The sequence below is a fragment of the Alnus glutinosa genome, chromosome 14, assembly GCF_958979055.1.
Source record: "Alnus glutinosa chromosome 14, dhAlnGlut1.1, whole genome shotgun sequence".
Classification (NCBI taxonomy): Eukaryota; Viridiplantae; Streptophyta; class Magnoliopsida; order Fagales; family Betulaceae; genus Alnus; species Alnus glutinosa.
The window spans coordinates 13,828,494-13,972,672 of NC_084899.1; the positions used below are offsets into that span (position 1 = coordinate 13,828,494).

Consider the following 144,179-nt stretch of genomic DNA (forward strand, 5'->3'; position numbering starts at 1 on the left):
AATACACGCGTCCATTTGGACACGTGTATTTCATATGCGTGTCCAAATGGACACGTGTATTAATACACGTGTCAAAAATTTATTAATTCGCCAAATATATATTAAAAAAAAAAATTCTGTGTTGTATTAATTATTTAAAAAAAAAATCAAAAAAAAAACTCCTTACATTATTAATCATACAAATCTAATCCAAAAATACGGTGTAGATTACCCTAACCTAATTTACATATTGTACTATATGCTATATGTAAATTTGTTGGTTGGAATTTATACTTTTTAGGTTCCTTATTTATATATATATAGTATACTATTAAGCACGTAAACCCTAACCTAATTTACATATTGTACTATATGCATAATTATACAAATTTGATGCTAAATATATAATTAAACTAAATAGTTTAAATTAGGGTTTAGTTTTGTACACCATCTACGTTTAGAAACCAAAAAAAAAAAAAAATTAAACATAACAAAGTTAAAAAACCTATAATTAATACTATATATATAGATATGCATGCATGTAAACGGTTTAGAAACTATATACAGTAACCTTTTTATTTATGTCTATATATAGTAAATGCAATTATTTTTAGAGTTCTGCGCTACATAATGAATTAAATACTTATAGTTTAGTCCCTCGTAAATTTATGGCTATATATAGTACATACCCTTAGGGTTAGGGTTTATAGCATATAGTATATACACTTAGGGCTAGGGTTTATACCTATATATAGTATATATACTTAGGATTATGGTTTATCGATATATATAGTATATACACTTAGGGTTTGGGTTTTAGGGTTTATAGGTATATATAATATATACACTTAGGGCTATGTGTTATAATTTTATTGATTTTACGTTTAATGAATAATAATGTCAATATATTTTTCACGTGTCATTATTGTACACTTTTAAGTATATATATATATATATATGTTAAATCATGAGCAGTTCAAAATTAGATTGTTCCGATATATATATATAGTTATAGTTATAGTTATAGTACATTTACTTAGGGTTTAGTTTTATAGCTATATATATATATATATATATATATATATATATATATATATATATATATATATATATATATATATATATATATATATATATATATATATATATATATATATACACTTAGGGTTTGGGTTTTAGGGTTTATAGGTATATATAATATATACACTTAGGGCTATGTGTTATAATTTTATTGATTTTACGTTTAATGAATAATAATGTCAATATATTTTTCACGTGACATTATTGTACACTTTTAAGTATATATATATATAAGTTAAATCATGAGCAGTTCAAAATTAGATTGTTCCGATATATATATATAGTTATAGTTATAGTTATAGTACATTTACTTAGGGTTTAGTTTTATAGCTATATATATATATATATATATATATGTATATATATATTATATACTTTTGGATAGAGGATTAGGGTTAGGGTTTATGACTAGATATAGTACGTACCCTCATGATTAGAGTTTATAGCTATATATAGTCTAGCACTTAGGGTTAGAGTTTAATTTTATGGTTAGGTTTTAGTTTTTATTTTTTATGGTTTTAGGTTTTAGTATAGTACGTACCCTTAAGGTTATAGTTTATAGCTATATATAGTATATACACTTAGAGTTATAGTTTAATTTTTTGGACCATTAAATTATTATTTTTTAAATAATATATTTATTTCTATATATAATTATTTTTTATTATATATATAGATATATTTATTACTTTTTAAATTAAATACAATTTCTACTATGGGGGACGTGTATTTTAGGGTTAGGGTTTTTTTCTATATATAGTACATACAGTTAGGGTTATGGTTGTTTGCTATACAAAATACATACACTTATGATTAGGGTTTATATGATGAGTTATATATATATATATATATATATATATGGTGTACTTATAAGTACGTAAACCCTAACCCTAAATTGACATATTGTACTATATGCATAATTAAACCAACTTTGTGAAGCATATATGTAGACCCAAAAAAATAATAATAATAATTAACATGAGTTCATGCAGTGCATGTACATGCAGTACATGCATTGCATGAACTTAGGGTTGCATGGGTTTATATAAAATAGATATAATATATATATATATATATATATATTAAATATTAAATATATATAGCATGTGGAGACGTGTATTTATAAACACATCTCCAACTGTTTGGCCGGATGCCGCGCGGGAATTCTCCCGCGCGCCACCTGGCCAAACATTATATATTATATACGTAAAACTAATTAATAATATAAATATATATTATATTATATAAATTATATACTTATATTTATATATAAGAAATGGGTAGCTTCCAGAGGAAGCTACCCATTTCTTCTCTCTCGCTCTCTCTCTCTCTCTCTCTCTCTCATTTCTTCTCTCTCTCTCTCTGTCTCTCCGGCGAGCTCAGCCGGCCGGTGTGGTGAGCTCCGGCGTCGTCACGTCTCCCTCTCACCGACTGTCTCTCTCTCACCGATTCCCTCTAGCTCTCTCGCTCTCTCTCTCTCTCTCTCTCTCTCTCTCTCTCTCTCTTTCTCTCTCTTTCTCTCTCTACTGGGACGTCCCTCCGGCAGGGGTTGGCTAGGCCGTCGGTTCCCTTTCCTCCGGTCGGGTCAGTGGCTCTCTCTCTCTCTCTCTCTGTTCAGTCGCCGGTGCTCTTAATATATATTGCAGATAAATTTAGTGTTATATATATATACATTTGCTAACTTTTTTTTCCTTTCTCCATAATGTATATCCGAATATGCAGGTATATATATAAAGAAGGAGCCCTAAATCCACAACCTACCGTCGACAGTGAGTAATTTCCCCTTAAATTTGTATTTCATTTTTTTTTTCAACATGTAAATGAAATACTGATTGAATATATATTGTAATAATTTTTATTGTAATAATTTGGACATTTGTTCTTGATTGATAATTGTAATAATTTTTGGACTGTGTTATATTTTATTTTTTCAATTTTGCTGAATCAGTGTAAGCTTAAATTACTGTTTTTTTTTTTTTTTTTTGGGGGGGTTTTCTTGGAGTAGGTATTTCATTTTTGCTATAGTTTGTGTTTTTTTTTTTTTAACAATGCTGCATGTATTTTTGTGTTAGTACAGATTTGATATTTAGAAATTGTGTAGGCGTTTGTATTTTTGTGTCATTTAGTGTTATATGTATTTTTATTTTTTTGAAAGCCATGTTCTTTTTTGCCATGTTGTGTTTTTTATGTTTTTAATTTTTCCTATCCTAATTTTTTATTTGAGAGGTTATATATATATATATATTTTGAATGTGTTATTATGGATTACAATGTTTTTTTGTTAGTCAAACAAAATCAAACAATGTCCGATATTAGTTTAACGTTATAAACCAACGATGACACTTTTGAAAATAATAAATGGGAACAACCAATAAAATGGGTTTGAATAAAAAAAGAAAAAATATTAAAATTGACCGTCTACTTTTTAAGAAATACTTAAACTCCAACCCTAAACTTTATATCTTCAAATCATAACCATAAAACCAACACAATAATAAACCCTTAAATAAACTTTGAATCCTACACGTTCTTAAAAAAAAACCCTTACCCTAAACTCTAAACCCTAAATCGTAAACCCTAAAAAAAAAATTCCTACACTTAAAAACCCTAACCCTAAACCTTAAACCCTAAACCCTAAACCCTAACAAACCCTAAACCCTAAAGCCTAAAAAAAAATATCATACACTTTCTAAAAAAAGAAACCCTAACACTAAAAACAAAAGTCCTATCCTTAAACCCTAAACCCTAAACCCTAAAAAAAAAAATTATCCTACACTTTCTAAAAAAAGAAACCCTAACACTAAAAACAAAAATCCTAACCTTAAACCCTTAAAAAGAAAATTTCCTACACTTTCTAAAAAAAAAATTCCTAACACTAAAAACAAAAATCCTAACCTTAAACCCTAAACCCTAAGAAACTAAAACCCTAAACCCTAAACCCTAATCGTAGATCCTTTAAAAAAAAAAAAAATTCCTACATTTTCTATAACCAAACCCTAACCTTAAACCATAACGAACCCTATATCCTAAACCCTAACAAAAAAAAAAATCCTACACTTTCTAAATTTATACCCTAAACCCTAACAAACCCTAACCCTAAACCCTTTAAAAAAAAAAAAATCCTACACTTTCTAAATTTATACCCTAACCCTAAACCCTTTAAAAAATAAAAAAAAAATCCTACACTTTCTAAATTTATACCCTAACCCTAACAAACCCTAACCCTAAACCCTTTAAAAAAAAAAAAAAAAAATCCTACACTTTCTAAATTTATACCCTAACCCTAACCCTAACAAACCCTAACCCTAAACCCTAACAAACCCTAACCCTAAACCCTTTAAAAAAAAAAAATCCTACACTTTCTAAATTTATACCCTAACCCTAACCCTAACAAACCCTAACCCTAAACCCTAACAAACCCTAACCCTAAACCCTTTAAAAAAAAAAAATCCTACACTTTCTAAATTTATACCCTAACCCTAACCCTAAACCCTAACCCTAACAAACCCTAACCCTAAACCCTAACAAACCCTAACCCTAAACCCTTTAAAAAAAAAAAAAAAAATCCTACACTTTCTAAATTTATACCCTAACCCTAAACCCTTTAAAAAATAAAAAAAAAATCCTACACTTTCTAAATTTATACCCTAACCCTAACAAACCCTAACCCTAAACCCTTTAAAAAAAAAAAAAAAAAATCCTACACTTTCTAAATTTATACCCTAACCCTAACCCTAACAAACCCTAACCCTAAACCCTAACAAACCCTAACCCTAAACCCTTTAAAAAAAAAAAATCCTACACTTTCTAAATTTATACCCTAACCCTAACCCTAAACCCTAACCCTAACAAACCCTAACCCTAAACCCTAACAAACCCTAACCCTAAACCCTTAAAAAAAAAAAAAAAAAAAATCCTACACTTTCTAAATTTATACCCTAACCCTAAACCCTTTAAAAAATAAAAAAAAAATCCTACACTTTCTAAATTTATACCCTAACCCTAACAAACCCTAACCCTAAACCCTTTAAAAAAAAAAAAAAAAATCCTACACTTTCTAAATTTATACCCTAACCCTAACCCTAACAAACCCTAACCCTAAACCCTAACAAACCCTAACCCTAAACCCTTTAAAAAAAAAAAATCCTACACTTTCTAAATTTATACCCTAACCCTAACCCTAAACCCTAACCCTAACAAACCCTAACCCTAAACCCTAACAAACCCTAACCCTAAACCCTAACAAACCCTAACCCTAAACCCTTTAAAAAAAAAAAATCCTACACTTTCTAAATTTATACCCTAACCCTAACCCTAAACCCTAACCCTAACAAACCCTAACCCTAAACCCTAACAAACCCTAACCCTAAACCCTTTAAAAAAAAAAAAAATCCTACACTTTCTAAATTTATACCCTAACCCTAAACCCTTTAAAAAATAAAAAAAAAATCCTACACTTTCTAAATTTATACCCTAACCCTAACCCTAAACCCTAACCCTAACAAACCCTAACCCTAAACCCTAACAAACCCTAACCCTAAACCCTAACAAACCCTAACCCTAAACCCTTAAAAAAAAAAAAATCCTACACTTTCTAAATTTATACCCTAACCCTAACCCTAAACCCTAACCCTAACAAACCCTAACCCTAAACCCTAACAAACCCTAACCCTAAACCCTTTAAAAAAAAAAAAATCCTACACTTTCTAAATTTATACCCTAACCCTAAACCCTTTAAATAATAAAAAAAAATCCTACACTTTCTAAATTTATACCCTAACCCTAACAAACCCTAACCCTAAACCCTAACAAACCCTAACCCTAAACCCTTTAAAAAAAAAAAAAATTCCTACACTTTCTAAATTTATAACCTAACCCTAACCCTAAACCCTAACCCTAACAAACCCTAACCCTAAACCCTAACAAACCCTAACCCTAAACCCTTTAAAAAAAAAAAAAATCCTACACTTTCTAAATTTATACCCTAACCCTAACCCTAAACCCTAAAAAAAAAAAAAAAAACCTAAACCCTCCTAAACCCTAACAAACCCTAACCCTAAACCCTAATCCCTTACAAACCCTAACCCTAAACCCTTAAGAAAAGAAAAAAAAAAAAAAACAAAATCCTACACTTTTTTTTTTTTTTTAAAAAAAAAAAAAGCCTAACCATAAACCCTAACAAACCCTAACCCTAAACCCTTTAAAAAAAAAAAATCTTACACTTTCTAAATTTATACCCTAACCCTAACCCTAAACCCTAAACCCTAAACCCTAACCCTAAACCCTAAAAAAAAAAAAAAAACCTAAACCCTCCTAAACCCTAACAAACCCTAACCCTAAACCCTAAACCCTAAACCCTTACAAACCCTAACCCTAAACCCTAAAAAACCATAAACCCTAAACCCTAAACTCTAACAAAAAAACTAAAACCCTAAACTCTAACCATAAACCCTTTAAAAGGGAAATAAATTCGTACACCCCATGTTGCGTGACATGCTCAACTTTTTTACACGTTTATTTGTTTGACGTATGATTTGTCTTGTCCTCTTAACCCTATACAGAGGAATATGGACAAGTCTTGGATGTCAGCACCTAGGGGTACGACAACGTATAACGACGGGTGTAGGGCGTTTGTGACATTTGCCGTTCGTAACTGTACGGCCGTCGATGGAAAAATTTACTGCCCATGCAAGTATTGTCGAAATAACCAGCGTCACACTCCTGATTACGTTCTTGCCCACCTGACTGGAGGTCGGGGGATGAATCCGGGATACCATTTGTGGTATATGCACGGTGAGACTACGACTGGATCCGCTATTCCTGGTCAGTGTTCGAGTTATCACAGTGGCACAGAGGCCGCTGACCATAGCACTGAACATGGTGAAGTCACAGAACAGGAGGGTGTCGCCGTGGAACAGGATGATAACATGCACGCCATGTTGCGTGACGCCTTCGGCGTGCACGATGTTCCTGAAGCCGCAAGTACTCTTCCGCAACAAGTTGATGAAGATACGTCGTGCGAGGACGCATTGAAGTACCAAGAGCTGTTAAAGACTGCCGAGAAGCCCCTTCACCCTGGTACAAAGCACAGTAAATTGAGTGCTACTGTACACATGTACAACTTGAAGTGCGTTGGAGGTATTAGTAACAAGATTTTTTCAGACATTCTGGAATTCATCAATCAGTTGTTGCCTCCTTGCGATGAGGCATTGCCAGATAACACGTACGAGGCGAAGAAGTTCCTAAGTGGCATGGGTCTGGGGTATGAGAAGATTCCGGCGTGCCGTAACGACTGTATGTTATTCTGGAAAGACAATAAAGAATTAGATTCATGTACCGTATGTGGAGAGTCTAAGTGGAGGGCTGATACACATGTAGATGATGATGGTGAGATCATATCAGCGAGAAAAAAACGCCCGGTGAAGATCTTGAGGTGGTTTCCACTCATCCCACGGTTGCAGAGGTTATTCATGTCTGAGCATACTGCGCCCCATATGAGATGGCATGCAGAAGGCCGCACTAGGGATGGCGTATTGAGGCACCCGGCCGACGGTGAGGCATGGAGATCGTTCGACATTTTACATCCAAATTTTATGGCAGAGAGTAGAAACGTCCGGCTTGGTTTGACAGCAGATGGATTTAATCCATTTGGGAACATGAGCACATCTCACAGCACATGGCCCGTAATGCTTGTGCCGTACAATTTGCCACCTTGGATGTGCATGAAACAGTCGTCCTTCATCCTTTCCTTGGTTATCCCTGGACCGAGCTCACCAGGTATGGATATTGATGTTTACCTTCAGCCATTGATTGATGAGTTGCTGGAACTGTGGAATGTAGGGGTACGAACATTCGATGCTTCAAAGAAGGAAAATTTTATTATGCGATCTCAGTTGATGTGGACGATAAACGACTTGCCAGCGTATGCAGATTTATCAGGTTGGCCTAACAGGGGTGCGAAGGCATGTCCTTGCTGTATGCAATCGACGCGTTCTATACGCTTAAAGAACGGGTGCAAATTTTGCTATATGGGGCACAGGAGATATCTGCCGCCTGAACATCTGTGGCGGCTTAACAGGAGGACATTTGACGGTACCGAAGAATTTGCCAGCGCACCGATTGTGCCATGCGGATACGAGGTTCTCCAACAGTTGGACGGAGTTGCGTTTGGAGATGAGACCGCGGGTAAGAAGAAGAAACGGAAGAAGCGGAAGAAGGGTGCAGGGAGTTCCGATGTTATATGGAAGAAGAAAAGTATATTTTTCAGATTGCCGTATTGGAAAGACAATTTGCTTCGGCACAATCTTGATGTTATGCACATAGAGAAAAATGTCATGGACAATATACTTGGCACTATTTTGGATATAAAAGGGAAAACGAAGGACAACTTGGCAGCTCGGCTGGACTTGCAGGAAATGGGGTTGAGACCTAAGTTGCATCCGTTCACGGCCGCCAACGGTAAAACGTATATTCCCGCTGCCTGTCACACAATGTCTAGAGAGGACAAAGAAAATTTTCTGAAGGTTCTTCGAAATGTTAGGGTCCCGGACGGATACGCTTCGAACATTTCACGATGTGTTCGGCTCAAGGACCGTACAATTTCTGGCTTGAAGAGCCATGATAGCCACATACTGATGCAACAGCTTCTTCCAATTGCACTGCGTAAGTCATTGCCTGATAAAGTGGTTAGACCTCTTGTGGAGATTTCTGCATTTTTTAGAGGCATATGCTCAACAAAGCTATCACAAGAAGATATGGACCGACTGCAGGGTGACGTCTGTATCACTTTGTGCAAGCTAGAACAGATATTCCCTCCAGGGTTTTTTACCAGCATGGTCCACTTGGTTGTGCATCTTGTGCGCGAGTGTAGACTAGGCGGACCCGTGCAGTATAGATGGATGTACCCGGCAGAGAGGTAAAATTCGGCGTAATATGTAAATAAATATTTTTATTTAATTGTAATCCTAATTGACGACAATTAAATTGTCGTGTATGTGTTTAAACCAGGAGTCTGGGGAATTTCAAAAATAATGTGCGCAATAAAGCAGCTCCTGAGGGGTGCATTGCGGAGGGGTACATAGCGACCGAGCTGGTAACGTTCTGTTCAAGGTATCTGAATAACGCACCAACATTCCACAACAGACCTCAGAGGAATCCTGATGGATCCAAGGGAGCGGGCACGCGTGTTACCATGAACCGGTTGATAATGCACCAGATTCATCGTTATATTGTGTTCAACTCTGAAGAGTTTCACAATTTGCGGACGTAAGTAGTCCTAACCTTATATTTAGCAGAATTCGAGTAAAAGTATTAATAACAATTATTACATAATTGTATACGCTGAATGTAGGATGCACAAAGACGCGCTTAGGCGATCATGCACTAGGGGTCGCATTACGGAGGCTCTTATTGAAGCACAACATCATGAGCAGTTCTGCGAATGGTACCGTGCATATGTAAGGAAATAGTTGTAAATTTTAAATTGGATAAATTTATGGGGGTTCAGGATTATAACCCAATGTGATGTTTACTATTTGTAATTAAAACATAGGTCGATGGCCTGGACGATCAACGTAGGGAGGAATTGGGCCACAAGTTGGTTATGCGTTGTAGAGGGCTAAAGGAGACAGCGGTGAAGTACAACAGGTACGTGGTAAATGGAAAATTATTTCGCACGCTTGCTCATGATGTGGGAAGGAGGACTCAGAATAGCGGCGTCTGTGTTCCTACCGTTGAAGGCGAAACGTACTACGGACAGTTAACCGATATATTTGAGGTCGAGTACTATGACAGGACTACGTACGTCTTATTTAAGTGCAATTGGGCAGACCCCACAATGGACAGAGGATTCACAATAGACGAGTATGGCCTAGTGTTTGTCAACTTCAATCACCTCGTCCACAGGGGAGAACAGATTCAGGACGAGCCGTACGTGCTTACATCTCAGGTGGATCAAGTATTCTACGTAGAAGATGGAAGGAACCCAAATTGGGTTTGTGCGGTTAGGACCAAACCGCGCAACGTGTACGACGTTGGACAGGGGGATGGGAGTAATGAGGATGGTACAACCTACCATGAGTGCGTACCGCTCGTACTAGCCACTGCTGACCTACCAGATACGAATGACGAATTCGAGTACGACAGGCCCGACGTAGATCCTATTGAAGCTCCCGTGATACAATGATTGATGTATTTGTTGTGAGTATAATTAGCTTGAACTCAATACACTTGACTGATATATATATTGCTTGTACAATTCGCTTGTACTGAATACAAATTTTTATTAATTGTATAAATTTCGCTGTTCTTTAGTATGTTCATTAAAAATATATTAAAAAAACATATTATAATTAATTTGTCTGCATTTGTTCGCAGGTATTGATGGACCAGAGACCCCCTCATTATGCGTATCGGGCACCTAGCCCACCCGTGCCCCCCATGACCACGCCCACTGTTTCGACGGCATTGTATTCTGCAGCGTGGCCACACCACCCAGACGGGCCTTATAGACCATTGTTGCCGGGTACGGTGGCCGTGCCCACGTCAGATCACGGACAGAGCAGCACAGCTGGACCTTGCAGCTCTCCATTGTCGGAGCTGCCGACATTATCTCAGATAGGGTTCACCCAACCGGGTAACGCATATCGATGGTGGCTGCGAGAAGGGATGGGGTCACAGGGTTATGCGCCGTACTTTCCGTATACGTATAGTGGACCTATGACGTGTAACCCTGATAGTGAGACGCAGGATGTAGGATTTCCACTGTCACAGACCGGGGAGATGCAGATGCCGGCTATGGGGTTGGGACAGATACCGGCACAGGCGGCGATGCCTGGCCAGATTTTGGGGCCGAGACAGATGCCAGCATCGGGGGCGAGTCAGGGCCCGGGCCCGAGACAGATGCCAGCATCGGGGGCGAGTCAGGGCCCGGGGCCGAGACGGATGCCAGCATCGGGGCCAAGTCAGGGCCCGAGGCATGTAGAGAGCCAGATGCCTTTATCTGGTGAGAGCCAGATGCCACTTTCCGGTGAGAGTCAGATGCCACTTTCCGGTGAGAGTCAGATGCCACTTTCCGGTGAGAGTCAGATGCCAGATGTGGGGGGGAGCCAGAGTACCCATGAGGAGGACGTTGCGATGTTGGGTACCGATCAGTTGGCCCCCGGTAGTCCCCAGGATATGGATTCAGATGATGATCAGCAGAATCCCCAAGCCGGAGGGGTTGGGGAGGAGGTTGCGGGCGACCCAGCGACCCAGCACATACGGATTGAGCAGATTCGGTTGATGGGTAAGTACATATTTAGACATCCTTAAAACTCATATTCTCTTACCAAATTTTTGTTTTTTTTTGTTTTGGTTTTTAAATAAATAAATATTTGATTAGAAATTGTTTATATATATATATATATGTTCTTTAATCTTATGATTAAATTTTTAACATTAATGTTGAATATTTCTTTCATTAGGGTACAACCCAGACGGGACCATTTATTATGAGGTGATTGACGACCCAGCGAGAAACTGGGTCCTCCCGAGGGGTAAGAAGGTTGTATTGCAGTACAATGCTGCTATACAACCTGTAGGACGGGCCTGCAATCGATTTCGGCGGGCTGAGGGCAAGATGATCAGGAGTGGGTCCTACATACACATGCGGGACGAATGGGCGAAGGTAAATAGGCAGATTAAGCAGGCAATGTGGGACGCGCTGATGGTATGTCTATGAATATAATTTAATTATTTATTTGAATTAAACTTGAGATTAATGTATTTCTTGAAGTTTTTAAACCTATAAAAATGTGTTGAATGTGCAGGAGGAGTTCTATGTACCTGTATCAGTAGACGCGCGCAGGGCACAACAGGAGGCTTTATGTGATATTGGCCGTAAGCACCGCTCGTGGAAGTCGAGGTTCAAAACCAAACTACGTATTAGAGACGGTGACACGCCCGAGATTATCCGTGCGAGAATGCCGGACAATTTTTTTGGCAACTATGACGCAGAAGATGTAGAGTTCCTGCTGAGAGATTGGTGCCGTGAGCAAAAAATCGTATGTAAGCCAAGAAAATGTTGTGGTTTTTTAATAACAGTTTATTTAATTTTAGTTTTAATTTAAGTGTGTCAATGCTTACATTTTTATTTTCATGTTAAATGCGTAGGCAACCTCTGAACGGATGAAGAGGCTGCGTGAGCAGAATGACCTTCCTCATTGTACGGGATCTAAAAGTTATGCCAGATTTAATCACGAGGAGGTATGAAAATATATATGTTTATGTTATATATATTTGTTGATAATTGTTTTTATTTTTATTTATACTATTTTTATCGCTATCTGTTTCTTATATATGTCAACTGCATGACGACAGACATGTACATCTGGCACGCCCCCCACTCGCGCCGCGTCGTTCGTGAAGACCCACACAAGGAAGGACGGCACTCACGTGAACGAACGTACACGGGTCCTATGCGTATGCTACTGATTTAATTTACTATTATTTTTAAAATTATGTGTGATTTGTCATTATTCAATATATGACTTGTTCATGTTGACGACGTACAGGAGAGGATGACGCAGAGTTTATCCAGTGATCCAGCCGCCACGCAAAGCGTCTCTGCAGACACGGTGCGTTGGGCACCGAACGACGCTTACGAACAGGCGGTTGGGAGGCCTGAGTATGCAGGGAGGGTTCGGCAGGTTGGGCCGAACGTCACACCTGTTCGGGGGACATGTTTCTCATATAGGCCTCGGTCACAAGGGGGACCATCTCAGGGCACGTCTCGGGATTGGGCCGAAAACACTCGGAAGATGGAAGAGATGCAAGCGGAGCTACAGGCTGAGCGAGCGAGGAATGACCTGTTGGAGCAGCGCCTGCGACAGGTTGAGGTCTTCATGTCCTCCATGGGAGCATCAGCACCATGTCTTGGTACGCCTTCACCTGCACACGTAGGTAGTACGTCGTTTGTTAGTAGTGCATCTGCAGGTATGATTTATACTGTGTGTAGGAAAAAATTAATTTCAATTTATTTTAATTACCCCTTTAATTTTGCAAGTAATATTATATACTTTAATTGTCTATATGATTTGCAGGTAATTCGACAACGGTTGGTACGTTGTCGCCTGTTGGACGACGGCTGACCCAGCATTCCATTGTCGCTACACCTTCGCCCGCTACACCATTCCTTGCTCAGCAATCGCCGGTTGGCGATAACACGCCTGGGACGGTACCTCCTCATTCGCAGGGACGCCCTTCAGATTTGTAGATATTTTGTGTAATTAATTTTTATGTGTAAATATTTGCTTAGTTAACGAATACGTTATTAACTTATGATTTGTGTAATATTATTTTGTGTAGTTTTTCTGTAAAATCAATATTTTGTTATTTGTGGTCGGAAATAATAAAATTTGAAATAACTATTAAAATTATTATACCAAATAATTTTAAATAACCAATACCAAAACTAAATTGAAGAAAAAAAATCCAAATTGGGTTTTTTATTTAATTAAATTTTTAATTTAATTAATTAATCGTATTTTTAATTTAATTTAAAAATACAATTAAATAATTAAATTAAAATTTTATTTAAATGAAAAATTCGATTTGGATTTTTTTTAAAAAAATATAACCAATTTGACACGTGTATCTAAATACACGTGTCAAAACAAGTTGACACGTGTATTGAGATACACGTGTCAAATTTGACACGTGTATCTCAATACACGTGTCAAAGTGTTTTGACACGAGTATTTAAAATACTCGTGTCAAACGGTTTGACACGTGTATCTTAATACACGTGTCAAAACACTTTGACACGTGTATTGAGATACACGTGTCAAATTTGACACGTGTATCTCAATACACGTGTCAACTTGTACACTTAATGTCGTGCACATTTGACACGCGTCTTACGCGTGTCAAAGTGCACGTGTCTAAATGTTTGACACGTGTACAGCACTGTACACGTGTCAAAATGCACGTGTCAAAGTGCATACATTTTTGTAGTGACATATACCGACGTAGGCAATTAAGCAACAAGAGAATGCAAAAACCAGTAATTGCTGAGATGAACAGGCGGGTGGAATCTCTTCGTGTTTGTATAGCTTTAGAATTATCTATACATGCAAAATGGGAGATCGATCTTGGGCGACGAAGAAACATGCATCCGGAGAAGTTGCGCTACAAGATATATGATCAAGATACGCAAAGCCCAACAATTAATAATTTCGATCTTATGCGCGCAATATATTAATACTTAAGATTTTGAATAAATTTACGTATCGATCGGCTATCAAGTTAGTTGGAATAATTAATTAACATGATCTATATATACAGATCTTTTCAAGTCAAAAATTGAAAAATAAAAGGCACAAATAGACGCATCACGCTTTGGACTCGATCATCAGTAAGAATGAAGTTTTCTGAACATATATATATATATATATATACACACACACACACACACACAGAAAAAAGCAAAAGTTGTAGAGGATGCAAAAGTATGACAATAAAGTACCAGTCGATCTGTTTCCTCCAGTTCATAATAAATAAATAAATAAATCTAAAATAAAACTAGAAAATAGAGAAGTAAAATGTAGAGCAAAAATTAATGTCCTGCATCATGAGTACTTACACACGAGTCAAGCTAGGAATATATGGAAAAACGAAAAAGATCGAAAAAAGAATCAATTTTCTTTTTCTTTTTGTTTGTTTGTTTGTTTGTTTCCTATATATAATTAAAACTCATGTTTTTAATTTCATGATCGATCAAGGACTGGATGAAGATAAAAAGTATCTAATTAATGCTCTTTGAAGAAGATCATATATATATATATATATATCTATGACAATAAATTGATGAAGTCCAGTATATATATATATATATGTCGACCAAGCAAAAGAAAGATTGGCGGGCCGGCCGGTGAGAAATGATGATCCTTTAACTAATTGGGGCAAAATTGAAGCACATTTTTACCACCGGCCATGACAATATATAATTAATATATTGTTTCAAGAAAAAGGCAGGATTTATATGGTACGTATGTACATATAAATTAAATGTACGTATGATCATGAAGAATATTGTATGTGTGTACGTGTAGTGGGTGAAAAATCATGTGATCGATCGATTCAAGATGCCATTGATGAGGCCAATGGCATTTCGCTCTCATGTGAAGCCGCAGACGAACCGCTGCTTGCATGGTAATTTGACGATGGCCTACTTTTCTGTTCGTCATTTCCTTCTTCCCCATCTTGCTCGTCCAATTCCAGGATGGCTTCAAATTGAGCGCGCCTTATTGCTTCACTTTCAGGAGACCTCATCATGACCGGCGGAGTCTCTACGGTGCCTGCAGCTGCAGCTGCATCTGCATCTGCAGCCTCGACACCAGCACGAGCAGAGCCTCCTTCAAATGCACCGCCACCGCCTCCTCGTCCTCCACCGGTGGCAGCCCTAAACCCACATGCCCTGGAAATGACTCGATAGAAGCATGTGAGGATCCAAAACAACCACGGAAGGCAAACCAATGCCACCCCAACAAAGGGAAGCCAAGATGCGTAAAGCGAGTCAGGTTGGGTTATGTACAGTACAAGGCAGGCACCTCCGGCTGCCACAGACAGAAATAAAACGGCAGAGACGAGCCATATGAAGGTGCTTCCAGCACTCGGATCCGGTGCAGCCATTTGTACGTGTGACATCACACGGATCGATCGAGAAACAAATTAAAAAAAGAAAAAAAAGAAAAAAAAAGAGAGGGTCTAATCAACTATATATCCAAATGAAGCCTGGATTAAGAATTCGTCTTTGTCATCATCCATGTCGTTCATTGAGGAGAAGAAGAAGAATGGCTCAAGGTTGAAGAAGGGTCCATGAGAGATGAGTCATTGAGGTTCTTTTGTTGCATTGATGGGATTTTCAGATGGTGGACATATTCAAAACTCTGTTTACCGCAAAACATGGCCTTCTATCTAAACAAACAAACCCACCACACCCCCACAAGCGGGGAGAGAGAGAGAGAGAGAGAGAAGCGGGTGGGTCCGGTCTATAATTAATAATAATAATAATAATACAAATTTAATTGTTGTGCTGCAAAAGCTCCCTTTTACAAATTACAATCTTTTAAAACTTGAGTTATTTTTATCGTGACATTGTTTCTAAAAAAGTGATATGTGAAAAGCCATTATTACATTTATAAGACCAAATGTGGGCTTTATAGATTTAATTGTGGATTTGGATTTGCAAAATAATGATACTAAACACATCTCATTTTTTTAATAGTCAATCTTTCTTCTCACATGTTTTTTTTTGTCCATTACGTACTTAAATGACACATATTACTTTTTTAAATTTTTACAATCAAATTTGTAGGAAATTTCTATCTATCTAGTAATCTCTCATTACATCAATTAATTGATTTAGACAAGATTAGTAGAATCGGAAAAAGTCTAGCTAGGGATAGAATGACCCAATTAAGGGCCAAGGCTTCTGCTCTTATAACATAAACATTTATATCTTGTGTTGAGTCATGAGACCAGTATAAATTCTTTTTAATGAGAAAAAAAAAATCATTTATTTCACAAAACAATTATTGTATTTGTATCAACAAATTTTGGTACAGCCACGTAGAGAGTAGAGGCCGAGCTCATGATTAAGAGCGCCAATTTGAGAGGGTTTGAGAAGCTGCAACTGGTTTCCTCGAGAGCCGCCAGAAAAATCCCAACTGTTGTACGAAATCAACAAAATCAACTGTTCTACCGAATAGATTAATGATAATTTGTACTACTGCAGGATATCTTCGTAGAAGTCCCACTTCTTAGAGCTATTTACATGTTTTATTTGTATAGCTACTGTAGGGATCTCCATAGAGCTCCCTAATCCTCCTCCTCCTCCTTATTTATTTACTTTTTAATTTTCTAAGTTAATAGGGTAAAACTCTCAATACGCCTACAATGTTTGCGGATCGGAGCCAAGAGTCTTCGGAGAAGTCCCCCTTCTCGGGCTATGTTTGATAGGTGTTTTTTTTATTTTTTTTTTTGAAAAGAATTTTTGATATGATGACACTTGAAAAATATTTTCAATGTAGTCTAGATTTGAAAAGTATTGACTGTGAGGTCCACACAAGAAATTTGTATAATAAACTTCTTTTGAGAAAACACATGCATATTTTTGTAAGTGTAAAAACTAACTACTACTTACTAAAATAAATTAAAAAATTAAAAGAAAAATTGATAAGTTACTGTGCGGACTCCCCCTATTTGGTTGGGATGACCGCGCAGCCATCTCAGACTTGTTGGGATGAATATGCAGCCACCTTTGTCCTATTAGGGTAGCCACACGGTCACCTATGAGAATGATAGAGGTGGCCGCGTGGCTACTCCCTCTCCTTTGTTGGGGGTGGCAGTGCAGCCACACCTCTAGGTCTTTTTAACAAGTTAACTTCTACACTTGAAATAAAATGCGGGTCTTTTTTCAAAATATTCTTGTAAAAAGGGTGAGAAATTTTCTAAAAAGTGTATTTTGTTTTGTTTTCTGAAAAATGTTTGGTTTTGAAAAGTGTTCATTTGGTAATTATTATCTGAAGAGTGTGTTCTTGTATTTGAAAAGAGAAGACTTTTCAAAATCCTTAACAAAACATAGGCTGTTTCCATGCATGGAACTATAATACTCAACCAGACATCTTCAGTAAGTGCATTGCCTCCAAATTAATATTGCCTGAGGTTGTAGTTGGTAGCAAGTATACAATATCAACCTTAGAAGAAGGTCTTAATTCTATTTCTCAACATTTTTCACTTAATCAAGGCATGTACACATGTACTAATTACAAAGACTACAAGTAATACAATATCTATTGACTGGTGAGACTGCAAAAACTATGAATCAACAGATTTTAAGACACAACTACTTCGTGAAGATATAGGTAAATTGACGAGAAAATTAATTTTGAAATAATGCACTTTTAACTTTTGAGAGTAGCCCTGAGCTGACCTTCACTTTTGTTGCTGCGAAAGTGTGACAAGGATGATCAAAATTCCTCAAGTGCAGGGCAGCAGAAGCATATTTGTGATGAGTTTCATACAGTCCTACTGTCGGAAAACCATCTTGCCACTTGGCTTTCCAATAGGTCTCGTGTTAATCCAGAGTCAGATTTGACGCCCATTTGCCTGATTCTCTAGCGGCTTCTTTGAAATACAGTGACGCACATTCGCTATGGAATGTGATGTGCAGATAATATTAGTAGCCAACTGGGGACATTTCAAGTGATGACTGTCTCAGTCAAAGAAACTTTGGGCGAATGTGGATCTATATCTGCTCTGACAGAAGTCAATCTCTGGTGCCTCTGCTGTTCCTGAGCTTTCCTACGATTGGCCTCAAGAATAATGAGGAGAGCAGTAATGTCAGCAGGGCTTACCCCACCCACCCTGCTTGCTTGACCAATGGTTTGCGGCCTGACCTGTAAGCAGGAGAAAGCAACGACAACAGAACATTAATATATTCTAATAAAAAATCCATTAGCAACATGTGGTCTAACAACAACGGGGACCACTAGTTAAAACATATGCATCTTCTAAATGGCAGAGAAACAATCCAACACATAGTATTGCAGAGTATTCCCTGAAAAAAGTACAGTATCTAACCATGAAGAAACCCAGCACTAAGTTCTTCAGCAGGCTTTATTTGCAATTAGGAGTTCAAATTTATGCTAATACAGTTCCAAAAAAATACCATGAAGAAAATCAATAATGCTACTAACTAAATAAACAAAGTTATTCTACACACCTTGGACAGTTTCTCACGTGCTTCAAGACACAAAGTTGTCATTGCATAATAATCCAAGTCCTCTGGAAGTGGTCTATGTTGTTTATGGACCATCTACAAATAACAAATGGAGAAAGCACCAGTAAAATTCTCAACATTCAATGCAATGATGAAAGGAGTGGGACATTGGTAGTTGTACTTAGGTCTGTGTTGAAGATTTCTCCAAGAACACAAATACTGCAGCTGACGTCAAGACATGGAGGACACAAGTCCAGACATGATGGAGAAAGAATGTCATGTTCTCTGTCATATTCCCTGATGTCCCGACATGTCAAGTTCTAGAGTCATGTTCTCTGGTGTCTAGACATGGTGATTTACAAAGAGTCATGTTCCAGTGTCTGTAGATGGTGGTGTTCCATAAACTCTCATGTTCCCTGTTGTGTGGGCATAGCATCACATTGATATATGTGCATGACATAAAATATAATCTGGATTCACATAAGTTGAGTTTTATTCTTTCATCTTCCTTGTAATATGTGCAAAGGTCTCAGGTCTTATTTAAGATGCATGTACCACCATATTGTGTCATGCTACTACATGATGCAAGCCAACCCTCGATCTACAACTACATAAAATATAGGGAAAACCACTTATCACCCTTGATCTTTCATCACTTTTGCAATCATACCTTTAAACTTTAAAAAAGTGTCAATTTAGTGCATCCATATTTTTTAATTTCAGCCCTCCTAAGAATTTTTTGTTAAATCCTAACGTAGGGGTGTTAAAATTCTTAAAAGGGATAATTGCATTATTGGTCCCTGAGGTTGGCCTAAATTGCGAATCACTCCCTGTGGTACAAAAAATTCATGGAGGGTCCTTGGGGTAAACTATAATTACATATCACTCATTGAACCCGTTTTCCGTCCACCAAGTTAACAGAGTCCGTTAGTGGATTACAATACAAATGATATTTAGAGGTTGTCTCACTATTTTATATGACGTGACAAATTAACGGATTCTGTTAACTTAGTGGACGAAAAACGAGTTCAAGGAGTGATTCGTAATTATAGTTTACCATAAGGACCCTCTATAATTCGTAATTTAGGCCAATCCTAGGGACCAGTGGTGCAATTATCCATTCTTAAAATGCCCTTCTTTTTTTTAGGAAAAAAAAAATTGCAAAGATTTAGATGTTGCTTAGAATTTAAAGGAATTTGCAAAAATACACATGCCTGAATCTTTGAATTTTTTTTATATATATATATTTTTGGATTAAATATAAAAAAGCCACCCAAACTACCACCCGTTCTCCGGATGACCCACTAAACTACCAGTGCTTGTAGTCCGGCCTCCTAAACTACCAATTGCTTGTTTTTTGGCCCCTCCGTCAGTTTATGCCGTTTAAGTGGATGGAAAACACTACATGTGCATGACACGTGATGTTTAAAGCTAAAAACCCAAAAATGCCCTCCTCATATCGTATGAAGGGTGTACCGTGTCCAGCACAGAGGACACGTGCGGCCTCCCCAATCTCCTCAATCTTGAAGATTCTTAGTGGCGGTCGTTGGTTGGCGACTATCCGCCAACTCGTTTGCGGTGGGTTCAGCTTCTTGGTGGTTGTCGGCAGGTTCTGTGCTGACTTTTGGCGTGCCTCCGGCAATCTTTGGTGGAGACGTGAGGTCCAGTGAATCAGGTTTTTTTTTTTTTTTTTTTTTTTTTTTTTCCGGTGGATCAAGTATATTTCTGGTTGGGTTTTTCTCTTGTTGGAATTCTGGTTTTGGGTTTTTTTCTCTTATCACTGGTGCGGTGAGCATGGATTTTACTGGTGCCATTTTTTGAGTTCTTCAATGACTGGTGTTGTGGTGCCAGTTTCAGCTTCTAAGAAAAAGCATTCCTTACTGCTGTACTAAAAGGGACATAAATGAAGTCTGATATAAGCATATATATGAAACAAATCGAACAATCACTGAATGTTTCTAACGTGATATAGAGCAGCGCTCTCTTAACAACATGAAAACACGGCAGTAGCAACAAGAACAGAAACATAGCAACATCAATAGCAACGACATTAAAACAACAGTTAGCAAATTAAGGGTGTTCGATCGGGTTGCAGCTCCTTCACTCAGATTTAGCAACTTGTTTGGAAGCTCCTTTAGTTCGTGACAGGATCGGATTTCTAAATCTCGGAGGTTCTGCATTGCTCCTTCCTCCACCGTCCATTTCTCCAATTTCATTAGCATCCAGAGGGTCGCCCATTTAGCGCAAACAACGTGTTTGTTGCTGGGATTGGAATCATATGCTGGGGTCAAAGGTTTTTAAAACAGAGCTTCCACGTGTATGGGCGAAAGTTTGGAACTGTAGAGGGTAAAATGCATGAAATATTACCAACACGTTAGGCTTGGCAATTCGGGTTTACGGGTCGGGTTAGTGTCAACCCGACCGACCCAATTACACAATCGGGTTCGACACGACCCCGACCCGATTATTAATCGGGTCGAAAACTCAAACCCAAACATGGCCCGTGAATTAATCAAGTTACCCGGACACGACCCGGGTAACCCGTTGTGAAGAAGAAGAAGGAAGAATCCAAAGAAAGAAGAGAAGGTAGCCACATCTATGAATCCAGAACCGCACAAATGCACAATTCTTAGAAGGCAATTACAAATAACCAAATTATGTAAATAAAAATAGTATACCAGCAAGCTTTACACTACTGGTAGCACTGGACCACTGGAGGGACTGTTCGACGGCGTGTCCAGACTCCAAATAAATTTCTTGGCCAGTGAATCGATCCGTCCATATCTTCGGCCCCGGAACTCATTTCCAAATTCTACAATGCCGGTTGCCCCCTTTGCCGCATGCCGCCACTCTGTTCCGCTGGCTGTGTGTGTGACTCTGTGAGAGCCGTGAGGCGTCGTCACTGTCGAGGGCTCGTGGGCGTGGCTGCGTGAACGATGGGTGAAGTGTGAACGATCGGACTGAACGAGTGAAAGAATTAGAAAGACAAAGTGAAAATGAAAAATGAAAGATTAAAAGTGCGGCACTGTGGCTAGGGTTCGTTTCAGCGTTTCTTGAATGATTTTTTTTTTTTTCCCCGTATTATAATCGTGTTAGCGGGTCAACCCGCGTATTGGGTCATAATCGGGTCGACCCGAACCCGATTATGATAAACCCAAACCCGATTTTTTTCGTGTCGTGTTCGTGTCGGATTCGCGGGTCGTTTCAAAAATTGCCAAGCCTACAACACGTGGTGCAGTATATCAGCCCATGTGTATGGCTAATCTTTACCCTTTATTGTAATTTTGTGGAGTTTGCTTCTAGTTTACTTCTGGTTTAAGGTCTGGGCTCGTTCGCCAAACTGCACGTATTGAACAACTAAACTGGGGTTATTCGACATCTATGTTAATGTTTCCACCATTAAAACATTTTACATAATTTTTGTTCAATAACGTGCAGTTTGGCGATATAGTGACTGTCATCTTCGTGTCCCATACAACGGTGGCTGCAATTGTTGCTTTGATTTTGGATTGCTCGCTCTCTCGTGAAACTGACAGTAGTAGAAAAGACAGTGGCTTGAATTGGTGGGAGAAGTTCAGTATACATATACTGAATTGGTGGAGCAACTTCATTTCATATTTTTTTGATTCCTATTTCTAATTCATTTCCAGCTAGCTGGGATTTACAAGAATGTGATAGCCACAGATACAAGCACAAAGCAGGAGTGGATTAGCTTTCCTTTTCTGTTTTCGTGTTCCTTGCACATCACTTTCCTCTCTTTGCATTTATATCAAACACATGTTCTACATTCTCAACAAACATCCCACCTTCCCCTATCAATGGCGTCATCAACCTCTTCCACTACCCACCCCACCCCACAAACTTTCTCCCCCTCATCTACTATACCACTTACTATTACAAACCTCACTCACCTTATCACCATCAAACTCAATCATTTGAATTTGGCAAGAGATGCAGATTGCTAGCCGCCCAATTGGGCCGTGAAAGCTTGCCTCATGAGCCCATTGACACCTAGTGCAACAAAAGTGTGAATTGCAGAAACCAACCTCAGGGAGACGTGACAATTAATCTATCTGAACTCTCTGATAACTTGCAAGAGTGGTTTATGATGGAGAGGTTGTGACCCACGGCTGACCGTGTGTGGGTGGTTACTCTTCGTACTTTTCTTCATCTCCATCTTCCCCTTCACTTCCACTCTAAGATTTCTGTGCTTGCTGGGATTCGGTAGGCCTTTACACTGCATTGGTATTGACACGGCTGAGGAGTACGTCATCCAAGGTGGCAATGCGTTGCGAAATCATGCAGAGAGGAGCTGCGTCTCATGTTGCAGGACAGTGTACCATCGTAGAAGACAAATGGCATTTCCGTAATATTCTAGCCTTAAACCACTCATACACGTGTTTTTCGTACAAAGGGCAATCTAGTAATTTCAATATTAAAATTAAGGGTATTTGCAGATTTTACTGTCTTTCATAGTAGGACAGAGTCACGTGCACGGCACATGACTCATTTCCATCCATATAGACAGCATAAACTGACGGATGGGGCCAAAAAAATAAGCAATTGGTAGTTTGGGGGGCGGGACTGCAAGCATTGGTAGTTTGGGGGGCTATCCGGAGAACGAGTGGTAGTTTGGGGAGCTTTTTTGTATTTAACCCTATATTTTTTTATTTAAAAAAAAAATACGAATATTTTTGAAATTTTGACAGGATTTAATGGAAAATCCTAATGGAAAGGTAAAATTAAAAGATGGATACATTAAATTGACACCTTCCAAAGTTTACGTGCATGATTGCAAATAATCCTATTTTTAATTTGTTTATATTAGACAGATGCACAATATCAGTTCAGGCGATTCACTATTAGGTTTTTGAATTATGGTGAGTTCGTCCCGTCGGTGGTCAGTAGAGTCCAAGGAGTTCGCTTTGTCGATAGTGGGTGGTTTCACAGGTATTAGGATTCATGAACGTCGAAAAGGAGTGTCGAGGTCCATTCTTATTGACAAAGATGAGGCTGCATGGTTGCTTAAGTCGTATCATGATCTGGTTACGGCTTAGGACTGTAGAGTGTTCTGGAATCAATCCGTCTCGGGTTTTCCGCGGATTCTTGCGCAACAACGTGCAAATAGGCATGGTTACTTTCTCACCTTAGAAGAATATGAGGGAGGAAGAAGGAAAGGATCTGTCTTGGTGCCAAAAGGAAGGTTTGGAGAAGGGTGGAAGCGCTTTGGGGAGGAGATTCGGTTAGCTCTCAATTGTCTGCTCGCTGGCAGTTTCCCGAAGCATGCCAAAGGTAAGGAAGAGCCTAAGTATCATTCTGAGAGGAGGAGGAGTTACGCTGATGTGCTGAGAGCTTCCATGCTGAAAGATACGACTTCTTTTTATGCTACGGAGGAAGATTCCCGGATCCGGGCAACGGTTCCGGCGAAGGGTTGTCGTGATCAGGCGGTTTTAACGGCAAATTTGGATTCGGCAAATCAGGCTGGGCTGAAGTTAGATATGTTGGAGAAGGAATTTCCGGCGGAACCTGCTGGGCCGAAGACAGTAGAGATGAAGAAGGTTTTTCCGGCGTATCCTGCCGGGATGAAGATTCAAAATTCACTCTCTGCTTCGTCGAGCAGTGAGATTGAGTCAGACCTAAAGGGTAGGGGGGCGGGCTCTAGTCCCGCTATGTTGGCCACTGCAGCACGCAAGTCTCACGTCGATGATTGCCTCGAGTTGCGCAGTATCAGGAAGACGTTAGAGACGTTGTACGTGGAAGTCGGGCAGTGCCTGGATCGTGTGCATTTGTGGGAAGAAGAGTTGATGGGCAGGTCCAATTCTTTGGGCTCCAGCTTCTCTCGGCCCAATTTCTCGATACCCGATAGACCCTCCTCCACCCATGGTCCTTCAAAGCTCGCTCAACCTTCTAAAGGGAAAGCACCTCTGCAGTTTCCAATCAAAAGGCCCAAGTTTTTATTTAAGCCCAAGGCAGGGTCGGTTCTGCGCCCCATTCCAGCTCGCCAGTTCTCGTTGGACGCCGGTGCTTCCACTTCTGCGGTGCAGTCGAAGTCGTTGGGTTTGGGGTCGGCCATCTCGCGGTCTGCGTGCAGACCAGGATTCACTGGCCGGGTCTATCAGCGTCGGAAGAGGCCGATCCAGCGTTCTTCGGCAGTCTGGAGAGTTAAGACAGGGCAGCCCATCCAGGATGCAGGAACTAACCAGGACAGGGAGAAGGAGGCGAGTTCTTTGAAGATTGGGGATCAGGAATCATCTCCGGCGTCCGAGGTGGTGCTGGGAGGTGGTGCTGGGAGGTGGGGCTGGAGTGCCGAATGTCTTGCAGCTAGCAGATAGACAGTCGGAGGAGTCTGTCGCTTCTTTACCTGGGCTGGATTCTGACGGCTCTCGGCAATCTGGGTTCGACCCAACGGCAGTTTCAGTGACTTCCGATCCAGGAGAGAGGGGTACTGTCGTTGGCAATGATCTCAGCTTGGCTGTGTCGGCAGAGGGTGGAGGTCTTCTGGTGACTCCTCAGGTGAGAACTTCACAGCCGAGTGTTGGAATGGGTATCTCTGGGCGTGATGTGGACCCAGTGTCTCAGAGGCAGGGAGTAGGTAGTCTTGAGTTGGTGATGGTTTCCGCTGTAGAAGGAGAAGTGGGTATCGTTTCAGAAGCTTTTTTAAGGGGTCCTCCGATGGATATTTGCCTCTGGAAAGGATTAGGAGACATAATGGAGAGTGGGGCTTCTGTTGAATGTGTGGTGGATGAGAAGTGTGCTCAATTTGAATGTTCTTCGACGCTGCTTGAGCATTTTCATGAAGGACTCCTGCTGCAAGAAAATTCCAGAGACGGTGAGGGGGAATTTCAGAGCTATGAGCCTTTAGTTATTGCTCCACTGGCAGTGGAAGATGCAGACAGGCAGAGAGTATCACCTAGATGGGTGTTGGAAAGAATTAAGAGGTATTATCCAAGCATTGGGCTTCTTGTGGTCACTTTGAGGACAGATTGTTGGCTTTGTTTGAGGAAATTGAAGTGGCTAGAGACCTCTCTTTGGCAGATTCCAAGTCTAAGTTTACGCTTGCTAAAGGGGTGAAGGGGAAGAGAGAATTAAATAGGCTGACTTGGTCTGTTAATTATGAGAAGAAAGGGGCTCAGTCTGAGAGATGTAGGCAGAAGTGTAGGGGCACATCTCGATATTATGATGCCTAAAATTTTGTCGTGGAATGTTAGAGGGCTTAATGCGATCGAGAAAAGATTGGAGATTAAAGGGCTTCTAAAGGTTTGGAAGGCGGATATTGTTTGCTTGGTGGAGACGAAGATGGCAGTTATTTCTAGAAAGGTGGTGCAAAGTCTTTGGGGCTGCATTCACGTTGATTGGTGTTATTTAGGTGCCAACGGAGCATCGGGTGGGATTCTGCTAATGTGGGATAGAAGGGTGGTGGAGAAAGTGGAGGAGTGTATAGGTAGATACTCTGTTGCTTGTTCTTTGCGCAACACTGGTGATAATGTAATTTGGGTGTTTGGGGGTGTTTATGGTCCGAATGATGACAGGGAGAGGAGGGTGTTGTGGGATGAGTTAGCTGGATTGATGAGTTGGTGGGAGATGCCTTGGTGTATTGGGGGGGATTTTAATGTGGTTCGCTTTTCCAGTGAGAGATCTAGTGGTGCTAGCTTCTCGGCAGCTATGGAAGAGTTCTCAGACTTCATTTTCTTGCATAATTTGGTGGACTTACCCCTGGAGGATGGTCAGTTTACTTGGTCTAATGGTCAGGAAGATCTTATTTGGTCTAGAATTGATAAATTCTTAATTTCTTCGGAGTGGGAGGAACGCTATCCTGATGTGTCTCAGAAGAGATTGACAAGGCTTTTCTCTGATCATTTTCCCTTGTTATTGGATTGTGGGACAAATAGAGGAGGAAACAGGTATTTTAAGTTAGAAAACATGTGGCTGAAATACGAGGGTTTTGTTGAGCAGGTTCAAAAGTGGTGGATGTCTTATGATTTTTTTGGTTTGCCAAGCTTCGTTTTGGCCAATAAATTGAAGGCTTTGAAAGCTGACTTGAGGAAATGGAATGAAGAAGTGTTTGGTGATCTAGGGAAAAAGAAGAAAGAATTATTGGAGGGTATTCGAGAGCTGGATTTAATCGAAGAATGCCGCTGTCTTGAGGAGGACGAAAAAATTTGTAGGGTGGATATGGCGAGAGAGATGGAGAAGACCCTTCTTTTTGAGGAAATGAGCTGGAGGCAAAAGTCTAGAGCGTTGTGGTTAAAGGAGGGGGATAAGAATACAAAATTTTTTCACAGGGTGGCCAACTCACATCGCAAATTCAATCAAGTGGATTCTTTGATTATTAACGGTATAATTTCAAGAAATCCTACGGAGATTAAGGAGCATTTAGTTAACTTTTACAACAAGCTGTACTCAAAGAACTGTTCCTGGCGGCCTAGGGTGGAGGGCCTATCTCTTTTATCCATTGATGAGGAGGAGAGCATCTGGCTAGAAAGAGCTTTTGAGGAGAAGGAGGTGTGGGATGTTATCAGGGACTTGAATGGAGATAAGGCGCCGGGCCCTGACGGATTCACTGCGGCTTTCTTTCAAAAGTGTTGGGGCTTTTTAAAATCTGACATTATGAATGTTTTTGCAGAATTTCATGCTCGAGGCAAGCTTGAAAAGAGTCTGAATACTACTTTTGTCACTTTGATTCCCAAGAAGACTGGTGCCATGGATGTGAGAGATTTTCGCCCTATTAGCTTGATTGGGGGGATTTACAAGATTATTTCAAAGGTTCTTGCAAACAGATTTAAGTCTGTTGTGGGCAAGATTATCTCCAACACTCAGAATGCGTTTATTGGTGGTAGACAAATATTAGACTCTGTGCTTATTGCTAATGAATGTGTGGATAGTCATATTCGATCGGGGGAACCTGGACTTCTGTGTAAGCTGGATTTGGAGAAGGCTTATGATCATGTGAACTGGGACTTCTTGCTTTATTTGTTGCAGAGATGTGGTTTGGGGGAAAAATGGAGGAAGTGGATACGCTTTTGTATTTCTACAGTGAGATTTTCTTTTCTTGTAAATGGAACCCCAGCCGGTTTTTTTAGTAGCTCTCGTGGGTTGCGACAAGGAGATCCTCTTTCTCCTCTGTTGTTTGTGGTGGTTATGGAGGCTTTGAGTCGGATGTTGACTGCCGCTTTGGATCAGGGTAATTTGACTGGGTTCTCAGTGGGCTCCAGGGATTCCGAGGCCGTAGTTGTGAATCACCTGCTGTTTGCGGATGACACTTTGATCTTTTGTGGCGCTCAAGAAGAACAGATTCGACATCTGAGATGTATTTTCTTATGCTTTGAGGCAGTTTCTGGCTTGAGAATTAATTTAGAAAAATCAGAAATCGCCCCTATTGGTGGAGTAGAGGATGTCGAAAGGCTGGCTAATCTTCTTGGATGTAGGGTTGCTTCTCTGCCTATGACTTATTTGGGTTTGCCGTTGGGTGCTTCTTATAAGTCCACCTCTATTTGGAATGGTGTTATTGAAAAAATGGAAAGGAGGTTGGCGGGTTGGAAGCGGATGTACTTGTCGAAGGGTGCTCGGTTGACTCTTATTAATAGTACGCTCTCCAACATCCCCATTTATTATTTATCATTGTTTCCTATTCCAGTGAGGGTGGCTAATCGTCTTGATAAAATTCGAAAGGATTTTCTTTGGGGTGGCATTGGTGACGAGACCAAATTTCATCTAGTTAATTGGAACAAGATTTGCACACCTTTGCCTACAGGTGGGTTGGGAGTTCACAATTTCATCCAGCTCAATCGAGCTCTCTTGGGTAAGTGGCTGTGGAGATATGGTAGGGAGAGAGAGGCTTTATGGCGTTTGGTGATTGATGCCAAGTTTGAGAGTTTAAAGGGGGGGTGGTGTTCGAAAGAGGCTTCGGGTTCATTTGGAGTAGGTGTATGGAAGCATATTAGGAGGGGGTGGGAGGAATTTCGTAATTTTGTTCGGTTTGAACTGGAGAATGGATCAAATATTAGCTTTTGGCAAGATTGGTGGTGTGGGGATAGATCCTTGGAGCAATGCTTTCCAGCTCTTTTTAGTATAGCAAGGAATAAAGACGCGACGGTAGAAGATAATTTGGTGGTTCATAATGGTGCTATTCAGTGGAATGTTCTATTCACGCGACATATTCAGGATTGGGAGTTGGATATGGTCATTTCTTTTTTCGATCGTCTATACTCCAGTTCGGCTCGACATGGGGAGGGTGACAGGTTAGTGTGGAATCCCTCTAGAAAAGGTCTATTTGAGGTGAGATCCTTCTACAAAGAGCTTATTAGGAAAGGTGGCCCTGTTGTCCCGTGTTTTCCTTGGAAGAATATTTGGCGTGTTAAGGCTCCAACTAGGGTGGCCTTCTTCGTTTGGTCAGCTGCTTTGGGCAAAATTTTGACGCATGATAACTTGCGTAAGAGGAAGGTGATAGTAATTGAGTGGTGTTGTTTATGTAAGAAGAGTGGGGAGTCTATTGATCACTTGTTGCTTCACTGTGAGGTAGCCCAGGCTCTTTGGAGCTTTGTCCTTACTTTATTTGGGGTCGAGTGGGTTATGCCACGTACGGTGTTGGAGTTGTTGAATAGTTGGGGGGCGGCGCTTGGGGGTGGTCTTGCTATTGAGGCTTGGCGGTTAGCTCCTTTATGCTTGCTGTGGTGTATCTGGAGGGAGCGGAATGCTAGGCTGTTTGAAGATGTAGAGACATCCATGGTGGAGCTTCGGAAGCGGTTGCTCAATACTTTATATTTTTGGATAGCGCCCCATCATAGTTTGAGTTCTTTTACTTATGTAGAATTTTTAAATTTATTCTCTGTTCGTCCCTGTTAGGGGTTCTCTTGTATACTTCCCGTGTATAAGGGTTGCGCCCCTCTGCGCTTTTTATATAATTGCAATTACTTATAAAAAAAAAGTGCATGATTGCAAAAGTGATGAAAGATCAAGAGTAGTAAATGAAGTCTTCCCTAATATATATAAATAGCCTTGGTCATCGTGGAAATATTTCCTAGCTCTGTCACTTATTCGATGCCCAAAATGGTAGGTTAGTCCAAATAGGGAATTAAATGCCATGAGCTAAAGTAATTTAGAAAATTTTACAGAAACCAAACTACAACATTTATTACTCACCTGTTGAAGTTGGTTTTGCTGCCGGATAATGAAGCCCTCATACTTGATATCAATCTCAACACATTCTTTCTCCACTCTAGATAAGAGTTCATTCCCAAAACCATGTTTATCAAGAACTTTATATGGCACATGCGGTTTCTTCAGAAGACTCTCTAGTGTTGAAGAGTCCTTTACAGGCTGACCAGACAGGTGAGTCACATCGGCAGCCAAATCTCCTCCTGAGATTAAAATAGAGAATAATTACCAACTTGGGTTTCCCAAATAAATCCCCACATTCAATAGAGAGCCCAATTAATTTTACTCATAAATAAATTAGTCATGTTAATATTAATGTTTCATTAAGGATCAAGTTCATGAAGACTGAAACTTGATGCAGAAAACAATCGTTAGATACTTGAGCAAAGTTTGGTACATGAGTCTTACACTAAGCTCAAGCAAAACTAGCAGCTACGTTTTCAGCATTCCCATTTAAGATCATCTCGGATAAATTGTTCAATAACCCTAGATTCCATAGGGTGCAGAGTATCTCCCTGTTGTCTAGACTAAGTTCTATTCAAGGCCGAGCACTAAAAAACAATATGGTGGCAGAAAACCAGAATCAAACTCACTGGTTGGAAGTACACTGTATAAGAACTTGAAGACTAAGAGTATATTTGTGCTACCTTACCAAATGTTGGTATAGGCTCCTTGTATATATAGAGAACTAGCAGGTAGTTACATATGTTTAGGAGAGTACAATCATAATAGGAATAGAAGACTACAATCTGATTAATCAATGTGATTTAATCAGTTACAAACAGATTTGAATTTAAACTATTTAAACTAGTGATCTTATCATAAGCTCCTATCTTTTAGGTCTTATCTTCATCTTGAGAACTTATAGGAGTAGAAGATTTAGCCGTAGATGATATGTCTTTAACACACTGGATAAATCAAAAAAGGCTGAGCACCAAAATATACTGGCACAAAACCACAAACAAGCACACCGGCAGAAATCATGGGCAGAAAACCGCAAGCTGCTCAGAAACAACACTTCACAGAAATCTGAGAACAGATGGGCAGCACACTGGCACAAAGAAGAACATGCAGCACTTAGAAACGAGGAGGCCCCATGCAGAGAACAAGCCAAACAGCAGAAAGAAATCCCAAACACCAAAATACCAAAAATACCTAAACACCCAAACTCCAAGCATGTACCAAACACCAAAGACCAAACACAGTCTTAGGGTTTATGCCCTAAAAGCCAATTCCTATTATATGACATTTTGGTTTACTAAATAAAATTGTTTCTTTTTTGAATTACATGCAGACATTAGGCATATTATATTTTATTATTCTATTATATATCCATGTAGTCTTTAAAGTTATATTGAATATGGATTAAGGTGTGTTAATAAGATTATCATACAGAAGATGTAAACCATAAACCTTGTAACTTACAAACTATTTTTCGTAGTCAGTAATGAAATTGGGCATTTCTGGTAAGACTATAGCATATCAATTATAATTATCTATCTTGATCATGGAAGTTGAGACTTCTGATTGATATGTTGGTGCGGTAATAACGTACTGAAAGGATCACGTGAGTTGTTATTCTATAAATAATTGCTGTCAATATGAATAATTTAACCTCACGACAACTTTTTTTTGATAAGTAAGAAAAGTTTTATTAGAAAAAGCGTAAGGCGCCCCTAAGTATATAGGGAGTATATACACGAACAACCAAAGCCAACTCACAAAAAGCACCCAGCAAAACCCTAAAGCCCAAAAGGAGCACCCGAGAACAGCCCACAAAAGAACTCAACAAAACCCACAAGGAGGTAAGCCCTAAAACCCGAAAACCTCAAAACCCATGAAGGCACAAAACCCTACTACATGAGAGCCTTGCCTTTCCCGTCCCTAGAGGGAGTGTTTGCATCGCCGTAATTAATGGAGCTTTTCAAATTCAAAAGCTCCCTCAATTTTGAGAGAAATGTATTGACTTGTAATAGTATTGACTCTCAATCTTGAGAGAAATGTATTGACTTGTAACAGTATTGACTCTCAATCTTGAGAGAAATGTGAACTCGAATGTCAAGTGGAGGTCACTGTCATGTATTTAGGAGTAAGATCTTTCAAGGGTTAAAATCTTCGTGTGTTGGGTGATCACATGTAGCATTGTGGGAACATCTCTCCTTAAGATGAAATCCATAATCTTTTGATTTAATTACAGTGACATGAAATATCCTCTTGAGATAAATTTAATGAGAATTGAGCATTCTGAATTTTTGACCAGAGTATTTTTAGTAAAGAGTTACTAAAATTAAATATATTAAATGAAATATGATTTCAAGAGTACGATAATAATTAAGATATTAAATCGAGTACTCAAGGATAAAGAGATAGTAAATTATAGTGACAGTTTAGTTATGAATTTAATTCGACTATGGATATTTCAAGGATGGGTCAATTGCAATTATATGATGTCACTTGGAGTTTTGATTAATCAAAATAAATAGTATTATTTCCCCAAGTGTTTTAGCTAATAAGGAATGTGTTTTTCATTAGTTTATTTCCTTCCTAGTTATTTTCCTGCATGATGTAATGACGACTAGACCTAATGGTTATGTCTTATGACCTAACCGTCTTCTATATAAGTGTAACCCTAATCAATAAAATATCATGCTTAATATTATGAAAACCTAGAACATTTTTTAGTGTCTTAGGAGGTTACGGCTGCCTCGAAGTAGCCATTAGAGATCATGGATATGTTCCCTTTTTTTTTTTTTTTTTTTTTAATTTTTTAATTTGATTGCATCAAGCGGTATCAGAGCGAGGTTGATTGTTTTCTACAACAATCTCCGATCCACACCATGACTATGTCTTTTTGGAATGAAGAGGAATGGGCAAGGCTAGACAAGAAGCGGTCAGAATTCCTCACGTACAAAGAAGCGAGCAAACGGATGGAGGAGATCAGGAAAAGAATTGAAAACTTTTCTCCACCACGCACCTCTCCGGCAAGCCAATCCTTGCCCATAACGGAAGAGTTCAAACCAGGTTCTATTGGTACGAATTTTATGCCCCATATAATCAATGTCAAGGTTGGCAAGGGCGTCACGATGCAGCTTGATTTTTCTGGGGGTATTTCAAGCCCTAATGGTCGTGTTGTCGGGGGAGGAGTTGCTGGAATTCTTGTAGCAGCTAGTCTAGTGCAGTTTGGTGTCAACAGTAGGGTTCTACCTAGCAACCAGCTTGAGCCGAAACCAAAGAAGCTAAAGAATGGGTCCGGCAGGCCAAGAGAGTCCTTGTCTCCCTATCAAGAAGGGGCTGAAAATATTAAGGGAGTGCTGCAGCAGAATAGAGTTCGTGTGCAAGAAGGTATCTACGAGAAATCTGTAAATGTTTTTTTTAAAGCTGTCCGTAATCTCCAAGTTGGGGATGGCTTTACTATGGGTGCGGTCCAGGGTCCTCTGATCAATGAAGCTGCAGTGAAAAGGGTGGAAGGGAAGGGAGTAATTTTTGGAAAACCGGAGTTCTTCCTTGGGGACAAGGAAGATGTTAGGAGAGAGGGATGATACGTTCAGATTTTCAGGGCTTATGTGGCAGCACACGTGGCAATCTTAAAGCCCAAGTCAGCAGAGAATAAGGAGTATAAGCTCCATATATTATTTCCCTAAGTGTTTTAGCTAATAAGGAATGCATTTTCCATTAATTTATTTCATTCCTAGTTATTTTCCTGCATGATGTAATGACGGCTAAATTTAATGGTTATGTCTTATGGCCTAGCCGTCTTCTATATAAGTGTAATCCTAATCAATAAAATATCATGCTGAATAATATGAAAACCTAGAACCTTTTTTTTTTTCGGTGTCTTAGGAGGTCACGGTTCCTTCAAAGTAGTCATTGGAGATCACGGCTCTCTCGAAATAACCCATATCCTTTTTCATTGTTCCTTTTTTTTATTTGATTGCATCAGAACCCTAGTGGCCGTGTATGTTGGTGAGAGAATCAAGGTTTTCCAAGTCATACTTTAACAAGGAATCCTAGTCCTACCTTCACTTCGAAACACAAGCCTATTTAAAACTAGTTCTCGCCTGGTTATGGTAATTAATATTAACCTCACTGCCGAGGGATATTAATTGTGGGATTAGGTTATTGTTGCATTCTATATATTATGGTTTTTTGGGTTCCATATTATATTGTTTATTTGTAAAATTGAAATGCCCTGATTATGTTCTTGTTTATTTTTCAGTTTTAAAATGTCTTCATTTAGCCCTCTAGCCACCACTTTTAATGAAAAAAAATTGACTAGACCGAATTACGTGAACTGGAAGTGTAATTTGGATAATGTCCTAATGGTTGAAGGGCACAATTTTCTGCTTTCTCGGGCTTGTGCGAAGTTCCCAGCGTTGGAGGCCACTCAGGAGGACAACCAATGATATAATCCCTGGAATCAGTTCAACGAGATGGCAAAGTGTGACATCTTGCATCTTGGCATCTCTATCAAATGTACTAGCATCAGATGCAGGACATTTCACTCGCATTTTACATAATAGTTGGTCTGAAGGAGATATTTGAAGAAGGTCGTACTGCTAGGCAGAGATTGATGGGGAGCTTGATTGATACTAGAATGGCTGAAGGAACACTCCAGTTCGCAATCATTGTCAGGAAATGATCGCATGTCAAAAGGAATTGGAGGTCATGGGTGCAAAGATTGATTGTGAATCTCAGGTAGATATGATCCTCTAGTCCCTGTTAGACTCAATCAGCCAATATAGAGTTAATGTTTCCATGAACAAAATGCTTACACTTTGTTTGAGTTGGTGAATGTGATAGTCGCAGTGGAATGCCTCCTAAAGGCCAAGGCTAGTATGGATATGGCTCAAGCATCTTCTACTGAGCCTAAAGGTGGGAAAAAAGAAGTGTTCCAGACAAGCTGGAAAGCAAGTTGCCAAAGGAGTGAACAAAGCAGAGAATAAAGCAACAAATGCCAAGCTCAAAGGAAAGTGTTTCCATTGTGGCGAAGCAGGGCACTGGAAGAGAAACAATCCAAAGTTTTTTCCATTGTGGCGAAGCAGGGCACTGGAAGAGAAACAATCCAAAGTTTTTGGCTTCCAAACGCCAAGGTAAAAATTCTTCTTTCTTAGTTGAAAGATGTTTGGTGGGGAATCCCACAGGTTCCTGTGGTGTGGATTTAGGGTCCACTAATAATTTCTGCAATATCATTGCAGGGGGTTTCAAGAGATCAAAAAACTGAGTGATGGGGAGATGTAATTAACGCTTGGAAATCGGCCGTGAGCTCCAGTTTTAGCTATTGGAGTTATTAGTTTGTATTTTGAATAAAAAGTTTTAATTTTATTAGTCTGTCTATATGCACCCTCTATTCACAGAAATTTGATTTATATAAATCAATTGGTTAAATACGGTTACACTTCTATTTTGAAGGATACCACAGTAATAAAGAAAGGTAAATTGTTTATCTGTTCTGGATTTATTAATGGTTTGTATATTATTACTCTTGATTCTCATATTGCTAATAAATTTGTTTTAGAACCTAAATCTAGCTCTTTATCATTATAGAGAAAGGTTCCTTCTACTGATGAAGCATATCTTTAGCACTTACGCCTTGGACATATTAATCCAAGTAGGATCCAAAGACTTGTCAGGGATGACCATGGCCCATTGGATCTTGATTAGTTCCCAATTTGCAAATCCTGCTTGGAAGGTAAAATGACCAAGAGGCTGTTTTCTGCAAAAGGTTACAGAGCCAATGATGTGCTTGAGTTAGTGCATATTGATGTATGAGGTCCTATAAGAGTCCAGGCACAAGGGGGTTATGAGTATTTCATCACTTTCACAAAATACTTTAGGTATGGTTGTGTATACCTAATGCATCAGAAGTTTGAGGCCTTTGAAAAGTTCAAAGAGTTTTGGGTTGCGGCCGAAAAGCAATTAGGCAAATACATAAAAGCTATTTGATCAGATCGAGGTGGCAAATACCTCGTTGGGGACTTCAAAGATTACTTGTCAGAGGATGGTTTAACATCCCAATTGACTGCACTAGGTACTCTCTAGCAAAATGGTATGGCGGAGAGAAGGAATATGACTCTTTTAGAGATGGTGAAGGCTATGATGAGTTATGCTATTCTACCTACTTCCTTTTGGGGATAAGCCCTAGGTACTGCGATTTACTTAATAAATTTCGTTTCTTCCAAATCTAGTCCCATGACACCTGTTGAGTTGTGGTTAGGGTGAAAGCCTAGTATAGATATATCCACATTTGGGGTTGTCTACATATGTGCTGAGAGGGAAGTCTGATAAGTAGGAACCAAGGATAGAAGTATCTTTGTTTGTTGGTATCCAAAAGGAACAAGGGTTGGGTTGTTCTATAGTTTTGAGGATAGGAAAAAATTTGTTAGCACAAACGCCAGATTCTTAGATGATAACTATGTGAACTTCAAGTTAAAGAATAAGGTGGTTCTAGAAGAAATGTCAGATGCTAGAGCGTTTGGTATACTGTTGTCATAGTGAACAAAACATTAAAGAAACCCTTAAATGTGGGGGAAAAAAAACTGCACGTTGGAGAAAGGAGGCTTAAAAGAGGCACCAGAAAAATAGTGGCTTTGATACCATGTGGAAATATATATATAAAATAGTACAAAATAGATGGGAGAGAGAGCGGAAGCCGAAAGAGACGTATGGGCTACATCTTGACTAAATTGTATTATATTCACCATATTGAACTATATGATAATGCTCTCAATTTATAGAGACCCTAGGAGTGATGAACAAGCAAATATAAAGTAGACCTAAACTAATTAAGGAATGAAATAAACATTACAAGGAAATAGAATAATGAAGAATATAAAGTGGTAATCAAACCTAAATGAAAAATATTCTTATAAGAAAATAAACCAACATAATATGTAATATATATTATAACACAGATACACCACAGGTTACTACAAATGAGATACCTAGTACCATCATACCGTGTCGTAGTGGGAGGATTGTTTGGGCACCTGATAGATTCATGTTCTTGGGAGAAGCTTGTAAAGCTATCATGGAAGAACCTAAGTTGGAACCTAGGACCTACGAGGATGCGGTTAATGATGTGGATTCGGACCGCTGAGTCAAGGCTATGGAAATCAAGTTGGAATCTATGTATTCCAACCAAGTCTGAAAACTTGTAGAGGCGCCTAACGACATTAATCCCATAGGTTGTAAGTGGATCTACAAGAGGAAGAGACGGGTGGGTAGAGAGAATGTTGAAACCTTCAAAGCAAGGGTTGCAAAAGGTTTTACTTAGAAATAGGGATTGATTATGCGGAAACCTTTTCACTGGTAGCCATGCTTAAGTCTATTTGGACTCTTTTAGCCATTACTACTTATTTTGATTATCAGATTTGACAATCAAGACGGCCTTTCTAAACGGTTATCTTCACGAGGACATCTATATGATGCAACCAGACGGTTTTGTAACTAGGAGCTCTGCTGTGTTATTTACTAAACCGAATATTTGTTTTGCAATTGGCATGGTCAGCAAAAATCAGTCAAATCCTAAACCACTTCTTTGGATAGTAGTAAAGTATATACTCAAGTATCTTTGGAGAACGACATACTATATGCTTGTCTACTATAGTATGGATTTGATAACCACAGGTCATATTGATTCTGACATCCCAATCAGATAGTGATTTATGGAGATCCGCCTCAAGGGTAAAGTGTTTACTCTAGGTGGTGGAACTATTAGTTTGTCAAGTAATATTGCATTGCTAACTCTACCATGGAGGCTAAGTAGTGGCTTGTGACACCAAAGTATTATCTCATTACAGAGATTGTCTCTCATGGAGATGTACTTGTGGCAAAGTCGCATCGATTGAGAATTTGACAAACCCAATCATTAAGACCTTAACTCATAAGACTTTTGAAGTCTCACCAAGAGCGAATGTGTTAAGATGTATGTCAAATTGGATTTAAGGGAAAGTGGGAGATTATTAGGGTTTATGCCCTAAAAGCCAATTCTTATTCTACGGCATTTTGGTTTATTAAATAAAGTTATTTATTTCCTAAATCATATGATAACATTGGGCATATTATATTTTAGATATGCATATTATTCTGTATATATACATATAGTCTTTAAGTTATATCGAATATGGTTTGAGGTTTGTTGATGAGATTATAACATGAAAGATCTAAACCATAAACCTTATAACCTATAAACTATTGCTCGTATCGGTAATGGAAATGAGCACTCCATTTGATGTGACCATAACAGATCAATCTTGATGATCTATCCTGATCATGGTAGTGGAGATTTTTGATTGATATGTTGGTGCGGTAACAATGCATTGAACGGCCCACGTGAGTTGTTATTTTATATATAACTGATGTCAATATGAATAATTTGAACTCATGGCAGCTTATAGTATTGACTCTCAATTTTGAGAGGAATGTGAACTCAAATGCCAAGTGAAGGTCATTTTGATACATTTAGGAATGAGATCTTTCACGATCAAAATTTCGATGTGTTGGGTAATCACATGTAGCTTTGTGTGAACACTACTCCTCAAGATGGAATCCATACTCCTTTGATTGAATCAAAACATGTAATATCCGCTTGAGATAAATTTAATGGGAATTGATTATTCTGAATCTCTGGCTGGAGTATTTTAGTTAGGAGTTACTAAAATTAAATGTTATACATGAAATATGATTTCAAGAGTAAAAGAATAACTAAGAGATTAAATCGGGTACTCAAGGATTAAGAGATAGTGAATTAAATTGACAGTTTATTTATAACTTTAATTCGAATATGAATATTTCATGAAGGGGTCAATTGCAATTATAAGATGTCACCGGAAGTTTTGATTAATCAGAATAAATCCTAGAGTGCAATTACAATTTTTTAATGGAATAAATTTTAATTAACAGTAATGTAGGACAAGTAATGGGATATAGCAAGTGTCCTAGGCCTATTGAAACTAGTTTTTATTTTCTTATTTAGGTCCATTTTCAAGCTGATTATTATACCTTATTGGCTTGACCTAATTACACAAGGAGAACCCTAGTGGCTGTGTATAATAGTTAAGAGTACCTAGGTTTTCGAGTTCTATTTTGACAAGGAAACATAGTCCTACCTTTACTTGGAAACACAAGCCTATTTAAAGGGGTCTTGTGTGGGCATTAGAGCCAACACTCTTAATCTCATAATCAGAATTGAGGACAAGGTTTAGAGGCCTCAAAACCCTACATGCGTGGATTGAATTTGGTGCAAGAGGAATCAAATCACCCCCATCACCTAGCCTAGCCGATTTCAGGTACAACTCTTATGCATTTGCAAATTCTTGTTCTGCATAATCTTTTGTTATGATTTCATGATGCTTGTTCTTGGGTCTTTCCATTGTCTTCGAGATATATTCCCAACACAGAGCACCAAGAGAACACCAAAACAGAGCAGTCAAGGCGAGGCAAGCTTGTTGGAGAAATGATGCGGCGCAAATTAGTGCCACTGAGACTGCACCAAAGGGGTCACACAGACCAAGACACCACTGGAAAAGGTGGCAAGAACCGACTGGAACACCAACGGGCATTGAAGAACAGAAGATCTGGTGAAAATGGGGCCAGAGCAGGCGAGAGGGCATCATCAACCATCAAATGCGGTCAACAGGGGCAGAAGCAGGCGAGAGATGGTTCGAACTGAACATGGTCCCGACACATAGCAGTACAGGTCAAGGCCCTTGGGATAATGGGCAAAGCAGGGATGGTCTAATGGTGGGTTTTGGGGTTATAGGGCGCGAGCTTTATTCTTTTTTCCTTTTTTGAAAGTAGGTTGGGCTCAGGTTGTGTTTGTTAAACAAGGCACCCCTGCAACCAAACGGCAGAGTTCTTCTTCAATCCTTCGCTGGTGGCCACAGGCGTTGCCGAAAACCACTACTAGGATTTTGGCCAGGCTAAACTGTGACTGATAACCATAAAAAGAAAAACTTTGACTGATACTCTAGAAGCGACACCAAAAGACCAAACAGTGGTCACCAAGTGCTCTTCGGCCATTACAACAAAAACATCTGGCGTCGCTGCAACCACTAGAATACCAAACAGAGGTCACCAGTACCAACACCACACAACTACCTTGAATCATTTAGCTAATCAGGACACATATGAGGAGCGGTGAAGCGTCATTCTCGCAACCTTGGTGAGGGAAACAGTGGCAATGATGGCATCATTCAACAAACATGGCTATGGTGATGATGAAGCTAGTCAGAGTGCGAAAGAACAAAGCACGTTTATTTATTTTCCTTGCAGAACATAAAAGGGAAGAAAAAGAAGTGAACAGAATGTAGAATGTATTTACTACTTACAATTATTGCAATGCTCTAATACCATGCAATGAAATGAAATGAGGTTGAAGAAATGGAATGGTGCTAATTGGACGTAACTCATTCCTCTTCCTTTGTCCATTAAATAGATAAGCCAATTTACAGGAATATTCTGCACAGCTATAGGGAAAAGCTCACTAGGACACCTAGCCTTCCTCTAGAAGGCTTACATATTACTCCCTATACTATTAGGAAATTACATATTATTCCCCAAAGATACTGGAAGAAGAAGAGAGTTTTAGACTACTTTCCTTACTGGAAGAACAAAAAAATCAAGAAAGAATTATGAACAAAGATACGAACCTGAAATCTTGACAGTTTTCAATCGCTTCTTTTCCTCTGAAATGTGAGCTTGCTTATCCTGGTATAGTTTCCAGCGTCTATCATCTATCAATCCAATTTCACGTCCCAAAGGAGTGAGACGGCTATCAGCATTATCCGATCGAAGCAATAACCGGTGTTCTGAGCGGCTATGAGGATGGAAAAAAAAAAATAATATCATCAAATTTCATGAATTAAAAAGATGAAAATGCACACCCACTCCATGTACTTTTTATTTTATTTTTATATATAAGTTATTTCATATCATTAATAAAGCGCAGAGAGGGGCAACTCTAGTTCACAAGAAGTATACAAGAGAACCTCTAATAGGAAGAAAGAGAAGAACATAAAAGAACCCCTAATAGGAAGAAAGAGAAGTATATAAGAGAACCCCTAAGTAGAAACAATCAAACTATGATATGCCGCTATCCATAGATGTAACGTGTTAAGCATAAGCTTTGTATAATCTATCACCAATGTCTCTACGTCTTCAAAATCCTGAGCATTCCTCTTACGCTAAAGACACCACAGTAAACACAATGGAGCCAACCTCCAGATCTCCTTAAAGGTACCACACCCAACTGAACAGCTCCAACTGTACAAAAGGGTGTAAACGAGCTGAGCTACTCGTGAGTTTACTCGAGATCGGCTCAAATAAACTCGACTCGTGCTCGAATCGATTATTAAGTGAGCTACTCGTGAACATGGAATCACGCTCGGTTATTAAACGATGCAAACTCGTATAAACTCGGCTCGACTCGATTAAAGCTCGTGAACGTGTTCGTATAAGGATCAACTCGTTTATTAAGGCTCGACTTGTATGTGTGTGTGTGTGTATTAATTTGTTAATATATAACTTATTAATATATATATTAATTTGTTAATATATAACTTATTTTTATAATATAGTATATTAATAAACAATATACTATATGTAAGCATAAATTAAGTAACAAATAACAATTGTCATTGGTCAGTATATATTAATTGGTTATATGTATATGAAATAGTAAAAGTGAATAATATCAATACTTAATTGTTAGTCATATGATATATTGACGATCCATATACTTAATTATATTATTCGTGTAATATATAAGACTATATAATCATATAATAATATAACATTGTGACATATGACATGTAATCACTTTATTATATGTTATAAGTATTATAATTAGATATTTAGTAATCATTACATCACGTGATCCAAGATCTAAGATCATATGGATTGTTAGATCATGTTAATATGTTATCATATGATAATACTTAGATCGTATGATCATATGATATTACTATTATTAGTAGATAGTTATGAATTATAATAATTATGATTTATAACTCATAATGATCATACTTTATCATAGATTCATAGCCAATATTTGGATACATAGGATCATATGATTATATAATAATTGTCATTATTACTTATAAAAAAAAATAAAAAAATAAAAATTGTCATTATTAATATTATTAATTTAATATATGTTGGTTAATATTTATTTATTTTTTGATAAGTTTTAATATTATTTTTTTTAATAAAAGGGCCGGTTGGTTAATATTTATATTGCCTATTGTTACAATTTTCTATCATTAGCTATTTAGGAATCTTTAGATCACATTATTTAAGATATCATATCAAATTAGTACTCTTTTTGTTCAAAATCATATGATATGATCATTATATCTGTATTAAGTATGTAAGTATATGGATTAAGTATCTAAGTATCTAGATTATGGATTGTTATACCATAATTCATAAATATATAATTAGAAAATTAGATATAAGTTTGAGTTCATATAATCACATTATTATAAATATGAATTCACATAATTACAAATTAAGCTATAAATATTAAACAATTAAGCTATAAGTATACTTACACAATCATATTTATAATTATGTATTTTCATAGTTCACACAACAGTCTTATTCAAGTGACTGTTTGGGAAGAATTTTATTTGACAAAATTCTCTTCTTTTTGTAAATTGTTATTATTGTAAAATATAATAAAGAGAAATGTTGGGGTGTACACTCTTTACACCCCTATCTCACTCTTACATGTGTTTATTTATTATTTTATTTGTTTAAAAAATAAAAACACATGTAAGAGTGGGATGAGAGGTGTACAGGAGTGTACACCCCAGCATTTCTCTATAATAAATGGCTTATACACTTTTTTATAAAGAGTATACATCCTAGCATTTCTCTATAATAAATGGCTCATGTACATTTTTTATTTAAGAAGTAGCAAATGTAAAATTGTAAACTGGCGCATGTATTTTTTTTTTCTTTTTTTGTTAATTGTCATTATTGTAAACTAAAAATGAGGTATCTACTTGCTTTTTAGTTTTGATAGCCACAATTTTAATTGCCTTTTGTTCTATTCGACTTACGAGGGGCTTTTTTGTTTTTTTAATGATGAAGTGGTGAGACTTGAATTCAAGTTGTTAATTCTCATTCAATCACAAAAACAGAGCCAAAACCCATCTTCAGACGTGTCTACCCATCTTCAACAGTAAAAATTAGTTCTCATTCAATTACTTCCTTCCAATTACAAGTCCTACCATTGTGCGCGTTTTTTTTTTTTTAAGAAAAAGCAATTCTGATGAAATGACCATTGAGTTATGAGGCAGTTGTCCTCCACTCAGGCCATAACACATCCCAAGAACACGCTGCCCCATGTCCACCTTCTGCTACCCCCTAATCCCCATAAGACTTATCAACCGTTAGATCATCAATGAGTTATCTTAACCATCCAACACTCTTAACCCTAAATCCTACTATTCGGTGTCCAACCTTCAAGACTTCTCAAAGCTTCCACAAAACTCCAACTCCAACTCTAGCTCCACACTCACCCTGTAACCCAGAGACCATGCCGCTTCGCTCCACTACCCATCTTCAATGTTTTAGCACTTGAAGACTTCTTTAGCAAGAACTCGTCCATGGGAACGCTGGTTCTGGTCTCGTATGGGAGTGAGTCATGGCATGTTGAGGGTTAGCGAGAACTTGTCCACATGAACACTGGTCCTAGTCTTCGGGGATGGCGTTGGTGCCAACCGTTTTCATTACTCGAATCGAGCTCGAGCCGAGTATTCAAGCTCGGACTCGGCTAATAGTGCGAGCACGAGCTCGAGCCCGCACAAGGTTTACACCCTGGCGAGCCGAGCTCGAGCCCAATTTTTTGGCTCTTCTCGAGCTCGTGAAAAAGGTAAACGAGCCGAGCTCGAACAAGGGGTACTCGCTCAAGATCAGCTCGTTTACACCCCTAGCTGTACAACAAATTGATGACTCGCCTCGGTATAACCCACTCTACTCCGAACAAGGTAAGAAGATAGCTCCATAGTTCTTTGGCGACTTCGTAGTGAAGCATTAGGTAATCAATGGACTCCCTACTCTTTCTACACATACAACACCACTCAACCACCACAACATGTCTTTTTCGCAGATTATTATGTATCACAATATTTCCTAAGGCTGCTGTCCACACAAAAACGCATCCTCAAATGAGCCTTTACTCGCCAGATACTCTTCTATGGAAATGAAGGACCATCATGGCTAGTTAACACTTTATAGAATGACTTCGCTTCAAACTTACCCCTCTTAGAAAGACTCCGGCCTAATCCATCCTCCTCTCCATGTTGTAATTTGACAGAATACAGTTGCTCAAAGAAAGAAAGTACCAGCTCCATCTCCCAATCCTGGACAGGTCGTGTAAAAATTACATTCAACTGGATAATTCCATCTTGAAAGAGCATATTATCCACCACCTACACGTCATTTTCTCGAGCAATACTTTTTTTTGATAAGTAAGAATTCATTAAAAAGCTTAGAGGGACACAACCCTAGTACATAGGAAGTATACAAAAGTGCCCATAATTAGAGGAAAGAAACAAACAAGAAAGTAAAAAATCAGCGAACGACATACTACCCGGGCTATGCACCGACACCCAAAGATATAACATATTAAGCACATTATTACAAAGAGCCCCAACTGGTATTTCTACATCCTCAAAAGCCTAGAATTTCTCTCATGCCACAAGCCCCACAAAACACATAAAGGAACCTGCTTCCAAATACGGTTAATAGGACCACGACCCAGCAAAGTGCCCCAACCACTCAATAAGTCCAAAACACTACTAGGCATAACCCACTCCACCCCGAACAAGCTATAAAAAGAACTCCAAACAACCCATGCCACGTCACAATGAAGAAGGAGATCAACGGATTCCCCATGCTTCTTACACATAACACACCACTCTACCACCACAATACCACGCCTACGTAAATTGTCATGTGTTACAATCTTTCCTAAAGCCGCTGTCCAAACAACGAACAGCACCCACTTCGGAGCTTTAACACGCCATACCCTTCCAAGGAAAAGAGGCCGCCTCGTGACAAACTAATGCTTTATAGAAGGTCTTCACTTCAAAATTCATCCTCTTAGAAAGATTCCACACCACCTTATCAACCTCCCCATGCCGAATCCAAACAGAGTATAACTGTTCATAGAAGGACATCACCATCTCCACCTCCCAATCTTGAGCATAGCGCGTAAAGAGAACATTCCAATGAGCCACGCCTCCTACCACGGACAAATTATCCACCACCCAAGCATCAGGAGAACGCGCAATAGTGTACAAAGCTAGATAACAGAGCTTGAGAGGCCTGTCCCACACCATAAATCATGCCAAAAGCTAATATGAGACCCATCACCTATCTCGAAACGCAAATACTTGGCAACAGTATCCCACATCAATGATCGTGCCAAAAACTTACTTTTGACCCAACCCCCACTTCAAAATAGACAAAATTGGAGAACTTATCCCACCCCCTCCCACTCCATATGTCCCCATTACCTCCTTTGATAGACCACCCCTCATAAACTCATTTAGCTTCGATCACCAATCTCTATAAAGCCTTGCTCGATTAAACTGAATCAAATTTCAAACTCCTATACCACTTGATTTTATCGGAGTGCAAATCCTCCTCCAATTCACTAGATAGAATTTAATCCCATCCCAATGCCACCCTATAAAAAAATCACTTTGAAGTCTCTCGAGTCTATTAGCCATGCCCCATTGGAATTGGGAATAATGACATATAATACATAGGTAGGTTGGAAAGAGTACTTTTAAGCAAAGTCAACTGACCACCCTTCGATAAATAAAGTTTCGTTCGACGTTCCATTTTCTTAATATGAAACACCCAAAGACAAACACAAATATTTCATGGGCAATGAAGCAACTCTACATCCAAGAAGATGAGCCCGATCTTCAACATTTTCCACTTTGCCGATAGGGACAATTTCAGATTTCCCTAAATTGATTCTCAAACCTGAAACTACTTCAAAACATATGAAAATATAGCGCAAATATCGAATTTGTTCGGAATGCGCACCACAAAAAATAAGCGTATCATTGGCGAATAGAAGATGAGACACTACCAAACCTTCGTTGTCCCCGGCCCACTGAGAACCCTGATCCATTGTCGCAGTCAACATCCGGTTTAATGCCTCCATAACCACCACAAACAATAGTGGCAAGAGCAGATCCCCCTGCCGCAGTCCACGAGAGCTAGTAAAAAAAGTATATGGATTTCCATTTACCAATATGGAAAATCTCACCGTAGAAATGCAAAACTTAATCCAATCCCTCAACTTCTCCCAAAAACCACATCTTTCCTTTTTTATTTATTTATTTATTTTTAATTTTTTTAAATTTATTATTATTATTATTATTATTATTTTTTTTTTTTTTATGAATAATTCAGATCTTATTGAGAAAAAAAGGGTTAAACCCTCGTACATGAAAAATATAAAATAGGGACTTAACCCTATAAGCTGCTACAATGTAGAAAGCAAATCAAATCAACCAAATTTGTAGAGACAAAGTTAGGAACATTAACAAGAACCCAACCCAATAGAGATCTCAAAAAAGAAGATTTTAGAAATAGCACATTTGTCTCACTAACCTTGAAAATACGATGATTCATTTCTCTCCAAATGCTCTACATTAAGAGGGTAGGAATAACTCTCCAGATTGCCTCTTTGGGATGTCCCCTCCCTTGTACTATCCAGCAATGAAGAAGCACTTAGATGTTGCTAGGCATAACCCGCGAGACTCCAAAAAGATTAAGAATCAATTGCCAGAGGGGCGAAGAATACTTGTAGTGTATGAGAAGGTGATTAGTCGTTTTCTCATTCTTTTTATACAAACAACACCAATTAGCTAAAGAGAAGCCCCTCTTTCTAAGATTATCCACCGTGAGAATTCTATCAAGTGCTATTGTCCACAAGAAGAAAGCAACGCGAGGAGGCGCCTTGACCTTCCAAACACTTCTCTAAGGGAAAGAACTGGGCTCACCTAACTATAATAGAGTATAATAACTCTTCACTGTAAATCTCTGGCTGCTGGAGGGAGTCCACAACAAGTTGTCCAATTCCCCCGGATGCGTCTTCGAGGAATATAAAAGACTAAAGAAAGAGTCAAAAGATTCTAGTTCCCAATCATGTGCAACCCTAATAAAACTAGGATTCCAATGGATAAAGGAACTGGATAGGTCCAAATAATTAGACACAGAGGCCTCCTTGTTTCGAGCAATGGAATAGAGTTCGGAAAAAGAATGCTTCAATGGCTCTATTCCACACCATACTTCATGCCATAAGGCTCACCCCCGTAAGATAGAAAATTGGAAAAAAAACCTATCCATTTCTAATATTCCTCCAAAGGCTCACCCCCATAAGGACCTCGAGCTTCCTCTGAGCACCAACCTCCTCTCTTGAGCCCATACTTTGACCTGTCTCCATAAGGAATGCTCCTCATGCCCAAATATCCAAAGCCATTTACTGAGAAGAGCCTAGTTGAATACCATCAACCTTTTAATACTCAACCCCTTTCTGGAAATAGGGTCGCAAACTGTCTTCCAATTAGTCAGATGTATTTTGAAATCCCCGCTTGGACTATCTGAAAGAAAGTCTCTCTGAAGGTGCTCCAATCGCTTAGCTATACCTACTGGTAACGGGAAGAGGGAAAGAAAGTATGTAGGAAGACTGGATAACGTGCTCTTGATGAGCGTAAGACGCCCCCCCTTTGACAAGTAGATCTTTTTCCAGTTAGCCAACCTTTTTTCCATTCTCTCGACTACCCATCCCAAATAGCTCTTGATTTGAAGGGGGCACCTAGAGGAAGACTTGGTCTCTTTGGATGTGAAACCAAAAAAAATTTCTAGAACCGTTGATACTCAAAGATTCCACATGATTATTTCTTCGATGTGAGTTGGCCACCCTATGAAAATATTTGGTGTTTTTGTCCCTCTCTTTCAACCACAAAGCTCTAGATTTTTTTCTCCAACTCACTTCCTCAAAAAGGAAAGTTTTCTCCAACTCCTTAGACATATCTACTTGCCTCATTGTTTCCTCCTCCACTAAACCACAGTCCTTTACAATTAAATCCAGATCCCAAATGCCATCCAATAGTTCCTTCTTTTTCTTTCCTATGTCACCAAAAACCTCTTCATTTCATTTTTTCAAATCCACCTTCAAAGATTTCAACTTACTAGCCAAAACTTAACTAGGTAAACCATGAAAATCATATATGACATCCACCAATTTTTGACATGTTCCACAAAACCTTCAGCTTGCAACCACATATTTTCGAACTTAAAATACCTACTCGCTCCTCTAAGCTTCCTGCAATCCAACAGCAACGGAAAAGTGATCTGACAATAGTTTTGGCAGTTGCCTTTGTGTCACCTTTGGATAATGTTCTTCCCACTTCGGAGATAGTAAGAATCTGTCAATTCTAGACCATATTTGTTCTTCCTAATTATTTGAGCAAGTAAATTGCTCCCCCTACAAGCAGTAAATCCACCAAGCCTAAACGAAAATAAAATTTGAAAACTCTGCCATATCTGCAGAATAACTCAAATCACTTGATCTCTCACTTGGAAACCGAACCACATTGAAATCTCCCCCAATACACAATGGCATCTCCCACCAATTCGTCAACCTAGCCAACTCATCCCACAAAACCCTCCGATCCCCATCATCATTCGGCCCATACACCCCCCAAACACCCAAACAAAATTATCATTAGTATTTCTCAAAGAGCAAGCAACTGTATATCTTCCCGCACACTCCTCAATCTTTTCCACTACCTGCCTATCCCACATTAACAAAACTCCACCTGAGGCCCCGCTTGATCCCATGCAGCACCAATCCACATGTTTGCAGCCCGATAAGCTCTGAACCACCTCCCTTTAAACATTTTCCAGCTTTGTCTCCAAAAGACATACACCATCTACCTTCCATTCTCTTAGAAGCCCTATGATCCTCAGTCTTTTATTAAGCGCATTAAACCCTTTAACATTCCACATTACTATTTTTGGTTTCAAAAAAGACCGTTTGAACCCCTCCCCTGGCCTCTCCCTCTTTGTGATTGTCCCCCTTCTAATCATAGTTAATAGAGCAATCCAACATTAGACATATTTCTTCCTAAAGAATGATCTCTAGTTGCTTCAATCTCAACAATAATGCCAACATTTTACCCTCGAATCCATCACACGACAAGCCATGGCAAAAATCCTTCACCCTATCAACCACCCAATTGGAAGACACCTTATTAGGAGGCCCCTCATCCACACCCACTGCCAAAGGAAAGATGGACAATAGTTCACTCCTCTCCAACTTCTCCCCCATGCCATTCTCTTCATAAGTTAGAAGAAGTGCCTTCGACTCATAATTCTATAGATCTATATAAAGTTCATTCCCTACACAGCCTAACCTTCTCTCAAGCTCTTAATCTCCCGAAGCGTTGCCAGTATCCCCCATGTTCGAAATTACACTTAGTCTCCTCCCACCTTGGTTCTGCACTGAATTGAGATTGCCCTTCGTACTAGAAGAACACCCAATGTCCATATTCGCCTTAGCACCTCCACCCATCCTTACCCCTGACCCCTCCTCCGCCCCCGCAGTTCCCAAAAAGATTACCCTTTCCAGAACCCCCTCTACAGATTTGACCAATTTTAGGCCTGACCCAGTTTAGAAACACCTACCAGTTTCTCGGCAGTTTCTGCCTTTGTCGTCTTCACATATGCCTACCTCTCCTCTTCAATTGGTCCCTCCATCACGCCGTGACGTTTCCATATTTCTTTGATCGTGTTTGGACAAGACCCCATAGACTACAACAAACTTCTCTACAGGTTCTGGCGCCTTCATCGTCATTTTCGCCTGACAGCCACCAACTTCTGACTCTCCGGATTGCCGGTCGCCCCTACTCTATCTCCTTCCGCACTACCATTCGTCGTAGCAGAAGCTCCCGACCCATCGCCCACCATCTTCTCATTATCTTTCAACTTCCAGATCCCCTTCTCCACTTGTTTCTTTCTCCGATGATACACAACCTCCTACTTTCGTTTCGGCTCTTCCCCATCCATCCCCAAGTGAGGTGCATCCAGATTGTCTTTGAGGAAAGAATTGGTTTTTGTTGTGACAAAATAATTTTAGGGATCTCCAATGAAGCAGAAAATAGCATAATAGAAAATAACACAATCACACAAGACACCAAGATTTAAGTGATCAGCTTAACAAGCGTACATCCACTGGTGGAGACCCAAGGAAAATTCATTATCAAAATGATGGAGTACAAAGAAAACCATTAAAACCCAAAAGCCCCAATACACCAAAATCTCACTCACTCAAAAGAGAATTAGACAAAAGAGAAAATATTCTAAATTCTCTAAGCCACCATGTAGCCAACACAAATAGTGAGAATCTACAAAGTGAGATGCACTCTTTCTTCTTCTCTGCAATTTAAGTTGCTCTCCCCTTTTCTTCCTTTTAGTTGCTACCTCTCTCTCTCTCTCTCTACACCACGTAGTCACTACACTCTTCTACAAACCCAAATGACCGAATGAGCTACTTCCTTTAAATAAAAGTGGTTCAGTCATAAAAACTTGAAGAGTGATATCTCCTAATGCATGTATCAAAACATCTTTTTTATGTTCCTAAATCTTATAACCCAATAACCCAACTAAAAGGTTTTCACTTATGTACTTGTTTGCGATTAAAAAATAAAGGGTAAAATCCATATACCCCCTCAAACTACCATTCAACTGACAATGTCTCTCCAAACTTTCAATTTGAATAACGTCCTCCCAAACTACCAAAAATTGTCAATGTTCCCCACATGACAAAAATACCCTTAAGAAAATAAAAAAATACTGTTTTTTTTTTTTAAAAAAAACTAAAACTAAAAAAAAATAAATTAAAAAAGAAATACATAAAACCAAGAGTGGCCAAATTTAAAATTAAAAGAAAAACAAAAAAGTTTTCATTTTTTTTTAATTAAATTTTGGGTAAATACCTTTGACCCCCTTGTGGTTTAAAGGCTTTACTTTTTGTACCCTGTGTTTCCATTCGTATCACATATGGCATCACATATGGTACCTCGTTTATGACTAAAGACAGAGATGGTACTTCCATCCAAAAATTGACGGAAGTCCACATCATTGGTCTTAAAATATTGACAAGTGTCACTTTTTTAATATTTAATATATATATTTTATGTTTTTAATATTTTTAGTTTTTTAATCGTTTTATTGTTAAGTTTTAGTTTAATGGGACATAGGACGTGTCAATTTTTTAAGAGTGTTCACATGTATTTTCGTCAATTTTTGGACGAAAGTACCATCTCCGTCTGTAGCCATATACGAGGTATCATTTGTGATACAAAATGAAGCATAGGTGGCAAAAAATAAAGTCTTTAAACTACAGGGGGCAAAAAGATATTTAACTCTTAAATTTTTTGTTTTTGTAAAGAAACTAAAAAATTTGTTCTAAAAAAAAAAAAAAAAAAATTAAAATTTTGTATTTTTTTTTTTTAAATAAAAATTATAGCGATATTTTACATTGTCATTTGGATGGTAGTTTGAGGAGGGTATCTAGACTTTTCCCAAAAATAAATAGTCACGCCACGCACAGGCAAGGTCAACACGCTTTGAGTAAGCAATCTACTTCAATTTTCTGTCATGTGACATTCTTGTATCTTAATTCTGAAGTCATGAGCACTAAGACGTTTTTGATTTAGATGATTTCTAGCCCCCCTCCACAAGGATTTTTCAGATTTGAATTCTGTAAAATGGCCAGTGATGTGACGTCCACACAAATGCAAAATGTTAGATATGAAAAAGTATATTAGTATACTAAATGTCATTTTCCTGGGCATACAAGGACTTGCATTTATATGGTTTTTTTTTTTTTGATAAGTAAGCAAAATTTTATTAAAGAAAAAAGCGTAAGGCACCCCTAAGTACACATGAAGTATACACAGGAGCAATCACAGCTAACCCACAAGGGCTACAACAACCCAACAAAACCTAAACCCTAGAACCCGAAAGATACACCCAAAAACAACCCACAAAGGAACCCAAACAAAAACGCAAGGAAAAAAAATCAAGGGCCTGCAATACAACCCACAAAACCCACCAAGGCTCACAACCTTATATCATGTGAGCCTTGCCTTTCCTACGCCTAGAAGTTTTAACGCCGCCATAATTGATGGAACTTTGCAAATTTAGAAGCTCCCTCTTGCCTTTGGACTTCTGGCACGCTATCATCCTGTCTCGTAGAAAATCTTCATCTATGGCATCCCTGATAGCCAATGCCTCCTCTCCAAAATCATCATCCACCGCCCAATCCAAGGGCAATCCATCCCAAAAATCAACGTCCTCCTCCCAGACCACAATCTCCTCGTTGTGATCAAAACCGATAGGCCAAACACGAGATTAGGAAAAACCATTTTCCTCAACGGATGAAGGAATGATACAATCTCTCGAAGGGGAGGAAGAGCCTACCACCCGACATCGATGACCTCTCAAGGCGAAACGGGAGTGACTGAAGCAGTCAGGCGGGGGTTGAGAAACCCCTTCTTAAATAGACCCTGCTTCACTGGAGGCTAAGGCTTTGCTGCTTTCTTCTCTGGAGGCTTAGCACCTGAATCATTTTTGTCAAAGCCGACAGACATCTTCGAGGGTACCAGAGAGTCTTCTAGTAACACATCATTCCACTTCACCGAATGCCCTTCCCTGAGTTCTTTAGTCCTATAATAACTCTGAAAAGGCTTAGAAACTTGCAACATAGGTAGAGAAGAACATAGCTTCACTCCCAACTCAGCTGTCCGAGAGGGAGGAGGAGGAGCAAAACAGGGTTTTGAAAACCCCACAGGAGAGGACTGAGGGATCACCGGAGCTGCCAAAACAGCACCAGAACTGCTCGGGAGATGATTCAGAGGAATAGCCAGAGATATCGGAACCAGCAACTCCGGCGCTAGCGAGGGGGGGAAGTCAAACGGCTTGGAGACTGGAACCTTGCTTGACCCATCTCCGGAAGAAGACAGAACCTGAACCGCCTCAGGAACTGCCGGCGACGTGTACTCTGGCCGAGAAGAATACCCAGAAGAAGTCGACGGCGCCAGTCCTGCAATCTTTGTAAAATCTGGCTGGAGAGAAGCTAAAGGTTTGGGTTTCGGCAAGAACCGTCCCAACCTAACCCTTATGCGCTTAGGGCCCAAACCGGGTCCAGCAGCACGACCCAAAATCTTCCCAATAGTCCAGCCCATAGCTAAGTAAAATCCAAGAAACATCTGGAACCATGTATGCAAATTTGAATTGAAATTACCTAGAACTGCGCCTCGGATAGAGTGAGAAGCATGGGACTTCTTCCTCTTACCCAGTGGATAAAGCAACGAACCCAAATCCATCGAATTAGACGGAGAGCAGCGAACTGGAGCTCGCTGCTTGCCCGGCGGACAACGAGAATTTTCCATGACCAATGAATCAGCCAGAGGGAACTCCAAAATTGAGCAGTCCATTGCCGTTCTCAGAACCTCAGGGACAACACTCCTCAGCGCCAGAAAAAGATCAAGGGCATGCGGTTCAGCTAGTGGAGCCCTCAACCTTGAGAGACGACCACACTCAAAAGGCAATTCCTTTGCAATAGAATCCGAAGCCGACCTAAGCACTGTAGCATACGACGGCCCCTTTTGCTTTACCGACGCATCAGAGGAGATGATCCCACGGTCCACCGAGGCAGAGAGAGAAGCAAAAACCAATCTCAACTCGCCGGAAAACTTACGCCAGCCCCATCCTCTGCAACCCTCAGGGATTAGAATGAAACCTTTCCGACCACCCAACCCATAGATTGCCGCCTCTAAGTACCGGCCGACTTTATTTTCACCTCTACGGGTAATCACAAGTTTAGACCCTTCCCTGAAGGATTTGACGAAATCTTGAACTTCAGGGAAATCCAAGAGCGTCTCCAACGTCGACGCTAGCCAATCGGAGCACTGGGTGCTCAAGATGATCGTGCTGAAGAAGTTTTTTCTCTTCTCCTCCACCTGCACAGTCGAAGCCCCCTCCAATACCGAGATAGAAAAGGACTTCGACTCCACCAGGAAGATCCTTTCCATCACAGACACTCCCGAACTCAGAAGACCAACCTAGAGAATGAACACATAAAGACCGGCGAAGAAGACCACCTAGACACAATACCCACCGGCAGACACCCCAGCACAACCGAACTGAACCAACCCAAGAAAGGACCTGAAATGATGGAACTCAAACTCCCCGCACCGAACCCGAGCTACTGGAAGAAGAACGAAAGGATCCCCTAGCTAGATGACCTCTCACGCACCACTGCCAGTCAATTCATTTACATCTTGATGGTATCCCTGAAACATCCAGTATTACCATTTACCATTTACATGGTAATACCAGAACCTTAATACAATACACCATTGGCCTGACTTGATGGTTAATTCCATTCTAAAAACATAAAAAGTACAAATATTTGCTTGAGGATCATGTTGGAAACATATAATCAGATAAATGGTATGTCAAACAGAATCAGGACTATCACATTCCACATCTCTTACCAGTTAATCACAATCTTAATGCAGATAAGACGGAGAAATTTAATGCTTTTTTAGTTCCTCATAATTCCAAATGACTGACTTAAGTTATTATTGTCAAGGTTTCTATTCAAACATTAGAAATTACTATCTTGTCAATAATAGTTGATTCCCAAATATAAAAATTGTTGATAGACAGAAATAATCAGAACAACAGTTTCCCAAAAGATATTTTGAGCAAATTACCTTGTCAACATTCGGTAAGGCTCTCGAAGATCCTTAGTGACCAGATCATCAATCAATGTACCTATGTAACTGCTCTCCCTCTCAAGAACAATGAGGGGTTTACCCTCTGAATGTCTAGCAGCATTGATACCAGAAATGATGCCCTACAGAAGGAGTAAATAAGAAGAAAGAAGGCTTGATAGATGCACAAACTGCCTATATAGCCAACAAGCATAAAGTTCTGTCTCCACCAAGGCAAAACCCACTACCCACTATCTTTTCATGCCCCAAGAATACAAAATAAATTAAGAACTATACCAGATAATGTTTCTCTAGAAATAAGAACAAATAATGCGAATATAATTACCTGTGCTGCAGCCTCTTCATAGCCCGTGGTTCCATTTATCTGTCCAGAAAAGAAAAGTCCAGAAATCTTCTTTGTCATAAGAGACCTAGAGCATTGATGAGCAGGCAAAAAATCATATTCCACAGCATAAGCAGGCCTCAGCATTGAACAATTTTCAAGTCCAGGTAAAGTTCTTAAGAGTGGTAACTGTAGCCTCTCTGGTAACCCAGTTGAGAACCCCTGTCAAGGAAAAAAAGAGTAGTTAAGGGAAAAATGTCAAAAACATGCTTGTATATTAGAGCACTAGTAGCAGCGTCCCTTAAACTTTTCTTCAATTTAAGGAACTAACTCACTTTTTGCTTCCTTATTTAAATGCATTGTACAATAGCTTGCCATATCTTTTCCATATACCATTTAAGTATACTTTAAATTCAATGCTAGGAGAAAGAGAGAGGAAAGAAAACGTTTTTTATATTAAAATAATGTTAAGGGAATCACTTTTGTTTCCCTAGATCTAGGGTACAACTTTTGGTTCCTTGGTGTTTTCTTAGTTTAGGGAACAATAAGGGAATCTGATTCAAGGGTCGAAATGTTATCTTCCGACCATCCCAAAAGATAGTGTAGACGTTAGTTCCTCCCTGCTACTGGGCATCAATGTCAAACTGCCAAGGTCTTCCCAGGATTAAGTAGCATGCGTCCATCTCTACTATATCACACAAAATAGAATCCGAGTAATGCTTACCGATCGAAAAATGTGAAACGACATCTTTCGGTCCCCCGCTTGATCCATTCGATCTTGCATGGGGCTGGGTGCATCTCAGTTTTCAAATCGAACTTCGAAACCATCTCCTTAGACACTACATTCTCCCCTCTACCAGCATCAATTATCTCATCACATACCCTCTGGTTGACTTTGCAGCGAGTACGAAAAATCTTGTGCCTTTGAGATTGATTCTCTTGCCTCGGGGTCAAGAGTAAATGTTGAATTACTAAGGACCGGGAAAGTGGAATTCCCTCATTAGCGTCAGCCAACTCCTCTTCCTCATACTCGGGAGTGTCTAGGGCTGGCAAAACGGGTTTGCGGGTTGACCCGTGGGGACTGGCGACCCATTTAAGGTAGACCCAAACACGACCCGTTTATGTTAACGAGTCAGAGCCCCAGACACGACACGATACGATATGGTAATTTTCACGAGTCACCCGACATGACCCGTGAAACCCATTTGACTTTGAAAAGACATTACTTGCCAAGCTCCAACTTAACGACTCTATTGGAACTGCAAGAATCGTTTAGACCGCGGGAGAAGGAAGAGTTGCAAGTGAAGCTTGGCATTGTACAACAATTAGAAGAAGAATTGGAGCCCCACCCATCAATAACCAACTCCAAACCTCTCAAGAAATCCTCCAATGCCGTCAGGTCATTTGGATGGCATGACAGATTCTGAGAATTTAGAAGCCGGGATTGGAAGCAGAGGCCAAGAACAATTATCAACACTCGCAAATCTTGAACACCCATGTTTGGAAAAAAAAAAAAAAACACGCACAAGAAAGTGCCAGCAAAAAGCAAAACCCTGTAACAGAACCAAGATTTATGGAGTTGGATTGATGGTTTGGGCCATTCTGGGTGAGGAACAAATTCAGCAGCACATTCAAGGAAAGAGAAAAAGGGTGTTGCTCCTCGTGAATATGATAAAAAAGAAGAAAGAAAAGGGCGAACACACTTGTTAGATAGATAGAGATAGATGAGGAAAAGAAATGGTGGCTCTGACTTCAACACACTTATGGCCTGAACGTTTGATGAAGGGGGCGGCGCTAAAGAAGAAGAAAATGGAAGAAGAAGAAGGGGCGGCGCTGAAGGAAAAAAAGAAGGTTATTAATGGGTATTCTCTTCTCTACCTAATCGGCTAACCTAATCCCATTTCCTTTTTATATTTTTTTTATTTTATAAAAAAAAACCGTGTTTGGCGGGTCACCCACGTGGGTAACCCGTGACATGACCCGCAAGACAGAAATGAACGGGTCATAAGACCCAAACCCACTAATTTCGTGTCGTATTCATGTCGGATTGTTGGGTCGTGTCAAAATTGCCAGCCTTAGGAGTGTCATCATCTCCACTCTCGAATCCTTCTTCTGGCTCGAGTTCAATCAAGTTTACCATCTGCCTTCAGGGACATTGATGTGACCTATGTCCTGGTTGGTTGCATTTGAAACACTTGTTTGAATTGGGTCGTGCGTATGGGTTGTTGGCTGGTTGTCTCGGAATGTTTGAACTGCTGTTGGCTCCTTTTCCTGTGGAAGTCACTGGTTGATCCGGTGTGACTATCGAGACTAGAGGTTGTTTTCGCCGACCTTGTGTTGGTCTCATTGAATCGCTCAGGTTTGACTCCCAGGTTTGTGCTCTAGGCCTCTCCAGTTGCTTCTTTGCTCGGGTTGCCAAACTAACTGCCTCGTTCAAAGTAACAATAGAATGCATAGAAACCTTATCTTGTATTGCCACACGCAGTCCACCAATAAATCTTGCAACTTGTTGATCTTTTGTCTCCATGAGATCATTTCGAGCAGATAAGCGATAGAAATCAACATACGCCTGGATGGTTCAACCTCCTTGTCGACACTCTTGGTATTGCTGGAATAGCCGTTGCTCAATGTACGATGGTAAAAATCGTGCTTTGAGTAGCCGCTTCATCTTCAACCATGAAGTTATAGGTCCCTTCCCTTGTCGGCCTCGAGAAATCTGTAACTTTTCCCACCAAGCAGAAGCTCCTCCCTTGAACTTGTATGCCAAAAACTTCACCTTGCGATCCTCCTGAATACTCATAAAATCAAAGAACCTCTCTATCTCCATCACCCAATCTAAGAAACCTTTCAATTTGAAGATGCCTGTTGAATGATGGGAGATCAATCTTCCTTCGGTATTCATGGGATTCCTCCCTACCGTGATCTTGATGTCTTGGTTGCTCTCCATAAACATCCCGGTAGCCAATGCCTTCATAGACATTCCCCATACGGCCAACTCCACCACGCTCATAACCTCTGAAGCCCGTGCCGTCACGACCTGCGCCCCTACGTCCTTCACCCCGTCGACCTACTCCAACTTTCTGTCTGAACACTACTTCAGCGAAGTCTTCATCATCACTAAGATCTTCATAGACTGGTGGTTGGTTTATGGGTGCAGGTTGTTGGTGAGGAATAGGCCTCACTCGGATCCCCTCGTCATCATGGGCATCATTGTCCCTGTGATTACGATTAGGACTTATGTGCATGCGCTCCATCATCTCCGGCATCTGGCACATCTCCTGTCACATCTTTGGATGCATCGGTTGCTGGATTCGCTGGAGCTCTTGGAATTCGGCTCTCCAAGGAGCCTCCTTGTCACGAGCAGCGTCGTTAAGGGTATTGTCACTGTTGTGCTGATTGGTCATGACAAAGTTAAAGCTTACTCTCATACCAACTGATGTAGCGGAAGACTAAGGGAACTAATCAAAGAGCAGCGTCTTTGATTCTGCAAGGAAAATTGTCTTCGTCTTCTACCCAGAAGGTTAAAAACAAGGCCGTAGGCTAAAAGAAAGATAAAACTCCGAAGAGTATTTGAGACAGACTTTTCTGATTTTATAATAATTCAATGACTTGAGTTTTACATAATAAGCAAGCCTATTTATGCTCTCTCAAGTTGAGACGAGGTGGTGAGCATAGATTTTTTGAATCCCTTCCAAAACACAGACGTTCGAAGTCTATCATGCGCTTTTACAGAATATATCATTTCTTGCTATGGAGCCCACTCCCACTAGCTCTGCATTTTCTTGGAAGAACATTTGGAGAAATAAGGCTCTTTTGAGAGTGGTTTTCTGTGTGGATGGCGACACTAGGGAATATTTTAACTTTTGATAACCTTAGAAAGAGATGCGTCATAGTGGTGGATTAGTGGAGCATGTGCAAGAGGAACAGAGAGACCATTGAGCATCTTCTCCATTGTGAAGTGGCTAGAGAGTCGTGGCTTTTGATCTTCCATCTTTTTTGTGTAGAGTAAGTAATGCCTAAAAGGGTGGTGGAGTTGTTGGCTAATTGAAGAGGTCAGATGGGAAGCTGTTACATTTTAGAAACATGGAGGATGGCTCCCTTATGCTTAATGTGGTGTATTTGGACAGAGCGGAACGTGAGGAGCTTCAAAGATTGTGAGAGTTTGGTGTTAAGAGTTAAAGCAGTTACGTTCAAATCTCTTTATGCTTGGATAGCGGCATACAATAGTCTTTGCTTTTCTAGTTTTACTAAATTTTTGGGCTTGTGTTCTTCTTTTGTACCTAATTAGAGGTCTCTTTTGTATACTTCCTGTGTACTTGGGATGCACCCCTCTATGCTTTCAAACAGGATTGATTTACTTAAAAAAAAAAAATTGTCAATGTTTTGAAAATTTAGAAATCATGTTCTATTGTGAAGAGCAGAGACAATATGTCAAAATCTTATTTGAAAACAAGAGTCTGCTTTCATAATATTATGCTGGTATAATGCCTCTGACATACGCCAAGAAAGAGAAAAAGACAAGGTATGGTCTTGACATCAGCTTTGTCATTGACATCTACATAGCCACCTCAGATGGATTTATTAGTATTATTGTTGTTGTTGTTGGTGTTCTTTCAAAACCCACCAAAACTGTGCCAAGGTACGAGGAAAATTGTTGGCATGAAGCCTTTGCAGTTGTTCTCCTTTGTCAATTGATTCGGTTCCTTCATTTCATTGGTATAACTTTGAATAAGAAAGAAAGCCTCAAACTAAAAGGCAGCTATTTATATTGTCTTTCAATTCAAGCAACAGTCCAAAAGGAAAAAAAAAAAAGAAAAAGAAAAAGGAAAACAAAATCTGAGATGTTGGTGCACCTGGACATAAAGCTCTGGCACAGTTCGGCCCTCTGGTTCAAGAAATATTTGATGGGAATCTTTGTCTTGAAACCTCACAATCTAATATGTATAAAGAGCAAAGTAAATATTATTAGCAAATCATCCACACTTATTAAGAATACAGGAGCAATACCATTTTAAACATGAGTTTTATAGGATTTGGCAGATTGTAAGAGAATCTTGACCTTATTAATCACGTTAGCCTCAGGCTTGTAGGTGAACTCAAATGTTTCACGATTAATTACCCCAAGGAAGTTTTTACTTTGTTTCCTCTCAAAACATAAGTTTTATAAGAAGATCAAGATATGCCTATATTTCCCCCATGCTCGTGACTGCACCAAAATAGCAAGTAGAAGGACATCTTCTTCACTAATCTTTAGAACATAAATTTTTATTCTTGATGATCCAGGACTAAACTGATATTTTTCATATGAAAAACTCTGGTATTTTGAAACTATATTTAAGATCAACTCATAAATGAGAAGAGGAAAGAAAGGCTTTATTTGTCCTGGGTTTATCAAAACAGACAACAATAACTGATGAAAAACAATTTAAACCTCAGAAAGTGTAACATTTGTTTCTTCCACCATACAAAACAAGGAGGTCCATGAATACATAAATCCAGAACTGCAGACATTCCCATGGGCAACAACAAACCAATGCCAACTCTTGCAAGTTGAAGACTAATAAAACAAGGACTTCTAAACAGAACTTATGATTACAAGGATTAAAGAAAAAGAGTAAAAGGCAACCTAATAGATTTGCATGTTGAGGGAGAGTATGAGTACTGGTATTGCTTACATATATGATCAAATTTGGGACCACCAAAGTCATTATAAATGGAAAGAAAAGAAAGATAGAGCTACAGAGATAAAGGCGAACAAAAATTAATAAAAAAGGATGAGATAGTATTAGGATCTGAGGATGAAGTTAATAACTTCTACTTTTTTTTTGATAAGTAATAATAGTTTTATTGAAAGCGTAAGGCGCCCCTACGTACACTAGAAGTATACAACATGAAACACCTAACTAAAAAGAGAAAAAGAAGCAAGGAATTCAGCAAAGCTAATTGATAATGGGTACAAATAAGCCATCGACCAGACATACAAGGTATGGAGAAACAACTCTAACACCTCCTCTAGGAAGCTCTCTAGATTCTCAAAACACCTAAGGTTTCGTTCTCTCTAAATACACCAAAAAAGGCAAATAGGCACCATCTTCCAAGAAGTAGCGCTCCCAGATCTCCCAGACTTCCACCAACAAGCAACTAAGTCAAGCACACTCCTAGGCATGACCCAAGAAATACCAAAGCGAGAAAAAATGTTGTTCCATAGAGCTGAGGCCACATCACAATGCAGAAGAATATGGTCCACTGATTCCCCATCCCGCTTGCAAAGATAGCATTTATCAACAATAATTATGTGCCTCTTCCTGAGATTGTCCAAGGAAAGAATTCTGCCCAGAGCTGCAGACCAAGTGAAGAAAGCTGCCCTCGGAGGAGCCTGAGACCGCCACACACTCTTCCATGGGAACCGACTACCTCCAGAACACATCATAGAACCAAAATAAGACTTCACCCTGAACACACCTGTCTTGGACGAGACCCATATAAGACAATCTGCCCTCTCAAAATTCACCTTGGTAGAGTCCAGTACCTGGAAGAAAGAGGCAAAAACATCGACTTTCCAATCATGAGCCTCTCTAACAAAGCTCACGTTCCATTGAATGGACCCGCCCAAACTCTCCAAGTTATCAGCCACTGACGCATCCTTCACCCGAGCAATGCCAAAGAGATCAGGAAACACTTCTTTCAGAATCGTATCTCCACACCACAAGTCATGCCAAAATCTAATCCTACTCCCATCCCCCACCCATATCTCAGGAATTTGGAGAAATTCTCCCAACCTTTCCTTATAAACTTCCACAACCCTACTCCAAACGCCCCAGCAACCTCTCGGGAGCACCACCCACCCCACAAACTCCCATACTTGGAATCCACCGCGACTCTCCACCAAGCATCTCTATCCATGCCAAAGCGCCATAACCATTTACCTAGCAATGCGCGGTTGAACATAACCAAATTTCTAATGCCAAGCCCCCCATTCGAAATTGGAGTACAAACCTTCTCCCAACTCACCAAATGGTATTTAAATTCTTCACCCATTCCACCCCAAAGAAAATCGCGTTGTAATTTCTCAATGCGCGATGCAACACTCACCGGAATAGGGAACAGAGACATATAGTACGTAGGTAAGTTAGAGAGCGTACTCTTGATAAGGGTCACTCTCCCTCCCTTAGAGAGATATAACCTTTTCCAACTAGCCAACCGTTTTTCAACCTTCTCAATAACTCCATCCCAAATACGAGTAGACTTGTAAGAAGCCCCCAAAGGAAGACCCAAATACATCACTGGCAAATAAGCAACTTCACACTCCAAAATGTCGGCTAACCTTCCCACATCGGCGACATTCCCCACTGGAATAATATTGGATTTGGCCAAGTTAACCTTAAGACCCGAGACAGCCTCAAATAAGAGCAAGAGACATCGCAAAGACCGAAGCTTGGAGGAGCTAGCATCACAGAAAATCAATGTGTCATCAACGAACAAAAGGTGGGAAAAAGAAGCATCGCCCACTCTGAAACCATCCAACACACCCCCACTCACCGTCGCAGTAATCATACGACTCAGCGCCTCCATAACAAACACAAACAAAAGGGGAGACAAAGGGTCTCCTTGCCTTAGGCCTCGAGAGCTACTGAAAAAGCCGTTAGGCGAGCCGTTAACTAGCACCGAAAACTTAGCAGAAGAAATGCAACGAGCTATCCACGAACACCATTTACCCCCAAAGCCGCATCTCCTCAACATATACAATAGAAAATCCCAATTAACGTGATCATAAGCTTTTTCTAAATCCATTTTGCAAACGACTCCCGGCTCCCTTGATTTAATATGACTATCAAGGCATTCATTCGCAATAAGGATTGGATCAAGAATCTGCCTCCCTTTGATGAAAGCACTCTGAGATTTGGAGATAACCTTGTCCATTACCGTCTTCAATCTGTTAGCCAAAACTTTAGCAATAATCTTATAAATACCTCCTACAAGGCTTATGGGCCGGAAATCTTTGAGAGACAAAGCTCCTGGAGTCTTAGGAATAAGAGCAATAAACGAAGCATTCAGACTCTTCTCAAATACTTCTCTAGCATGAAACTCAGAAAAAACCTCCATAATGTCCAAGCGCAAAACCTCCCAACAAGCTTGGAAAAAAGCCATAGTGAAGCCATCCGGACCCGGCGCTTTGTCGCCATTAAAAGCAAACACTACCTTTCTAACTTCCTCCTCCTCAAAGGCTCTCTCCAACCACCTTGCTTCTGACTCTAAAATAGCATCAAAGGAAAGATCATCCAACCGAGGCCTCCAACTGTGCTTCTCAGAGAAGAGATCTTGATAGAACTGAACCACATGCTCACCTATCTCTGCTGGATTAGAAGAAATGGAATCTCCAATCAATAAGGAATCAATAGAGTTGTACCTTCTGTTTGAATTGGCTATAGAATGGAAGAATTTTGTGCATTTATCTCCTTCTTTCAACCACGTCACCCTGGACTTTTGCCTCCAGCAGACCTCCTCCAACAGTGAGCATCTCTCAATCTCACTGACAATTTCCAGCTTCTTTTGAATTTCCCCCTCACCCAAAGCCCTACTACCTTCCACTGTATCAAACGCCTGAAGCTCCTCAAGAAGCTTTCTCTTGTTTCTCTCCACATTACCAAAGGCCTCTACATTCCAAGTCTTCAAATTAGATTTGAGGGCCTTTAGTTTACATGCAAACACAAAGCTAGGAGAGCCATAAAAAGAGTGTGAATCCCACCATTGTTTCACCAACCCCACAAAACCATCCACCTTGAGCCACATATTCTCAAACTTAAACGGCCTACTTCTTGAAGTAGAGTTAGCACAATCGAGGAGAATAGGAAAATGGTCAGAGTAAAGGCGAGGAAGCCTCTTCTGAGACGCCTCAGGAAATCTATCTTCCCAATCAAGAGAGACAAGAAAACGATCAATTTTGGACCAAACAGGAGGATCACAGGAAATCGACCACGTATAAGAACCTCCAACGAGCGGAAAATCCATAAGACCCTGCTCAGAGATAAAATCACAAAAGTCCCTCATGGCAGATACACTACCATCTCCAGATCTTTCACTAGGGAACCTAGTAATGTTGAAATCTCCCCCTATACACCAAGGCAAACTCCACCAACTCAGGATCCCAGCCAGCTCATCCCAAAGGCCCCTCCGATCAATCCTGAAATTCGGACCACACACGCCCACAAAACCCCACTCAAAATGATCATCAACATTCCTAAAGGAAACTGCAAGTGTAAAAACCCCCACGCACACATCCACCTTTTTCACCACCCTCTTATCCCACAAGATAAGGATACCCCCTGAAGCCCCACTAGCATCCAAACAACACCAATCCACATAATTACACCCCCAAAGACTACGCACAAAATTTCTAGAAGGATCCTTAACTTTTGTTTCTTGGAGGCAAATAATATCCACCTTCCAATCTTTGAGCAAATTGCAAATCCTTAAGCGTTTACTCCTATTATTCAGCCCCCTTACGTTCCAAGAGAGAATCTTCGGCTTCATGGCACTACTACTAGCCCCCTTGCCCTCCTTTTACCGCTAATCAATCCAGAACCTTTAGCATCATAGTTTATAGAGCTCTCCAAATTCTTAATCTCCCTTATACCCTTCGTGCGTCCTTTACCCATGCGACGCTCCTCTTTCCTCTCCTCTTCTATACAAGTCAGAAAAGCTAACAATTGCAATTTATGCCCCACGAACGTCATCCCTACAATGGGATAAATCTCGTTAGCACTCTGCATCACCCACTCCGAATACCCCAAACCTCCCAAGGCTGGAGAGTAAGCATTGAGAGGAGAACCCACATCATCTGCCCCTTCCCCCTCCTTGAACTCCACCAAACCAGCACCCCCGGGAGTAATGCTTCTGGATGCCTCACCCAACAATCCAACCTGCAGACCAGAGGACTCTGATTCCACAACTGGCCCCCCCAACCACTCACAACCTTCCCCTCCAGCACTGTCAAAGCAAGGAACAATCGCCATATCCACCAACGGTTGATGCCAAAACTCATACCCTGCCATCTCCCGGGGCACATTCAGCACATTAACACTTCTCAACTGAGAAAGTGCCGAGTCCTTCACCCTCACTAGACCACCCTCTAAACACAGGACAGGTATTTCACTACAGTTCAACTGCTCCTGCTCCGAAAATAGATGTTCCCCTGCTGCATCGGACCCCACTATCAGCTCCCCCTCCCTCCGCTGACCCGGTTCCTCCAGCAGCACCGTCTCTACCTCCACCTGCAACTCAGAGCTACTAAGGGGCGAGAAGCACCTTTCCAGGAGCCTAGACTGTCCTTGGAGTTGCCCGGTAACTAAACCCGGAGAAGAAGGAGTCAGAGAGCCAGCGACTAGGCTCTGAGGATTCTTCTGAGAAACATTCCCCCGTGCGGCTGGATCTGTGCCTAACGAACCCAGCGCAGATGAAGCCCTCACCGGCGAACGATGCTGGTCGTTGAGAGACGAGATGCCGGCGACTAGTCCCAGAGACGGAGCCCCCGTTGAGGAAAATGCACTTGGCGTGAATATCCCGGCGTCCAGGCCCGGAATTGAATCAGTCCGAAGAAGAGGAACTGAGCTCGCAGGGGCCCAAGGGGGGCGGGAGCCTGGACCCTCCTTAGCCCTCCACTCCAAAGGCTGGTTCGGACAGTCCAAGATGCCTTTTCCTTTGGAGGCCCTGGCTGATTTGGTTACGCCAACAGTTTTCGATCTGGGCTTGGATTTGGATTTGGGCCGAGCCACTTTGAAGCCCACCGCCCGGGCCCTAGATGAAGATGCACGATCCAGACCCCCACCATCAACCATGGCCAAACCCTTCAGACAAAACTCAATTTCCTTTTGCATCCTTTCTAACGACTCTCTGAAGGCACCCACATCGAGGCTTTCACCAGAATGGCTGTTGCGTGCTGTAGGGAGAAACTTAGCTTCAGCTACACCATGCCTAGTGTCAGACGACCTTCCCAACGCACCAGAGAGTCCAGCTTGAGCCGAAGTCGTGGCCGAATCCGGAGCCGGAGCTTTCTCACCCGCCGCTGTTCCTTTCCTCGCCAAGACCTTCTGGACCATGCTAGCAGATTAGAATGTTATGGTTAAGGAGAAAATGTTTTCTATCATACACATAAAGAACCAACAGCAAGGAAGAATTGTTGTGTAGAACCATATTGGAAAAAGTCAGCAGCAAAGATATTTGAGCTCTACATATCTATAGAAATCTTTTTGATGAATAATAACTTACTCAAAAGAAAACGACAAAGCCCTCGTACACAAAAGTATACAAGACAGGCAACTACCCTAAAAGTGTTTGAAATTTAAAATGTTAACAAGATCTAAAATATTCGAAGAGGAAAAATTAAGTACATAGACTACAGCCCAATCCAAGACAGATCTTTTAAAATATTTGAAGAGGAAAAAGTCTCTTTGAAGGCACAACAATCTTCTACCTATACTGGTTGGTAAAAGAAAAAGGGACAAAAAGTATGTAGGTCAGCTGGATAACGTTCTTGATTAAGGTAAGGCAACCACCCCAAGACTAGTAAATCTTCTTTCAACTTGCCAATCTTCTTTCCATTTTCTCAACTACCTTGTCTCAAATAACTTTTGACTTCAAAGAAAAATTCAATGGCAGACCCAAATAAATCAAGGGTAGAGAAGAGATACTACAACTGAAAAAATCGGGCAGCTCTTTCTAATGAGGCACCTCCCCCACTACGACTAATACAGATTTTCGAAGCTTAACCTTCAAGTTTGAAATAGCCTGAAGCCACAGGAGAATGTGACCCAAATTATAGATTTGACAACAATAGGCATCACACATGAAAAGTGTATCATATGCAAAAAGAGGTGGGATATTTCTAGGGGGGCAATGTTTTGGATGTCTACCTGAAATCTTGATAAATAACCTCCAACCATAGCTATAGAAAGCATCCTACTGGGAGCCTCCACGACAATCGCAAAGAGCTCTGCGAGAGAGGGTTTGCTTTACGGAGGCCTTGACTGTCAAGAGCAGCCAAAAAGCTCAATCTCTTCTTGGAAGATCGAACAGAGATAACCTTTCCCTCGTTCCACTATCTGTACCTTGAAGGAAATACCCCCTAGCTCGATAATTAATTCGAAGGATTTCGATTCTACGAAAGAAAAAAAAACCTCTCCATGGGGCCTTCGAACCACTAACATACTCAACGAGACAAAATCCTAGCAACAACCTCATCAGACAACGTCAAAACATCTTCCCAGATATCCATAAACCAACCAAGACCTAGAGAAGCTAAACAATGAAGAGAACCAACATGCCAGCACTAAGAAGTGGCAGGACGCACCTTCACATGCCGCCGATAGGGAGAATGAAATAGAGAAAATGAGAGCAGAAAACAGGGAAATTCACGTATGAGGCTCCTATTATTGGAGTATACATATCTATAGAGATCTATGCTTTTAGAACCAGTGAATTGGGTGAAAAGAAAAGGTGGATCCTACAAGAATATCATTTCTATACAGCTTCTTGGACAGCAATAATGAGCAGCAGTAATGACATTTACATTTCTAAAATAACAGTAATACTTAGATAAGAATGACTATCTTCATGCTCTAACACAAGAATCAGATGGAGAGTAAAAATATAATAAATTTTGAATCCCTTATTGATGTTCTTTGTTGTCCATTGACAGAAACAACCAAAGTTGAATAGAATTTGAAAATATATCAAATAAAAGTTGTACCAGGAATTAGTTCAACAAATAATACAGTTATATCTTAATCATTCTTCACTTCTCTCCTCTCTGCCTAGCGACGGCGCGTGTGAGCGCGTCAAGCTAGGTCCCTCCTTCGTTCCTCGTTCCAGTCACTCGAGTCTGTGTTTCGTGCTTCTAGTGCTTTCGTGGGTCGCTCCTCTTAGTTCGGTAGGGTGCTTAGCTGGTGGGCTTTTGTTTTCTCCGGCGAGAATGTGTTTCCGTTCTGGGTTGGTTATTTGAGCTGTGCCTCGTAATGGAAAGGAGATTCCTTGTGGAGTCAAAATCCTTTGTCCTTTCGGTCTTGGAGGGGGCGTCGGTGTTGCGGGTGGAGGAGAAGAGACAGGACTTCCATGGAGCGGTCGTCCTGAGCTCCCATTGTTCTGCATGGCTTGTTTCGACGATGGAAACACTTTTGGGCTTTCCTGGAGAACAAGAGTTTATCAAGTCTTACAGGGAAGGACCGAAGTTGTTGATTGCCCGGAGAGGTGGCAAATAAGATGGCCGGTTCTTAGAGGCGACGGTGTTGGGCGGTCGGAGAGGGTTCGTTCTGATCCCGGAGGGTCTCGGAGGTTGGGGTTGGCGCAAGTTTTCTGGTGAGTTGAGTAAGATTTCTACCTTTCTTTCTGCTGCGGTGGGCTGTGGGAGTTGGTCCTCGGCTGCGACAGTCAATTTGGGTGGGAAGAAGGAAGGTGAAACGATGGGTTTATCTTTCGATAGGTCGGGGCCTTCATATGCGACAGTGGTGGGTTCGGCTCCGGTGCCGGCAGCAAAGGAGACGCCCATCCCAGTGAAGGCGATCCCTCCGGTTGTTTCGTTGGATTTGGACAAACCTCTTTGTCCGATGGGTAAGCAGCTTCGTTCTCCTAGGTTCTCTGCACGAGGTGGGGCATTTCCAGATAGAGGGTTTTTTTTTGAATTTGAACTTGCACACGTGGAGAAATTTGCTCGTTAGCCTTTATTTGGCTTTGGGCCGGGTTTTTGGGAAAAGGTTGGGGCGGTCTTCTGGGTCTAGGAAGGGCCTTTTTCGCAAAGGCCTTCGTTAGGGTCGGTTTCTTCTGAGACCTAAACCTAAAGTTTTGCAGCAGCCGAAAGTTCTTGTGGGTGCGATTCCGACGGCCGTTCGTGGGAGTCTTCTTCGGCCAGAGATATCGTCGGCGGCAAATTATGGGGTGGGTCAGGAGGTGTCAAGCTCTGGGGGTGGGTCGTTTCCGGCGGTCGTACCCGTCATGCCTCCCTCCCTTTTCGTTTTCCCCCCTTTGCCGACTCTGGATTTGCTGCCTCCGGCGTCCATGGACTTCGCTCCGGCTCCGGTTAGGTCTAAAGTGGATTCTGTGCTCACCTCTCTACCAATCTCTTCAGTCGGGGCTGGTGCTGGGTTGGCCGCTTCTCCTTCTCCATCAGGGGCGGCTGTGTTGGGAGAGAAGATCTGTTGTTCTCTTCCTGTGTTGCAGCCTTCTAAGCCCTTCCAGAGATACTACAGAAAGGCTAGAGAACTCAGGGTTGGCCATTCTGTGAAATGGAACGAGGTGTTGTTAGCTGATTCACTGGTAGCTTCGAAGACGGCTGTCTGTAAGGGTTCAGTTACAGCGCCTCCAGTGAAGAAGTCTGCGGGTTCGGCGAAGAAAAGTTTCCTTCGGAAGGGGTTCCTCAACCCTCCGCCTCGGGAGGTTAAGGATGTTGGAGTGGAAAGACTTCCATCCCTCCCAAGTTGTCCTCCACCCGTAGAGGGCAATGGCTTTTCCCAATCTCGGAATTGGCTTGTTGGGTTTGATCAAAATGGGGAGATTGTTGTTTGGGAGAAGGACAATGATTTTAGGAGGGGTTGCCCTTGGACTAGGAGATTGATGGTTTTCAAGATGAGGAGTCTTTGGCTATCTTGGATGCCTTGGAAGAAGATATCCATCGGGACAAGATGATTGCTCCCCAGAAGACAAAAGGCAAGAGGGAGCTCTTGAATTTGAAGAGCTCCATCAATTATGGCGATGCTAGCACTTCCTCCAAGCGTTGGAAAGGAAAAGCTCTCATGTTGTAGGGGGTTTTGGTTTGGGGGCTTTCGAGGCAGGTTTGGGTGCTTGGTAGGAGTTGTTATTGTATTTGGGGAGCTTCTTTTGTTTCTTGGGTGTTCGTTGGGGGCTTTCCTTTTTTGTGGGTTCTTTTGGGTTTCTTGTGGTTTTGGGGTGCTTCTTTTGCTTCTTAGGTGTTTGTTGGGGGCTTACCTTTGTTTATTTGGGTTTTTGGGGCTTTTCTTTGTCTTTTGGCTTTCCTTTGTTTTTGTGGGCTAGCTGGGTTATTCCTTTGTATACTTCCTGTATACTTAGGGCGCTTTACGCTTTTTTTTTAATAAAATCTTCTTACTTATCAAAAAAAAAAACTTCTCACAGCTCAATGTATTGAGAATCAAATTATATATCTCATACAAGAGGAAATCATGTTTCATTACATCACATAATGGATTTGGAACCAAAAAAAAGAGTAACTTCAATAAATTAACGCAATGCATCATAGGGCTGTACATGCGGGCGGATATTAACCGTAACTATTCACTATTCGCTTATGCGGATAGCGGTTTTATGGTATGCAAATGTTGTTAATAACTGCATCCGCATACCCTTTATATATATTTTTAATATTGATTTTCTTTTTATGTTTGCTGGATTTGTAATGTTGGATTTACATTTGAACAACCGCACTTTATAATTTGTATGTTTGTATTTTTTTGGATAAACCCATCATGGGGTGTTTGAATTTTCTTTGTTATTTTTAAGTTGAAATGTGAAATCAAGATATGGATTTCATCTAAAATACTAGGGCTTAAGAAAACACTAAAATATGCCAAAAAAAAACTAAAAATAGGCCCAAACTATTTTCAAAATCGTTTAAAATATACCTTAATAGAGACCTAAAGAAGGCCCGAAAGACCTCATTAACTGGCATGTGAATAGCAAATAATAATCGAATTCAATAACCACAACCACGTGGATGCAGTTAGTAATCGCATAATATAGGTGCGAATGCGGATACCTAAAAGTGTTAACCGTATTATGGGGATGCAAATGCGGATATGACCAATAACCGCATCTGCATGTATAGCCCTAATTGTATCATATGAAACGCCAAAAACAAAAGGGACATGATAGCAATAACAACTGAAAAAGGATTCTTTGTCTGTTGATATTCATACAAAATCTACTCCAGCATTTGAGCTACTGATCATTCCTTTTATGATACTAGTTGAGTTAGAGCTTGAAGTGAAAGAAGAAAGGACGTATGCAAGAAGAAAGGATTACATAAACTACCAGCCTTACCTTATCTTCAATTGAAGGACAGTATCTGGGTCCCTTAGCTTCAACCCATCCTCCATAAGTGGGAGTTTCATGCAAATTCTCTTTAATTAGCTGGTGTGTTTCCTTCGTGGTACGTGTTAGATAGCAGCACATTTGCTCCCTTTCAATATGAAAAGCAGGATCAAAGCTAAACCAGCTGACCTGTTAATAATGATCAAGCAGATTTATCAGTCATCAACATTCACTATTTAAACGAAAAGGTAATCACAGGTTATTCTTCATCTAATATGATAGACATAAAATCCTAGGATCTAGTAATATGCTTAATACTGCTTCATGACCTTAAGTCCAGTAAGAGGTAGTCTGCCCAGTCAAGCAGAAAACCAATCTATGAAACATTCTGGTTTCTTCCCAGAGAGTGACAGGGGTGAACAGAGTTATGAATGTAGTCAATTGACTACCTTTAATACATTACATTAACATGGTGAATGTATTGCAAATCTTTGTCCAAGTTATATAATGGTATATCAACTACACACTTATGATTTGTCTGCACCAATAAAATTGCAAAGCATGACCAGAAAACTTGCACCTAGCATAACTTAATCTATTCGACCTATTAAGAAATCCCACATCGGTTGGATGTATGTACTGGGATATGGGTACCTGTACTTGTTGGGTCTCTCCACCCATTAGCTTAAGTTTTATTTTTGAAGCTCTAACATAGTATCAAAACCTGGTTTGTTTGTTTTTAGACTCCCCATGCAAAGCCCTTATATGTTTATTTCAGTTTCAATTGGGTCATTGGGCCAATTTGTCTTCATTTTGATTTCTATTGGACCTGGACATCAGATGGGGTATTAAAAGATCCCACATTGGTTTGATGTATGTTTGTCATGGATATATGTACGTTAAGCCTCTCTACCAACTAACTTAAGCTTTTGGGTTGGACGCTCTAACGTGGTACTAGAGTCTAGTTTGCCTTTTCTTGGTTTCGGTTTCTATTAGGCCTAGACGTGAACTGAAGAGTTAGAAAATCTCACATCGGTTGCGTGTGTCTTGGTTATTGATATGTGTAGTTATTGGGCCTCTCCACCTACTAGTTTAAACTTTTGGGTTGGATACTTAAACAGAATATACATATGGGAGTAAATCGAAGGACCTCTTCATCTCCATGCTGGGGTTCCAATCCAGAAAAGTCTACAGTACGACAATCCACACGTGCTGGGGTTCCAGTTTTTAGCCGATCAATTTCGAATCCAAGGTGCTGTAAGTTCTCAGTAAGTCCATGCGACGCTGACTCACCAGCTCTTCCTGCAGGCATAGAAGTTCTACCAACCCAAATTTTACCACTCATAAAAGTGCCCGTTGTTAGTATAACAGAAGGAGCATAGAACTTCATCCCAAAAAATGTGCAGACACCTTCCACGTTGTCGTTCTTTCCTAATAAGATGTCTGTCACCATTGCCTCTCTAATAGAAAGGTTTGGAGTGCTGGAAAACAAAGCAAATAACAACAGTTACCAGAAGGAACAAACATTCGACAAATATATGCAAGCAAGTGCAAGAGTATGCTAAATAAAATTGGGCAATTAATGCCAAACAAATAAATTTGAATAGCGACTATCATTTATTTATTTAATTTTTTGGTTAAGCAGCTTCTCCTTTATTAGGTAAATATAAATCCCCCATCCCACACAATATTGAACCCTTGACTTACTGATCTCACTGTCCATCTCTTACTTATGGTGGGAACAAGACACCATTTGCCCTTTTTGGGATAAGTAACTAGAAATATTAGAGCCCTCTTGTCCAATAGATGGTATTTGTTTTTATTGTGCCGATAAGTTATGTTCATGTCTGCCAATGTGTAAATTTAAAAGCTGCTGCAAATTTCAGAGAGAGGAAGAAGAAACACTTTAAATATATTGAGCATGTAAAAGTATATTAAGTCTAGCGGGAAACAGAAAAAGATTTTTTTTTCATGAGAAATTCAAATTCCATGATGAGATGAAAAACAGTGTGGACCTGTACTTGAAACACATGCAGGAAACAATAGAGCCTGCACGCTCAACTTGCATGTTAAATCAAGCATCCAAAAGTAAATGCTCCTTTTATTTTTATATTTTTTGTCATTTTTTATCAGGAATGAGACTAATCCATGCTCTTCAGTTTAGCAATATGTGATGCTGCAATTTATAATACACTGTATGTTACAATTCATAAATTGATTCTTTCCTGTAGCCTTAATTCATACATGCTACTCCCTATATACTTCATCAATTAAGGAGAGTTATTTCTCACATTATTGACACTTTAAGCAGGGTTTTTAGATTCTTCCAACTCATGAGTGTCCTTGTGATGCAGGAGGATACCAAAATTGATGTAAAACAAAAGAAGTGATACCAAATCTAATGTAGGAAAATATGAACAGCAACTTGTTTTAGGGTTTAGGACAAGCTACGATTAGGATTTTGGTGAGAAAAGATTGGGAAATATTAGGGATATGGAGTTTTTAATAGTATAACAGATGGATAACATTTGGAGATGAAATAAAGAGGAAAACATACAGTTTTGGTGGCTGTTCTGGGCTGTGAACAATAACCCGAGAATAGTATTTGGATTTTTTGAGTTCTTTGAGAGCTTTTTGATGGATGGGTGGTTTGGGGTTCTTTTGAATTAGAAACCAGGAAAATAATATATGAAAAACCAGATCTAATATTGGTTGGATTTCAAATCGGAATTGTTGGAAACTGACAAAAAATAAATAAATAAAGAAAGAGAGAGAGAGATACAAACCTACGCATCACTCCTAGTTTTTCTTTTTTTTAATAGGTAAAGCAAATTTATTAAAAAGCGCAAAAGGAACAACCCAAGTACACAGGATGAATATAAGAGAAGAAGACTCAGCAAGATCAAGAAGAAGGAAAAAGAGAACAAAAATCTACAAAGCTAGAGATATCAAGAAAGGCGTTAACAAAGATTCACTCAAAAGGGGATTTAAGGAAACAAAGTTGTAGATCCAAGCTCATCTTCTCAAAGTCATCAAAACTTAGAGCATTCCTTTCTCGCTGAATGCACCACATTTTAAGAAGGGATTGCATTCCAAATAATATTCAAATCCTTCCAACTAAGCCTTCTTTTCCAACAAGCCAGGAACTCCACCACCCGTCTAGGGATAACCGACTCAATTCCAAACATCTTAAAAACCAAATTCTACGAGTCTCTCGCAATATCACAATCAAGGAGGTGATCAAGAGTTTCCCCCACTCTTTTTGCACATACACACTAATCTATCACTATGATGTGATGGTTGCAGAGATTATCTATAGTGAAATTTTTTCTGAAAGATGCTGTCCACGAAGAATGCCATCCTCAAAAGAGCCTTAGACCTCGAAATTCTCTTCCAAGGAAAAGATTAGTCAACATTGGGAAGGAGAGCTTTGTAACATGTTCTGACCTCAAAATATCGTCTTTTGGAAGGAACCCAACAACACTTATCTTCCATTCCCTAACTCCTACTAACAGAATATAGAGCATTGTAAACAAAAGATATAGACTCCACCTCCCAATCATGTACCAATCTGATAAAATTCATATTCCAATGCACTGTCATTCTGAGCAAACATATGCTCAGCCAGTAGAGCATCCTAATCCCTTGCCATGTAAATAATTCCGGAAAAGATTCCTTTAGAGAACAATCCTCACATCAAATGTTATGCCAAAACTTGGACTGAGAGCCATCACCTCTATAGTAACAAAACTAAAGAAGGCATCCGAGCCCCTCCTAATATATTTCCAAAGACTCACCCTATAAGGCCCGAGACAACTTTAGAGCACCATCTGCCTGCCAGACAACCATATTCTTTATCCACAACCTGTTGCCAAAAAGCCTCTCTCCACATCATACCTCCATAACCACTTTCTCAACAAAGTCTAATTGAAGGTGAGTGTTCCCTAATCCCCAAACCTTCAAGACTGAGGGGAGTACAAACTTTCTTCCAATTGACAAGATGGAACTTAGACTCATTATCCAAACCACCCCACAAGAAATCCCTCTGCGACTTTTCTATCTGATTTGCAACACCGACTAGGGTAGGGAAGAGAGAAAGGAAATATGTAGACAAGTTGGAAAGTGTGCTCTTGATCAACGTTAACCAACCACCCATAGATGGATAGTCTTTTCCACCCTGCTAATCTTCTCTTCATTTTCTCAATAATTGTATCCCAAACAAATTTGGCCTTGAAGGGAGCACCCAAAGGGAGGCCCAAATATTTCAATGGCAAAGATGAACCCCTACAACCTAGAATATGAGCCAAAGCATTCACATTCGGCACACCTAGTTTTCCTAAGCATCGCGCTTAGGGTTTCCTTGGTATCGCAATTGTCACTGGATTCATAGCCATCTTCTTCATTCCAACATCATTGAAAAAACTATTACATCCATATTTATAGGTGTTTAATACCTAACCCTAATGGACTTAGATTTCTTAAGCTTTAAATACTATAGATCCAAATCCAAATAACTAGTGAACCCACAAATAAAACCCAATAACATAATAAAACTCAAAATAAAATCTAATGCACTAAAATTTCAGTCTATATCTAATAATCTGAAAAATTATAAAAGTATCCAAACTTCTAAAATTGAAGAAAACTAGAATCAAACAAAACCAGCTTATCATTCCCTGCATCACCTTGGCTCATATTTTTATTAATCTTTCTGAAAGTCCTAATCTCAATTGAGAAGTTTCTTTTAATGGGTAGAGGATGTAATTTTGTTTGTCATATCTTGTTTGTGTTAGAGCGTCAATGAATTTACTTGTTTGTTAATGAGTTGTGTCCCATATAAATGATGCAAGACTTAATAAGAGGATCCAGAGTGCCCGTTTCGATATTAACCTTCATCATGCATTTAGAAGTTCCACCCAGCATGGGGCTGTAGGCCCCCATTAATGAAAGAAAAAAAAATGGTAATCACGATAGAAATGGAAGAAAAGGTATAAAAGGAGGAGCTGATTTACTATTTCCAGCCCTCTGCTATTCATTCCATATATATAGGAGAAATTATTACAATAGAGTGAGGAATATTCCCGAGAATGACAGGTGGTACAAGGACACCTATTCTGGACACCTCATCAAAGTTTTCTTCTAGAATAGTACAACTTATTACAACATGCATTCTAACACTCCCCCTTAAGCTGGAGCATATATGTAATATAAGCTCAGCTTAGAACAGACAAATTCTAACCGATTTTTTAACTCAATGACTTTGTGAATATATCAGCTAGTTGGTCCTCAGGCTTCACAAATGGATTGGCTACATCTCTCCACTTGGTATCTTGTCTCGAACGTAGTGATAGTCAACCTTAATCTGCTTGGTCCTCTCATGGAATACAAGATTAGAGGCTGTAGACCAGCTTAGTTATCACAAGATAGTTGGACAGGAGTTGGTGTTGGGAAGGCTCTCACATGAAGGAAGTGATGGAGCCAAGTCAGCACACTAGCAGTATGAGTCATTGCTCTATACTTAGCTTCGACACTTGATCGGGAAACAACATTTTGCTTCTTGCATCTCTACATTGCGAGATTTCCTCCAGAAAGGTACAATATCTTGCAGTAAACCTTCTATCTGAAGGTCATCCTGCCTAGTCTACATCAGTGAAGCCTTGGGTAGGTAAAACATATCATTAAAAAAGAATAAGGCACCCTTGAGCATATAGGAAGTATACACACAAAGACCACAAAAAAAAAAAAAAAAAAAAAATCCTGCAGAAACCCAGAAAACAGAAGAAACACCAAGAAACCCACAACGGAAACACAACACCCGCAGAAGCCCAATGGATTACATCACAAGAGCCCTCAGCATACATCGCCAACTCCAAGAAATGGCTGGCCCTATTGCCACCTCGGCGAACAATCAACACTTGTTGTCCCTCCCGGAAAGATTTAACGAAGTCCTTCACCCCAGCGTTCCACAACGCCACTTCCACCATCGAAACCAGCCATATTTGTGCACTGTAGACCCAATATCACAACGCCAGCAAAACCGTTCTTTCTTCCAACAGCACCTCACCTTCCGTCACCCAAGAAAACAAAGGACTTTGCCTCTACGAAGAACCGCCGCTCCATAACTCCCTCGCAAAGCAGCCTCGACTCCACGCACCACTCACATCGTCGTCACACTCATTGGTTCAAAGGTTTGGTTGATGTCTCCCTCGCCCCCAGGTCCTAAAAATCTAAAGAACGAAGAAAGCCAAAGCACTAGTGACAAGAAATGGTGGGACGCGCCTGCACATGCCACCACTAGGGAGGGAGTGAGAACTAGAGAGAAAAAATTTAAAAAATGGAGAATAAATCTTAGATGACCATTATTTCTTCTTAGGTTCAAGAAATTGGCCTCATTCGGTGTGCAAAATCTTATGTGCAATACTTTTGATTATCTAAAGTTTCGGTATGAAAGTGTCAAGGGATTGGGTGTTTTTTAGTGTTCCTAGTTTGTCCCATTCAAAACACGTCATGACAAAGACGTGACACAGAGCCACAAAGAAATCTCAACCTATTTCCGTTCAAAGCCCGTCACAATGGAGACGTGACATAGGGCCTCAGAGAAGCCTCGGCCTACTTCCTTTCAAAGCCCGTCTTGACAGAGATGTAACGCATAGTCACAAAGAACTCTCTGTCCAATCACGTGCAAAGCCCTTCCAAACTCCGTCGTGAAGCGACCTATGCAAAAGTTGCCAAATGTCAAAGAGTTAACGATGAAACCCTAGCCGCACATCACAATGCGAGAGGACCCCATCGTGACGCAAAGACAAAATCCCGTGGCATTAAAAATCAAATCTTGGCAAATTTTGGCCATCTCTTTCCCATAGTTCTCAAGCAAGCTTTCGACGATTTTTTGGTTACGAAGATAGTGAGATCTTTCATCCTAGAAACCTTCTAGATGAATACCTTCCTTCACATTTGTTAACCTAAGTGAAGATTTCTAAAAGCTTGAAGCTTTTCTATCCCTTGGGGTTTCGTTATTGAGTTGTTCAAATCACTCCCTACACATCCCTTGTCCACCAAGAAGTCCACTGAAGAAGTCGGTGACGAAAGGCACTAAAAGAAGATTGTCGAGCTTGGAGGCAAGCAAGTTGCTTGTCGTCTTTTATAGAGGATTTACAAAGGGTTGTAAGTACTCCTTGTGTCTATAATATGGACCTTCTTGGCTAGTGATTTCTCAGATTTGGTTGCTCCCGAATGATTTTTCTCTTTGAGGTGATCTGTGTTGTGTTTGTCTATGTGGTTATATTGCTTATGATTCTCTAATTAAATCTTTTAATAAGAAATTACTTTGCACTTGTATTGTTGATTTGGGGTTAGAACTCTTCCCTGGGTTCTATCATTTCTAAACAATATGCCTCGGTCTAGGACTCTCTTCAAGTATCAAATGATATGAATAGCAGTGCCGCAATGTGAGAGTTTCAAAACCTCTAAGAACTAACTGCGTATGAGATATCTAGCATTGTGATGGTGAGACAATCGAGTTTCCCAACCAATCAACAGTATCTACTAGGATCTGGAAACAAAACTCCATCACTCAAGAGTTTTTGATTTGGCTCCATAGGAGTATCAACAAGTTGAGCATCCAGCAATCCAGTCTCCTCAAGGATGTTGAGTACATACTTCCTCTCAGAGAAATTGATGCCTATCTTAGATTTTGCAACCTCAATCCCCAAGAAGTACTGAAGTTTGAACAAATCTTTAGTGTGAAAACGTTGTTGCAATACTTCTTCAATCTGATGATTCCTCTAGAATCACTTCCAGTGATCACAATGTCATCAACATAAATAACCAATAGGATGTACCAGAATCAATATGTAAGTGAAAAACTGAGTGATCTGTCTAACAATGATGGAGGCCAAATTCCATTACTACTTCGGAGAATTTCCCAAACCGTGCTCTTGGTGACTGGTTGAGCCCATATAATGCATTCTTTAGCTCGCAAACATTACCCTGATACTCCCTTTAGCAACAAACTTAGGTGGTTACTCCATATAGACTTCCTCAAGTAAATCTCTATAAAGGAAGGCATTCTTAACATCTAATTAATACTGGCAAATCAAGATTGGCAACAATAGAAATCAATACACAAATAGAAGAGATCTTGGCCAAAAGAAAGAACATGTAACACCCCGATCCCATATTGAGAAGAGATGAATAACCCATATAGAGTGGACGGTTTATAGAGATACTCATAGGTGTTAAGTCTCACATTTCTTAGTTACTAGGTGAAACTGAACTTTATAAGGGATTCTAGAAAAGCTCCAAATTGATTAGTCATTTTCAGGTGATAATGCCAGATATGACAAGCGCTTTTCCATGGAACGTCACATCATAGTCAATGTCATAAGTCTATGTGTAGCCCTTTGCAACCAATTGACCCTTGAGGCGGTCAACAAAACCATCAGGATTAAACTTAATAGTATACACCCATTTACCACCAATAGTATGTTTGCCGGCCACCAAGGGAACAAGATCTCAAGTCCCATTTTGAGGTAAAGTTGTTACCTCCAATACATGGCTCTCCTCCAACCCAGGTTAGAGAGTGCATCCTGGATTGTCTTAGGAATGGAAACACTAGAAAGGGTGGAAATAAAATAGAAAAAAGGATGAAGACAAAGATTGACAAGAAACAAATTACCAATGGAAAGCTTAGTGACACAGGAACGAGTGCCTTTTCGCAGAGCAATCAAAATCAATAGATGCTTGTCGGATCCGTAGACAGTGAGGATGATGGAGAGGCACGGGAATGATTGGCCATGGATGTTACTTCTAATGGAGCTAGAGTTGTTTGAGGCAGAGGAACAGTGGAAGGTATAAAGGAATAGGGGTTGGAAACGGAATAGAACAGGTCAAAGACTCAAAATGGTGTTCCTCAGAAGAACGAATACCAGGGAAATATGACTAGACTCATCAAAGGTAACATCAGCAATTCTAAAGTAGCGCTGAAAGGCCAGAAAATAGCATCGATATCCCTTATGAGTTTGTGAATAACCAAGGAAGACACATTTAGTGGAACGAGGATCAAGTTTGTTGAAACATGGGCCATGATTGTGGACACATACAAAAACTTGAGGAGGCAAAGAGAAGACTAGAGAAGAAGGGAAATAAGGAGTATGATGACGCTTCATCAAGAACAAAGGAGTGCAATCTGTTAATGAGGTAGCATGGAATAAGTACTGCATCACTCAAAAAACGTTTTAGCACGTACATATGAAACAAGAGGGCTTGGGCAACATCATGTAGGTGTCAATTCTTCTGCTCAGCAACACAATCTGTTGTGGTGTGTGAGGACAAGTAGTATGGTGTATAATGCTTTTGTTAGATAGATAAGAAGTAAAGGAATGTGAAACATATTCTCTGGCATTATCGAACCTCAATATTTGAATTTTCAAAACCAAATTTAGTTTTGATCTCCATACGAAAAAGCTGAAAGATTGACATTAAATCAAAATGATTTTTCATTAAAAAAACCAAGTCATGCGGGCGTAAACATCAACAAAGGAAACAAAGTACTGAAACTTATTAGATGCAACACTAACAAGACCCTATATATCGAAGTGGAGTAACTCAAATGGGTTAGAAGCCTGACCAACAATCCTAGACAGAAAAGACACACGACGATGTTTACCGAAATGACATGTTTCACAAGGCAAAGAGGATATATGACCAAGACTCCCCTACTTGATGTTTGAAATGGAAAGAGATGGATGACCTAAGTCGACAATGCCACTCGAAAGGAGATAATGAGGACTGAAGTGCCCGTGGAGTTGAGATGGAAGCAATATCCAAAAAGCAGAGACCTCCAATTGCATGCCCATGCCAATCATTCACTTCGTCTATAGATGTTGAAAAATACAGATAGAAGGATAAAAGCTAGTTATTTTACTAATAGAAAAGAAATTAAAAGGAAAACTAGGAATGTGTAAAACAGAACAAGTCAAGTTAGGGACTAAGATGAGTGGTGCCAAAGCCCTGAACTTTGGTTATGGAACCATTGGCTAGAGTAACACTCTGAGGTGATGTAATAGGATGATAATTAGAGAGATGAGTGGACGCACCAGTCATATGCTCAATCGCACCAGAATCAATGACCCACGAATCAAAAGTAGAGGATAAAAGAAAATGGGATGCAGTACTTGAGTGTGCTAGAGTGGAGGTGGAAGAGGAGGATGTTGTCCGCTTATAATGGGCTAAAGAGCTGAAGTGTTTTGAAGAAGCTCGGGGCCTAGTGGAGGAGGAGAGGGTACGGAAGTCGGACATGACCAACGAACTGGAAAAAACACTCCTGTTTGACGAGGTTAATTGGAGGCAAAAATCTCGGGCTCTGTGACAGAAGGAAGGGGATAATAACACTAAATTCTTCACAGGGTGGCTAATTCGCATTGGAGGTACAATCATGTGGGATTTTGAGGATCAATGGGGCTATGTCTACCGATCCGGTGGAAATTAAGGATCATATTGTGAATTATTATGACACATTGTACACCGAGAAGAGTTTGTGGCCGCCTAGGGTGAATGGGATTTCTTTCTCTTCCATTGATGCGGATGAGTGTCTCTAGTTAGAACGAGTCTTTGAGGAGCAGGAAGTGTGGGAGGTGGTGCAGGAGATGAACGGGGATAAGGTACCGGGTCTAGATGGTTTTTCTATGGCTTTCTTTCAAAAAAGTTGGGGGGTTCTCAAAAATGATATTATGGCGGTATTTTCAGAATTTCATAATAGTAGCCAGTTTGAAAGGAGTTTGAATGCCAGTTTGAAGTGAAGACTTTCTATAAAGCATTAGTTTGTCACAAGACGGCTTTTTTTCCTTGGAAGGGTATATGGCGTGTTAAAGCTCTGAAGCGGGTGGTGTTCTTTGTTTGGACAGCGGCTTTAGGAAAGATTTTAACTCGTGACAATTAATGTAAGTGTGGTATTGTGGTTGTAGAGTGGTGTGTTATGTGTAAGAAGCATGGGGAATCCGTTGATCACTTTCTTCTTCATTGTGACGTGGCACAAGTTGTTTGGAGTTCTTTTTATAGCTTGTTCGGGGTGGAGTGGGTTATGTCTAGTAGTGTCTTGGATTTATTTAGTGGTTGGGGCACTTTGCTGGGTCGTGGTCCTGTCGTAGTTGGAAGCAGGTTCCTTTATGTGTTTTGTGGGGCTTGTGGCGTGCGAGAAATTCTAGGCTTTTTGAGGATGTGGAGGTACCAGTTGGGGATCTTTATAGAAATGTGCTTAATATGTTATATCTTTGGGTATTGACACATAGTCCGGGTAGTATGTTGTTCACTGATTTTTTACTTTCTTGTTCGTTTCTTTCCTCTAATTAGGGGCACTTATGTATACTTCCTGTGTACTAGGGTTGCGCCTTTTTGTGCTTCTTAATGAATTCTTACTTATCAAAAAAAAAGTAATGGGCTAGGAGTTAAGCATACTCATCCTTCGGTATGGAGATCATTTGTGTCTCTTGAATCCCATGTAGCCATTATATCAATCAACAAGTAGAAAACACAAGGATAAGGCCAAGAAATTGATACAATCAACTAGTAAAAGAGCAAGGAAAATATGATATGGGCTACTTCGAGAGAGCCTTAATCTCCAAAACAACCAAAAATGTCTAGTTTTTCATAATATTCAGTATTTTATTCATTGAGTAGGATTACACTTAAATAGATGACGGCTAGGTCATAAGACTTAACCATTAGGTCTAGCCGTCATAACACATTGCACGAAAATAAACTAAGAATGGAAAATATATTTCTTATTTAGCGAAGACACTTAGGGAAAGAAAATATGGAGAAGTATTGTACTCCTTATTCGGCTAGAAGCTTCTTATTATGCTAGAGGCGGCTAGGGTTAAATGCAGCTAGGGTTAGGGTGTGCTGCTGCAGTGCCACATTAGCCCTACTTGCTGTCCATATCAGAAATTACCCCAAATCCCATTGAATAATGAAGGAACCCACGGAAAGTACTGAAATATGGTTGAATCACCCAATTATGATGCTGGATCGATGACAAAACACTCTGAACAGGTCAGAAAAAGATGTCAACTGGAGAAAAGCAAGCTAAACCAGCGAAAAAGTCAACAGAACTAGCCAGAACAACAGTGAACCGGCTGAAAAGTCAATAGAACGGGCCAGAACAATACTCAACCGATCGAAAAAACCGTCAGAACTGGGCAGAACAACATTGAACTAGCCGAAACACCCCTGAACTGGCAGAAACTAGGTATGCACTAGCCGAAAAAATGAAGTGAACCGGCCGGAAAACAAACAACTTGAAGCAGTATATATTTGGATTGAAGTTTAGTCGGGTGCTTGGGTAAAACCGGATTTGGGTCCAATGAAAGAGGGTCAAAATCCAAACCAACCTGGCCTGATCCAACCATGGCCCAATGAACCTAACAACATGAACTGAACTGAATCCAGCCCAAAAAAGTTAAGCTTATAAGACGCAATCCAACCGAAGCTGAACTCAGCCCAACATTCTGAGATTCAAAGAAAGCCCAAACTGAGAGAAGAAGCCCAAAACAAAGAACGCCCAGATACACAACTCACAGGCCAAATAACTTTAGTGGCCCAATTAGCTAGTAAGCCCAAAACTGAAACTAAATAGATTTATTCCAGAACCAATCCAAGACTATCCTTATCCGAGAGAAGGAATACGGGACAACTGCAAAAACATTAGTCTTCTCTTCCAGCTCCAGTGAGCAATATCGCCAGTAAGACTAGGAATCACCACAGAATAATTCCAACACAACCAGAAATCACCGAGAATCACTGTCATGGTACCGAGAACAACCGTGTAGCATCATAAATCAACACGGATAACACTGACACAACAAGACACCACCAGCGAAATACCCGAGCTATCGGAAAACACCATCAACTGCCGCAAAACACCCAGATTCATCCGAGAATTGCCACGGAAAATACCAACCAACCAAAACCAATGTCCTGAGTATACTTTACACGTCAGGTAATCAACAAACCCAGCAGCCATCAAATCAGCAAACAACGGTTGTGATAAATATGATGGGCCACCATGCCATCTTCATAAACCTTCCAACATAATACAAATGCTGGAATCAAACAACCCAAGATCATAGCAACCCAAAAGCAACAATGAAGAAAAAAAAAAAGGAAAACAAAGAAAATAGGAAAGAAAAACCGTGAAGAATTGATTTACTAGAAGGGAAGATTCAAATTTCAGGCTCTGATATCATGTTAATCATGATAGAGATGGAAGAACTTGTATGAAAGGAGGAGCTGATTTACTTTTTCCAGCCCTCTGCTATTCATTCCAGAATTTTTTTTTTTTTAAGAAGTAATTGCATTTCAATTCAATGAAAGCGCAGAGGGGCGCAACCCTTGTACACGGAAAGTATACAAGAGAGCTCCTAAATGGGACAAGAAGAGAATAAATTTAAAAATTCTATATAAGTAAAACCATTTAAACAATGATGGGATGCTATCCAAAGATATAACATATTGAGCAAACGCTTCCGTAGTTCGACCATTATTGTCTCTACATCTTCAAAGAGCTGCGCATTCCGTTCCCGCTAAATACACCACAATAAACACAATGGAACTAACCGCCAAGCTTCTTTAGCACGACTATACCCAACCGACGCGCCCCAACTAATCAACAACTCCAACTCCGTTCGTGGCATAACCCACTCTATCCCAAAAAAGATAAAAATGTAACTCCAAAGATCACGGGCGACTTCGCAGTGAAGCAACAGATGATCAATAGACTCCCCATTCTTCTTACACATACAACACCACTCAATCACTATGACATTCATTTTACGCAAGTTCTCATGCGTCAAAATTTTACCCAAAGCTATTGACCAAACAAAGAAAGCCACCCTTGTCGGAGCCTTAACACGCCAAATACTCTTCCACAAAAATGATGGGCCATTTTTCTTAATAAGCACTTCATAATAGGATCTCACCTCAAATAAACCTCTTTTAGAGGGGTTCCAAACTAACCTATCTCCCTCTCCATGTCGAACCGAAGGGGAGTCAAGCCGCTCGAAGAAAGAAAGAACCATCTCCATCTCCCAATACTAGATTTGCCTCGTAAAAAGAACATTCCATTGAATAACTCCATTATGAACGACCAAGTTATCCACCACTATCGCATCTTTGTTCCTCACAATACTAAACAGAATTGGAAAGCACTGCTTCAAAGATCTATCTCCACACTACCAATCATGCCAGAAACTAATATGTGAGCCATCCCCCACCTCTTTTTTTTTGATAAGTAATAAAAGTTTTATTTAAAAGCGTAAGGCGCCCCTGAGTACACCGGGAGTATACATAGAAGCAACCAAAAGCTAGCCAAAAGCAGAGCCCAAAAGAACCTAAAGGATCCCAAACAAACCCTACAAACCGAACAGCCCAAAACCACAAAACCCACCAAGGAGAACACAATCCTACGTCAAGGGATCCTATTCTTTCGGCGACTTGAGGGAGCGCTCACATCTCCATAGTTAACGGAGCTTTTCAAATTCAAAAGCTCCCTCTTGCCTTTAGTCTTTTTGCGAGCTACCAAACGATCTCGAAAAAAATCCTCTGAAATAGCATCGTGAATTGCCAACAACTCCACATCAAGACCATCATCCATCTCCCAAACCATTGGCACCCCATCCCAAGACTCTTCATCCTGCTCCCATACCAGGGCCTCCTCAGAATGATCGAACCCAACCGGCCACTGTTGATACTTGGTAATGCCGTTGTCCCTCACAACACCAACTTCCTTGACCTCCGGAGTCGAAGACAGGGCCAACTCAGAAGGCAAGGAGGACTTGGTAGAAGGGGCCAACACAGACGACCTCTGGTTGAGAAATCCTTTCCGAAGGAAGCCTTTCTTCCCATTACTCACTACCTTCTTCTCATTGCTCGTCGTATCTTCAGAAGACTTCAAAGGGGGAGCTGCAGAATCTTCCTTAGAATAAGGCTCTACAACCGAAGCCTTATTGCAAAAGCCGCCAGTCTTCTTCAAAGCTTCCATGGAATCAGCAAGAAGCCCATCGTTCCATTTCACTTGACCTTCCCTGAGATCCCTGGCTTTTCGGTAATAACGTTGGAAAGGCTTAAACGGCTGCAACACAGGGAGAGAAGAGCGAATTCTATCACCCATCTCGGCCACCCCTGTGAGAGGAGGAGGGACAAACCCAGAGCAACAAGGCACGATGGTAGCATCAAGACCATGTCCACCGAAAAGACCAGACCCAACAAGGGGAATCGCCGAAGCCATTTGAGCAACCAGTGAAGGAGGGAAGGAGAAAGGAAGGGACGGCTCAACAGTGTCTACCTGAGATAAAACGACAAGATTTGAACAACTAGGCAGAGAGGCCGAAACTGGGACAGAAGACAAGCCCGGAATCGTCCCAGAAATTGACGGCGATGAATTCTCCCGCTGAGAAACTCGACCACGATCGGCCGTCGACGGGTCGTTTTGTCCCTATCGCCCCGGAACCAACCCATAAACTGTAGGCGACGATAACTCCGGCTGAGAGGAACGCCCAAGATCGGCCGTCGACACCGGACCCTCATCCTCAGAGATAACCGACTGAAAAGGGGCTCTACCAACGTGTCTCAGACAAGGTTTCTGCAAAAATCGACCCAAACGGAACCCTTTGCACTTAGGGCCCAAACCGAACCCAGCAAACCGGTCCAGATGCTTCCGAACAACCCGGCCCAACGCCCAAGTAGAGCTGACAAGCTTGCGTATCCACCCATACAATTTCAAATTCAAAAGTGATGACACGCCTCGTGCAGAGTGAGCACAGTGAATCTTCTTCTTACCCAACGGACGAAAACTCAGACCCTTAACCAACGGATCAGGCGGCAGGCCGTGTGAAGAGGCATTCTCCGGCGATCCGTGCGGTTGCTCCTCCAGGTCAAAGCAATTCACCGCTCTCCTTCCTTCATCGACCACCCTAAACGACTCCGGGAGCAAATCCAACCCACTCGGCTCATCCATTGAGCGTTGCACCCCTGCATGCTTGACGAAAGAATCATCAACCCCCCGAACTACGGCCGCGTAGGAAGGAGACCCATCCTGCCAACTAGAAGACGCACCCAGCCATTTCGAAGTGAACGACTCAGGACGATCCTTCGAGACAAGGAAGGATGTCATCTTCCGCAGCTCACTCGCAAACCGAGCCCACCCTCCACCTTTACGGCCTTCTGGGAGCCAAATAGCCCCTTTCCGACCACCCTCAGCGAATACCACCACCTCTAAGTAGCGGCCAGACTTGTTCTCTCCCCCTCTAACCATCAAAACCTTAACATCTTCCCGGAAATACTTAACAAAGTCCTTCACTGAAAACTTCGCAGCCTCTTCGACGATTTCCAGCAACCAAATAGAACTTTGAAGACCCAAAAAAATGATCCCACAAAACCCCTTTCTCCTCTCCTCCAAACGTAAATCCGCCACTTCAGACTTCGCCGAAATGAAGAAGCGTTTGGCTTCCACAGAGAAGCACCGCTCCATCCTCTGGAAGCCTAGAATGCTAGGAGAGGAAAAACCCTGTTTCCATACCGGCGAGAGTTCCTTTGGAAACACCTATCAAAACCCAGCACCAAGATACTGTAGACTGTTTGGTGAATCTTTCGTAGAAAATCTAACCTCAAAATGAACAAAATTACAAAACTTCTCCCACACCCTCCTAATATATTTCCACACGCCCACTCCAAAGGAACCCGAAACCTTTTTTGAACGCCAACCACCCCTAAGGCTCTCAAATTTTGCGTCAATCACCAATTGCCATAAAGCCGCTCTTTCCCTACCATATTTCTACAACCATTTGCCCAGAAGTGCTCGATTAAATGAAATTTGGCCTCATCCCCAATGCCAGCCCAAAGAAAAGCCTTTTGAATATTATCAAGACGATTAGCCACCCTCACTAGAATAGGAAACAACGACAAGAGATAAGTATGAAGGTTGGAAAGCATACTTTTAAGAAGAGTCAGCCGCCCACCCTTTGACAAATACATACGCTTCCATCTAACACCATCCCAAATAGACACAGACTTGTAAGAAGCACCCAATGGCAAACCCAAGTATGTCATAAGCAAAGAAGTGACCAGACATCCAAGTAAATGGGCCAACCCTTCGACATCCTTTACCGCACCAATAGGAACAATTTCTGATTTTCCTAAGTTAATCCTTAAACCCGAAGCTGCCTCAAAGCAAAGGAAGATACACCTCAGATGTCAATTTGTTCTTCTTGCGCACCACAAAAAATCAACGTGTCATCAACAAATAGTAAATGGTTCACAACTAAAGCCTCAAACTCCTTGGGTCCCACTGAAAACCCAGTCAAATTGCCCTGATCTAATGCGGCACTCAGCATCCAGCTCAAAGCCTCCATAACTACCACAAACAAAAAAGGAGAAAGAGGATCTCCTTGTCGCAAACCACGAGAGCTATTGAAGCAACCCGATGGGGTTCCATTCACAAGAATAGAAAATCTCACTGTAGAAATACAAAAACGAATCCAGGCCCTCCATTTTTTCCCAAAACCACAACGGTACAACAAATATAGCAAGAAATCCCAATTCAAATGATCATATGCCTTCTCTAGATCCAACTTACACAGTAGCCCAAGGTCCCCTAATCGAATTTGACTATCCACACATTCATTGGCAATAAGCACTGAATCCAAGATTTGTCAACCACCAATAAACGCATTCTGAGTGTTGGAGATAATCTTGCTCAAAACTGATTTAAACCTATTTGCGAGGACCTTGGATATAATCTTGTATATCCCCCCAACCAAACTAATAAGGCAAAAACCTCTCACATCCATGGCATCAGTCTTTTTTGGAATCAGAGAGACAAAAGTTGCATTAAAGCTCTTCTCAAACTTGCATCGAGCGTGAAATATTGCAAAAACATCCATAATGTCAATTTTTAAAATATCCCAACACTTTTGAAAGAAAGCCATAGTGAAGTCGTCAAGACCCGGCGCCTTATCTCCATTCAAATCTGTGATCACCTCCCACACATCCTTCTCCTCAAATGCTCTTTCTAGCCAAATGCTCTCATCCGCATCATTGGATAAGAAAGATAGGCCTCCACCCTAGGCCGCCAAGAACAATTCTCAAAGTATAGATTGTTGTAATATTGGACTATATGCTCTTTAATCTCCACAAGATTCCTGGAAATTGCACCATTTATAGTCAAAGAGTCCACTTGATTGAATTTACGATGTGAATTGGCCACCCTGTGAAAGGACTGTGTTCTTGTCCCCCTCCCTCAACCACAGAGCTCTAAATTTCTGTCTCCAATTCATTTCCTCAAAAAGAAGAGTCTTTTCCAGGTCTCTCGACATACATTCCATATATATTAGGAGAAATGATTACAATAGAGTGAGGAATATTCTTGAGAATGACAGCTGGTAATAGAAAAACTATTCTGGACACCTCATCTAAGTTTTCTTCTAGAACAGTACAACAAAAAAACAAAAAGAAAAAAAAAAAAAGAAAGACATTTTTTCCTCAAATAATTTCATACAAAAAGAATTGAGTTCCTCCTCAATTCAATTAGCTCCGCAACCCAGAAGACCACACTTTTCCAACCCCAATTCTAACTTTCTATATAGACCTCATTGTGTGCCAATTCATGTGCATTTGTGCCTGAAAATCATTGCACGCCTTTCAGCCGTTCACCTCTGCCCTTTCTTCTTTTGTCTGATCTCACATGAGAATCTGATGCTTTAGAGTCTTTTTCTGATAAAGTTTTTTTGTTTTTCTTTTTTTGTTTTTTTTTTTTTTTTTTAAAAAAAAAAAAATCAATTAAACCACTAGTTAGTATCTTGAGCAACCTGATGCAAGGACCACATCATCCCCCACTCTAGTTAAAAACCTTGAAATCGCAACAAGTGACTGAATCGATAACTGAAATCTGACTTTATCTAATTGGGAAGACTTAAGAGCCAAATATGCAAAAGCAAAGTCCATCTCCAAGTCGAAAGGTAATATTGTTAGGAACAACGACTACAATGCATTGAACTGAATTTGTTATCTTCCTTGGAACAACGACTACAATGCATTGAACTGAATTTGTTATCTTCTTCTATTTAAATTGATTTTTTTTTGGCTCAAGATCATCAAATCTGCAAATATAATAGATGGGAAACATTTTTCTGGCTGACTAAACAACAAAATGGGCCACAAAACAGCCAAACATGGTATCATGAAGGAGATTGCTCATACCGAAAACTAATAATTTTAGACTGCTATGTATAAGCATCACCATATACACACTTGCCTTTCCACTATGTTTCTCATTTGCATGGCATATTCCCTTTTATCAGTTTGCGCACGCAATGCTCGAACTGCAGGACCTCTAGAGAGATTAAGGACACGTTTTTGTAAATAGCATCTGAGGATGAAAACAAAAGCAAACATTAGTTGCAATTACTACAAAGCAAGAACATAATTCTCATAGAGACCAAAACGATATCTAAACAAATTTTAATTCCCTCAACCCACATTATTGCACAAACGTCAAAGAGGTAGCAAGATTAAAACTAAGAAAAGAATATCAGATAATTTCAACAAACGTGAAAAGAAAAATTCACCAAAGAAAATAAGAATGGGGAAAGTCTTAAGGAGCATTTGACCAAGTGAAAGTATAGCAAGAAAGATTGTATGATAATACATGGCCAGACCCTAAATGAAATTTTGTAATAGGAACAACAGATCATTGTTGTCATTCTAAGGAACCTAAATAGGTACAAAGCAAAAAAAATGGGAGTTTTGTACGAAGGATTTGAAGAGGCTTCAGATTTGTTCGCCGCTATTGAATCAAGACATAAGGGTAAGGGTGTTGCAGGAATGTCGAGTTCCCCCAAAAAAGTGTCAAGGAACAGGGTTAAAGGTGTTAGAGAACTTCTTAACTTGTCGAGTTCAGTGAACTATGATTCCAGAGGAATACTCATAAACCCCGCCCTTCTTCTCGTTATCGTGGCAAGGCTCCTATCCCACTATGAATCTGAAAATTCTCAGCTGGAATGTTCAAGGTCTTAACGATGCAAGGAAAAGACTTAGCATTAGCAACTTATTGAAAAATTGGAGCCTAACGTCATGCGTTTTTAAGAACTAAAATGGAGAATATTATAGCCGGTATTGTCCGGGGCTTGTGGGTGGATCCTTCATAGGTTGGACTGTTTTGCAAGCCTCAGGAGCCTCGAGGGGTATACTCTTAATGTAAGATAAACGGGTAGTGGAATGCATTAAAGAGGTGGTGGTCACTTTCTCTATTTCGCTTGGGCTTTTTTGAGAGTTTATGGTCCCATGCTGATGCAAATAAGCACTATGTCTGAGAGGAGCTTTCAAGGGTCTTTAGTTGGGGGGAAGTCCCTTGGTGCATTGGGGAAGACTTACTCGTTTTCCGAATGAAAGGGCCGGAGCGACTCAGGGAACCTCTGCTGTCTGGGGATTCTCAAATTTTGAGGTTGATCAATATTCCGTTGGTTGGAGGGTCATCCACTTGATCGAATAATCAAGACCCCCCCCCCCCCCCCCCCCCCTTCTCCTCTCTATGTTTAGGATCAACAGGTTCTTAATTTCTCCGAATTCGGAATAGCATTTCCCAGACCTAATCCAATGTCGTCTTCCTCAACTGTTATCATATCATTTTCCCATTTTGCTTGACTATGGAAGTTTGTCTAGAGGGTCGTGTTCTTTTAAATTTGAGAACATATGGTTGAAAGAAAAGGGTTTTGAGAGCGAGTCTGGGTTCGACCTTGTGCCCGACGGCTTCGGCAGGCGCCGTTGCTTTTCCGGCGCCGTTTGCTTCAGGCTGTTCGTTAGGTGAGTGCTCGGTGTCTGCTGTGCACTCTCCTTCTTCTTTGAAGGTCTCATTATGGGTTAATGTCTACTCCTACTCTTGACGAGGGTTGTCAGCCTTTCCTTCGGCGTGGCTTTCTTCTCCCAAAGGGCACAGCTCCTTCTCCTTCAGAAGTGGGCGAGTCTTCCGGGGCAGCTTTTGTTGATGATTCTTCGCGGGGAGGTGGTCTTGATAAGCTTGGTGGTTCTCCCGGGACAGCTATTGATCTTAGCCTCTGTTTTCAAACTTCGGGGGTTTCTCACGAGGGGAATGAGAAGGCCTTTTTAGATTTCATGGCTCTAATTGATGCAGAGCATCGTCTAGAGGCTCCAGTCCCCACTCCTAAGTTTAAAGGGTGTCGTGAAGTGAAGAACCTAGAGTGCACTATTAACTATGATGCTAGGGATTTTGGTTCTAGCCGGGGCAAGGCAAGAGGGCCTTTGATGTAAGGTTTTAGTCTCTGGGTTTTGTGGGCTGGTTTTGTAGGGGTCTTTGGGTCTCCTTATGTTTTTGGGTTTTTCGGGTGTTTTTCCTCTCTCCTCTTGCTTTCCTGTTTTGGTTTCCTCTTTGTATACTTCTTGTATGCTTAGGGGCACCTTTTACGTTTTTTAGAAAATTCTCTACTTATCAGAAAAAAAAAAAAAAAAAAAAAAAAAAAAAGGTCTCATCTTCGGCGGCTTTAGTGGAGATGATTGCCGCTGCTCCGGAGCAGTCAAACGTGGGTTGCAACCCGACGCTTTCTGCAGCTGAGCTGTCTTTGGCATCCTTGGTGAGATTCGCCCTAGGTGAGGATCCTCTGTTGTCGTCTTCGTCTGAGGTTTATTGCAATTTGCCGGCTCTAGATGGGTTTGGTCTAGCCCCCGGCGTTTGCTTATCAGAAGCGGCAGCCCTTGGTGAAAGGCTGTGTTTTTCTCTTCCTGTGATGTCGGAGTCTAGAGCGCCTATTTACCCGTCGGAATCCAAGTCTGTGCTTAAATACTCCCGGAAGAATAAGGTTGGCAAAATGGATAAGCTTCTGCTTGAGGAGGCTTTTGAGACTTTCGGTGTTCCCAAAGCTACTTCCTTGCCGTCATTTGGGGATGCTACCAAGCCCTTATTTGAACCATCAAAGGATGGGTTAATGTCTACTCCTGCTCTTGACGAGGGTTGTCAGGCTTTCCTTCAGAGTGGCTTTCTTTTCCCAAAGGGCACGGCTCCTTCTCCTTTAGAAGTGGGCGAGTCTTCCGGGGCAGCTTTTGTTGATGATTCTTCGCGGGGAGGTGGTCTTGAAAAGCTTCGTAGTTCTCCCGGGACAGCTATTGATCTTAGCCTCTGTTTTCAAACTTTGGGGGTTTCTCACGAGGGGAATGAGAAGGCCTTTTTAGACTTCATGGCTCTAATTGATGCGGAGCATCGTCTAGAGGCTCCGGTCCCCACTCCTAAGTTTAAAGGGTGTCGTGAAGTGAAGAACCTAGAGTGCACTATTAATTATGATGCTAGGGGTTTGGGTTCTAGCCAAGCAAGGCAAGAGGGCCTCTGATGTAATGTTTTAGTCTCTAGGTTTTGTGGGCTGGTTTTGTAGGGGTCTTTGGGTTTCCTTATGTTTTTGGGTTTTTCGGGTGTTTTTCCTCTCTCCTCTTGCTCTCCTGTTTTGGTTTCCTCTTTGTATACTTCCTGTATGCTTATGGCGCCTTTTACACTTTTTATAAAATTCTCTACTTATCAAAAAAAAAAAAAAAGGGTTTTGAAGATTTGGTGAAACAATGGTGGGGATTTGTATCAGGTTCTAGGTACTCCTTGCTTCCATTTGGCTAATAAACTAAAACGACTGAAATTGGATTTAAAACATTGGAATAAGGAGGTATTTGGTAATATAGCGGAAAAGAAGAAGTCCTTATTAGAGGAGTTACAGTGTCTTAATTATTTAGAAGAGGTGAAAGTAAGGACTAATGCGAAAGGAGATTGAGAGGATGATGCTCTTTTGCAAGAGGTCAGTTAGAGACAAGAATCGGAAGAGCATTTCCCAAACCTAATCCAACATCGTCTTCCTCAACCGTTATCATATCATTTTCCCATTTTGCTTGACTATGGAAGTTTGTCTAGAGGGTCGTGTTCTTTTAAATTTGAGAACATATGGTTGAAAGAAAAGGGTTTTGAAGATTTGGTGAAATAGGGGTGGGGATTTGTATCAGGTTCTAGGTACTCCTTGCTTCCATTTGGCTAATAAACTAAAACGACTGAAATTGGATTTAAAACATTGGAATAAGGAGGTATTTGGTAATATAGCGAAAAAGAAGAAGTCCTTATTAGAGGAGTTACAGTGTCTTAATTATTTAGAAGAGGTGAAAGTAAGGACTAAGGCGAAAGGAGATTGAGAGGATGATGCTCTTTTGCAAGAGGTCAGTTGGAGACAAGAATCTGAGGCGACTTGGTTAAAAGAAAGGGATAACAACACGGGATTTTTTCACCGTCTTGCCAACTCTCACAGGAGAAATAATTTTATCTCCCGTCATTGTATAGATGGCACTACTACCTCCGATCAAGAGGTGATCAATGATACAATCATCCAGTTTTACAAGAATCCCTTTAATGAAATAGTTCATTGGCACCCCAAATTAGATGGGTTAGAGTTTCCCTTATTAGACTCTTTTGCAAAAGCGGATTGGTTGGAAAGACCATTACAAGAGGAGGAGGTTCTTCAAGCGTTGCATAGTATGGATGGTGACAAAGCGCTGAGCCCTGAAGGTTTCGCTATTGTTTTCTTTCGGTCTGTTTGGGCTATAGTGAAGGATGATCTTATGTGCATTTTCCACAACTTTCATGAGCATGAGATGTTTGAGAAGGGCCTCAATTCTACTTCCATTGCTCTTATCCCAAAAAAGATTGGGCAGTTGGAAGTAAAGGATTTCAGACCAATCAACCTAGCGGGGAAGTGTGTATAAAATCTTAGTTTAAGTTCTGGCTATAAGAATGAAGCAAGTGATGGGATCACTCATTTCAAACAGTCATAATGCATTTATAGATGGGAGACAAATCCTAAACTCAGTTCTCATAGCAAATGAGTGTTTGGACAACAGGTTGAAATCGGGAGTTTCAAGCATTATTTGTAAACTAGATTTGGAGAAAGCCTGTGACCACGTCAATTGGGAATTCCTCCTCTATCTCTTGGGGCATCTTCGTTTCGATTCTAATGGAGGAAATGGATGTTTGCTTGTATCTCCATAGCCCAATTCTCTATTTCGATCAATGGTAGTCCTCACGGTTTCTTTGGTAGCTCTCAAGGCCTCTACCAAGGGGACCCTCAGTAGGATGCTCTCTAAAGTTATGGTTGGTGGTTACCTATCAGGCTTCTAAGTAGGTATTCAAAACGTGGCCCCTTAGGAAATATCACACCTTTAGCAGATGATACGCTCATTATGTGTGATGCAGATCACGATCAAATTTATAATTTGGGTCACATTCTCGTGTTTTGAGACAATTTCGGGCATGAAGATTAATCTTTGGAATCGGTTTTAGTTGCAAAGGGGGGAGGTACTGCGTCAGGAAGAGTTGGCCAATATTCTCAGTTGCAACATCTCCTCTCTGCCCTCGATTTATTTAGGACTTCAATTGGGTGCTTCTTTTAAGTCAAAAGCCATATAGGACAATGTAGTTGAGAAAATGGAAAGAAGATTGGCTAGCTGGAAGAAGATTTACTTGTCTCGGGGTGGTCATCTTACCCTAATCAAGAGCACATTATCCAGCTTACCTACTACTTCTTGTCCCTTTTCCCTTTACCAACATGTGTAGCAAGAAAGTTGGAGCACCTTCAAAGGGACTTTCTTTGGGATGCTCTAGGCGGTGTGCCCCAAAAGTTTCATCTTGTGAACTATAAGACTATCTGTTGTATGGAAGGGCAGTCTAACAGAGAATCAACAAAAAGATGCAACCAACTTTTTTAATGTTATCAAAAGACATAGTGAATTTGGTCTAGAATCCCCTCTTTCTAATGATACGGTTGATATAACAAATCATATGGTCAGTTCCGCCCATGATCTGTACTTCATTCCTTTCTGTCAAGAGCATAATCCTTTCCTCAATTACGTGGTTTCCAAAATAATACTGGATTTTTTTAGAAAGCAGTTATCCTGCTTCATGCACAATGGTGATGTTCTTAGAAGAGAATACTAAGAAGTTTCCACAAAACTATCATTAGATTGGTCTTGTAAGTTTTATCTATGGGTTATTTGGGTTATTTCTACTTTGAATTGAAGTCCTTTGAGTTACGATTGGGAGTTGGGAACGGGGTATGCCTTTGGAAGTACAAGATCCAGAATGAGGTTGGTGCTAAGAGGAATCATGAGGGCCATATGGGGTATGCCTTCGGAAGAATATTTTTTTTATATATAAGTAATGCCAATTCATTAATAAAGCGCAGATGAGCGCAACTCTAATACACGGGAAGTATATAAGAGTACCCCTAATAGGAACGAATAGAAAATAAATTTAAAAAATCTGCATAAGCAAAAACATTCAAGCTATGATGAGCCGCTCTCCAAATATATATTGTATTAAGCAAATGCCTTCGTAGCAACAACATCGATATCTCTATATCTTCAAAATGCCGCGCATTTTGCTCCCTCTAAATACACCACATTAAACACAAGGGAACTAACCACCAAACTTCCTTAGCTGAACCATACCCAAACGACGCGCCCCAGCTAGTCAAATATTCCAGCACCCTTCGTGGCATAACCAACTCTACCCCAAATAAAGTAAGAATGTAACTCTATAGATCGCGAGCAACTTCACAATGAAGTAGCAGATGTTCAATGGACTCCACACTCTTTTTACACATACAGCACCACTCAATCACCACGACACTCATCTTTCACTGATTGTCATACCCAAACGACGCGCCCCAGCTAGTCAAATATTCCAGCACCCTTCGTGGCATAACCAACTCTACCCCAAATAATGTAAGAATGTAACTCCTTAGATCGCGAGCAACTTCACAATGAAGTAGCAAATGTTCAATAGACTTCACACTCTTTTTAGCACCACTCAATCACCACGACACTCCTCTTTCGCTGATTGTCATACCCAAACGATGTGCCCCAGCTAGTCAACAATTCCAGCACCCTTCGTGGCATAACCTACTCTACCCCAAATAAAGTAAGAATGTAACTCCATAGATCGCAAGCAACTTCACAATGAAGAAGCAGATGTTCAATGGACTCCTCACTCTTTTTACACACACAGCACCACTCAATCATCACGACACTCCTCTGTCACAGATTGTCATGCGTCAAATTTTACCTAAAGCTACTGTCCATACAAAGAAAGCTACCATTGCCGGAGCCTTAACACGCCAGATACTTTTCTAAGGAAATGAAGGGCCATCTTTCCTATTTAACACTTCATAATAGAACTTCACTTCAAATAGACTCCTTTTGGAGAGGTTCCAAACTAACCTATCATCCTCTCTATGTCGAACTGAAATAGAATAAAGTCGAGAGAAGAAATAAAGTACCATCTCCATCTCCCAATCCTGGACTAGACGCGTAAAAATAACATTCTACTGAATAACTCCATTTTGAACAACCAAGTTATCTGCCACTATCGCATATTTATTCCTCACAGTACTAAACAAAACTAGAAAACATTGCCTCAAAGACCTATCCCCACAGCACCAATCATGCCAGAAACTTACATGTGACCCAACCCCAACCTCAAAACGAGCAAAGTTACTAAACTTTTCCCACCCCCTCCTAATATGTTTCCACACGTCCACTCCAAAAGTACCCAACACCTCTTTAGAACACCACCCACCCCTTAGATTCTCAAATTTGATGTCAGTCACCAATTGCCATAATGCCTCTCTCTCCCTACCATACACCTCCACAACCATTTCCCCATAAGAGCTCGATTAAACTGGTGAAATTATGAACTCCCAACCCACTTGAATGTAATGGAGTACAGATCTTGTTCCAATTCACTAAATGAAATTTTTCCTCATCTCCAATGCCACCCCATTAAAAATCCCTTTGAAGTTTGTCAAGTCGATTAGCCTCACCCACTGGAATAAGGAACAACTACAAGTAATACGCAAGAAGGTTGGAAATAGTATTTTTATGAAGAGTCAGTCGACCATCCTTTGACAAATACATTTGCTTCCATCCAGCCAACTGTCGGTCCATTTTCTCAATGACACCATTCCAAATAGAAATGGCCGTATAAGAAGCACCCAACAGCGAACCCAAGTATGTCATAGGCAAAGATGCGACCTGACATTCAAGGAGTTGAGCCAACCGTTCGACATCCTTCACCTCACCCATAGGAACAATCTCTAATTTTCCTAAATTAATCCTTAATCCTAAAGCTGCCTCAAAGCATAAGAAGATACAACACAGATGTTGAATTTGTTCTGCTTGCGCACCACAAAAAATCAGCGTGTCATCGGCAAACAGTAAATAATTCACAACCAAAGTATCAGAATCCCTGGGTCCCATTGAAAACCCTATCAAGTTACCCTGATCCATTGCCGCAATCAGCATTCGGCTCAAAGCCTCCATAACTACCACAAACAATAAAGGTGAAAGTGGATGTCACAACCCATGAGTGCTATTAAAAAAACCAGATGGGGTTCCATTCACAAGAATAGAAAATTTCAGTGTAGAAATACAAAATCGTATCCAAGCCCTCCATTTCTTCCCAAAACCACAACGCTGCAGCAAATAGAGCAAGAAGTCCCAATTAACATGATCATATACCTTTTCTAAATCCAACTTACACAGCAGCCCAGATTCCCCCAATCGAATTTAACTATCCAAGCATTCATTAGAAATAAGCATTTAATCCAAAATTTGTCGACTGCCAGTAAAAGCATTCTGTGTATTGAAGATAATCTTGCCCAATACTAACTTAAACCTGTTCGCGAGAACCTTGGAAATAATTTTATACATCCCCAACCCCACCAAACTAATAGGGTAAAAATCTTTCAAATCCATAGCACAAGTCTTCTTTGAAATCAAAGAAACAAAAGTAGCATTAAGACTCTTCTTAAACTGACCTCGATTATGGAATTCTACAAATACAGCCATAAGATCATTTTTTTAAATTTTTCAACACTTCTGAAAGAAAGCCATTGTGAAGCTGTCTGGACCTGGTGCCTTATCTTCATTCATAACCCTGACCACATCCCACACCTCCTCCTCAAACTCTCTTTCCCGCATCAATTTTTTTTTTATAAGTAATAAGCCAATCTCATTACAAGCGTGAGGCACCCTTTAGTATATTGGGAGTATACAAAAGGAAATGCCTAACTAGAGAAACGAGTAAGAAAATCAAGAAAGGTAAAAGATAAGGGGAACACAAAAGCCGAGGTCCAAAAATACACAGTGTGATAGAAAGAGGATAAAAGTTTCTTAGGAGTCTTCTCCACGTCCTCAAAGTTCCGGTTATTTCTTTCCCTCCATAAGCACCAAAAGAGGCAAATGGGCGCCATTTTCCACATCGTAGCACTCCTGCCCGAAAACCACCGACAAGCAAGCAGATCGATAACCCATCGTGGCATAGCCCAAGACAACTCAAAGTGAATGATAAGAGAGTACCACAAGGCAGAAGCCACATTGCAATGGAGAAAGAGATGGTCCACGGTCTCCTCCGTCTTCTTGCAATGCAGCATCTATTTATTAAGATAACATGGCGCTTCTTGAGTCTGACCCATGTGTTTTAACCACCAACTCCTCCGGCTGTCTTCTAACTAACAATGAGACATTTTACTCTCCTTCTCCATCACGTAACACACCCTCAGGAATAGGAACGATGGCCTCAGCCCCAACTATATAGTGAACCACAACCTTCTCCCAGCTCTGACTCGGTCCTGCTTCAAAATTGTCCATCCCTGCTTCACTCTCCAAAAAGCCTTTGATTGGGGGTTGTGACGTTGATAGACCAGGATAGAAAATCCTGGCTTTTGAATATGGGCCACCTTATCCTATCCCAACTTGGACTGTGAAACTAAAACATCCTCACACAAGCCTTTACCTTTTACCCCAAAAGGCCCACAATTTTTAGTCCCCACTTCCAATTCCAGTTCACATGCAAACCGGCCCAGTCCAAGATGCTCCATACGCATGTCCACATCCTTCCTGAGCGTTAATAACAGATTTTGTAACGCTAGCGCAGTTAATGCTCCTTCTTTAGCAAACTTCAATGTCTTAGATCATGATCGATCAGCATGATCTTCGGGCGCATATCTCTCTTTTCCAATCCCATTCAAAACGCTACCAGGCTGGATGTCGATCCCCCCCACGCTACTCTTGCTTAGTGACTCGCTTTCCTTTTCTACACTCTGCCTTGCAACATCCACGAAAGTTCGACGGGCCTCCACCGACTGCACCTGCCCCTGAATATGCCTGCTTTGTTGACCTGCAATTCTTGCCGATGAAAAATGTTTCACCAACCTCCTCAACTACAAAATACAACTCCCCCATCCACAGCTTTCTCGTCCTTTTGGTATGATTATATAGCTATGTCTCCCTCCCTTGCCATATTCGGTAATCTCCAAAAATTGCTCATAGTGATTCTGACGCTTCTGCAAGATGATCACCGAATCTCCCACTCGACGAGACCTACAAAACTCCTTCAACGTCAATCCAATCATCAACTCCTCCATCATGTTCAACATCCATACCACGCTCTGGAAACCCATGACCACTAATCGAAATAATCCTCTGCTCCATTCAGCAAGATGAAAGCCCCCATTCCCAATTCCTGATCTTAACTCAAAAGGACTTCGATTCAACATAGAAATAACCCAAATAACCCATAGATAAAACTTACAAGACCAATCTAGTGATCGCACACTGAAAATCTGATTTTCAGCCGAGGGGTCAAAAGAGTAGTGACTTATCATATCCAAGTATTCTCTAGGATATTGCTAGGCATGACCCACGAGACTTCAAATGTTGGAAGAATGGTGGTGTTTGGTAAAGATTGTTGAGTTAAATTTTTTTTGGAATAATAGTAAGAAATGATTGATGTGATATAGAGTAAAAAGAATTTGTATTGAAAAGTGAAAAAGTTTTGTATTGTAGTTGATTTTTTTATTTGAATAGTAATAAAAAAAATTACTGATGTGATGTAAAAAATGAAAAAAAAAAAAAAAAAAAAATTAGAATGTTTTAAAGTTGATTGTTTCTAAAAGAAGTGAAAATAAAATAAGAAAATTGTTATGTTGCTTACCAAACATAACCAATATTAGGAATGGTTGGGGACTCTTCTCCAATTTTGTCTCCCTCAAGGTTGGAGATGGGTATCGTATTAAGTTTTGGCATGATGTTTGGTGTGGTGAAAATGCTCTCAAATCCTCTTTCCCAGAATTGTATGCAATAGCTCATGAAAAAGAGACCTTGGTGTCGAATTACTTGGATCCTTCGGAACCTCTATTCATTGGAATTTGAGTTTCATCAGGGAACTCTAGGATTGTAAGTTGGAATCTCTCGATTCCTTCCTCACTTAGTTATACTCCTCTAACTACCCCCATTCAAAGGAAGCGGATATATTGTTATGGACCCTAGCCAGCAACCATGACTTTGAAGTGAAAAGCTATTATAACACTTCATAGATTGGAAAGCCATGTTTGTTTCCTTGGAAAAGTGTTTGGAAGGTTAAGGCCCCGCCATGCATTGCGTCCTTTACATGGACAGCAACTTGGGATAGAATCCTTACGATTGATAATCTTATAATGCAGGGTTTCACTATTGTAAACTGGTGTTGCCTTTTTTTACATTGCCCACCCACGTGAAACACCTCCTCAAACGTGGCATCTTTGAATGTTTTAATGGCTAAGATTAGTTGAAACTTGCAATGACACAATAATTTAAGCCAACCTCTTTTCCCTATTAATCGTGCTTTTTCCACCATCCTCCTTACTAAACATGGTATTTTGTATTCAATAGCAAGCAACAATTGCTCTCACCCAGAAATCACTCACCAAAGTACATTCAAGCAAATGAAGAAATCATACATTACCTATCAGAAACCTTCCCGATTTCACCTCCAAGTGCATCCACTTCATGTACTAGTTGTGATTTTGCAGGTCCACCTACTGCTGGATTGCAAGGCTGCATCGAAAGAGAAAGAGAGAGATATGTGATGGCAGTGGGTGGAGCTTTAAAATGGAAGCATTGGCTTGCTGCGTGATAGGTTATATACATAACTCCTATTTTTCTTCATTCGTAGCTACACAAGCACACACTAGCTTTTTTAACTACAACCCCACCCTCCAAACAGAGGGTTTAAGCACATAACTAATTCTTATTAGAAATTCTATCCCATGTAAATAAATTTAAACATTTTAATGATCAACTCTTGAACCTTGGTGCCAAATAACATAAAATTAAAAATAAAAAGACATTAAACATTGTCAATGCCAATCCCTAGACACTTAATCAAAAAATGTTCATAGAAAAAAACAATTTTTGGAACTATATGAGCAGTAAGATAGGGACATTTGGGTGTGCGATTTTTTTGTATTATATTCTACTCTTATTTACTATATTCAAAATTGTGAATACCGAGAAAATTTACTTTTTAAAATTATGATCTGATGGTTTAGAAAACCTGAGACAAAATAGAAAAAGGTTGAATAAAACATGAATAGAATTCAAATATAATAAAACAACCCAAACATGTATTAAAAAATAATAAAATAAATGTGTTACCCAACCATGCCAATAATTTCTTAAATTTCAAATCCGAAAGAATTTGTAAGTCAAATGAAAGAATACTATATCAAATAGAAAGACTAAATTGCCTCTATAAAAGAGCTCAAATGTTAACCTGCCAAGCAATTCGATCAATATTTAGTGTGAGAAGAAGAGTTTTTGCCCCTAATCGAGCAGATGCAAGTGCAGCTTCACAGCCTGCGTGTCCTCCTCCAACTACAATGACATCAAATCTTTCATAAACTGCTCCAACATTATCATTCCAGTCTGCAGAATGTTGAAAGTGGTTCTCTTAGGCCTTTGAAGTGATTTGGGTATTACATTGAAAGAAGTAATAGCTAGAAACAATATCCATATTTGTCAATGTGAAGAAAATAACAAAGCAGTCAATATTAATCTGAAGAAGTTGAAGTAATTATTAAAAAATTAACAGCAATAATGTAAAATAGTTTCTACTTACCCCACACAAGGGGATAACTTTTCCATAGTACTGTACTCCCAAAAACAATATATATATGAGCAAACAAAGATGATGTAGGATATTTGTTTCATAAACGGATACGTTTAAAGAGTTTAAAGGAAGGTATCTACAGGGTATCAAAAAAAAGTTAAAAGTACAGACAACAAACAGATTCATGATAATAAGATTTTCCCAAACAACTAACTACTTCTGTTCACAATATGTCTCATTAGACATGCAAGCATAATGAAAAAGTCGCGGGGGACAAAATTACAAAGTTAAGGCTTGGAGAATTTGGAAACCACAGTATTTGGCGAGTCTAGTAATCTAGCATTTTCTGCTCTCGCTTTTTGTGATATTACGCTTACTAATCAAAAAAAAGAAAAAGCATTTTCTGCTCAGCACGTCATACATTGCTCATTCACAACCTTGTTGCTTTTTAAGTAATATAATAAAAGGCATCGAGGAGAAAAGTTCACTTAAAAGTATATTCAAGGTACCCACTTCGAAAAGTAATTTCTTTGTAAGAAATAATAACGGACCAATAGGGGCGCCATACGCTTTTAATGATATCTCAATTACTTACTAAAAAACATAACTGACCATGCGGGGAATCTTTAAAATTTCCATCATTATTCTATGAAAATCAGCAACAGTACGTTTGACTTGACAGCTGCTTTTCGTAAGATTTTGACTTCTAATAATCTCAATTAAGAGGAGGCAATATAATAATCAACGGGAAGTGATTCCTGTACACCAAGTGTACAACAAATGTACAACACCCCTTCACATGGGGTGGGCCCCACAACCCCATGTGAAGGGGTGTTGTACATTTGTTGTAGGGGTGATGTACAGCTATCATTATTCATAATCAACAGGTGTTGCATGTGTAAGAAGAAAGCTAAATCGATCGATCATTGATTGTTGCACTTTCAGTTGCCCACAATCCTGAAGTTTGTGTTCTCTTTATTTGGCGTTTCATCTAGTGCTCCTAGCCTGTTATTGCATCGCTTTCCGGCTGGCATGAGTATATATTAGTAGAGGTAATTGGTTTCTTTGTGCCCAATAATGGTCTTGCATTTTCAATAAATTTAGTTTACATATCAGGAGAACAAAGAAAAAAGAAAATCAGAAAACAGAGAATCACTCACAATCTTGGAAGAAACCAAAAGATTGTGTACAACAACAAACTTGTCACTTTTCACTTCATTTTAATATAATCTCCAAGTCCTCCAAACCATTCGATCTGTTTCCCTCGTAAATACAATGTAAAATACATTAAATCTAACTCCTACGATCCTCATTGGCTTAGCTGATTAATTGTTTTTCGATTATGAGACACCAAACCACCAAAAAATACAAAATCCAGAAATTGTTCATTCGTCTCTTCCCCGTTCCTACTTTTCTCAGAAACCAAATAAAGAATACAAAATCATCCACATTGCCATAAACATGTTTGATAAAATTCGTCACATAAAGAAAAAAAGGCATGCGTAAGCCATGATGACCATACCTGTGCTGTGAGAGCCCTCAGCGGCGGAGACGGAGAACCCGCGGGAGAATTGGCAGCTGAAGAAGAGGAAGCGTTGGCTAGGCCTCCGGCGGAAGGTGAGGACGTGAGGCTTCGGAAGATGAAGAATTGGGAAAGACAAAGGGAAGTAGCGGGCAAGGCGAGAGAGATGAGGCGTGACCGTCGCAGCCATTATGAAAAGAGGTTAACAAATTGTCTCCGTCCCGGCTTCAGTTGGCCTTGTCTGACTGAAGCGTGACCACGAGGCTCAAATATGGAAATATTGGATCCCTTGGATTGGATAGGGGTTACCTGTACATTTCGTTTTATCTTTTGTTAATTTTACCAAAGATCAATGGTTCGGAAGAGAAGTATGATTTCATTTATGGTTCGTTTCTTTCGTCCTAAAATTATTATTATTATTATTATTATTATTTTTCAGTTTTTAGTATTTTTTGCGACAGAAAAATAATAATCAACCCAAAACTTTTTTTTTGGGTTTGATTAAAAAAGTTTCTTTAATTTTTGTAAGATGGTTTGTTCTTTTAAAATTATAAATTATTTTTCGAGTTTGAGCTTTTTATTCTCAAATCACTAAAACACTGTCCGAACTCAAATTTTTAGGTTAATTTTTCTAAAATAATTAGTTTATATTAATATTTTTATATTTTGAATAAAAATTGATTTTTATAAGTTAATATGATTGAATGAAAATCTAAAAATTTTCAATACCCGCAAAGGTCGGAAAAATTTTCGGCGAAAAACATTTTCCTCAAAAATAATTTTTCTAAAAATTTTTGCCAACGAAAAATATTTTACGTTAAAACAAATGGAGCCTTAGTATTATACAATGAAATTCTTAAAGCTAAAAATAATGATTAAGGTTTTAAATTTATATAATATAAGCTATCTTGAGAAATTTAGGAAATTTAAATCCAAAAACGTAGCTAGTATGTTGTATCATATAGATAGATTAAGTCAGATAGGTCTCTTTCATTTGATGTTTATTACGATTATTTATATTTTTTTTTATATGTTCTAATGGTTTTATTAACAGAAAATAGTCAAAAAATTTAGGGAAAATCTATGATTAATCTCGGAGTAAAAGTGCGATTTGAAATCACTCTCTCACTTTTTAAAAATCTATTTTTCTTGCTTAAGTTTTTCAAAGATTTGAAATCAATCTTTTAGTGATTTTTCCATCCATTTTCACAACTTACGTTAGTGTCACGTCAGCCTTTTTGCCACATCATTTTAAAATATTGTTTGAAAACTTTTTTTTTTTTTTTTTTGCTTTTGGGCCGCCCCTAGATCCATTTCGGGGTGCCCGCGCGCCATCCCTTGCCATTGGGGTGGCTGTGCGGCTACACCAACCACCTCTGGGGTGGCTTGCAGGCCACCCCCCTCCCTAAGGCCAATGGCACCCCCCAATCCCCAATTTTCATTTATAAAAAATAATAATAATAATAATAATAATAATAATAATAATAATAATAATAATTTTGAAGTTTTTAAATAATATAATAAAAAATAATATTTTAAGATGATGTGGCAAAAAGGTCGATGTGGCACTAATGACAGTTGTAAAAATTGACGGAAATTTAACGAAATGACTGATTTCAAATCCGTGAAAAAGTTAAGCAGCAAAAATTAATTTTTAAAAAATGAATGAGTGATTTCAAATCGTGCTTTTACCCATGGATTTATCATAGATTTTCCCTAAAATTTATTGATTCATATTATGTACCAAATAAAGTTGAAGAAGATACATTATTGATTGGCATGGATATTCTAATATAATCTTCATATTTGAAGAAATGAAAAAAAAAAAAATGCAAAATCAATTCTTCGGGGAAGGCCAAAATAATAATTTAGTTCATACAATCAAATTCCATCAAAACACTTAATGGATTCCGTTAATGTGTCACTTCAGCACCAATAGAATGATAACACGTGTCACTTTCAATAAAAAAAAATATTTATATATAAAACCTAAAAAAAAAAAGGGCCGGGGGGGGGGGGGGGGGGGGGGTGTTGGGAGGGGGGGCTGCCATCGAGGAATTCAGGTGACCTGCGAGCCACACCCCCCCCCCCCCCCCTCCCCCATCTCTGGGGTGGCGGGGAGGGGGGGCTGCTGGTGGTTTACGGGCCACCCTTCGCCTGCTCTGAGGTGTCCCGCGAGCCACCCAAAATGGGGCCAAGGGTGGCGCGTGGGCACCCCCCCGCCCATAGGGGTGGTTTTGATGTGGCATAGCAAAAGGGAATCCGTTAAGTATTTTTGTTAGTTTTATTGGGTATATTCTGTTGACAAAATCACTACCATGTAAGTGTGTTGCTAAAACAGTGATGTATTTATCCAGAGTTTTCCAGAATATTTAGAATTTTATTCTCTCAACTATAGAGAGGCCTTAATATGACAAGTATCAATATAACAAGCATCAAGAAGGCAATTTTCAAACTCGTGGAAGATTCTGCGCAGTTTACAACTCAGCAAAAGTCGGATCTCCAATTGACTGTCCGGAAGGCCTAGTGGAAGCGTCCGGATGCCCATCAATGTTCGAGAAGATTCTGAATAGCTCAGCATAGACAGCATGAACCGTCCGAATGATAGGGCAACATCATCCAAATGCTACTCAATGTTCGAGAAGATTCTGAACTACGTAGCGGACACGTTTGATGAAGACAGCTTGCAACCCTCCGGACGCAGTCATTAATAAGGCAATGCGTGAATCGTGTTATGGAAGCTGGTTGCAGCTTGCCGTCCGGACACTCTCAATTTACATTTGGACGCCGCCCAGAAAACTCCGAATCAGTGATAAATTAGGTTTTCAAAAGCCTATAAATAAAGGTCTCTAGGCTTGTATTATTTACGGAATTCAGTATTGAATTCCTTTGAGCATAGAGAGAATGTTTAGGTAGAAACTGTGAAGATTTGCTAGCTCTCTAAGAGTTGTCTGTTGTGTGATTTGATTGTGTGAAGTCTAACTTAGGGATGATCCCTAAGTTAAAGAATTCCATTAAAGACCCCTTCAAGTAGGAGATATGGTTGGGAAGCGTTCGTGTTGGGTTACGTGTTAGAGTGCAAGGTATGATCGCTGCATCAGGGGCATGTGAGTGTTAATACTTTGTTTTTTAAATAGTGGATATCCTGGGTTTGGCTGCCCCGGAGTGGTTTTTCTTTTAATTGAGTTTCCACTTCATCAACAAAATATTTGTCTCTTTTAAATTCCGCATTTAATATTTTGTTCTACACTAGATCATACACACACGATGAATTAGAAGTCTTATTTTTCATTTGGTATCAGAGCTTGGTATACTCTGTTTAGATTAAATTATTGAGTGTGATTGTTTTGACTTTTAATTATTTTTATCATGTTTGGAACTCTCAATTCTGTTCCTGACTATGATGGCATGAATTATGGCTATTGGAAAGCCCGTATGCGCTTCTTTTTAAAATCTATTGATGTTTGGAAAATTGTTGAATCTGCTTGGATTAAACTAGAGGAAACAACTGATGAACTCGCTGTTGCTCAAACTAGCGCACGATTTTCTAACGATAAAGCCCACCATGCTCTATGTCAAGCGCTTTCACCGTCTAAATTCGCAAGAATTTAAAGCTGTGAATTGCTCAAGAAGTGTGGCAAATCTTAGAAACAACATATGAGGGCACCAAACTTGTAAAATCTGCCAAGCTTCAGATGTTGATTTCTAGATTTGAAGAAATTAAGATGCTAGAGGATGAGACATTCGGTGAGTTTTACACCAGGATTAGCGGCTTTAGAAACTCAATAGTGAGTCTCAGGAAGACAGTCTCTGATGTAAAACTCATCTGAAAGATTCTAAGGTCTTTGCCAGAGCGTTTCGAGATCAAAGTTACCACCATTGAAGAAAGCAAGGACCTGGAGTTAATGAAGATTGAAGAGTTGGTAGGATCTCTTCAAACTTATGAGTATTCCCTGCCTCCAGTCAGAAAGGCAAAGGCAATTGCCCTCAAGGCATCCAAAAAGTAAACCAGACTCCTCTTTAATGAAGACTCCGACAATGAAGTAGAGGGTGCAGTTGCTATGCTTGCAAAGAACTTCGAAAGACTAATGAAGAATCCAAGGTTCAAGAAGAAGAATTCTCTGAAAGACTAAAGGGTGACCCCAAGGAAGCTGAGCCAGAAGAAGAAAAGAAGGACCTGAGAGGTCCTCAGTGTTTTGAGGGCTCAGGCTTCGGGCACATAAAGGCAAAATGTGGAAATCTCATACATGTAAAGGGGAAGGCTTACAACGCTACTCTCAGCGAATCTGAAGAAGAGGAGACCTTAGATCTTGATCAGAAGTTTCTGGCCTTCATAGCACCTCATGTAGAATCTGAGGGGTCACACTCCTACTACTCAAAAAGCAGCGATAAAGACGAGGAAGAACTTAAAGAGGCCTACAAAATCTCTATATGAAGTTGTTGAAGTTGAGGGAGACGTGCCAACAACATGTGCAGGAACTAAATAGCCTGAAGACTAAAAAAAGCACGATGCTCATAAAGATCCAAGATTTGGAGGAAAAGTTGTTGGAGACACAGCTGCAGTTGGAGAGAGTTACCGATGAGAAGCTTACTCATATGCTATCAATTCAAAAGTGCCCAACTGACAAGACAAGACTCGGGTATGTAGCCTCTACCTCTGATATTCCCTCTACTTCAAAGACTGTGTTCATCAAGTCCACAGTCCTCGAGCCTCCACCCGCCTGCGTGGATAAAGGAAAGGCTGTCATTGAAGGGGAAGACCTGGTTGTTGCAGAACTCATTAAGAAGCCTCCTACCAAAAGAAGACCTCCCATATGCCACTACTATGGCATAAGTGGTCACATTTGACCTAGGTGTCCTTAGCATTAGGCTCAAAAGGAGCTGTCAAGACACATTACATCAGGCACTAGACCTCCAGCAAGATATCAGGCTTCGCAGCATCAGATGCAACAACAGGGATTTGTTTCTGCCAATCAAAGTGGTAAACCAAATAAGAACAAATCAAGGCACTATAAGGAGAAGCCACAGTCGCCCAAAAGCGACCAATCTTATGAGAAGCTGCCTATTTTCAGTAGTTTGATGCAGAACTTGCTGAGTTGGATGGAAAACCAGTTAAAGGCCTATCAACAACCACCACAGGTAAGGCAGGTTTGTGTCATAAAGGATAAGGGCACTCACCCCTTGAGGGGGAGTGGACCCACCTAGTTGGTGAGGTCACACATGCCTAGGATTTTGGTTGCGTGTCAGGTTTTCATGCATTGCATTAGTTTCTCTTTATCATATATTTATATATGCTTTGCATTCTAGGAACCATATTTGTTTTATCCCATATTTTCTCTTGTTGTCTTGAGGAAAATTTCTGCAGGTATTTGATGGGAATGACAGAAAAAGCACGTCGAGCGGTTGCTTTTTTGTCTTTGGTAAATTCTGAACCTCTCTCCCTGAGGATAGATTTGATCTTACCATACATGCTAGGATTAGATTCTGGTTCTTTTCCTTAGAGTATGTTTTTCTTTTTGTTGTTATTTTTTTATATATATTAAAAAAAAATTGGGGGAGAAGATGCATATATATATATATTTTTTTTATAGCTTCTCACATATTACATGTCTTTTTGTCTGATATCTTTGTTCATTATACATTGATTGAATATGCTTATATATGATTGAGAATTTATGTTTGATATCTGCTAAGTTTTCCTATTACATCTTAATACTGGATAGTTGCTTTTCTCATGTAATGAAAGAATGTGCACTATCCAAAGCTCCCCTAAGGTACATTTTGATGTGCAAATTTTACTCGCAAGCACATGAGTCGTATGTAGCATAGTGCATGCAAGTGTGAGATCGTATCCACAGGGAAGTGTGTGCAAACAAAATAAAATCAATTTCTATTTAGATTAATTCTATTTTAACCTAGAGCCGCATTTTGGATTTTTTTAAGAACAAAAAAATAAAAAATGAGTAAACAAACACAAAGAAGAAAAACACTAAAGTATCGGAATCCACCAAACCAAATCAAACACCATACTCTTGCATTCTATTCATAAATTCGATTCAAAGGAGCTCGATATTCAAGTTCTTAAACAACAAAGCGTGAAACGATTTGATGAATCCAACTCAAAAACAAATCACAACGATTATCCCTTAGAGTAGAAATCATTCATTGTATCCGTTTGTCAAACAAATCACAATGGATATCCCAATCTCCAAGAAATCAATCGACGTATCTATCGGTTGAAACATAACAAATATCCACTTAAAATAAAATTCTCAATTTAAGGAAATAAATCCATAAATTGAAATAGAACTCGAATATAAAATGATAAAAAAAAAAAAAAAAAAAGAATCTACGAACATCATGACAAGAATGTAGGTGTTATCATTAATGAGGTTTCATCCTCAACCTTAGTTGAGGATTTTAGCCTCTCATGACTGAAAACACCGAACAATCTTGAAATGAAAACATAAAGAAATAAAGTAATATGACGAAGAAAGAAAGAAGAATAGAGACTAAATAACTTTAAATAAATTAAAGGAAATACAAATGAAGTTTAAACTTACAAAAGAAAGAACAAGATGAGAGATAAAACAATGTTCTGAAAAGAAAATGTGTATATACAATGATCGATGAAAAAGAGATGCCTATCATGAGGTTTTTATAGCAAAACATTAGGTTAAACCCCATATTTTTAAAATGGCACCTCTACCCCTCAAAACCTTAATAAGAGAAAAGAATGCTAGGGTTTAGAGTGTCTGCAGCCACTAGGAGCAAGGAAATTCGTGTTCTTATAGTGCGGGGCACTTATAACATAGCAGACGTTCAAATTAGGAAAATCCTATTCAAAATTGTTTGTAGCATTTTGAATTAGCTTTCCAATGCCACTGATTTCACCTTAATCCGATACTTAAGCTGAATATTATGGTTGAAATACTATGACTTATGCAGAACCTAAAATTTAATCCAATCCAATACCAGAGCCAATCTGTCCCGAGGGGAGTCAAAGTCATTCTGCTTTGAATGCTGAGAGGCCTAGTAATTCTCAAGCAAGACCTCCACTTGAGAACTTGGGCGAGGGCTTATTCGGTGATCCTCTGATGGCAGTAATTACTTTGATTCCCGAGGGCTTCATGGGTGAAGCAAGAGTGACTTCGCCTGATAGATTTGTTGGGGGCTTGATGCACTCTCACTATCAGTTGAGCTTTTACTTGCGACTTTTCGTTCATGTATATATTTTTTTTGCAAGAAACTTTTTATGCTAATTTGTATTGTTTGTTTGCTTGACTCGGTAGTTTTTGGTGAAGATGGTGGCGCTTTGGCGCAATTTTCAAAGGTTCTCGGTGGCCAATCCTTGTCGTCTCGTTCCCGAGATGCGGGTTCAGATAGAGAGCCTTGAGGGCGAGGTCACTCGGCTAAACGAACTACTGAAGTCTCAAGGCAAAGAGATTAGTGCTCGGGATCAAAGTCTTGTCGAGGAGAAAAGATTGAAGGAAAAATACAAGGAGGAGGCCCGGGAAGCCGACGCTCGCTATGTCCAAGTTGTCTCCACTCTGGCTGAGGAGCAAGATCTCCAAGACAACTTAGAGGTAGAACTCGGTGCCTACTGGACCTATGCCTCTACTTTGTCAATGAAACTTTCGGCTTCCAAGGTTGCAAAGGAGAAGGCCAAGTCTGAGAAGGAAGCAACAGTGGCTGAGAAGTTGAAGTCCGAGGAACACACCAAAAGTTGGTACAAAAGGCTTCAACGGAAGTACAACCACTATAAAAACAAGTCAAAGTGTCTTTTGGGGCAACTTCCCTTTGTTCCGAAGCTTCGGGATTTTTGCTGGGGTAGGTGCTACAGTTGGGGATTCGAAAACTATCGAACCTTAGAGTTGAATCCCGAGATTTATACTTATGACAAGGCCATTGTTTGCCCATTTTTGGTCAGGATACCAGAAGAGGCAATAAAAAAGGTTGAGGAATTAGGCAAGAATTTTTTTTCCGGATGTTCCCGACTGGAGTGATAATGCTCCCAACCCTTGGAGAAGCCTAGTGATCTCCGAGCCTGCTACTGAAGACGACCAAGAAACGACCTCAGAAGACTTATCTTTTAACCTGTAACTTTGTCTTGATTTGTAGCTTCTTTTGAGTTGTAAAGAATATTTTTGTACTTGATGAAAATATTTGAATGAAATTCGACTTTGTCTTAATTGAATTTTTTGAAGTTTTACTTTGATGAGTTATGATGAACACTGAGTTGTTACCCCCCAATAAGTTAGAGAATGAATATTCATCTAAGTTATTTTTTTAGTGAGTTTTTGTCTGGGTAAATCATAACTTGCCGAAATTTAAATGAGTCGAAAGCCTAATAATTTTTTAGTGTGTCCGAATCATTTTCCACATGAGGAGAGTAGTTGTTTTCTGGGTTAAAGTTAATCGAGTTACCCCTTAATAACTTAGACAAATTTTCGAGGGAGATTACTTTTGAATTTGATTGAAGCGGTTATCTTCTCGAACCGGGGAAGACAACATTTTTTGATTTGATCTGGTTCGAGTTAGACCAAGTTACCCCCCAATGACTTAGACAAATTTTCGATTTGTTTGAGCCATTTTCAAGGGAGATAATCGGAGTGACTTATTTTTCTTCCCAAATCGGTTGTCTTCAAACTGAGGAAGACAACATTTTTTGATTTGATCTGGTTCGATTGTGACTTGCAATGATCCGATGAAGACTTGAAATCAGTATGATTGCCCAAGTGATTTACTTTATTGAGATGGCATCCGGTTACATGTGTTTCACATAAAGTACTTCTTCAGATTCTCGGCATTCCAGGCTCTCAGTAGGGTCTTGCCCTCCATATCGACTAGATGGTATGCTCCTTTATTGTGACATTTGATTACTCGATAGGGGCCTTCCCATTGGGGTCCAAGTTTCCCTTCATTCGGATCCCTAGTGATTGGGTTGACTTTCATTAGGACCCAATCCTCGAGTTGAAACTTCTGAGGATTCATAGTTTTATTGAAGTAGCGGGCCGCTCGATCTTGGTATGCTGCCTATGTGACTTGCACTTCATCTCTTCTTTCTTTTAGCAAGTCCAGATGAAATTTGATTCCTTTGTCGTTGAGTCCTGGATTGTAATGTGACACACGAAAGCTCGGGGATCTTACTTCTGCAGGGATGACTGCCTCGGTGCCATATGTTAGAGAGAATGGAGTTGCTCCAGTCGGAGCTCGTGTTGTTGTTCAATAAGCCCATAGTACCTTGGGGACATAATCCACCCAAGCTCTGTTAGTTTGTGATTGGCTGCATTCTGTTTCACAAAATCACTTTTACGGAATGTTGCTACATAGCCAGGGATGCTGCTTAGTTCAGAGTCCTCGTTTTAGAAATGTGCTTCAAGAAGTTCAAAGAAGATTCTGTGCAAATTCCAAGTCAAAGAAGTCGGATCCGAAGCATCCTTCCGGACGGCCCAGTATAATGTTCGGACGCTCATCAGTCAGCAACATCCATTTGGATGACGTGGCAATACAGTTTGGACACCCATCAGTGTCTAGAAGCTTTGAATTGTTCAAGGTTGCATCCTTCCGGATGTCTCAGCAACACGTCCGGACGTTTATCAGTGTTCGACAAGAAATCGGGTTTCCTTCTCAGACACAGATATGGGAAGACACCTGCATACGTCTAGACATTAGGTCTACACCGTCCGGACAATATACTTGATAAGGCAGGAAGTGGAGAAGGATTGCAACTGTTTGGACTCCAGGGAAACACCGTTCAGACGCCAATCCTTATTATGAAAATTGCGTGCAGTAGAAATGCAATTGTCCGGATGCTAGGGCAACACAGTTCGGATGTGGCCCTCATATGGTATTGCATGAAGTATGTTATGGAAAGTTAGTTGCACAGTTGTCCTTCTGGACGGCCTCAGTTTGCGTCCGGACGCCGCCTAGAGAAATCAGAGACAAACTCGATTTAGGTCTTCTTAGCCTATAAATAAAGGCTCCTAGGCATGTACAATTTACAGAATTTGGTATTGAATTCTTTAGAGCTTAGATAGTATATTTTAGGGATATATTGTGTTGATCCATTAGCTCTCAAGTTGTTGCCGTTGTGCTGTTGCTGTGCTCGTTTATTGAAGTCTATCTTATGGAGGAGCCCTAAGGTAAAGGAATATATAGAAGACCCCTTCAAGTAGGAGACTTGGTTAGGAGGCATTCATGTTAGGTTACGTATCAGAGTGCTAGATACGATCACTGCATCGAGTATCTGAGTGTTACTGTCCATGTACTAGCTTTGTCTTCTGATAGTGGATTTCCTGGGTTTGGCTGTCCCATAGTGGTTTTTCTCTTAATTGAGTTTCCACTTCGTTAACAAAATAATTGTGTTATTTAAATTCCGCATTTACATTATTTTGTTACATGTTGCACATGCACACTATTAAATTAGAAGTCATTTATATTTTTCATTTAGTATCAGAGTTTGGTACACTCTGAAAAGATGAAATTCTTGAGTGTGATTCTGTTTGACTTATAATATTGTTTTTATCATGTCTATCAATGTTAATTTGATGGAAAAAAGTGAACTTCAATGGATGTGTGTCAAATTGTTTAATCAATTTGAAGATTTAAAAAACGCTAGCATTGATCATTTACAAAGACTTAAAAAATTTGAAATTGAGAAAAATGTTCTTATTGAAAAAATTAAGTCTTTGGAAGATGCTCTAATGAATTCAAAACTTCATTTGGAAAAACCTTTTGATTCTAGCTTGAGTATTGATAGTGTTGCATCTGTTTCACATGCTATGCCTGCTTATAGAACTATGTTTGTTAAACCTAGCATGTCTCAACATCATACTTGTTAGTTTTTGGCCTCATTCTGTGTTTGGACAAAAATACTTGTTAAGTCACATTATTTACTTACTATTATTAAGTCACATTATCATAAGGTTCCGATATTATTTGACTTTAATACTTAATTTTTATCATTTACTAACATCCGAGTAGTTTAGGTTTAGGACTTAACCTTATTTAACATTTTATAATCTTTGTGTATTCCATCCATCTCCTATACGCTTTCATTTACATTCCTCATTTTCACCAAGAACTAAGACTATGATCTATTTATCTCACTTATAACTACTATCTCTACCCGAGGGTCTTATTAGGACTATAACATTTGACTAATCAAAACAACCCAACTCTATAAAGGACATTATCTAAAATCTTATTATTACATAACCAAAACACCTAAATAAACTATAGCAAGGAATTCAATTATTTATCATAATCAACCTTAATCAATTCAACTTTATCAACACCTAGAATATCCAACTCATAAACATAACATAGAACATATTTTAGCCTTATTCAACAAACCATAACCAAGATGTCATCACTAAAATCTCATTTCACGTTAACACAGACATACTCGGCCCATAACAACCAAACATCCAAACCCATGCCAAATTTCAACTCATTTACATAACAAGATCGATCTCATACCACAAAACCTTCAATATCCATAGCCTTACATCAAGATCAATCAAAACCCCTCCTTTACATACAATGACCCATAGCCATTAAGGACTACCAAGGATCAACCACAAATATTAAACTCAATTCCTAACAAATCACCATTAACCAATTATCATTAAACTACCAGCTCAAACCAGATTTGGGGTTGTACCAAAAACACTGATTGAAATCACCCACTCCATTTGGCTATCACCAAAACACCATGGAAGCCCATCCAAAAATTCCAACAATCAAGAACGTCAACAACCCATCATTCCAACAAAACATCTCAAGAATCAATCACACTTAGAAGGCCACCAACTATTAAAAATCCATATCTATAGGGCTGTCCACATCATTCAAGAAACTTAAGAAACTCAAGAAAACATCATTCAACAATTCAACACTATCATAATCACTCTAAATCAGCTCAAGAATCATATCAATTAAAATAGCCCTAAAACAGAATTCCAATCTTTCTCCATATTAGGCCGATCAAACAACACCACAAATTCACCATTTCAACACACATGGTCACAACAAGAAATCCCAAAACCAGCCCCCATTCACAACCAAATTCCATCAACAAACCTTAAGAAAACATCATCAAATCACATACATATATTCTACCATTCAATTTCCAAAACAGAGGAATTAAATCAAACACCAAAGACCCATAATCCATCTCCAAACAGGGGAAACCCATACCAAAGCCACAACAAAAATCAAATCCCAAATCAGCCCTACAATCTCAAATAAACCCCTATTCGGATTTGCAACCAAAAATCTTAAACATTAACCATTGAAAATCAACCCAAATCAAAACCTAAATATCAAGGATCAAACTACATCAAACCAACAACCCATTCGGTCAACAACAAACCAAATGGAAATTCAACCAAAATCAAAGACAAGGGGAAGAGAAACCTTACCGAAGCAAGGCCGAAAATCAGCTTTGGTTTGTCGGAGAACTCGCCAGAAAAACGTTCCTAGAGGGTCGGGTTTCACGGGTCTTGGGTTACGGGTTCTCTCTCCCCGGTCATCACTGGTTCACGGGCTCGTCGGAGATCGCGTCGCCGGCGTTCTTTGGTCTCGTCGGCGCCACCCACTGGAGGATTGAACTCCATCTCCCTCAACTCTCCCGATCTCACTCTCAATCTATCGGCTCTCTCGGTCTCATCTCTCTGCTCTCAACTCTCTCTGATCTCGATCTCTCTCTCATTCTCTCTCTCAATCTCCTTGAATCTCTCTCAGTCTCTCATCTCATTCTCTCTCTGTGGGTTGCTCGAGCAGAAGGACGAAGAAGAAGAAAGAAGAAAGAAGAAAGGGAGAAGAAGAATAGAAGAGAAAAGAAAAGGGGAAGGGGGCTCATGCGTGGGGCTTGAGGGGGAAGGTGACATTTTCCCACAACAATCCACAGCCACACACGTGGCTGTGGATAAGACCAAGCTTTGGTCTTATTCCAATTCTAGCCCTCATCCTTTCTAAATTACAATTTTGCCCCCGTCTTATCTTATTCATTTCTCTAATAATTATTACTCAATCTTATTTTACTCAATTGCATAAACATATTCGCTTAAGACTTGGTATTAGTCCCATCTAATTTAATAAACACAATTTATAAATGGCTAAATTTCCTATTTAAATTCTTGGTCTTTACAGTTTCAATAAAGGAAAGATCAATCAACTGTCTGGACGCACGTCTCCATAAGGCAAGAATTGCAATTCAAATACACCCGTCCGGACGTCAGACAGCCTTGGTCTGGACGCGCGTTCATCAAAGAAGGAAATTGCCGATTCGACTTCAATCGTCCGGACGACTACCTATCATGGTCTGGACGCGCGCACATCAGTTATGGAAATTGCGTGTTGAAGATCAGTCGTCCGAACGTTTATCCCCCATGGTCCAGACACGTGAAGCCTTATATAGAAAATACTTGCAGTGGACGTGCAACCGTCCGGACGACTGTGTCTTCCGTCCGGATGTGGCTCTTAAACAGGAAAGATTTTCAGCGAAATTTTCAGAAAATCCTGTCGCACAGTTGCCTGTCTGGACGGCCATGACCACCGTCCGGACGGCACCAGCATATATTTCAGCAGTAGCCCATTCTGCACCTTAGCCTATAAATAGAGCCCCTGGGCATTGAGAACTGCAAGAATTTGGCATTGAATTCCATTATAGCTCAGAGAAGTATTAGCTGTTCAAGTTTCCTCTAAAGCAATTACAAGTGTGCTGTTGCTGCGCTACATCTAAAGTCTATCTTAGAGGTCCGCTCTAAGATAAATGATTCCATTGAAGACCCCTTCAGGTAGGTGACCTAGTTGGGAAGCATTCGTGTTGGGTTACATGTCAGAGAGCAAGGTACGACCACTGCATCGGGTACATGTGAGTGTTACTATCTTATATCTAGCTTCGTCTTCTGAATAGTGGAATTCCTGGGTTTGGCTGCCCCGAAGTGGTTTTTCTCTTGATTGAGTTTCCACTTCGTCAACAAAAATCTGTGTGTTATTTTTATTTCCACATTGATATTTTTGTTGCACACTTTGCACATACTTTGCATTTTATTTAGAAGTCATTTTCAATTTTCAATTGGTATCAGAGCTTGGTACACTTTGTGTAGATTTAATTCTTGAGTGTTATTTTTTTGTTGACTTCTATATTATGTCTCAAACTCTTAATTCTGTTCCTGCCTTTGATGGTACGAACTATGGCTATTGGAAGGCACGTATGCGTTTCTTTTTGAAATCTATTGACTGTTGGGGTATTGTTGTAACTGGTTGGACTAAACCAGAGGATGCAACACCTGAACTAGTCCCTCAAAAGAACGCACGTCTCTCAAATGATAAAGCCATCCATGCTATGCCAAGCACTTTCTCCATCTGAATTCGCTAAAATTTCAAACTGTGAATCAGCCAAAGAAGCATGGCAAATCTTGGAAACAACATATGAAGGCATGAAACTTGTTAAATCTGCCAAACTTCAAATGTTGATTTTGAGATTTGAAGAAATTAAGATGTTGGAAGAAGAGACATTTGGAGAGTTTTACTCCAAGATGAGTGACCTGAGGAACTCCATGGTGAGTCTTGGGAAACCTATCTCGGATGTAAAACTCATCCGAAAGATTCTAAGATCTTTGCTTGAGCATTTAAGGATCAAGGTGACCACCATTGAGGAAAGCAAGGATCTTGAGGAAATGAAGATTGAAGAGCTGGTAGGATCTCTTCAATGATATGAGCTGTCTCTTCCCCCAGTCAAGAAGTTAAAGACCGTTACCCTGAAGACTTCCAAGAAGGTAGAAGCGTCTTCTGAAGATGAATCTGAGGATGAAGAAAAAGCTGTGGCTATGTTAGCCAAGAATTTCAGAAGACTGATGAAAGATGATCGGTTCAAAAAGAAGTTTTCTGAAAAGATAAAGAAACCTCCCAGAGAAGCTGAACCTGAGGAAGAAGAGAAGAAAGATCCCAAAGGACCCCGATGTTTTGAATGCTTAGGATTTGGGCATATCCAAGCTGATTGTGGGAATCTCAAGAAGGGAAAGGGGAAGGCATACAATGTGACTCTCAGTGATGAGTCAGAAGAAGACGCTCCAGAGTCTGACAAATTTTTGGCCTTTGTAGCCCCATATGTTGAAGAAGAAGACTCGTATTACTCGGAGCATAGTGATAATGAGGTAGAGCTCAAGGAAGCTTACAAGACACTCTACAGAGAGTATGAGAAGCTGAGGGAAGGCCGAAAGCAGCATCTTAATGATCTGAACAGTTTGCAGACTGAGAAGAGTTCATTGCTGCTCAAAATTCAAGAGCTCGAGGAAAAGCTACTAGAGACGCAGCTCCAACTAGAAAGACTCACTGATGAGAAGTTGACTTGTATGCTGTCTATCCAGAAGAGCCCAAATGACAAGATTGGTCTCGGGTATGTAGCTCCCTCTTCTGATGTTCCTTCTTCCTCAAAGACTGTGTTTGTGAAACCTAGAGTCCCAGAGCCTCCTCCCACTGTTGAAGATAAAAGGAAGAACAAGGTCAACGATGATGTTCCAGGCACTCAGGAGCCTCATTCCATCAGAAGACCTCCCATTTGCCATCACTGCGGTCTTAGTGGGCATGTTCGTCCTCAGTGCTCCCTCCCGAAAGCACAAAAGGCCAAAGCCAACAAAAGAAGTGTCCAGACAAGCTAATTATGGCACTAGACCTGTAGTCCAGCATCAGACTCCATGGCATCAGGCACCTTATCAAGCATCATGGAGACAAGCACCAAGGCATCAAGCTCATCAATATCAAGCACCTTGGTCGCATACTCCTTAGGTCCAGGCATCTCAGCATCAGCGGCCTCAGCAGCGGTTTGCACCAGCCAAGCACTTTAGAAGGCCACAGAAGGTGGAAGCTGAGTAACACCACAATGACCCACCTATCTGAATGCAGAATATGATGGAGTGGATGATGACGTCATACCAGCAATCACCCACAGGAAGACATGCTTAGATCGAGAAGGACCATCACCTCATGAGGAGGAACCAATGCACCTAGTAGGTTCGAGTGTTCATGCCTAGGATTTGGTTCCTAATCCTATGGCATCAGGTTTGATTGCTTGCACATTTACTTGTTATATTTGTGTGATTATTATGCAATCTAGGAACCAGGTTGTTGTGCCCCCTATTTTCTCTTCAGAGAACTTTACAGGTACTTATTTGGGGAAGACAGAAAAAGCAGGTCGAGCGACTGTTTTTCTATAATGGCATCGTCAGGTTTGATTTTGCTGTGCATATGATGTCATTTCCATATTGCAGTTTTTGTTTTTGTTTGTTTGTTTCTTTTAAAAAAAAAAAAAAAAACAAATTGTTTGGGAGAATTTGCAGGATAATTTTGTTTCTCTTGGCCTTTTAGATATTGTATGTATCTTCACCTGATATCTCAATTCTGTGAGCATTAATTTACTTTGCTTAGATGTATTTGAGAGTTTTCTGTTTAAAATTTGCCAAGTGTTTTCCTGTATATGCAAAGTAGGATAGCTTCTTTTCTCATGCGATGATAAATGTGCACTATCCGAGACTCCCTAAAGGTACATCTTTCCTTCTCTGACTTTTTTGCTTCTAGAAATTCTGAATAAGAGAAGAGGTTTGTGATAAGATGGTCAAATTGACCACAGGCTAGTTGAACCTAGAATCTAAAAACTCTTGCATTTCCTCTAGCTTGCAGCACCATAAGAATCAAGCAGTTATTCATGTGAATTTTATGCTTTAAAATTGTCTATTCACTGCTTCTGTACTGAATTTGCAATATGCCTTGCCCTCTATGAGCAAGTAAAATTTATCTTGTCCTTCATGGTACAAGTAAAACAATTCGATGCTGTATCTCAGGGGGAGTGTATCAGATGAGGATGACTAGGCCCTAGTAAGTATAAGGTTTGACTTTTGACTCATCTGTCGCAGATTCTCTCTCTTATCTAGGAAATCCGGCTGCTCTTTTACATGTCATTGGAAGTCATACCTTGTGGTTTAAGTCTTCACACACACACACACACACATTGTATGAGTTGAGTTGTCTGTTTGAAGTTTCTATGTCCAGGAAAATGTTTGTGTTGATTAAAATCTCAACTCTCTTTTATATCTCTGTTTAGTTTTGAGATGCTTTCTGATTGTGCTATCAGTTGATTATACATGCGTGTTTTGAAAACTGACTTCTGCAAAATTTCCAGTTTTCCTTTTTTTTTTTTTTTTTTTTTTTTTTCTTCAGTGTGGAGCATCTGGACGGTCTCTCTTGGCGTCCGGACGGGAATGGAGTCAAATCGTCCGTACGAGACTGCTTACGTCCTGATGCTTGCGGCAACCACCGGGCGGACGGTTAGTAATATCGTCCGGACGCGCGCGACCTGTCTGCTTGTTCCCAATTTAGCACGCGTTCGGACGACGTTAATGCACCGTCCGGACGGGGACCCCACAGAGGCAATATAATCCTAGGCTGCCGCATTCTCTCCCATGCCCCACACAATCTTCTCCCTTTTTGGCTCTTGTGAGTAATTGTTTTTAGCTTTTAGAGTTATCTTATCCCAGTTTGTCTCTTTGTGCATTCTCACTCCCATTCCAGGTATTTTTCTAGTCTTTCTCTTTTCAGTTTATTTCTTTTTAAACTGTTAGAAATTTAATTTTCTTTAGGAATGATGTTAAAATTTTGAGATGCATATCTGATGTGTTGAGACTGGTTGTGGTGATTTTTGGAGTCCATTTTACTGCTGTTATTCTGCCCATTTTTTTTTGACCTAACAAGACTATTATTTTGGATTCTTTTGTTGCAAATCTTGTTGGTTTCCTGTGCAGAATTATGTCTGTGGATAGTCCTCAGCGCTGGGTCTGTCAGAGGATTGTGGAGGATAGGGCCACATTACAGGCCAAGACTATGGATCGCACCGTCATCCGGTCCGATATCATGGTGCCACCTCTGGATAGCATCCATGCCATTATCCAGGCATACAATTGAGGATATCTCCACAGTTGTGTATGTGTGGTGTACACCAGACTGGTAAAGCTCTTCTACGCCAACCTGGAAGTAGTGCAGAGCGATGATCGTGGATTGGTGCTTCAGTCCATCGTGGCAGGCCACATCATCACTGTTGATCCTCAGGTCATCAATCACATCATCCGAGTCTCGATACTCGAGATTTCTGCCAGCCCATATAATGAGGTGGTGCTTACTCCTTTCTTGGATGATCTCAGGGAATTCTTTTAGGCTGTTCCCCAAGGCGAGGAGCGACCTACGACCATCAGGATTAGGGCCTTGTCTCCCTCTCACCGCATGCTGGCTAAGATCATTCAGCAGAACATCTGGCCTGTTGCTCGTCGCAGTGATCTGATCCTGAAACGGGCTCAGTTTGTCTATGCTGTCCACCTCCGCTTGGCTTTCTGCCTGTGCAAGCACATTCTAGGTGTTATGTTGGAGGCCCGTGATGAGGGCAATACCGGTCTCCCCTTTGGCTGCCTGCTCACTCAGATCATCCTTCAGTCCGGAGTCAATATCACTTGCGAACCAAAGATGAAGATCCAGCAGCCCATCAGCAAACAGACTTTGATGAAGTCCAATGCACAGCTGCGGAGAGATGACTCCGATGATGAGGTGCCCACACCTGTTGCTATGCCAGTCGGCTTTCCAGATTTGGCCTCATCCTCCTAGACCTTCCCACCATCTGAGCCGGAGGTCAACTATGCTCAAATCATGGAGGCCTTGTTGTTCTTTAGGGGGGATGAGCACTATGCAAGTGAATATGTCCTCCATGCAGCAATCCATCACTTCTATGCAGCTAGAAGTGCACTCCATCAACAAGTGCGTGGAGCAGAACCAGCTGGACCTCAAGGAGTGCCTGAAGTACCATCATCCGGATAGCAGTGATGATGAGGATGATGCAGCTAGGACTGCACCCGTGCCAGAGGATGTTTGATTTTATTTCCCTCCTGTTTTGTTTCTGTTATGTTTGAGACTTTTGACTTTATCTTTATTATGTTAAAACTCTTTGGACATATATTACTCTGTTTCCCTGGTCCTTCTGAGACCGTTAGGGGGAGTAATTTTTATTTGCAGTTGATTTTATTTACTCTGTTTTACCCTTTGTCCCTTTGAGACAAAAAGGGGGAGTAATTTTTTATTTAGACCGGGAATGTATTTCCAAACCGGTCAAGCATTTTTTTGTCCCAGAATAGCCAAATGGGGAGTTTGTTAGTTTTTGGCCTCATTCTGTGTTTGGACAAAAATACTTGTTTGTAAAAGATGCTTCACAAGGATTCAACTATTCAGAAGTGCTTCAGAGTTAGAAGATTTCCGGTTCCCTGTCAGCCGTCCAGACGATGTCTCATCCCGTCCGGACAACGTGCCATACCGTCCGGATGCCAGATAGACCAAGCATCATCCGTTCGGACGACGTGCATTTCAGTCCGGACCATCTACTGTGTCGAGAAGGTTCTGTCCAACTTGCATCCGTCCGGACGTCTCAGCAGCCAGTCCGGACGCCTCTCTGTACTCGAACAGTTTCAGATTCTTTCCAAGTCCCAATAAAGGAAAGATCAATCAACCGTCCGGATGATGTGGTATCCGATCCGAACGCGCGTCTCCACAAGGCAAGAATCGCAATTCAAATACACCCGTCCGGACGTCAGACAGCCTTGGTCCGGACGCGCGTTCATCAAAGAAGAAAATTGCCGATTCGACTTCAACTGTCTGGATGACTACCTATCATGGTCCAGATGCGTGCACATCAGTTATGGAAATTGCGTGTTGAAGATCAGTCGTCTGGACGTTTATCCCCCATGGTCCGGACGCGTGAAGCCTTATATGGAAAATACTTGTAGCGGACGTGCAACCGTCCGGACGACTGTGTCTTCCGTCCGGTCGCGGCTCTTAAACAGGAAAGATTTTCAGCAAAATTTTTGGAAAATCCTGTCGTACAGTTGCCCGTCTGGACGGCACCCGCATATATTTCAACAGTAGCACATTCTGCACCTTAGACTATAAATAGAGGCCCCTGGGCATTGAAAACTGCAAGAATTCGGCATTGACTTCCATTAGAGCTCAGAGAAGTATTAGCTGTTCAAGTTTCCTCTGAAGTCATTACAAGTGTGATGTTGCTGCACTACATCTGAAGTCTATCTTAGAGGACGGCTATAAGATAAATGATTCCATTGAAGACCCCTTCAGGTAGGTGACCTGGTTGGGAAGCATTTATGTTGGGTTACACGTCAGAGAGCAAGGTACGACCACTGCATCTGGTACATGTGAGTGTTACTATCTTGTATCTATCTTCGTCTTCTGAATAGTAGAATTCCTGGGTTTTGCTGCCCCGTAGTAGTTTTTCTCTTGATTGAGTTTCCACTTAGTCAACAAAAATTTGTGTGTTATTTTTATTTCCGCATTGATATTTTTGTTGCACACTTTGCACACACTTGCATTTTATTTAGAAGTCATTTTCAATTTTCAATACTCATTCTACTTGTGGGGATAAAGGAAAAAGTACTAAAGGGACTAGGAATAAAAATTTCAATTTTATCCCTACTTGTCATTATTGTGGCGTTAGTGGTCATATCTGCCCTAATTGCTTTAAGATACGTTCTCAGAAACCTTGGGATAAATTGCATGTGCTTAGGAAAGGTGAACTAGGTATTGAGAACTAAGTCAAGAATTTGAGTGATTAGGTCAAACTCATTAGTGAAAAGCTAGGAAGCCTTACTTCTATTGAAAAGAAATCTGTCATGGTTAATAAAAAGAAGAATACCTCTAACAAACAAGTCTGGATTAAGAAAGAGGACAACTTGTGTTTAGTTGCCCATACTACCTTGAAAATACTTGATACTTGTCTGTGGTATTTGGATAGTGAATGCTCTAAACATATGACAAGTGACAAGACACTTCTAAAGGAATGTTTAGATGGACAGAGGAGGAAGAATCACCTATGGAGATGGAAGTCAATCCAAGGTCATTGGAAAAAGGGCTTATTGACATCCAAGACTATGAGGATCTTAAGAAGCCCTATATGTGGAAGGAATCAAGGCAAATCTCCTCAGCATTAGTCAATTCTGTGACAACGACTTAGTTGTTCAATTCTCTAAGAAGGAATTTAATATTTTTGACAGCAGTGGGAAGTGGCTAATGGGAGGAGAAAGAATTGTTGACAACTGCTATGGTCATCCAGGTCTCACTTCAGAGCCTCAAATAATCTGTAACAAGGCAACCGTTGATGACAGTGAGTTATGGCATCAAAGGCTGGGACACTTAAACTTTATAGATATGCTCAAGATTGCCAGCAAGGAGATTGTCAAAGATGGAGAAAACTGGAAAAGGAGTGTGTGGTCCGTGCCAGCTGGGAAAGCAGACTCGAGTAGCTCACAAGAAAACTTAAGGTATTCTCACTTCTAGAAACTTAGAATTACTGCATATGGATCTCATGGGTCCCACTAGAACTGCTAGACTAGGTTGAAGAAAGTACATATTGGTGGTGGTGGATGACTATTCCTGGTTCACATGGGCTATTCTTCTCTGGGAAAATTCTGATGCTTTTTCGTGAGTGCCAAATATTGTATATTTGGACCCCTTAATTTACATTAATTAAACATTTAGCTTTGTTATTTTCTGATGTTTTGGTTAGTTTTGGTGTTTTCTCATTTTTGCAGGACATTAAGAGAAAAATGGTAATTTTCAAGTGAAAATACATAAAAACTGGAAATTCGGAACTGCTGGGAAGTCGATCGATCGAAAATTTTTCCAAAGTCGATCGATCGATTGATCAAAATTTTGCGGAGCTGGAATTGCTGAAACCTTAGCTAACTCTATGAATACCATTCTTTTCTCATTTTTGATGGAGAGAGGCCGCTTGGGAGCGCCCTAGGCGCCGTTCTCATTGTAATTTAGGGTTTTTGGGTTGATTTTGACCTAGAACTTCAATTCTTTGTAAGTTTCTTTGATTTTTAATGCATTCTTGTTGTTTATTTATGCTTTCTTTAGTTATGTGTAGCTGAAATTTCGTTTAGGGTTGAGGATGAAACCTCACCATTGAAGAGAACTTGAGTTTCTATGCTTGTTTATGCTATTTGAGTTTATGGGTTTTGATTTCTCATTGTTCTACTTCAATTATTGAGATTATTGTTGGATATCTATTGTGATTTCTGGATACAAGTGATGATTTGATATAGTTTCGTTAAATTGATGGCTTGGGTTTTCATTTATCAAAATGTTGGATATTCGTTGTGTTTCATTCCATGGATACATTTGATGATTTAGTCAAAACTATATATCTTTTGTGATTTGTGCAAGTATGGATTCATCGAATGATTTAAAGAACTTTTGAAGCAAAGTAGAGCATACATAAGTTTTGCATGTGAAAACTTCAAATATGTGTGATGAACATGAGAATAGGTTGCTACGATTTGGTGAGTGTGGATTCCAAAACCCTAGACCCCTTTATTTTCATTAATTTTGTTTATGTTTTCTTTTGTTAAAAATCCCTAAATTTGGAACTAGGTTAAAATAGGATTAGTTTGAATAGAGATTAATTTTTGCAACACAATTCCCTGTGGAATCGACCTCGCACTTGCAAAACGCTATATTGTAAACGATTCGTGCACTTGCAAGTACTTTAAAATTTGCACAACAAGTTTTTGGCGCCGTTGCCGGGGAATTGTTTTGTTCGTGGAAATTGATTTTTGTTTGAATTGATTTTATTTTTCTACTAGTTTAGTTAGATTTTTGTTTCATATCATTGTTGTTTTGTTTCTGTTTTTTTATCAAGGAAAAAAAAAAGAAAGAGAAAACTGTTTGGTTTTTCCGGTTCTGTTTCTGCAGTTGCTGCACTTTCTGAGTGCCCTGTAAAGTCGATCGATTGAGCCAAAATTCGATCGATCGAGTTAACATTCGCTCGATCTAAAGTCGATCGATTGAGCTTAATTTTGATCGAGCGAATTTTCTGAAGGCAGCAACCAGAACCCATATAAGTTGTTTTTGTTTTGTTTCCAGTACTGTTTCTGGTTTAATTTGTTAATATTTTGTTTCTGTTTTTCCTTATTTTATTGTTTGTTTTTCTTTGTTAGTTTATTTTAATTTTTAAAAAAAGAAAAAAAAAACTTTGTTTAGTTCTTTTGTGGGATATTTGCATGCTAGAGGGTGCAAGTGAAGCATGGATTCTTATTTTGAAAATTATAGTGATTTTTCTGCACAACATGTTTCGCCTAGTGGTAGGACACCCGCTCCAACCAACTACCCTCACAATTTCTACCCACAAGAACCATGTTCATATTGCTCTGATCCTTGTCATAGTGCTAGTACTTGTCCATCGTGGGGACAATTCTACAAACTTTCTTATGAGCATATGAACACCAATTTTTCCAGCCCGGGATTTGATTCAAATTCCAATTTTTACAACCCGGACTGGAGCGACCATCCTGATTTCTTGTGGCAAGCTCAAGCCATGGGAAATTGTGCTCCCCAATTTCAAGAACTGCACCATCCTGATTATCCTCAGTTCGACAACCAATCTTCCCATCCTTCATCCTACATTTATGTAGCTTCTTCTTCACAGTCCACTTTGGAAGACACTCTCAAGGTCTTCATGGAGCTCACAGGCCAAGCTATTAGTGACGTGAAGAATGCTGTTATGGAAAACACTCAGGCGATTGCCAGGATAGAAGGATAGTTTGAATATCTGGTTCCTGAAGTCACAAGAAAAGAGGAAGAAAAAGAGGAGCACCTGGAGCACACAGCGTCCCCGCCAAATCCAAAGTCGTCCAACGACAAGAAAATGAGTACTAAAGCTCAGTCCTTCATCACCATCCCTCTTGAGACATTTCATGAGCCCCAAGTTTCAATTCTTAAATGTCTCAAAGAGCCATCTTATGCCAAAAGTGTCAAGGATCTATGCACACAACCACGCAAATCTAGGAACCATCGTCCTAAGAAGATCCTTCGAAGCAAGCAAGTGGGCTACATGAGATGGCGAAACATTCCACCAAAGGGATATCAAATTCTAAAGAAGAAAGGGTGGAAGGGATTGGTCGGACATCCACATGATCGGGGAAGGCGCTGTAAATTTTCTTTTCCCTTTTCACTTTCTGTACATTTAATTTCTTTCATTTTTCATTTAATTTCTTGTTATGTTGTTTTTACTTCTAACATCAATTAACCTTTTGATGTGTGTTTCTTGTGAGAAAATATTGCTGTTAGTTTTTGTCGGCAATTGTTTTGGTGTTTAAGTTTGGGGGACGCCTTGACCTTTTTCACACCTTGATTTTTCCTTACTTCTGGTAATGTATTTCTACACTACACATTGAGGACAATGTGTAATTCAAGTTTGGGGGTAGGGAAAAACACTTGTTTGTTTGTTTGTTTATTTATTTTTTCTGTTTGTTTAGTTATTTTTAGTTGTCTTTTTGTTCTAAAAAAAAAAATTGTTGTCAAGTTTGAGTTAAGCCATAGCTGTGATTTGTATTTCATTGGCTTGTTTAAAGTTTTAAACACATCATGTCATTAAGAATCTGAGTCTTTTGACTTATTTTTGGGCTAGAGAGACTTCACTTATTTTGAGTTGAATTATCACGAGCACATTAGCATGTAATCTGTGGAGTATGAATTTGTGCTTAATTGTGTATTTTGAGAGTTGTTGGATAACTTATTGATAAATAACCTTGGCTTGCAAGATATATATATATAAGAGAAAAAGAAATAAAATAAGATCATTTTGAGTTTTTCACTGAGTAACCGGGCCTCTTGCCTCACTAAGCATTGAGTGTTTGCGTCAAAAGGTGAGAATTTCAATTTGGTTAATTGTTTGGCTTGTTTGGCTTCGTAGCCTTTTTGACTTGAGTAATTAAGCCCTTAGGGATGTTTCTACATCTAGTGCCCTAAGACCATCAAGTTTGGGAGTCACTGGCCCAACACTCATTACATGGGTCAATTAGAAAGCTTAAGGGAACCGAGCATTGCACAACCTACAAAAAAAAAAAAAACAAAAAACAAAAAAACAAAAAAAAAAATATATAAATAAAATAATTTGCAAATCTTGCCTTGGTTGTTTCATTTGATAGGGAGTCCAATGATTTTTGAGGTACTTATCTTGAGATTAAAATGAAACCTCATGATTGCATGTTAATTTCACTCTACACTTTTGAGAAAATTTTGATGTCTTAATTGTCCATTTATGAGTGATTTGATGTTGGATCCCCTTGTTGATGTTGACGATGGGGTTTGTCTTTTTAAGCATGCCAATGACGTATGAACCATGGTTTGCGTAAAAATTCTTTCTTATTGACAACATAGTGTTTCAATGTTTGCGGGTATCATTTCTGACAAACCCTCACGAGACTTCACTCGTCCACTAAGGAGTCCTAGGGGTTTAAAAGGCTTGTTGCATACGCTAAATGCAATCGTGTCTCCCACGAAGCTTTGATTTTGTTTTTCATTTTGTTTTGCTAAGGGACTAGCAAAATGTAAGTTTGGGGGTATTTGATGAGTGTCAAATATTGTATATTTGGACCCCTTAATTTACATTAGTTAAACCTTTAGCTTTGTTATTTTCTGATGTTTTGGTTAGTTTTGGTGTTTTCGCGTTTTTGCAAGACATTAAGAGAAAAATGGTAATTTTCAAGTGAAAATACATAAAAGCTGAAAATTCGGAACTGCTGGGAAGTTGATTGATTGAAATTTTTTCCGAAGTCGATCGATCGATTATAAAATCGATCGATCAAAATTTTGCGGAGCTGGAATTGCTGAAACCCTAGCTAACTCTATAAATACCATTCTTTTCTCATTTTTGAAGGAGAGAGGCCGCTTGGGAGCGCCCTAGGTGCCGTTCTCACTGTAATTTAGGGTTTTTGGGTTGATTTTGACCTAGAACTTCAATTCTTTGTAAGTTTCTTTGATTTTTAATGCATTCTTGTTGTTTATTTATGCTTTCTTTAGTTATGTGTAGCTGAAATTTCGTCTAGGGTTAAGGATGAAACCTCACCATTGAAGAGAAACTGAGTTTCCATTCTTGTTTATGCTATTTGAGTTTATGGGTTTTGATTTCTCATTGTTCTACTTCAATTATTGAGATTATTGTTGGATATCTCTTGTGATTTTTGGATACAAGTGATGATTTGATATAGTTTCATTAAATTGATGGCTTGGGTTTTCATTTATCAAAATGTTGGATATTCGTTGTGTTTCATTCCATGGATACATTTGATGATTTAGTCAAAACTAGATATCTTTTGTGATTTGTGCAAGTATGGATTCATTGAATGATTTAAAGAACTTTTGAAGCAAAGTAGAGCATACCTAAGTTTTGCATGTGAAAACTTCAAATATGTGTGATGAGCATGAGAATAGGTTGCTACGATTTGGTGAGTATGGATTCCAAAACCCTAGACCCCTATATTTTCATTAATTTTGTTTATGTTTTCTTTTGTTAAAAATCCCTAAATTTGGAACTAGGTTAAAATAGGATTAGTTTGAATAGAGATTAATTTTTGCAACACAATTCCCTGTGGGATCGACCTCGCACTTGCAAAACGCTATATTGCAAATGATTCATGTACTTGCGAGTACTTTAAAATTTGCACAACACTTTTAGCTCAACAATTATTCAAGAAAATTCAGATTTAGCAAAACTGCCCCATAATGAGAATCCATAGTGATCATGGAAGAGAATTTGAGAATATCAAATTTGAAGAATTCTGCCACTCATATGGCATTAAGCAAGAGTTTTCATCCCCCATTACTCCTCAACAGAATGGGGTTGTAGAGCAGAAGAATAGGGTTATTCAAGAGACGGATCGAGTGATGATCCACTCAAAGAATCTAGCCCAACACTTTTGGGGAGAAGTTGTCAACACCGCTTGCTACATCATCAATAGAGTCTACCTAAGGCTAGAAACCAACAAGATTCCCTATGACATTTGGCGAGGAAAGAAGCCCACAATCAAGTACTTCCGGATCTTTGGAAGTAAATGTTATATTCTTCAAGACAGGGAGAATGTAGGAAAAGTTTGATCCCAAAAGTGATGAAGTGATATTCTTGGGGTACTCCACCAACAGTCGTGCTTACAGGGTGTTTAATAAAAGAATAGAAACTGTGATGGAGTCAATAAATGTGGTAATTGATGATGAAGAAGTCGGGGCATCTAGCAAGGGGGAGGAAATTCAGCCCATTCCTGAAGAGCTGCCTATTCCTTCAACTGACATGATCAAGCCTTCTTCCTCAACTCAAGAAACTCATGTTATTCCTTTAGCTGCCGAGTCTCTTCCAGATCCTCCTATTATTGTGACTTCTACTAGTGCATCTGAAGATGAGGATGAACCCATGAATCCTCTTAAATGGTCATGGGTCAAGCTTAATCATCCCTCCCAGCAGCTTATTGGGAATCTTGAAGAAGGGCGTCGGTTGAGAAACAGAGTGATCCAACCCTTAAATGAAGTAACAAATTGTTAGTATTTTATATTGGCTACATTTTGGATAAAACAAAAACACTTTATGTAATGGTTGCGTTTTAATAAGATGGTTGGTTTTCAATTCAGAATCTTCATATATTCAGACAATTTATCTGATCTCAAGCTTCTAAAAAGATGTCCATGAAGAGTCCTTGCAAAATCCAAGATAAAATAGCCAGTTCCTGTGCAACCGTTCGGACACCCCTCAGTGTTTAGCAGATAACAATGAAGACGTTCGGACGTCAGAGCAACACCGTTCGGACGCTAGGTCAATCAGTATTCAACAAGGAGTTTGATTTTAGAAGTAGACATTGTTTGGGAAATCTCTGCAAGCCGTTTAGACGACATGGCAACACGTCCGGACGATGTCCAGTAGTTCAGAATATTCCAGAGTTTCGTTCGAACGCGGAAAGGATTTTAGCGAAGACCGTCCAGACGCTCGATCAAGCGTCCGGACGTGAACCTGATAAAGATAGAATTGCGCTGTTTTTGAAAGGATATCGTAGAAAATTGTCCGGATGAGGCTAACTTCCGTTCGGACGCTTGCCAGCCAGAGCCTGAATCTCAACAGTTTTAGGTTTCTTGTAAGCCTATAAATAGAGGGCCCTAGGCTTGTGTTTTGTACAGAATTCGACAGTGAATTCCATAGTGCTTAGAAAGGGTGTTTAGGGAGAATCGAAGTTTTGTTAGCTCTCAAGCCGTTGCCGATGTGTGCTCAACTGTTCGTGTGAAGTCTATCTTAGGGGTCGACCCTAAGGTAAATGAATCCATCAAAAATCCCTTTGAGGTGGAAGATCTGGTTGAGAAGTGTTCACGATGAGCTTCGTGTCAGAGTTAAAGGTATGACTACTGCATAGGGTTATGTGAATACAAGTGTCTTATAACTAGCTTTGTTTTTGGATAGTGGATTTCTTGGGTTTGGCTGCCCGGAGTGGTTTTTTCTTTTCACTGAGTTTCCACTTCATAACAAATATCTTGTCTTATTTAAATTCCGCATTTAAGATATTTGTTTGTACACAAAAACACACACTTGGTTTAAATTAGAAGTCAATAATTATTTTCAATTGGTATCAGAGCTTGGTACATTCTGTTTTAGATTTATTTCTTGAGTGTATCCTTTTGACTTCTTTTTTTAATTATTATGTCTCAAAATCTTAATTCTGTTCCGTCCTTTGATGGGACAAACTATGGCTAATGGAAAACCCGAATGCGCTTCTTTTTAAAATCTATTGACGTCTGGAAAATTGTTAAAACTGGTTGGATTAAACTAGAAGAAACATACGAAATTACTGTTGTTCAAACAAGCGCAAGGCTTTCCAATGATAAAGCCCTCCATGCACTATGTCAAGCACTTTCACCATCTGAATTCGCAAAAATTTCAAATTGTGAAATTGCTAAAGATGTATGGCAAATTCTAGAAACAACATATAAAGGCGCAAAACTAGTAAAATCTGCCAAACTTCAAATGTTGATTTCTAAATTTGAAGAAATTAAGATGCTAGAAGAAAAGACCTTCGGAGAGTTCTACACTAAGATTTGCGACCTAAGAAACTCGATGGTGAGTCTTGGAAAGCAAATCTCGGATGTAAAACTCATTCGAAAGATACTAAGATCTTTGCTTGAACGTTTCAGGATTAACGTGACAACAATAGAAGAAAGCAAAGATCTGGAGGAACTGAAGATTGAAGAGCTAGTAGGATCTCTTCAGACATATGAATTCTCCTTACCTCTAGTCAGAAAGGTACAGACAATTGCCCTCAAGGCATCTAAGGCATCCAAGAAGAAATCAAGAGTCTCATCTGACGAAGACTCCGATATTGATGAAGATGCAGTGGCAATGTTAGCCAAGAAATTCGAGCATTTTATGAAGAATAATAAATTCAAGAAGAAGTTCTCTGACAGACTAAGAAAGGCTTCCCACACAACTGATACAGAAGAAGTAGAGAAGAAAGATCTGAGGGGTCCCCAGTGCTTCGAATGTTCAGGCTTTGGGTACATCAGAACTGAATGTGCAAATCTAAAGAGGGAAAGCCTTTAATGCAACTCTCAGCGATGAGTCTAAGAAGGAAGAAGAAACTCCAGAGGAAGAAAATTCCTGGCCTTCGTAGCCCCTCATGAAGATAAGGAGGATTCTCAGTCCTAATACTCTGAGAATAGTGAGGAAGAAGATATGCAGTTAGCCTATCAACTTCAATATGTTGAATTTCTAAAGCTGAGGGATAAATACAAACAACAAGTACTAGAGCTTAACAGCCTCAGGACAGAGAAGACCTCTATGCTCATAAAGATCAATGATTTAGAAGACAGGCTACTGGAGACACAGTTGCAACTAGAGAGAGTTTCAGACGAGAAGCCCATTCACATGCTCTCCATTCAGAAGTGCCCAACTGACAAGATCGGACTCGGGTATGTTCCTCCTTCTATTTATGATACTCCTTCTACCTCCAAGACCAATTTCGTGAAGCCAGTTATTCCCGAATCTCCACCTTCAAGAGTGGATAAGGGAAAAGCTGTTATGGAAGGGGAAGTTCCTATCATCCCTCAACCTCCAGCCAAGTTTCCTATCAGAAGAAAGCCTCTCACATGCCATCATTGTGGCAAGCCAGGGCACATCAGACCTAATTGCCCACATTGGCAAGTTCAAAGGAAGAATAAGTGGCAAGCTCCTAAAACTCCCATGCTCAATGTGGAGTTAGCAGCCATATAAGATCTAAGTGTCCTCCACCTAAGTCTCTCAAGCAGCATAGATCTCAGCCCAGAAATCGTGTTCCAAAGCATCAGCAATTGCAGAAGCCTACTCAATCAAAAAGACTTGGGTCCCCAAGAAGCTGTATATGGAAGAATAGAAGACTGCAAGAAGGGAAATCTCCTATGAAGGAACATCTTCTGTTAGTTCCTTCATGCAAGATCTGGCCAGATTTCTGGCTTTACAGCTTCAGAAGGAAGGACAGGACAAGGACGAGGACACCCACTCCCTGAGGGGGAGCAGACCTACCTAGTAGGTAAGGTCACACATGCCTAGGATTTTGGTTCCTAAATCCAAGAGCATAACAGGTACACTTGCATAGTTTATTTTATTTTAGCATCTTATAAAAACTTTGCATGTTATTTTGGAACCATCATTTCTATCCCTATATTCCCTCTTGGGTTGTCTTGAGGAAATTCTACAGGTATTAAATAGGGATGATAGTAAGAGCACGTTGAGCGGCGGCTTTTCTATCTTGTTACTCTCAAACCTCTCTCCCTGAGGTCAGGTTTGTTTCTACCTTACATGCTTGATCTATTCTATCCTTTTTATTGTGAAGCATGTTTGTTGTTTAAGTTGTTTTTTAAAAAAAAAAAAAAGGAAAGGGATGGGATGGGATAAAAGATACAGAGCTTTGTTGTTCCATTATATAAGTTTCCAGATATCTTACGTATGTTTAATTGATGTCTCAGTTTCTGATGCATTTATTCATTTGCCTTTATATAACTGGGAGTTTTCCCTTGATATCTGTGAAGTTTTCCAGTGGCATCCATACTAGATAGTTGCTTTTCTCTTGCGATGAAAAATGTGCACTATCCAAGGCTCCCCTAAGGTATTTTTATCTCTCCTCTGACTTTTAGCTTTTGGATTTTTTTTAATGAGAGATTTTTTTTTGCTAAGATGGTCAAATTGACCCACTCACTAGTTGAACCTAGAACACATCAATTCTGGCATTCTTTCTAGGTTGCAGCACCAAGTGATAAAAGACATTCAAAACTGAATAAAAATGGATAAATAAAAAGATCCACTGCTTATGCTATAAATCTATTCTTGATTTTGTCCCTACATAAACAGTTAGTGACCACATCATTGTGAAAATAGATGGTCACTAAAGGACATAGTAAAAGAAAAGTGCTACAGCTTAGGGGGAGTGTATTAGATGAAGGTAACTAGGCCCTAGCATAATAAGGTTTGATTTTTGACTGATCTAACATTGATTGTCTCTCTTCTTTGAAAAATCTGGGTGATTTAAGTCATATCAGTATACTTCATACCTTATTGAGAAAGCCTTCACACACACATGCATTGCTTGAGTTAAGTTTTCTATTGAAAAAATGTCGTTTTGCAGGGAAATTCTTGTGCTTATTAAAACTTAGGGGTAATTACCTTTTTCCCCCCATCAACTACCAGCCATTGTCAACATGGCCCCATGAACTGACACTTCGACCAAAAGAGAGCATCCAACTACCAGCTTTACATACTTTGCCCCCTTTCGTCAGTTTAATTCATAAAAAGACTGAAATACCTTAACTCAAATTAAAAAATGACATAAATGCCCTCAACTTTTTTAAATATATTAATTTTAATATTTTTTTTAATTACTGTTGGAGGGCATTTTGGTCTTTAAACCAAAATTAACACCCAAAAATAGAATATTCCGTCCAAATTAACGGGATTCCCTGACGGAGGGGGGCAAAGTATGTAAAGTTGGTAGTTGGATGCTCTCTTTTAGTCAAGGTGTCAGTTCATGGGGGCATGTTGACAATGGCTGGTAGTTGATGGGGGAAAAGGTAATTACCCCTAAAACTTAACTCTCAATTATATATTGGGATTTTTTTTTAAATGCTAATTGAACTAAGATATCAATGTTATATACATGTGTGCTTTGAAAATTATTTGAGAAATATTTTTTTGCTCTTTTTCAGATTTTTTGTGTGAAGCGTATGGACGGTGTTCCAGGACGTCCGGACGGTTATACTGGTTGTCCGGACGATACGGTTGATTCGTCCGGACGTTTATTCTTCTTGTCTAGACGAGCTTGTTTTTGCGATCTCTACATGGCACTACGTCCGGACGTCACTTAAGTTCTGTCCGGATGGTGAATCCTGTAGGGTTAAATCGCATTCTCCCCGCGCCGCAGCCTTTTTATTTGCATTTTTTGGTTCGTTTTTGTCGTCTTGTGCATTTTCTCTGTGTTTTTTATGCGTAACTCTCTAGCGCACGTGTCATCTTTGCAGTTTATCTCCACCCCAGCTATATTTTTGTACTCTTTTACTAATTTTAAGGTTTCTATGCTTAAAAAAGTTTTTTTTTTTTGGGTTTCTATTATTTTGAGTTTAATATGTATTATTGCTCAAAATTCTTTATTTGTCGGTTGAGATTTTGCATATTTGATTCTTGATATTGTTTGGGTTGTGTTTCTTGTTGTTGTAATTTCTGGGATAGGCCATTTTACAGTCGTTATAATGCCCAATTTTTTTTTTTTAGACTAACAGGAATTAATGCTTTCATGAATTTGTGCCTGTGATTTTTTTTTAGTCTAGAAATTATGTCTTCAGACGACTCTCCTCCCTGAGTCAGGCAAAGAATTGAAGAATCAGTGGCTAACCGGTTGCATCGTATGCAATCACGACAGGTCCTATCTAAGCGGAATCTTCTCCGCGCAAATCTAAGAGACCCAGTTCTGCTCCCCATCGCTCATATGCTACTGGAAAACAACTGGAAGTACCTGTACAATTGTGCCTGACAGGCATTTCCCAGATTGGTGCAAGAATTTTATGGCCACATGATAGTCATTTAGGATGATGACAGAGGACTGATCATGCAGACTATGGTCAGAGGCCAGACGATTCTAATTGACCCCCAGCTTATCAGTTCTGTGATCGGGGTCCCTATTCTACTAGTCTCCGGAGTTCCTTTTCCAGATGAGGCTCCCAGCATTGATTTTTTACATGACTTCTTTGGGATGAGACCTTAGCGAGAGGACAAGTCCCACTCCCAGATCAACATCATTGCCTTTCCTCCTATGCACCGATTCTTAGCAAAGGTTGTTGTAACAAACCTTTGGCCTCAAGCTTGGCGGAGTGAGCTTACTCTCAAGAAGGCCACCCTTCTCTATGCCATAGTGATGCAAACTCCTTTTTTCCTGTGCAAGCACATATTGCACACTATGCTCGAGGTTCGCGATGAGAAGAACATGAGTCTGTCTTTTAGGTGTTTGATCACTCAAATCTGTCTTCAGGTCGTGACAGATATTTCAGACTCTGAGCCCTGCTCATGAATTCTAGATCCCCTTGGCATACAGACTCTCATGAAGTCTAATGCTCACTTGTGGCACGAGGCTCAAGGCAATGTTCTTCATCCTCCACCAGTTCCCCCACCAGCAGCTGCACCATCATCATCCCAGGCTGTGCCCCCCACTTTTGATTTTGAGACTACATTTACTCAGCTGATGTCATCCATGGGAGCTCTCCAGCGTGAAGTTAATCTTATTGGAGAGCGTGTTGAACAATGTCAGATTGACATCAGGGAGTGCCTGCAGTACCATCACCCCAAGCCTGATGAGGAGGACTAATTTTTTTTATTTTTTTTATTGTTCTTTTTGTTGTTTACTTATATGTAAACAATTTTAAATTTGTGCTGACATTTTGATGTAATTATTAAAATACTTATGGTTTTAATTAATACTCTGTTTACCTTTTGTCATTGTATGACAAAAACGGGGAGTATTTTTTGGTTTTTAGACCGAGAATGTGTTTCCAAACCGGTCAAGTGTTTTTGTCCTAGAATGACCAAAGGGGGAGTTTGTTAGTATTTTATATTGGCTACATTCTGAATAAAACAAAAACACTTTATGTAATGGTTGCGTTTTAACAGGATGGTCGGTTTTCAATTTAGAATCTTCATATATTCAAACAATGTATCTTATCACAAGCTTCTAAAAAGATGTCCATGAAGAGTCCTTGCAAACTCCAAGACCAAACAGCTGGTTCCTGTACAACCGTCCGAACGGGCCTTTGAAGGTGTCCGAACGCCCCTCAGTGTCTAGCAGATAACGATGAAGATGTCCAGACGTCAGAACAACACCGTCTGGACGCTAGGTCAATTAGTATTCAACAAGGAGTTTGATTTTAGAAGTTGACACTGTTTGGGAAGTCTCTGCAAGCCGTCCAGACGATGTGGCAACACATCCGGATGATGTCCAGTAGTTCAGAATATTCCAGAGTCCCGTTCGAACGCGGAAAGGATTTTAGCAAAGACCATCCGGACTCTTGGTCAAGCCGTCCGGACATGAACCTGATAAATATAGAATTGCACTGTTTCTAAAAGGATATAGCAAAAAACCGTTCGAACGAGGCTAACTTCCGTCCTGACGCTCGCCAGTCATAGCCCGAATCTCAGTAGTTTTAGGTTTCTTGTAAGCCTATAAATAGAAGGCCCTAGGCTTGTGTTTTGTACAAAATTTGACAGTGAATTACATAGTGCTTAGAGAGGGTGTTTAGGGAGAATGGAAGATCTGCTAGCTCTCAAGCCGTTGTCGGTGTGTGCTCAATTGTTCGTATGAAGTCTATCTTAGGGGTCGACCCTAAGGTAAAAGAATCCATCAAAAACCCCTTCAGGTGGAAGATCTGGTTGGGAAGCGTTCAAGATGGGCTTCATGTGAGAGTTAAAGGTATGACTACTGCATAGGGTTATGTGAGTACGAGTGTCTTGTAACTAGTTTTGTTTTTGGATAGTGGATTTCCTGGGTTTGGCTGCCTTAGAGTGGTTTTTTCTCTTCATAGAGTTTTCACTTCGTAACAAATATCTTGTCTTATTTAAATTCTACATTTCAGATATTTGTTTGTGTGCAAACACACACACTTGGTTTAAATTAGAAGTCAATAATTATTTTCACAAATCAAGTATCCTACAGTTGCTATCTTGCACAGACTGAGCCAAAAAAGGTTGATGAAGTCTACAAGATGATAGCTGGATCGCTGCCATGCATGAAGAATTACATCAGTTTACAAGAAACGATGTATGGGCCCTTGTTCCCAGACCTACTGATCAAAATGTAATTGGCACCAAGTGGATCTAATTAGATGAACATGGTACAATGATCAGAAACAAGGCTCCTCTTGTTGCCCAGGGGTACACTCAAATTGAAGGGGTAGATTTTGAGAACTTTTGCTCCAGTTACCCGTTTAGAATCCATCAGAATTCTACTCTCCATTGCATGTCATCTTGGTTTCAAGTTATATTAGATGGATGTTAAAAGTGCCTTTCTAAATGGCATACTTAGGAAGAAGTGTATGTAGAACAGCCAAAAGGATTTCAAGATCCTTATCATCCTCAATATGTCTACAAGCTGAAGAAAGCATTATATGGCCTCAAGGAAACTCCCTGAGCATGGTATAAGCGACTGACTACTTACCTTTTGGCTAAAGGGTTTACTAGGGGACAGGCTGATCGGACTCTCTTCATTCGAAATCAAGGTAATCAGAAACTTATTGCTCAAATTTATGTTGATGATATCATATTTGGAGCAACTCTAGATTCCCAAGCCCATGATTTTTCTAAGGAGATGAAGCAGGAGTTTGAGATGAGCATGATTGGTGAGTTGAACTACTTTATGGGGCTTCAAGTAAAGCAGACTTCTGAAGGAATATTCATTTCTCAATCCAAGTATGTTAAAGATCTGGTCAAGCGGTTCAGTCTAGATGGGAAGAGTCATGCTTGTACTCCCATGAGCACTAGTTTCAAGATATGTATTGATCTTACAGGCAAGCAAGTTGATCCTACTCTCTACAGAAGTATGATCGAGAGTCTTCTCTACCTCACAGCTAGCTGACCAAATATTGCTTTCAGTGTTGGATTTTGTGCTCGATTTTAGGCAAATCCTAAAGAATCTCACCTCACTACAGTCAAGCGTATCATCAGGTATGTAAATGATACTCTTCTTCATGGCATTTGGTATTCTAAGGAAACAAATCTTGTGGTTGCAAGATACTCTGATGCAGATTAGGATGGCAATGCGGATGACATAAAAAGTTCCTCGGGAGGATGCTTTTATGTGGGGAATATCTTAAGGCTTGGATGAGTAGGAAACAATCTTTGATTTCCCACTCCATTGCTGAGGCTGAATACATTACTGCTGGAAGCTGTTGCACTCAATTGCTATGGATGAAAAAGCTATTATGTGATTATGGATTCACTCAGGATACCATGATTATCAATTGTGACGATACAAGTGCCATCAACATTTCCAAGAATCCTGTCCAACACTCTCGTACCAAGCACATTGACATCAGACATCACTTCATTCATGATCTTGTGGGATCCCGGGTAGTATCTCTTTCTTTCATACCCATTGACAACCAATTGGCTGACATTCTTATCAAACCTCTTGATGGAAGCATGTTTGAGTCTCTTAGAAAAGCCAATGGTGTTTGTGACATGTCCTAGACATGTCTTTTTATACTAGGATTAGACTTCTTTGTGTTCCTTAGTCTTTTCCTCTAAAAGCATGTTATGTTTTTCATTAAAAAAAAATGGGGGAGAAAGGTTGCAGGTTGTTTCTTTTACAAATTTGTTAGCTATCTCATGTTTCTTAACCTAATATCTCAGTTTATTGTGCTTTGATGAATTATGCTTACATATGTTTGAGATCATGAGTATGAGATTTGCTAAGTTTTCATGCTGCCTCTTTATGCTAGATAATTGATTTTCTCATGCGATATTTTTATGCACTATCCAAGGCACCCCTAAGGTACATTTTTTTTTTCTCTTTGACTTTCTAGCTTATGGAAATTCTGATGAGAGAGATTTTCTTGCTAAGATGGTCAAATTGACCAATTCGCTAGTTAAACCTAGAACCTAAAAATTCTGGCATTCTTTCTAGGTTGTAGCACCAAGTGATAAAAAATATTAAAAAAATCAATAAATATGGATAAGTAAAAAGATCCACTGTTTATTGTGCTATAAATCTGTTCTTGAACTTGTCCCTATAGAAACAGTCAGTGACCAAATCATTGCCGAAATAGACGGTCACTAAAGGACTAAGTAAAAGAAAAGTGTTGCTTCTTATGGGGATGTATCAGATGAGGGTGGCTAGGCCTTAGTAAAATAAGGTTTGACTTTTGATTGATCTATCATAGATTTTCTCTCTTGTTTAGAAAATTTAGTTGATTTACGTCATATCAGTGAACTTGATACCTTATTAAAAAAGCCTTCACACACACACACACACACACACACACATTACATGAGTTGAGCAAGCTATGTTAAATATTTTGTATACAAGAAAATTTTTGCTTATTAAATTCTTGTCTCTCAACTATATGTTTGCATAATTCTGACTTGCTATCTGACTGATTTCTCAAGTTTAGATACATGCGTGTGCTGATTTACTTGTGAAAGGACTAACCTTGTTGTCTTCCTCTCCCTTTTCAGCAAGATGTTTTCTTATGGCTTTTTACAGTTTTCTTTTTCCTTCGGACTTTCAAACTGTATTTGGGTTTGTTTTTATTTACTTTGTTTACCCTTTGTCCTTTTGAGACAAAAAGGGGGAGTACTTTTGGTTTTGGACTGGGAATGTAATTTTAAACCGGTCAAGTGATTTTTGTCCTTGAATAGCCAAATAGGGAGTTTGTTAGTTTGTGATTGGCTACATTCTATTTGACAAAATCACTTTTATGTAATGTTGTTAAAAAATAAGGGATGACGTTTATTTCAGAGTCTTCGTTTCAGAAATGTGCTTCAAGAAGTTCAAAGAAAATTCTATGCAAATTTCAAGTCAAAGAAGTCGGATCCCAAGCATCAGTTCGGACGACTCAGTATAACGTCTGGACACTCATCAATCAGCAACATCTGTCCAGACGATGTGGCAATACCGTCCGGACACCCATTAGTGTCCAAAAGCTTCGAATTGTTTAAGGTTACATTCGTCAAGACGTTTCAGCAACAACACGTCCGAATGCTCATCAATGTTCAACAAGAAATCAGATTTCCTTCTCAGAAACAAATATGGGAAGACAGCTTCATACGTCAAGACGTCAAGTTTGCACCGTCCGGACGATATCCTTGATAAGGCAAGATGTGGAGAAGAATTGCAATCGTCTAGACATTAGGGCAACACTGTCTAGACACCAGTCCTTATTATGAAAATTGCATTTAGTAGAAGTGCAACCGTCCGGACGCTAGGGCAACACCATCCAGATGCGGCCCTCATATGGTATTGCGTGAAGCGCGTTATGGAAAGCCGGTTGCACAGTTGTTCGTCCGGATGGCCTCAGCTTGAGTCTGGATGCTACCTAGAGAAATCAGAGACAGACTCGATTTAGGTATTCTTAGCCTATAAATAGAGTCCTCTAGGCATGTACAATTTAAAGATTTCGATATTGAATTCTTTAGAGCTTAGATAGTATATTTTAGGGATATATTGTACTGATCCATTAGCTCTCAAGTTGTTATCGTTGTGTTGTTGCTGTGCATGTTTATTGAAGTCTATCTTAGGGAGGAGCCTTAAGGTTAAGGAATCCATAGAAGACCCCTTCAAGTAGGAGACTTGGTTGTGAGGCGCTCATGTTGGGTTACTTGTCAGAGTGGTAGATACGATCATTGCATCGGGTATGTGAGTGTTACTGTCTATGTACTAGCTTTGTCTTCTGATAGTGGATTTCCTAGGTTTGGCTGCCCTGGAGTAGTTTTTCTCTTAATTGAGTTTGCACTTTGTTAACAAAATAATTGTTATTTAAATTCCGCATTTACATTATTTTGTTACACGTTGCACACGCCCACGGTTAAATTAGAAGTCATTTATATTTTTCTAGCTCTTTTCTTCTTGCCGAGCTTCTTTTTTAATGTTTTCAGTAGTGTTTTGTTTGTGGCTTTCACTTGTCCGTTAGCTGGAGGGTGGATTGGACTTGAATAATAATTCTGAATCCGAAGTTTGGTACACCACTTGCAGAACTTTCCATAGTCAAACTGTTTTCCGTTGTCGGTGACAAAGGCATGTGGGATGCCGAATCGGCATATGACCGAGCTCCACAAGAACTTTGTCATGTTCTCAGTTGTGATGGTGGCAAGGGCTTCGACTTCGGCCCACTTGGTGAAATAATCCACCGCGACAACAAGGAATTTCTGACTTCCTTTTCCTGGGGGCATTGGACCGACTATGTTGACTCCCCATTTCACAAATGGCCATGGCGAAGTAATTGAACTGAGCTTTTCAGTCGGATTCTTCATTATCCGAGCAAATCTCTGGCATTTATCACATTTTTGGACTAGCTTGACTGAG

General features: G+C 39.9%; 3 protein-coding genes across 6 annotated transcripts; 1 reads left to right on the forward strand and 2 right to left on the reverse strand.

Moving 5' to 3' along the window:
* The first annotated feature begins 2,596 nt into the window (after positions 1–2,596).
* Positions 2,597–10,986, forward strand: LOC133857917 (uncharacterized). Its single transcript, XM_062293304.1, has 7 exons — positions 2,597–2,643; positions 2,782–2,828; positions 6,621–8,974; positions 9,067–9,324; positions 9,410–9,515; positions 9,611–10,257; positions 10,435–10,986. The coding sequence occupies exons 3-6, from the start codon at positions 6,627–6,629 to the stop codon at positions 10,241–10,243; spliced, it is 3,345 nt and encodes a 1,114-aa protein (XP_062149288.1). The 5' UTR covers positions 2,597–2,643; positions 2,782–2,828; positions 6,621–6,626; the 3' UTR covers positions 10,244–10,257; positions 10,435–10,986.
* A 4,191-nt stretch (positions 10,987–15,177) lies between these two features.
* LOC133856722 (uncharacterized) lies at positions 15,178–15,729 on the reverse strand. Its single transcript, XM_062291773.1, has one exon. The coding sequence runs from the start codon at positions 15,727–15,729 to the stop codon at positions 15,178–15,180; it is 552 nt and encodes a 183-aa protein (XP_062147757.1).
* Positions 15,730–17,705: 1,976 nt separating this feature from the next.
* LOC133856949 (uncharacterized) lies at positions 17,706–105,060 on the reverse strand. 4 transcript variants are annotated; one of them, XR_009898262.1, is made up of 15 exons: positions 104,725–105,060; positions 102,867–103,018; positions 102,057–102,148; positions 90,498–90,611; positions 72,342–72,672; positions 71,201–71,380; positions 59,992–60,072; positions 55,142–55,360; positions 54,796–54,938; positions 40,624–40,790; positions 29,960–30,177; positions 20,297–21,745; positions 19,002–19,236; positions 18,824–18,916; positions 18,468–18,497 (listed from the first exon to the last, which is right to left on the reverse strand). XR_009898262.1 is itself a non-coding variant. In XM_062292013.1 (13 exons), exons 1-13 carry the CDS (start codon positions 104,912–104,914, stop codon positions 18,300–18,302), a joined length of 2,178 nt encoding a protein of 725 aa, XP_062147997.1. In that variant the 5' UTR covers positions 104,915–105,058; the 3' UTR covers positions 17,706–18,299. The 4 variants fall into 4 exon arrangements, 2 of the variants coding, with proteins under 2 accessions (XP_062147997.1, XP_062147998.1); XR_009898263.1 differs by lacking the exon at positions 20,297–21,745 and having other exon boundaries at positions 18,480–18,497; positions 104,725–105,059; XM_062292013.1 differs by lacking the exons at positions 19,002–19,236; positions 20,297–21,745 and having other exon boundaries at positions 17,706–18,497; positions 104,725–105,058.
* Between the last annotated feature and the right edge of the window lie 39,119 nt (positions 105,061–144,179).

What these genes read in the sequence shown, in the direction of transcription:
- LOC133857917 (XM_062293304.1), top strand. Translation starts at nt 6,627, where the DNA reads ATGGACAAGTCTTGGATGTCAGCACCTAGGGGTACGACAACGTATAAC. An exon ending in TGGATGTACCCGGCAGAGAG is followed by an intron (nt 8,975 to 9,066) that starts GTAAAATTCGGC and finishes TGTTTAAACCAG; the next exon opens with GAGTCTGGGGAATTTCAAAA. An exon ending in GCGAATGGTACCGTGCATAT is followed by an intron (nt 9,516 to 9,610) that starts GTAAGGAAATAG and finishes ATTAAAACATAG; the next exon opens with GTCGATGGCCTGGACGATCA.
- LOC133856722 (XM_062291773.1), bottom strand. Translation starts at nt 15,729, where the DNA reads ATGGCTGCACCGGATCCGAGTGCTGGAAGCACCTTCATATGGCTCGTC.
- LOC133856949 (XM_062292013.1), bottom strand. Translation starts at nt 104,914, where the DNA reads ATGGCTGCGACGGTCACGCCTCATCTCTCTCGCCTTGCCCGCTACTTC. An exon ending in TGAGGGCTCTCACAGCACAG is followed by an intron (nt 103,019 to 104,724) that starts GTATGGTCATCA and finishes AACATTCTGCAG; the next exon opens with ACTGGAATGATAATGTTGGA. An exon ending in ATGAGAAACATAGTGGAAAG is followed by an intron (nt 72,673 to 90,497) that starts GCAAGTGTGTAT and finishes TTTGTTTTCCAG; the next exon opens with CACTCCAAACCTTTCTATTA.